This window comes from Daucus carota, chromosome 1 (assembly GCF_001625215.2).
Source record: "Daucus carota subsp. sativus chromosome 1, DH1 v3.0, whole genome shotgun sequence".
Lineage (NCBI taxonomy): Eukaryota > Viridiplantae > Streptophyta > Magnoliopsida > Apiales > Apiaceae > Daucus > Daucus carota.
The window spans coordinates 35,086,671-35,205,756 of NC_030381.2; the positions used below are offsets into that span (position 1 = coordinate 35,086,671).

The 119,086-nt window shown below is 32.6% G+C and overlaps 15 protein-coding genes and 2 non-coding genes across 18 annotated transcripts; 7 read left to right on the plus strand and 10 right to left on the minus strand.

Annotated features, from left to right (window-relative positions):
• Positions 1-852: 852 nt before the first annotated feature.
• LOC108226094 (uncharacterized) lies at positions 853-7,508 on the plus strand. Its single transcript, XM_064081485.1, has 10 exons — positions 853-1,121; positions 1,219-1,337; positions 2,051-2,223; positions 3,293-3,386; positions 4,607-4,717; positions 4,810-4,899; positions 5,460-5,545; positions 5,668-5,732; positions 5,908-6,345; positions 6,955-7,508. The coding sequence occupies exons 1-9, from the start codon at positions 944-946 to the stop codon at positions 6,015-6,017; spliced, it is 1,026 nt and encodes a 341-aa protein (XP_063937555.1). The 5' UTR covers positions 853-943; the 3' UTR covers positions 6,018-6,345; positions 6,955-7,508.
• Positions 7,509-8,105: 597 nt separating this feature from the next.
• Positions 8,106-10,667, minus strand: LOC108226276 (uncharacterized). The gene is made up of 4 exons (XM_017401224.2): positions 10,368-10,667; positions 10,080-10,265; positions 9,480-9,728; positions 8,106-8,730 (listed from the first exon to the last, which is right to left on the minus strand). Exons 1-4 carry the CDS (start codon positions 10,437-10,439, stop codon positions 8,452-8,454), a joined length of 786 nt encoding a protein of 261 aa, XP_017256713.1. The 5' UTR covers positions 10,440-10,667; the 3' UTR covers positions 8,106-8,451.
• Positions 10,668-20,710: 10,043 nt separating this feature from the next.
• On the minus strand, positions 20,711-22,216 carry LOC108226361 (CASP-like protein 1). The gene is made up of 3 exons (XM_017401307.2): positions 21,861-22,216; positions 21,257-21,383; positions 20,711-21,166 (listed from the first exon to the last, which is right to left on the minus strand). Exons 1-3 carry the CDS (start codon positions 22,112-22,114, stop codon positions 20,942-20,944), a joined length of 606 nt encoding a protein of 201 aa, XP_017256796.1. The 5' UTR covers positions 22,115-22,216; the 3' UTR covers positions 20,711-20,941.
• Positions 22,217-26,944: 4,728 nt separating this feature from the next.
• On the minus strand, positions 26,945-27,841 carry LOC108221647 (CASP-like protein 1). Its single transcript, XM_017395514.2, has 3 exons — positions 27,597-27,841; positions 27,390-27,519; positions 26,945-27,195 (listed from the first exon to the last, which is right to left on the minus strand). The coding sequence occupies exons 1-3, from the start codon at positions 27,839-27,841 to the stop codon at positions 26,971-26,973; spliced, it is 600 nt and encodes a 199-aa protein (XP_017251003.1). The 3' UTR covers positions 26,945-26,970.
• A 5,039-nt stretch (positions 27,842-32,880) lies between these two features.
• LOC108226399 (CASP-like protein 1E2) lies at positions 32,881-37,431 on the plus strand. The gene is made up of 2 exons (XM_017401358.2): positions 32,881-33,195; positions 36,878-37,431. The coding sequence occupies exons 1-2, from the start codon at positions 32,960-32,962 to the stop codon at positions 37,218-37,220; spliced, it is 579 nt and encodes a 192-aa protein (XP_017256847.1). The 5' UTR covers positions 32,881-32,959; the 3' UTR covers positions 37,221-37,431.
• A 6,575-nt stretch (positions 37,432-44,006) lies between these two features.
• Positions 44,007-45,525, plus strand: LOC108225783 (UDP-glucosyltransferase 29-like). The gene has a single exon (XM_017400742.2). The coding sequence runs from the start codon at positions 44,026-44,028 to the stop codon at positions 45,523-45,525; it is 1,500 nt and encodes a 499-aa protein (XP_017256231.1). The 5' UTR covers positions 44,007-44,025.
• A 327-nt stretch (positions 45,526-45,852) lies between these two features.
• Positions 45,853-50,291, minus strand: LOC108226269 (E3 ubiquitin-protein ligase MIEL1). Its single transcript, XM_017401216.2, has 12 exons — positions 50,013-50,291; positions 49,745-49,832; positions 49,515-49,571; positions 49,372-49,404; positions 49,199-49,276; positions 48,966-49,009; positions 48,808-48,848; positions 48,082-48,164; positions 47,912-48,003; positions 47,757-47,826; positions 46,672-46,713; positions 45,853-46,312 (listed from the first exon to the last, which is right to left on the minus strand). The coding sequence occupies exons 1-12, from the start codon at positions 50,060-50,062 to the stop codon at positions 46,187-46,189; spliced, it is 804 nt and encodes a 267-aa protein (XP_017256705.1). The 5' UTR covers positions 50,063-50,291; the 3' UTR covers positions 45,853-46,186.
• A 2,142-nt stretch (positions 50,292-52,433) lies between these two features.
• LOC108226012 (uncharacterized) lies at positions 52,434-54,031 on the plus strand. Its single transcript, XM_017400966.2, has 2 exons — positions 52,434-52,948; positions 53,150-54,031. Exons 1-2 carry the CDS (start codon positions 52,564-52,566, stop codon positions 53,929-53,931), a joined length of 1,167 nt encoding a protein of 388 aa, XP_017256455.1. The 5' UTR covers positions 52,434-52,563; the 3' UTR covers positions 53,932-54,031.
• An 8-nt stretch (positions 54,032-54,039) lies between these two features.
• LOC108226062 (lipase) lies at positions 54,040-62,614 on the minus strand. The gene is made up of 11 exons (XM_017401017.2): positions 62,398-62,614; positions 62,202-62,272; positions 60,408-60,490; positions 59,428-59,493; positions 59,227-59,274; positions 59,062-59,129; positions 57,855-57,927; positions 57,611-57,772; positions 55,723-55,917; positions 54,869-54,957; positions 54,040-54,607 (listed from the first exon to the last, which is right to left on the minus strand). Exons 2-11 carry the CDS (start codon positions 62,266-62,268, stop codon positions 54,394-54,396), a joined length of 1,065 nt encoding a protein of 354 aa, XP_017256506.1. The 5' UTR covers positions 62,269-62,272; positions 62,398-62,614; the 3' UTR covers positions 54,040-54,393.
• A 2,741-nt stretch (positions 62,615-65,355) lies between these two features.
• LOC108225880 (probable serine/threonine-protein phosphatase 2A regulatory subunit B'' subunit TON2) lies at positions 65,356-74,493 on the plus strand. 2 transcript variants are annotated; one of them, XM_017400837.2, is made up of 11 exons: positions 65,356-65,592; positions 66,168-66,259; positions 66,832-66,930; positions 67,830-67,988; positions 68,352-68,423; positions 68,579-68,711; positions 70,712-70,776; positions 71,371-71,446; positions 72,152-72,253; positions 73,425-73,614; positions 73,980-74,493. In XM_017400837.2, exons 1-11 carry the CDS (start codon positions 65,469-65,471, stop codon positions 74,215-74,217), a joined length of 1,350 nt encoding a protein of 449 aa, XP_017256326.1. In that variant the 5' UTR covers positions 65,356-65,468; the 3' UTR covers positions 74,218-74,493. The 2 variants fall into 2 exon arrangements, with proteins under 2 accessions (XP_017256326.1, XP_063937578.1); XM_064081508.1 differs by lacking the exon at positions 66,168-66,259 and having other exon boundaries at positions 65,454-65,592.
• Positions 73,767-73,882, plus strand: LOC135149983 (small nucleolar RNA snoR104). The gene has a single exon (XR_010288338.1). It is a non-coding gene; the product is annotated as a small nucleolar RNA snoR104 (small nucleolar RNA).
• A 1,655-nt stretch (positions 74,494-76,148) lies between the features above and the next one.
• On the minus strand, positions 76,149-76,764 carry LOC108226638 (monothiol glutaredoxin-S2). Its single transcript, XM_017401633.2, has one exon. The coding sequence runs from the start codon at positions 76,667-76,669 to the stop codon at positions 76,361-76,363; it is 309 nt and encodes a 102-aa protein (XP_017257122.1). The 5' UTR covers positions 76,670-76,764; the 3' UTR covers positions 76,149-76,360.
• A 4,750-nt stretch (positions 76,765-81,514) lies between these two features.
• LOC108226650 (monothiol glutaredoxin-S2) lies at positions 81,515-82,231 on the minus strand. Its single transcript, XM_017401644.2, has one exon. The coding sequence runs from the start codon at positions 82,102-82,104 to the stop codon at positions 81,796-81,798; it is 309 nt and encodes a 102-aa protein (XP_017257133.1). The 5' UTR covers positions 82,105-82,231; the 3' UTR covers positions 81,515-81,795.
• Positions 82,232-84,973: 2,742 nt separating this feature from the next.
• LOC108225509 (ISWI chromatin-remodeling complex ATPase CHR11-like) lies at positions 84,974-93,870 on the minus strand. The gene is made up of 25 exons (XM_017400399.2): positions 93,569-93,870; positions 93,106-93,237; positions 92,874-92,977; positions 91,681-91,790; positions 90,748-90,845; positions 90,458-90,637; positions 90,133-90,354; positions 89,703-89,837; positions 89,333-89,615; positions 89,167-89,240; positions 88,787-89,007; positions 88,603-88,690; positions 88,426-88,519; positions 88,111-88,299; positions 87,981-88,012; positions 87,787-87,863; positions 87,589-87,678; positions 87,402-87,471; positions 87,238-87,292; positions 87,094-87,152; positions 86,844-87,009; positions 85,910-86,088; positions 85,605-85,820; positions 85,298-85,402; positions 84,974-85,211 (listed from the first exon to the last, which is right to left on the minus strand). The coding sequence occupies exons 1-25, from the start codon at positions 93,740-93,742 to the stop codon at positions 85,194-85,196; spliced, it is 3,171 nt and encodes a 1,056-aa protein (XP_017255888.1). The 5' UTR covers positions 93,743-93,870; the 3' UTR covers positions 84,974-85,193.
• Positions 93,871-98,338: 4,468 nt separating this feature from the next.
• On the plus strand, positions 98,339-103,544 carry LOC108221655 (monothiol glutaredoxin-S2-like). The gene is made up of 4 exons (XM_017395522.1): positions 98,339-98,356; positions 99,726-99,849; positions 101,194-101,398; positions 103,469-103,544. Exons 1-4 carry the CDS (start codon positions 98,339-98,341, stop codon positions 103,542-103,544), a joined length of 423 nt encoding a protein of 140 aa, XP_017251011.1.
• A 4,354-nt stretch (positions 103,545-107,898) lies between these two features.
• Positions 107,899-117,100, minus strand: LOC108225830 (probable serine/threonine-protein phosphatase 2A regulatory subunit B'' subunit TON2). The gene is made up of 12 exons (XM_017400787.2): positions 116,830-117,100; positions 116,134-116,225; positions 115,893-115,955; positions 115,476-115,574; positions 114,686-114,844; positions 114,277-114,348; positions 114,011-114,143; positions 111,547-111,611; positions 110,932-111,007; positions 110,124-110,225; positions 108,736-108,928; positions 107,899-108,382 (listed from the first exon to the last, which is right to left on the minus strand). Exons 1-12 carry the CDS (start codon positions 116,960-116,962, stop codon positions 108,145-108,147), a joined length of 1,425 nt encoding a protein of 474 aa, XP_017256276.1. The 5' UTR covers positions 116,963-117,100; the 3' UTR covers positions 107,899-108,144.
• LOC135149984 (small nucleolar RNA snoR104) lies at positions 108,480-108,595 on the minus strand. The gene has a single exon (XR_010288339.1). It is a non-coding gene; the product is annotated as a small nucleolar RNA snoR104 (small nucleolar RNA).
• Positions 117,101-119,086: the final 1,986 nt, after the last annotated feature.

A 119,086-nucleotide genomic window follows, 5' to 3' on the forward strand; every position in this document is an offset into this window, starting at 1 on the left:
GCTTTTTTTCCGAACTTTTTGTGTTTTTTCAAGTGTTTGAGATGAATTGCCAAACAGTTAGTAGAAAAGACGAATTAGGCTTCTAAGCCCAGAAGTTCCCCTTCCCAAACACCATCATAGTTTTTCTCCAAATACATATAAACATAAATGATTGCTCAACATTTATTTTAGTAATATGTCACATTTGATCAAAAAAAAAGTAATATGTCACATAATTTGTGCACATCATATAAGTCATTCTTAATAAATTGGTATCTTAATAAGTTGGTAATAAATCTTAATATTATATTATATATAATAAATTATAAATTTTAATATTCTATCATAGGTATATAATGTTGACCTCAAGAATAAAACATATAATTACCGTCAACATCTTAATTAATTCTTTTATAATTAAATAGCCCACAAAGAGCACTAATCTTACGTGCATATGTGCATATCGCTTTGTTTCAAAGTTTGGATACTAAAATGCGTTTGAAACAAATTTAGGGGTTAGAGCATCTCCAAGGGTGAAAACAAAAACTGTTAACTAAAATATAATAAAATAATGATTATGTAAATTTTTACCTAAGGAGAAGGATAGACACTCCAATAGTATTATGTATGATATGATAGCTAAAATTATATCTAAAAAGTTTGTTGGCTCAGCAAATATAGCCAATCAAAATATGGTTATCTATAATTTTTGCTAAAGGGAATATGGTTGGAGTCCAAAACTTTTACATATTCTCTAAAAATTGACAGATGCCACTTAAGTGCCATGTACACAATTTAGCTAAGAATTTTGTTCCGTTGGAGATGCTCTTACAAGGTATAATTAACTCTTTTATAATCAACTCTTTTATAATTAAATAGCCCACAAACAGCACTAATCTTATTTTTGGCGGTGAAAGATTACGACGGCCCAAGAAGATATCCAGCATTTAAAATATTTTCCAGCATGTCTCATCTTCTCCTCACAACCCCACCGACGTCGTCAGCATATTCATTCGCCGGAACTTCCCCGGCGTTGTACTTGAAATTCACACGCGCCACCACTTGTATCTCCATCTTCTCACGCTCCAAAACCTCTAAATTAACTCTAAACTCACCGCCATCGTCTCTGACTCAGCGCCAATGTAAGTACTCTCTACTTCTACTCATTTTACATGAAATCCAAATTAAAATCAAATCGATGTTTGTAATTGGTGATGTATCATGTTTTGTATGCTCCAGGTGCGGCGAAGATGGAAGTAGAGACTTCTTCTTCTACTTCCGGATTTGTCGGAGCTGATGATTTGTTGATCGTCGGTCCCGGTGTTCTTGGCCGCTTAATTGCTCAAAAATGGCGTCAGGTATTGCTTTATTCGTATATACTTTTTCCGTTTCAAAATACTTGTCCACTCGTAGAAAAAATTAGTAAAAAATTAGTTATTCTGTTTTAATGTAGGTATAAATGAATTTTTTTTATTAATTTTAGTTTTTTTAATATGCATAATTTTTTTATAAGTGAATTACCGTTTTTAAATGGAGTTGATTTTTTAATTACTTTTTAGGTTTCGTTTTGTTTTGATTTTACCCAATGGTGTAACTAAAAGTTTGCTTGGGACCTAAATGAGTTTTCCCATGGTCTGACTTACCTTAGTGACCTAGTCTTTTATAAGGAAGTGCTGAGTTTGTGAAACAAACCACGTGTGTGTTGGTGTTAGCTTTTATATGAGTTATTTGAATGTATTCTTTATTTTTTGGCTTCATACATTTTTTTTAAAAATATGTAGCTTCTGTGAATACATAGATGGACACGTAATGCAGTATGAATGTTCGTGGACAATATATTTACTGTGTCAGCTGGGGGGGGGGGGGGTCGTAGATGTTAATAAATAAGTATTTCTTAAGCGGACATTCCATTTCTCTTCTTCCCTACAAACTGTGAGATCTGCAGACAGGAAATGTTGCATTATCATATATAATTTAGTGCTGAAATCAGTAGTTATCTCAACAATCGTAAATGTGTGTGTCGATGCATTGGTAAAGAGGTGATGTGAGAATTCTGGTCAACTGTCTGCAGGATCACCAGGGATGTCAAATTACTGGGCAAACATTTACTACCGATCACCATGATGATTTGGTCAAGATGGGAATTACTCCATCTCTGAAGGGAATGAAAGCATCTCAAAAGTATCCTTATGTGGTTTTCTGTGCTCCACCATCCCGCACACCAGACTACCCCGGCGATGTCAGGTACTATCAATCTCCATTTCATTCTTCTAGTTATTGTTGACATTTCTACAATTAGTTGGTATTGTTTGTTTATTGCTGCTTAGCTTTCTTTTATTTTGGGGAAGAGTTAATTTAAATCATATGTTTTGTCAAATCATGGTTATGTAATGTGTACCTATCTCATGTGAAGGATAAATGTATTTGCATGAGTTACATGGCCTCACATTTTCACACTTCTGTGGGACTTCTACGTGCACCTTCTTGCTGGCATTGGTATTATTTCCTTAGTCTCCACAATGGTCCATATAAAATATCATTATATTACTCCCTCTGTCGTTAATATGGACATAGATGTACCAATTTTTTTTTTTTTCCGTTGAGATGATAAGTTGCATCTTTACAGCATTTATGTTGAATGTTCCAACCAAAGGAAAATAAATTAGCTATTCCACTAGTGATAAGATGAAGGGACACCTCGCCATATCCTCAGTGTCTCAAATATTAATAATTACAATGGAAATCACTAGTACTAATTTGGAGATTTTGAATCACTGTACTAGCTTAATCCCACCAAAAAACTGTACATTCATGTTTAGCAAGTGGAATAAGCTTGCGAAGCTTCAAATATTGCTTGAAAGGCACAGTGATGTTATGGTACAGGAAAACAGGGCAATGAAATGTGCAGGCATATACGTTATATATTAATATTGTAATTTTTTAAAGTAGTTTCTGTAGTAGTCTCCAGAGTTGTCCTATCAGATGAAATAACAAATCGATGACAGTTATTGGAAAAAACTTAGAACAAACGGTTAGACACATGCAAAATATCTGTAGATGAATTAAAAAACACATAATTGCCAAGACATCTTGTTAATTATTAAAAAAGTCAAATCTTGTGATATCTATGGTACATGCCTATAAAAGTGAATCTTGGAGACTTTAACTCAATATTTTTTTCGGTATCAATCTAAAGTTTCAACTGTCTTCTGCTTGTTATGTGAACGTATTTTATCAGATACGCTTAATCATTGGTAGGAGAAGCCAGATGCTTATCAAATTTTACTTATTGGTTTTGACATGAAATAAGCAGGGAAGCATCATTAAACTGGAATGGTCACGGTTCTTTCCTGTTTACCTCAAGCTCTGCACCATATGATTGCTATGATAATGGCCCCTGTGATGAGGTCTTACACCTAACATCTGTTCTGGTTATAGTTCATTCCGTTTTTATTTGTTGCTCTAAAGTGACGTTCTACCTGTTTAATGCCATCTTCAGACTTAGAAAATCATTTAATTTTTTTTCTCGACTTCTCTATTGTTTTCAGTTGTGATCTTTAGAGGTCTCTTGATCTGTAATTAATAGAGAGTTGTGGCAAAAATAATAAATTTCCAGAACTTTTGGCGGGATCTATTATTTCGGATGTCATATGTGGGGTTTAATCATATTCCTACTGTTGTCCAACCAATATATTATGAACTTTGTTCCGTTTTTAGTGGAGTTCAAGCATCCTTCTTGCTTTCACTTCTGCATACCATTCGTAGCCTTTGATGCACATTTGTGACTTTTTCAGTATCCAACTTCAGACTTGCATGTGCAGTGATACTCTCGTTTCTCTGTTATTTAAATTTTGACTGATACCTGACCTACTTTGACCGAGGTCTGCCTGCACCCTTTCTGGAAACAATAGTGAACAGAAATGTTGCTGTCCATTAGCCGCTTTTTAGAGTACTGGTTTCAGAGTAGGATAACTTCTCACTTTTGACAACAATTGCATGCAAGGCAGAATGGTAAAATGGTAGACATCTTTGTTACCTTCTCTTGTAGTTGATCTCATTGCAAAAATTAGCATAGTTTTGGATGTAATCATTAGAAGAGTTGTGTTCTACAAATTATATTTAAGCAAGACGACTATTATCTGTCAGCGTAGATACGTAGACACTTCACTAAGCTAATTCCTTTATTTTTTTAATTAAATAGTTATAAGATGATATCTATAGACCTGGCAGACTGCGGCCAATTTTTTCCTCCGCAAGATGGAGGAGATGGAAATTTGAACCGCTAAAAAATCAGAAGGTAATCAAGTTCTGTTAGTGGAAATCGTTAAAAATATGACAACCGCCCCTCCCCCCAGCCCATCAATCCTGGCTCCATCCTGCAGCATTTAATAATCCTGTACTAATTCATAGCAATCTTTCCTCCCTATAGGAGTCGCGAAAGCACTTTGTATGTCTACTGTTACATCTACTTGGGATTTGGGAAACAGTCCAAGTAGTGATGATCATTTTTTAAAGAAATCCGTAATGATATCTTTTGTTGAATGTGTTCTTTGCGACTATTTTGAATTGCCGTGGTGTGTTTGTTTTTGTAGTCTTCACTTTTGTGCTTTTCAAATAATTGTGACAGGACAGTCCAGTAGTGCCAATTGGGAGGAGCCCTAGGACGGATCTCCTTCTAAACACAGAAAAAGTAGTAATAGAGTGTGGTGGAAATGTACTAAGATTGGCGGGACTCTATATATCCTTCATGCAAATTTAATTACGATATACATAGCATTATTTCAAATAGGTTTTGTGAATGTGTGCTGGACACAACCTTGACTGTCATACAAAGCAGATAGAGGGGCACATGTCTATTGGTTGAGAAAAGGGACTGTTGAATCTCGGCCTGATCACATCGTCAATCTTATACATTATGAGGTAATTACTGGCTTGCTGGTTTGCACAGCTTTGTATAAAGGCAAGAGGCACAATGGGCAAGACCGATCAGGCCTGTGGTGAGCCGTGTGCCTTGGCAGAGCTAGGCGCATACTGACAGAAAATTTGAACTTGCTTATATGCAATAATTGAAACGAGAAACCAAAAGTCAAACGTCTCTGACATCCGAAAGGAGAGGTTACTACAGTACCGGAGTACTAAATCTAATGAAATTTCAAGATTCTGTTGTAATCGATTAATTATCATTTTTTGGTACGGTAGTTGAAATTCACCAGGACAGGTAATTATATAGACATAGGCTGCCTTGATGGCTTGAATTTTTAGCGGTTTAAACTTTGGAATTCTTTGTCGTACTGATATCCTAAAAACTTTGTCGTACTGATATCCAAAGAACTTTTTTGATCAAATATACATAGCATTTTCAGCAAATTTTCCCACGTTGCTTTATTTGTAAAATTGTAATATGTTCAGGTAAACAGACATTTATATTCTCACATAGCAACATTGTATCCTGATTTTTCTTCTGGATTTCTGGCACGCAGGATGCAGCTTCGCTTGCAGTTGCAATTTTGAAGAAAAAGGTTCGTGGTCAGACCTTTTTGGGTTGTGATAATTACCCATTGTCCAGGTTCTCTTCCTCTCTTGTGTTCTATATATCGTGTATTGTTTTATTGGCTTGCTGTATTGCTTATATATTTGGTCTTTCATCATTTTGGATTCAAAGTGGTTTTCTTTCTCATTGGTTCACAGGCATGAGGTAATGGACATTGTCGAAAGAAGTGGGAAATTTAGCACAAAATTTGTAGGATTTACAGGTTAGTTTCAATTGATTACTTGCAGACATTGAAGAATGTGCGTACACAATTAAAAAAGTTGTAATTATCTCCTCATGTGAAAGCTGCCATTGTTTTTAAATGTACATAATTTCAATTTCATTAGCGACACTCCAAATTCAATCCAAAGTAGTGTTGTAATAATGCTTCTCTGCAGGAACTAATGATCCTTTGGGCAAGAAATTAAACAACTCAAAGACTCGCCAGGAAACAGGATGGGAGCCGAAGTACCCAAGCTTTACTCAGTTTTGGGAAATGTCTGAATAATGCTGCTTCTAGTTTGGACTTTGGACTGATTTTAATGTGTTAAAAAAAGAGATGTACTGGGCAGCAGAAAGATTTACAAGGATATACATTCCTGATGAATTGTGCAGACTTCCGTCTATTTTTTCTCCACGATTGAGCCTTCCGAAGCATGTACCTGTGGACAATTTTGTTTTTTTGGAGTTGTGTATGCTTAAAGAGTTGTAGTTTAATTAGTGTAAAATTTTGTTCCAAGTAAGAGAGATTTGTTTTGAAGTTGGCAGGAAAACTAAATCAGTGCTTTAGCTGGCTGAACTTTTAGCTATAAAGGAGGATTTGAAAACTGCAGGAGGTATGAAGTTATTAAGCTTTGGCATTGATAGAAAGTTTATCAAGGCTGCAGTGACTATGATAATTATCGGTCGGATATTAAGTCTTTATGTTCTAATCTTAGTAATAGTAATAATTTATCTTTTATTGTTAAAGAGGTAACACGGTGGCAAATATATTAGCTAGATTAGCCCTGAGATGTAAAAGACTAGTGCTTGGTGTTGGTGGTGTGAGAATTTTCCCTCTTCCATGTTATCAGCTTGCGGAGCTGATACAGTCGAGCATCTGTAATGTCGGGGTCTTTGAATATTCAACTTCAATAAAAGAAAAAAAATAAATATGTTATCTGGTAGATTTTAAGCATATATTGCCTGAATATAATGTACAGATTTGTAAGTAGTAGTATATATATGACGTTAGATGCTAAACAGTCAAAACCATGGATGTTTCATGTGTGGTGAGCAACTGGTGTTGAAGATGTCATAATAAAAATATAAATGTCAACTGGAAGGAGATTTGCCTATCAGTTGACTAGAATTCTTCACGCTTGTTGTTGGTTTGTACCTTTTAGTATTTCCTTCTCTTCCTCTTGTTGTTTTCTAATATGTCAACTCTTCTATATATTGTGTAGACTTCATTCTTTTCAGAGCAAGAGAAACACATTTCATATTGTCAAGTTTCAGAACTCTGGTTGGCGTCGGAGATGGGAAAATGTTGTTGCTGCGAAGAGGAAGACAAGGGTTGGGGTTGGGGTTTGGATTTGAGCTTGGATCCCAAACAAATGATGGTTATAGTTGCGGCTGTGATCATCCTTGCTCAATTTTTCATGGCACCACCGAGGAGGCATCCTGTTCTTGTTCGTCGTTACTGGTGATTGGTGACTAGTAAACACACACACATATCTTGCTACATTTGCTTCTTGTCTTAGATGTTCCTGTATGCCTTTCAAATTCGTATTTAGTTTCCAGAAGATGTATTATGTTTTGGAAAGACTCGGACAACCTGTATTCTTTCGAGTTCAAGTGATATTAAGAATGGAGAATTGATCACGGTTGGATAGCCTAGCCTAGGTGATGGGTTTATTTTCTCTAGAACAGATACTCATTTGTAAGGCATGTAAGCCTAAATTGTAAAAACAAATTTAAAAAAATGGGGAATTGGTGTAATGTGCCATTCTTGATTTCACTTCGTCTTGTTAAACATACTTTGCTAATTTAAAGCACCGCCGAAGGTCTAATTTGCAAATCACAGTTTCTTACTACAATTGAACTTAAAGGTTAAATGCCAAACAGCTGCATGCAAAATTGCTGCACAATCTTCTTCGTATGGTTTTGTAGTACTTAAAACTCAGTTCTGTTAGTCATGCATCAAGGAATCTAATGCGTCCAAAGCTAATCTCGTCTCCGCTTGAGATAGATATATAATGTGTCCGGGGCTAATGTGGTCTCTACACAAGGACCTGCTACTCTAGATAGGAATTCAACGTGTTCCCCCACCGGAGAAGTCATATTTGGAAGAGTACATTTTTGGGATCTATGCGCCCTTTGTCTGAACCTCCAGGCAGTTCAAATGGGTTAGCACCTCTAAAGCTCGAAAGGGGATGGACAATTTCACGCGAGTTCCATACATAAGAATTATCTGGGTGCCGGAGCTAATTCTGTGTTGAGATAGACCTGATAACACCCAACGGAGGCAGAGCTTGGACATAGTTATGTAACTCTTATACTGGGAAGAACTAATAAGTAAACTCATGTTCCTTAGCAAGTCACAGGCTCACTGATGTGCATGCCAAAGTAACAAGTTTGATATAATATTATTCATTGGAATCAATCCAAATATAAACTACAAGTTCAAGCATGAGTAGTGAAACTTTACATATTGTACAGACTGTAACTCTGTACAGAACATCTGACCTACAGCCTACAGGGGAACACATATCTACAACAGGATTACATATACCAATTTATTGTAGGTTGATACAGATATGTGAGGCCATCTCCTGTCACCCTGCCGATGTCCATCTTTTTCTTTCTATACATTGTTCATTCCAGATCATGGCACATTTTTATTTACAAACTCGAAGATTATATACTCACTATGCATATATAAGATCATAGAGAAAGCTATACTAGTGACATGTATTTAGGTTTTGGCGTGTCCAGTGAGCAATTGAGGGTTTAGCAACAGAAATACGAACACGCAACACCTCATAAATGGCACCTCGGTAGAGCACTGCAAGAACTTCTTCTTCTTTGGCTCTAGCAAGGTCTCCCAGAGAGACTTCCCGAGAATGGGACTCATCGCGCATGCGGAAGCCATAAAACCACCGACCTAAAGTCCACCACTGGACACACACTTTCCGCTCCAAAATCTTGCAGCTCTCCAGTGCTTCCAGTATATGCTCCGGCTGATAGAAACCATGCATTAGCCAACTTAATTATCACAGAGTAACGTGTCTATTAGTTCAAACTGTTCAAGTTTACATGATGAACTACGTAGCCAGAATTTGAAGGCCACACCATTGGACCTTTAGACATTTAGGAAATGTTTTCAAGTACTCTTAAGAGTGACCACATAATTTTTTCTAGAAATTGCTAAGGTACCAAAATGGATATCAAATAGGCTCCAAACTCCCTCAGCAGCATTTTTTTTTTTTTTGCTGCAACACTAATAAGCATAAAGGCCAGAGAATTTAGCAGACCGGTATGGTTAAATTACACATCTTACGAATACATCAAGTCATTGACAAAAGGTTCCAATTTATTCGAGCACAAATCTGCCACAAAGAAACATCTTTGAAACAATTAAGTTCTGTTGCAATGATATAAAATTGTGCGTTGTGCCAAACCCTTGGAAAGAGGAAATTGCAAATAATATCAACCCAAGCAGAGCTTTTGATCAGGAATATAACTGTATAAGGATCTTTTAGCCGCATAACAATGTATGACACTCCTGTGCTATATCGTGTAAAACGGTGCTATCCAGTTTCAAGTCCTTTTATTTTTGTGTCACAGTCATCATATCCCAACAAGGTAACAGCATAATTTTATTCAGCAAAAAGTTTTCTTGGAGTACATATAGGATATTAAAAGTTGTTGTATTGCCTACTACATTCTTATAAGATATTAGTAACATATATAGGACTGAAGTAATTACCGGAAGCCTGAGCCAGCTAATGCAATAATGCAGGCCAACCAAGTTGAGCAACACATTACTCTCTGCTTTAAGAAAGAACATTTGGACATCTTTAAATCCAAACTGCATAGTGTAAAGATCCTTTATTGCCTTTAGATATTGACCCACTTCAATTGATTCAGAGTTCAGACATTTTTCAAGAAATTCGACTACCGTGGCTGCTTTACCAGCCATTTCATTGTGCTTGCCGATGTACAAACCTCTCCATCCCTACATTATAAACATAACAAAAGATGTAAAATCTTAGCCAATATAAAAATCAACTTCAAAAATTTTATATCCAATATGTTGGTTCCTGCTAGCATCAGTCATCATACCAATTGCAGAACGTAACACCGATTTCACTATAAGATATTAAAAAGAAAATTTACCAGAATTTGTTATGCAGAAGTTATTAACAATTAATTATACTCGAGGAGAGTGTATTTAAGAATTTTAGGAAGTCCTTGTCCTAACAGGTTTCAGGAAAACCGGTAACTCGAATCATTTTAGGAATTCAATTGAATACTTCTACTCAAGTAAAAAACAAAACTTTAACAATCACAGACATAAAGTAACAACCTGAGAGCTGCTTTCAGATTGACTTAGCTGATGGGCATGATCAAAATCAAGAACAGAAGATTCTTGATTATTATCCAAGATCAACTGTGGCCATCTATCTTTATACAAAGAAGACCAAACACAATCCAACCCACAAAGCTCCTGCCAAAATCTTGAGCAGCTACCAAGTGAACAAACATCCCATACCTTCAATTCACATCACATACCAAATCCAAAACACAGCAGTATTATAAAAAAAAAATCCAAAAATCCAAAAAAAAAAAATTTCAAGCAAAGACAAATAAGTACCTGTAAAGAAGAAACCAATTTGAGGGCAATATCATCTGGAATTGAACTATCCATGTACTTGGAATCATTCATGTTTCTCAATACTAAAAAACTTTTTAGAATCAAGATATTTTAAGTGCAAAAAGTTAAGGAAAATTTGTGATGTTTATGTTATATGCGTGTTCTAGAAGAACTGGAAAAAGTGAAGGAAAATTTGTGTGTATATGTTGTATACATGTATCTTATGTGGTGATTGATGGTGTCAGCTAAATTGCACTGTACATATTGATGTATAAAGATTACGTGAGAGGGGACACAGGAGCTTAAAGTCAGAGTGCTGAATGATCTTTACTTTAGAAAGAGCTTATCTGGTATGCTAAAACTATCTTGTACTCCCTCTCTCCCTCTCATTTCTTTACCGTTACTGTTTTGGGATGTCCCTCTCATTTCTTTACGTTATTATAAATAATAAGTTTTTCGCATCATTACACCCATTATCTTCTCCTACGATCTTATATTTAACAATAAAAACTACTATTACACCCACTACTTTCCTCCACTATCTCAAATCTAGAGGGTAATTGCATATCGCACCCCCTAAGTATCGTTCAAAAACGATACAGTACTTATACTTTAAGAAACTCAACTCGCACCCCTTATCTTTACTTTTCAAAACCGAGATGCACCCCCTGCCGTTAACTTCCGTTAACTCAGTGCACTCCGTTAAGTCACTATATATATAATTGCAATTCGGACCCCCTAACTTACATTCAAAAACGATATTGTACCCGTACTTTTGGAAACCCAAATCGCACCACCTATCTTTACATTTCAAGAACGATACACACCCCCTCCGTTGAATTCCGTTACCTTCCGTTAAAATACTCCTCTGTCTCAATTTACATGTCCCTTTTGCTTTTTGAGAAGTCAGATTGGCTAATTTTTGACCAACTATTTGAAAATATGTATTTATTAAAATAGACTAGATTTAATTTTTGATGATATTTTTTTAAATTTTTTTTGATCAATTTTTCCCAACAAAATAATCAAAATTTATATATTCTAATCAATAGATAAATTTATGTATTATTTTTAATAAATATCACATAATATTTACTTTTTATATTTAAAATAGTGTATATTTTAAGTACCTAATACATATGTCACTAAAAATTTAAAATCATTCAATATGTAAAATCATTTTGACTTGGGCATAACTTATTTAAACAAAAATTTAAAAAAAAATATCATCAAAAAGTAAATCTAGTCTATTTGTTTTCGCAAATAATAGAGGGTCCGAATTTTGCAAATAATAGAGGTAACTGCAATTCGGACCCCCTATTATTTATCTCTATTAAAATAGGCTAGATTTACTTTTTGATGATATTTTTTTTAAACAAAATTTAGTATATTTTAATATGTAACTTTCTATTTCCTAAAATAATAAATAAATATTTTTTTAATAGTTGGTCAAAAATTAGCCAATCTCAAAAAGCAAAAGGGACATGTAAATTGAGACGGAGGAGTATTTTAACGGAAGGTAACGGAATTCAACGGAGGGGGTGTGTATCGTTCTTGAAATGTAAAGATAGGTGGTGCGATTTGGGTTTCCAAAAGTACGGGTACAATATCGTTTTTGAATGTAAGTTAGGGGGTCCGAATTGCAATTATATATATAGTGACTTAACGGAGTGCACTGAGTTAACGGAAGTTAACGGCAGGGGGTGCATCTCGGTTTTGAAAAGTAAAGATAAGGGGTGCGAGTTGAGTTTCTTAAAGTATAGATACTCTATCGTTTTTGAACGATACTTAAGGGGTGCGATATGCAATTACCTCCACAAATCTATTATTAAATATTGATAGGTCTCACCACTTTACCCACTATTCATCTAACTTTACTCATTTTTCATACATTGTCTTAATCTCCGTGTCCCCCTCCAATGTAAACAATTGAGGGGGACGGAGGGAGTATATAATTCTATTATATATTGAAATATTATTTACTTTAATATATTAATACAAAAGATTTTGTAATACAAATTAGCCGTTACAGTATACTTAGTATAGATGAGGGGCAAACAAAAAAGATATCTTAACCTGGATTCCTTTAAGTTGATCCACTCCAAATAGTCGTTTTATGAGGTTAGTTAAGCCTCAGTTAAGTAAAGATAACATTGATTAACACAGTGCAGTTGTGATGAACTGATGGTGAGTCATTTGAAGAAGTTAAGAGCTTGATAGTCGCTTTATAACGAGAAAATGCTAACTAATTTAAAAAAATAATTTGTTCAACCCATAACAATATACGAGACTCCTGTAAATTATTTAACTTAAAAAGTCATAAATAAAAAATAAGATTATAAAAATAACACAACATATTAATATTTCATTCTAAAACTCTAATTTTCTCTGGCCTCTCTCTTATCGTAGCCGTATGGGGCTTCCATCACCTTTTACCAGTGAAAAGTCCCGAATCACTTAATTTGCTTTGTTTTTCATCTTAGTTTTTGAATAATACATCTTCTCGGGAAACTTGGATCTAAACCCATCGGAAATTTCGCTGTATCTCTTTCAAGCGGGTGAGTTTCAGTCCGATTTCTCTTGTTTTTGTGGTTCTGCTTCGGATCTATTGACGGAAGAATTCTTAGATCTAAAACCATTGGAGATTTTGTTGTCTTTTTTCTCTGTCTCAAGCGGGTGGACTTTCAGTCCGATTTCTCTTGTTTCTGTGGTTCTGCTTCAGATCTAAGGTTGTTTTCTCTCCCTAGCTTCTTAATTGTAAGTGGGGTCTTGATTTGCTGATGAAAGTTTGTATGGAATCGCCGTTTTGGTCGAACGATAGCTCTGTCAGGGTATTATGAAGAGGGTATGTACTAATAATTCAACAAAGATGCATGAAGCGGGTTCTTGTATTTGTATATACATTTTCTTTAAAATATCATTTAATTGTCTCTTTATGAGAACATGCGATTGCGATTTACTGTTCGTTGGACTCAATCATTGGTGTAGATGTCGTACGGCTTTTTATTATTAGATTAACACCTTTGTTTCAAAAAAAATAAAAAATTGTAAGTGATAAGTGAACTTAACTTATAAATTACAGAAAAAGCTTGGATAATTTCATTTATAAGTCAATTGTATGTTTGATAAATATAAAATATTAAGTTATAAGAAACTTTATTAGTAAATAAAATTTACTACACATTAAAATTCAAAACTTCATAATAAAATATAAATACTAAAAAAAGCCAAAAAGCTTTCTAGCTCCAAAAGTCCAAAGGAAGTCCTTCTGCTTCTTTTGCCAAACAGCCATGAAGAAGCAGAAGCAAAGTTGATTAAATCATATTAGCTGTTTGATTATATTTTTTCTTACAAATTTGGTTTTTATATTACATATTGTTGTATAAATAATAAATATTTTTATTAAATATCTATAAATATTTTTATAATATTAAGAATGTGTTTTTTGATTAATTTTAAATCATATTTTTTATATTTATATATCTCGTTTGTAAAGAAAAATATATTATTTATCTTGTATAGACTTCATATTTGTTTTGAAATAGATTACGTTAGAGTTAAAAAAAAATTACATGATTCGTGTTTATACATGAGTAAAATATTTTTAGTTAAGAGGAGTTATGATAATTTGTGTTTGCTTTCAAGTAGAATACATTGTAACTAAGAAAGAATAATTTTTGTATAATTATGTATCTTTATTTAAGAAAATAGAGAAACGGGTATTTTAGGATTGATCAAAAATATGTGACCTATCCAAGTTTTAGACCGAACCAAATTTTAGTATTACAAATTATACTCATGTTGGCTTGTTATAATATATAAAGTATAAAATAGTTTCTAACAAATTAACATATTGAATATAGTGACAGTTCCAATCCTTATATTCAATGACAATAAGTCAGGAACGCCTAAATGCTGTTTAAAAAAGAGCTAGAACTATAATTTTTCACATACTTAAAGAGAATCTCTTTGATGTTATTCATCTCCATCTATCTTTAGATTCATTTAATTTTATCAAATTAAATTGATCTTCTCAACTTTATCTATTTTCAGATCTGTTAAATTTATACTGATCGGAATTATAGATTTATTTAAATAATTTAATATTTTCAAAAATATATTTGAAAAATACTAAGATCTTGTGATATTCATTAAGATTAAAAAAAATTAATTAAAATGATATATTCTATCAAAATTTTAAATCGCTCTTAAAAATTAGGGACCATTCAATCAAATAATATATAAAATATTTTAAAATCTATGGATACTCGGATACTATTATTTTTTGGGCTTTTTTCATAAATACCCTAGCCTAAAAGAAATTTTGACAAAAAATTTCATTTTTTTAAATAAATTAGAAAAATATTATCTTTCAAAAAAAATTGCAAAAATCCGGAGGTTGCATTTGCAACCATATCTGCAACGGCTAGCAACTACATATGCAACTACCAATGCAATTTTGAAAAAAATCTGTTGAAAATTACATTTATTTTCATAATTAGTTGCAAGTGGTTGCAAAGCCCCTCCTACGGGGTCGATACTAATTACCATGAATGTATTAGTATTAATTACTATTATGGATAAAAACATGATAAGCGTCCCAATACCAAACATTTTGTTCTCACAATATTTTTCAAGATACACGATTGATTAAGCTTATCAATACGAGAAATCCTATGCATTTATCAATTTCCCCAATTGTTCACATGTCGCCACACAAGAGTACGAGTTTTAGGATCTAGCATCTTGAAGTAGAAACCATCAGCTCTAACTTCGTAAGAATATATATCAGTTTCACCCATAGAGCCCCAGATTTTGCTATCGAAAACATGAAACGCTGCATATTTTCCATCCCACCAGAAATTACACCAAAATAGTGTACTTGCCCAAAAATTCACATTAAAACTCCATTTATAAACTTGATTTAAACCCAGGGTATGGAACCCTAAATCATTATCCTTCGATTTGCAATGAAGGCGCAAGGAAGGTTCGCTACTCGGAAGACGATCTGTAATTTCCATATTGATTTCCTTCCTCGACATGCATGTTGTAAGAAGAAGAAAACTTGTTAGAATGTTCATGAACAAATAAATTGAGGAGTTTGGTGACATGACTTCTCTTGTTTTATCAAGAACTTGTTCCAAAGTAATATACTAAAATGATTGATTATATTATTGTGTTTCTGATAATGTATCTCTAACCTTTATCTGAAAATCTTACTTGTGGTCTCATGAAATTAAATGCATCTTATAAGATTTAGCTAGATATCAGCAGATATGTTGAAGATATGTACAGAGATTTAGCTAGATATCAACAGATATTAAATCCACCGTTCTTTTCTGCATTGACATATCCAGAACACACTTGCATTTTATCTACTCAAAAGCACTCATGCATGCTTTATTTGTATATTATAGTTTGCAAGTGTGTTTGTAAATGCATTGAACCGCAAGTGGCACCAAACGAGCCCCGGATGGGTTCATTAGTGGGTTATGGTCGGGGTGTTCATTTGTCCAAAGACATGGTCGAACCGGATTTTTTGTGTGTATAAAAGTCCAAACCTGAACGGAGGGAAGGTATTTAAGCCTTCATAATACTCCCTCCGTTTCAATTTGTATGCCCACTTTTGAAAAAAGAAATTTTTTCAAATTAATTGTTCATTTCAACTTTCAATGTAAAATCATATTTCCAAAGTCAATTCTACTCCACATATCTCTTATTTATATTTCCCAGATCAACCTCATCATCATGCTACATATTATGGTCATTTAATGCAATTAATTTATAAACAATCATTTTTTTTAATCTGTGTGATTTTTTGAAAGTGGACATGTAATTTGAAACGGAGGGAGTATGATGTCTTGTGGTATTAATTAAGATGCACATGGTTTTGATGGTTAATCACCTTTAACCATCAACTCAACATCACCAAACACCTCCTTACACTTCATGAAATTCTCCCAATGATTCTCACCATCTTCTGATTGAACTCACCGTCTAAACCCCTAGGCTGTGTTCACTTGGAGTGAATGGAATGGAGGGAGAATGGAATGAATTTTGTACTCTAAAATGGTGTTTATCAAAGAAAATGTATATAATTTTCATTCCTTCAATCATTCCAACCTTACTATTTCAACTATAACTCTAACCCACATGTTTTGGAAGGAATGCTCATTCCATTTCAACATCATGTTTCTTCACAATCTTTCTCACAAAAAAATTAACTACATTCATATATTGTCACCATTATCTCATACTTTCTTCTTTCTCCTTAAAAATTCTATATAATTTTTCATTCCATTCTCCCCTCATTCCATTACATGAAGTGAACACAACCCTAATCTTCTACTTCACGCCCAAGTACTGGTGCCTCATGTTCTGAATCTTAATCGACACATCACACGAAGACCATCTGAAAGGGAACTTAATCGGGTCAATGAGATGATGACCAGAGTTGACGTGATCGGCAATTGGCTATATTACCCCTCTTTTAAAAAAATGTGTAAAATTCATTTTACCCCTCTTCCTGCCGCTGGCCCGCTAGTGATGTCTAACGCGACTTTTTTTAAAAAGCGGCAAAAATTTTAGCCACAATCTGATAACATGGTCAATTTTGTGATTTAGCCTAAAATTTAGGCATAACTCTGAAATTTACTCATTAATAAATTAAAATAACAAAATATAAGCAACTTTAGATAGCATTCCAAATATGACCGCTAAAGATCATCTATAGTCCACACAATTTACTATTCGTGACATTTAACTTGAAATTTTTCATATTCAAAAAGTGTAACCTGGATATTATTATTAATTCTTGGTTTTAGATTATTTGTTTGTCATTAAAATATTTATCTCAACCATTATATTTGGATGAATCCATCTGTATTTGGATAAATTGTGGGGGTAAATATATATATAAATACTTATCGAGTATAATATTTTTTTTTAATCCTTAATAGGATTTTTCAATTTTTGTGTATATATGTTATTTGATCAACATGTTGGTCTATATGGATTGGAGAAATAATCCAAATATTTAGACATTTACATTATTACTATATTTTAATTCATATGTAACTGATGAATATCCTATCTTTTATGAACAAGATCTAAACACAGCCATTCAAAATTGTGTAAATTTAACAATTATTAATTTTAAGAATTGAATATATGAATTGACAGTCGAGGTAACAGGAGAATACATGATTAAGGTGCGCACTTTTGAAAAATTATGTGTGGAATGCTTTTTATTATTATACTTTATGATATATTTATATACGTCAAAATCATGATACTTTAAATTTTTTATCACTAATAGCTTATACCCAAAATTTTATTTTCAGGAAACATGCTATTTTTAAATTCCTAGTCATATATTTGTAAGTACCTATATCTTAGTCTGAAGATGTGTTTTCTAACAATAATCCCATGTTTGCATTATCAGCATTAAGAAAAATAGCATTGTAACTCGATTGAACTCCATCACAAACAATATGCATTGTTATTTATAGTATTGTTGGTTGGCTTCTGTGGTCGTAGAGGTTTTGGGCTGCTAGGCCGCCATCTTTCCTCTCTTTGCTCTTCTTAAGTTGATTAAGCAACACTAAATTTGTTTGCAAAGGAGTGAAAGTCCAAAACCCGTTCTTCCATTTTATACGCCATCAACTGTAAGAAAAAATATATAAGGATGTTCTCGCATCATTTCAAAATTGTATATATCATATATAGACATAATCACGTATAAATAAAACATGATTCAAAATTATAAATTAAAAAAAAAAAAGCTTTCATAAAAAACCTTGATGTATCATGAACATTCCCTTTTTTATCAACGGAAAATTCTTCCCTTCGCTGCAAATGTTTTTGGGATTATACAATCACAAATCAGGAAATTTTATCATTTGGGTTTATACAATCACAAAGCAGAAAATTTTATCAAATTATTAGCAGTATTGAAAAACTTTCTTTCACACACACACACACACACATATATATATATATAATCTTATGTATATATAATCTTCCAAGGTGTGATCATACTATATATTTATCATTGGCAGAATTCTCATTGTTACACGTGCATAGACTGTAATTTTGTTTCAAGATCTTCATTTATCACAGGACGTTGTAAATTACTTGCTTGGATCTATATCGCGACGCGTTGATCTGCGGATTCAAGAGAAAAAACAATCAATTTCTTAGAATTAACTCTTGAAAGAAAATATTAACAAATACAGATAATCACAAGACTTGTATCTCAATTTGTATATGCAAATATTTTATCTTCACATTTTTTGTTGATTCGTTATAACTTCTAGTGAACACTCAAGTTTGTATAGAAAACACGATTTTTCATTTCTCTAATTTTATATTCTTTATATAGCCGCGTCAAGGATGATATTAGAAGATCTTAGACGTTGAAGTTTGATTTGTTTGAATGGACAAAATTAAAACCGCCTATTCAGCCCACAAGTTTTTTCATCCACCGTTTTTACAGTGCCCCGAGTTTTTAATTTTAATAATAAAATATCTCTCTTTTTATTGTAAATTTTAGATTTTTACTATAATCAATAATATATGACTTTATTGTCTTTGCACAGACTGAATTTGATTTGCTTGTATTGTAAACTTTAAATTTTACATTTCCCTAATCTTATGTTCTTTGTATAGCCGCCTCAAGGATGATATTAGAAGATCTTGGACGTTGAAGTTTGATTTGTTTGAATGGACAAGATTAAAACCGCCTATTTTGCCCATAGGTTTTTTCATCCACAATTTTTACGCTGCCTCTGGTTTTTAATTTTAATAATAAAATATCTCTCTTTTTATTGTAAATTTTAGATAGGTCACTTAACATGATATCAGAGCTCAAACTTGTGAAGATTTTGGCTCATTTGTTAATAACTGAATGAGAGATTTGGTGGGCTCGTTCAGAACAAGTTTTGTTAAGACTGTTTGATGATATTGTGTTTGGACCTGACGATAGCAAAAATCTTCAAAAAAACTGCTGGATGATACAACCTAGCATTTCTTGCTCCTGTCGTCCAGATTACTTATGCGATTACTCATGTGCTTGATCACGTACTTTTTAAAATGTGGCTAAAAGTATTATAAGTAATTTCCCCTTGATATGTTAGATACCTATATTAATCAAAATATTTTATTTACATATAAATCTAACAATAAAAAAATGTAATACATTTAATTAAATAGAAAAAATAGTGGTGCAAAAATTACAAGTGAAGCTACATAATTATTATAATTTATAATTTTTATACTATAATTTCAAGATTATAATTGGTAATATGTAACAAATCAATAATATAAATGTAGAAAAATATTCTGTTCTAATATTACTCATAATAGAATATATTGGTAATTATTTATCATCCAGTTAAATCAAAACAAGTTCTTAACAAACAATTATCATTCATCCAAGAATTAAGAAACTAATCATCCAGAAGTCTCAACGATCCAGATATTGTTGTTCATCCAGAAGTCTCAACGATCCAGATATTGTCGTTGAGATTTAACAAATGGCTCCTAAGTTATTTTTATATATCTAGGAACTGAGGTAGGCATGAATTGTAAATCAAAATGCATGTGTAAAAGGTCTGAGGAGACTGAGTGCTAGGTCTTGCAAACTTCTTACCTACACCTTCCCCAATAGTAAAATCGAAAAAGAATGTTATCCAAGCACATTTCAAGTAATTGGAGTATAACCAGACCGGTTGACCAAGAAATATCTAACCATTCAATATTTACTGAAGTGGATAGACTACCGGTCCTGCCTTTAAGAAAAGATATCAGGAAGCTTGCTCTCAGTCTGTGACGTTAGGTAGTCTTTCAATTTTAAAAAATTAAACAAGAAACTGTCAATTAACACATATTTAATCGACCTTCAAAAAATTCTGGAATATTTTACTTTGGCGCTTTTGCATCTCAAAAGATCCCTGAATACTCTTTTACATGGTTCCCTCCTTGCTGTCCCTTCTGCCATCAGCCATACTGTCCCTGTCACTGCCGTCTGGTGAATTTTCTTAATAACAAGAGGTTGATCCGAATATCGGTTCACAAACATATGAGTTCTTGATTGTTTTGATTGATCTTATCGACAGGATTAATCCCATCATTTATTATTGTAAAATTGCTTGTGTCTGATTTACTTTTCTACACTCTACTCCTGTTATAATTGTAAAACAGTAAGCTGAAATATCCGGTAAAAATTTAAAACTGACATTGGTAGCTATTTACACGTATTCACCCCCCCCTACGTGTTATTTCAATTATAACAGCCCTTATGAGAGGCTTTGAAAAAGATTTCTGTGCATGTAATCTGATACTTAAACACAAAATCAAAATCGAAAGATGTTATTGCTTCTATACCTTCTATCTCATGGCCTGTTTTTATTCACAATACATATTGCTGCCAGGCAGCATGCTCACTTGTTCTACATATTTGCATAATCAAAGACTAGTACATCACTTAACATCAGGACGTTTTACGTACACACGGAGCATAACAACATCACGAACAAATTTATGCCAACATAAGAACTTAATTTTTTGATTATTTACTTGAGGCTTTTCTTGATAAGGGCAAAAACAGAGAGGAGGATTAGCAGAACAAGCACAAAAGCCGCGACCATGGCCACTCCAACTGAGCTAGCTACGTGTGCACAGTACGTATCGTAGATAGTGCAGATCTTGACCCAGCCTGAGTGAGAGTTTCCTTTCAATCCTACATAAGCAACTGCACCGGCTGCCCCTGCTGCTGAAGCAATAATCCCCAACAACAGCTGCCAAAAATTTTATTACTTCAGTTGCCGAATTCATGAGTTACAAATAATTGCATAAAAAAATTTATCACACTTGATAAGAATGCTCACCACGTCCAAGAGCACAAAGTGGGATACCAAGAATTTCCAGTTACCGGGCTTCGAAAGAGCTGAGATGCTGAACAGGGTACTTATGATGCTGTACAGGCCTGCCACCGAAAGTGCTGCTACGAAGTATCTGCAAACACAACAACAGTCAGCATTCGTAGGGACGGAGCTACGATTTTAGCCTAACGGGGGCAAAACAATTCTTTCGACAAAACAACTTTGTTGCCACAAGTAGGATTCGAACTTATGCCCAAGTCCAGCTCCACAATCATGGGGTAAAACAAATTTTCTATTAAAATATAGGAGAATATGCATATATTATGAAGGTAAGTGGGGTCAAGTACCCCTACTACTCCCGTATGCCTCGGTGCCTGATTACATTCATATTTATTATTTTTGTCATTGATAATTTCAAATCTCTTCATACAAAAAAATCTAAAATATCAAACTAGATTTTAAAATTTTCATTCAAAATAATCGAAAAAGATTCAAGTGTAGTGCATGTAAGGAAGTTCTGTACCATGCATGCTTGAAAGATCACCAGATCATACTAAATTGTTAGTAAAAAAAAATCACGATTAGTACTCGAAAAGATGGCAGGACTTACACGAGAGCTGGGGAATCAGTCCATCTAGCAGAATTGAGTCTCCGAAAAGGCGGTACGGGGACCGGAACCCACTCTGTCTGCTTACTAGTCACCATGACCACAACAGCTGTGAGTGTTGTTACAAACAACAGAACTCTAAGAACAACTTCAACCACTGTCAAGGAGCTTCTTGGCGGCACTTCTGGCGCCGCAGCTCCTTTCTCAGGTGCTGGTGCTGCAACATTTTCTACATCAGGCTTATCGGTAGAAGCCATGAGTTGTAAGATTTCACTTGGTAGCTCTGTAGAAATGTTAAGCTAGCTCCCCTGGTAATAATCTGAGTACTATGGTGGTGAATTTATAGGAAAACATAGAGATAATTATTAATAATATTGATATCTAGTGGCTATTATATAATATGCCTGCACGGTGTTGGTTGCAATAGCTTTACCAACACGTCAATCGATCTGATCTAATCATTATCAGAAAATGATTAAGAGAAGAAAAGAAATTCAGAACCTGTCAGATTATCAACGAGTAATTTTAAATATAATTTGACTAGTATTTTTAAAACGTACGCACTGAATTGATCATGCATGCCGATAGCAGAGTTTGTAACAGTAACATATATTATGGACTTCAGTGCTTGTAATGAAAATAACCATGTTTGAAGTATTATTATGATTTATGCCTATTTATGTATAACCGTGACATATATGTTTTGCAGTGCCATGCATTCGATAACAGGTAAATTTGTTTATGATCCTCACAGTTTTTAGTATATAGACCTTGCCAACTTCAAATAACAATTTGTTTTTAAGAATTTATCTAAATATTCGAATTTTTTTGCTAATACTTTGAATCTGGAATGGACTTATTATTTTTTTATTATTTTTTTGAAAAAATTATAATTCAATAATGAAAAATCATACGATATCTATACCTATAATCGAGAACAAACGCATAATCATAATAATCATAATGTTGTTGAATCCTTCCTTCTTGATAGACAATCAAACGATTTTTGAAGAGATGTACATGATGTAATCCTCTAGCTGTTATTTTGAGCAATCGATCATATATACATGTATCACTATAGAAACCCTTATTACTGAATTAATACCACGAAACTCTCGCATATCTGTAATCCTGAAAATAATAAAACAATGAAAATATCAAAACAAAAACCAAACTCTCACGAAGAGAGATTAAACAAAACTCAAATAAATTTGCATAATAAAATTAGAAATAAATAAAACATTATATATTAAAATATAATTGATAAAAAATAACCATGAAAAATGCATGTGATTCACCAAATGTAGGAGTAATTAGATAGATATGGAATTATATAAGGATGATATGCGATATAAATTATATGTATAACTTTTAGAGATATCATACTTTTGGGTTTTAAATGATCACTTTACTCATAACTTTTTCAATTTTTTTTTTAATCTCTATACTAATAACTTCTTATTTATGTCAATTTCTATATGTTAGTCTCTCTGTATAAGTTGTTTAGTTACTTTTGACATTTGCTTCTTATAATATAGTTTTATAATATTTTTTTAAATTTTCTTCTCAAATAAAAATTTGACGTTGAAACTTGTATTCAAAAAAAATTAGAAACGTTATAAAATTATACATTAAAATGTCTCAAAATACATACGAACAGTGAACAATCAGTTGGGATGGAGGGAGAGTATGTTCTGCTGCATGACAGTGCCAACTGAAAATCTTAATTTGGAGATCTATTAATATCGAATATTGTTTTTGCGATTAAGTAGAGGCAGCTAATTTAGACTAAAATCTCATATGAATTGATATTTTTCCTATTTTTTATTTTTAGTTAGTGACAATAATTTCATTTCAGTCCCAATTTTGTTTAATTTTATCAGCAATCTTTTAGATTCTTAGTAATTCCGTGCTGAATTCAAACCCCGATCGTACAAAGTCTTAAGTTGTACGTAAATTCAAACATTATAGTACTTTATTTTGAGTCATCTGTTTTTAGATAATTTATTTTAAGTCAACTTTCGATCGATATCTCACAACTATTATATGCGATGTAAGTTTACTTATTTTGTAATTTTAAATACTCTAGAGTAGAAAAATTACCAAGTCAAATCGAATATTAGTTGATTAAGTTTTACGTTCAATATCAGCTGCAACAATATATGATAAAAATGTACGAAAGTCTTCAAAAATTTTTGAGCAATTAAAAATAGTAGTTACACAAGCCGATACGAAACGTTGATAACGATAGTATACACCAACAGCAACGTAATGAACTATCGGATGTTGATTATCCATTTATCGGTTCCAAGTCCACGTTAATTTTAATTCATTTCAGATTTTTCCTCGATCCCATGTATTTATTTACTTGGACAATAATTTGTTTATATTGTTTGACGTGTAGGAGAACTGCTCCAAGATAAAAATATAAACGGGTGACCCAGCAATTCATAATAAATAATATGATTAAACAATTACAACCTTAGTTTTGTAAGGAACAAACTTAATTACGTTTTCTCAACAAGAGGGTTATGGATGACCAAATGAGATGTTTGGCTCGTCAATTCCGGCAACATGTTAGGTGTTTTTGTTCACACTCAAACTCAAACATCATATATAAGTTTTGTTAAAATTTGATGAAAATTCTGAAATATGTATCACAAAATCTTAAGAGTCAGGATCCTCTGTCCCCTTATCTGTATCCCCTAATATGTCCTGTTTATTTTATTGGTCAGTTCTTAACACGTCATCTATAAATTTTCCTTTATCCTTTCGTCTCTATTCTTTCTTCGATAGTTTCATCAGAATTTAAAGTCTGTTTATTTTTTTCAAATTTATATAACATATGTCTTAATTATAAAATATTCTTTTCATATAGTATATAATCAACTAAAAATATTTTTAATATGATATCATATAGTATATTCTATTTTATATTTTCTATATTAAATAGTTAAATAAAATTTTTAAAATAAATTTTTAATATGGTTAAATTAAAAAGCAAAAAAAAAACTTTTATAACTAAGATTATATTAAAATATAGAAATATTTTTTATTTAATATTTAATCTACTAAAATTAAATTTTTGTATAATGACTTTTTTCCTAAAAAGCAAATATATTGATATATTGATATATCAAGAAATTCACCAGTACATTTGAGAGAGCAATTATTACTAAATTTTTTGATAAAAAAAATGTACATACTGAAGTTAACATATTACGTAAAAAAAATTAGTGAGAAAATATAAAATTGACTTTTATAATATAAAATATTAAAAATATGTTTTCAAAAATTTCTTTAACTATTTAATATAAAAAATCCAAAATAAAATATATACTATATGATATCATATGAAAAATATTTTTAGTTAATTATGTACTATGAAAAGAATATTTAATAATTAAAACATATGTTGTATAAATTTAAAAAAATTAACAGATTTTAAACTCTCATGAAAAAAGAATAGAGACCAAAGAATATAGGAGAAATCATATGCCACGTGTTAAGAACTAACCAATAGAAGAAAGAGGACATAGTAGGAGATACAATTAAGGGGACAGAGATCCGGACTCAAATCTTAAATAAACTCCGAGAGTTGGGCCATCACATATATGTCATTAATCTATGCGGATTAGTGGGAGAAAGTCTTCCCCGCAAAATATACTGTTACTCTGAAATGTTCCATGAATCTCAATGATTATATACGTGGACCTTTATTCATATAGTTAAAGAATATATAATACACAGGAAAAATGCATTATGTGTGCGTTTGGGAACGGAACTTCTGGGCTTAAAAGCCCAGAAGCCCACTTCCTCACTTTTGTCATGCGTTTGGCAAGCGATCTGAGGCCTTTAAAAAAAGTAAAAGAAATTGATAAAAGAAGCTATGAATTGGAGCTTTTTTGGAGACTCAACTTAAACTTCTTTCGCCTGTCCTTTCCTTCTCTTCATCTACTATTGTTTTTGTTTAATTTTTATAAGGATTTTTTAATTTAAAATTTTGTCTTCAATTTTATAATAATATAAATATTACTATAATCTAATATTTTCATCAACTTTTTCAATTTATTTCGTAAATATTAAATAATTATATTACAAAATTACGAAAATATACCAACTTATAATTTAAGCTATCCAAACACTTAAAAACTTATAAGTCCCAATATCCAAACACTTATGATAGCTTATAAGTTCAAATCAACTTCTCACTTTTAATTCACTTCTTTACTTAAGTAATAAGTCACTTTTTTAAGTTCAGCCAAACGGCCCCTATATATACTCCTCATTTCATTAAGATTTCAGGATGTTCTAAAATAAACATTTCTTACGCCGGCTATTCTCTATATTATTTTTGAAAGTAAAGTGTTTACTTTCCTTTTTCATCCGATGATATTCATCTTTTAATTTTTAGTGACGCCATTTCTCACCTGCTAATTTAAATATATTAAAATTTTAATTTTAATAATGAGTAAACATCAAATTTGTGGACAAAATTTACACCGATTTTCAAAATGTTGGCCAGACTTTCAAATTCTCAGAAAGATAACCAAATTTTGGCTCCATTTTTTAAAAATATGGCTGCCGTTAAATGTCACTAACAGAGTAACAGAGGGGTAAAAATGAGTTTCAAATTCCCAGCAAGGTGGCCAAACTTTGACTCTGTTTTTAAAAGTGTGGCTCCTATTAGTAACATTTAAAATGAGTAAACTCTGAAATTTTGCTCTTCTAATAATAGAATATAAAAGTAAGAATATTGTTGGAGGTCAAATACAAGACAACATAAATTATTAAACTACAATATTTTATTTTATTTATAAGTGATGCATGCATTAAGAAGTATTGAATTTGCTTTTGGGAGAGAGATTAAGCCCAAAATATGAACCAAATTTATAGTGAATAGATAATTTAAATAACCCTTTGAGCTGAAATAATGCACAACAAATCAAGATAAAGAGTAGGTACACTTGCAAGTGTTTATTATTTATTCACTAAATTAAGGACATGTTTTACACGTAAAACTTCATTTGTTTCTGCAATTATTTTCTTATGGAAATGTGCAGCAAGATGAAGGATAAACAAAACATAAGAAACTACTTGCGATTTATACATATCAACCATTGTTATTGGGCAGAAGCGTTAAGATAAAGAGAATGATGAGAAATATGAGAGTTAAGGCAGCAGAGGATGTGAATAAGTCGGAGAATCCAATATGGAGACAATACGTATCGAATACATTACAAATCTTTTGCCACCTTGCACCTTTATTCCCTCTCAGTCCTATGTAACTGACTTCACCAGCTGCTCCGGCGGCTGCTGCTACAATCCCTAGTAGTACCTGCAATACATTACTACCATGCATATATTATCAACTCATTCCAATATATTATCCAATTGTGTAGTTGCACTTATATACGAAAGTGGTTAAACAACGGGTATAATTACTGGTCACTTAATATGGTATCAGAGTCCTATGGACTAGGTTTTAGGTGAACTGGTCATGGGAATGGATTCAATGGTTTGAAATATTACCAAGTCCATCACACATATGCTAAACATCAACTTTGTTGATCGTGCAGCTTGCTTCCTTAGAGCCAAGAAAGATATGAGTGCTGTGATGATGCTGTACAGACAAGCCAGCGAAAGTGCGGATACTGCAAATCTGAGAATTGACATGCATTAGTCCCATTAAAATAGTTCAATACCAAATTTGCTTGATCATGATCTAATATTACTTACATCAAGGCCGGTGCGTCAGTGAATTTGGCTGAAAGCGATGATCCATAAGGGGGGTATGGCGTCCTGAAAAACACAGTTTGCTTACTAGTTGTTATCAGTATCAGAGGAGCTAAGGTTGTTACAAACAAATTAACTCTCAACACCAAATCAATACCCCCCGAATATTTGATAATAGTACGAACCCCAGGAACACTCTTCGCAGGCTCTAGCGCCCTTACTGTTGGCTCTGGATTAATTGAAGCCATCTCTTACTAGTCTTTGTAATTTGAGTAAATAGCTCTCTAAATGATTTGAAGGGCTTTAATGGGGATACTTATATATAGGGGATTCTTTGTTCTCACAAATATTACTCATGTCTTCAGTACTCAATTCTCAAGTTTCTGTCATAGAATTAGAGGTGTGTATCTTTAAGAATGCAATATTAGGTAAGCACAAGACTATCTCTAGATCATACATATGTCTGGTACCTGCACCAAACACGATCCGTATGTTTCTGTCCTTTCACCTTTAAATCGAACTTCACTAAATTCATAATTTCAATGCTACCAACTTTCTTCGTTTCACTAAATTTCCAACTTGATTTACAGATATTATATCATAATTCAACAGTGTAGATGTTTTTATTTTCTCAATTTACTCCCAACTAAGTTGTGCTCCTTAATACTATTAAGGGATGGTCCTGACTATAAGCGGACAAGACTTGCGTCTAGCTAGGACCCCAATACTTAAGACCAATTAAGTTGTGCCCGTTAATTTTACTCATAAGAGTGGCCCTGACTATAGGCGGACAAGACTTGCGTCTAGGACCCAATACTTAAGGGTCCCAAATTAATATTTGGAATCCTTTAAATATAATTGTATGAAATGTACGTGCAGATATAAATAAGTTAAGGTCGCAAAAGTTATTTTCATTAAGGTCACATGCACAGATATCTGGGCTGCACCTAATACTGATGATCAAAGGATTATGCAAACTGCAATCATGAGCACAAAAACTAGAGGAACCTCAGAAAACTGGCCGTTCTCTGTATATGATTACATGGGATCCATGTAAAACCTTGTTGTAAATCAAATTAATAATTGTGTCTTAATTTATCTTTCTAAGCATAAAAAACATTACTTATAAAATGTAATTGAACTTTGCTTCTACATTCATCTCCTAATATCACACGTACAGAAAACCTTTCATATATGCGTCCAGGAATTAAAAGTCGGGAATCAAACTGATAGCTGATCATAAAGAGGGAGATTTGAGCTAGCACCTACCTAGAGTGATTCTAACTAGCGAGAGACATGTATGATTTCCAAAGATGTGGGAACTGAGGGGCTAAATTTTTTTGTTGTAAAGTCAATTATGGCAACCTAGCTAGTTCGCCATGCATACGAAGAATGTTAAACAAGTAACTAGCTAGCTGACAGCTCTGAACACTTTCAGCCTTGGCACCTTAATTAGTGGCCTCTTATCATGGTACAATCAATCACGGAGCTTTGGACCGTGACAATTTTGTTGACGGAGGAACCTCTGATCAGTTGAACTACAATCTCAACAAAATAGGAAGCTAGGAATCCAGTAAGAATCGCATTCTTTTTATCCTTATTCATCCGTTGGGTGCTTCTGAAGTGTTAAAGTTGTGCACGAATCTGCAAGATGATGTTCACCATAATATTCTCTCTAGGTTTTAGAGACCCCGCGGCAATTGTTTGATAATTAACTATTATTTTCGATAACTCTCATTACTATGGTTACAAAACGCTGGCTATAGAAACAGGAATGCACTCCTCTGCATACCAACCTAAATTCTAAAGTACCTGTGCAAAAATATATTTATCTTAATCCTCCCATTTGTACTATCCAACAAATCAATAAACAAAATAATTTCGAGATTAAGGTACTGTTTTGCTGAAAAGCAGGTGAAAAACTGTTTGATAAATCTAAAAGCAGCTTTTCCGAACAGCAGCTTTTAGCTGAAAAACTGCAGGTCTTCCCATGCTTTTAGAAAAAGCTGCTTTTCAGTTTTTGCAGAATGTTGTTATAGATTTCATTATAAAACATCACCAAAATCATTATTTTTTTTATATTATAACTCAAAATAAGTAAATATCAAAAAATTACCAAACAGTTATCTGATTTCTACAACAGCACTTAATTTACCAGCATTTTTTCAGACAGCACAACAATTTTTAACAGCACTCCCAAACAGACCCTAAGTGGGTGTTTGGCTCATCCTGGGCTTATAAGCACCAGAATCCCACTTCACTTATTTCCAGAGTTTTGGCAAAGTTTCAGCGCTTAAATAAGCTGGAAGCGGCCAGAAAAAAAAGCTACTAAAGATGGCTTTTTTCCTCCTCCAACTTATTGCAACACATCGTGCCTATCTATTATTTTTGTATTTAAAGGCCCCAATACAAATGTCTAAATTTAAATAATTACATTTTAACTAGAATAAAATAGGTTATAATAGAATAGGCCGGTTTATATATCGTCAATTAAATAGGCTAGTCATTTATAACTTGGCGTAGATAAAGTATGATGTAAAAATAGGGTTTGCAATTTTGATAGTCGAATTTTAAAGTTAGGGTTTATGCCACCACTTTTCCGCTTCTCAATCTTAAACTCCTCGTTTTTTCATCCTCTCGCTTATATAGTAGTTTTTTAATAAAATTTATTCAATTTAGATGAATTTTTGTTGAGTATCTTATTATCAAACTTATTAAATGTCAATCATTCAAATTTTTTAGATGTTAGTGTTTTATATTTTAATATTTTTATATAACTTATTATAAATTTCAGTATTTTTTTAAAATTTATATGATATTTTAAATGATTGGTACGGTTTGTATCAAATACCAACCACTCGTAATCTAATTTTTTTCGGCGCGAGTGTTAACACAAGGAAGAGTTTTTTCTTTGCCAAAACTATTACAGTATTTCAGTAGTTCTTACTAAAGTGTAAGACTCTTTTGTGGCATACTTAACCACCCCAGTTTTTCGTAATTGTACACAGTGGCGGAACAGGATTTATTTCGATCCCGGGCTAAACTATTATTAAAATTTCAGCAAAAAAATTAAAAGTAAATATGCATATCTTAATTGGTTAAGTGGAGATATCTTTACTGTCTTTTTTTGAGGAAGGAATAGATGACAACTGAATTCTACGATTTTGCATATTTTGATAACATTGTAAGATAATTTCATCGTCTATGTCTTTAAATATGGCATTTTCGATGTAAACCACCATGTTAAATGGGCTATTTATATATATATATATATATATATATATATATATATATTCATTTTTAAATTTGTCCCCGGGCTAAAAAACTAAAAATAAATAAATTATACTTATTATTTTTTTCTTAGCCGGGGCTGGCGCCGGGGCTTGCCCCCCCTTTGGTTCCGCCCCTGATTGTACATGTTTAGTCTCATAGTCTGAACCCAATACCCAGAGTCCCAGCTGATCACATTTATTTTCCATGAGCGCGTTAATAAAGGGCATTTGTATATTACAGCCACGATCGTACATAAGACCCACCCCAGAATGGCCCAACAATTGTGAATGTCATCAATAGGGAGCAATTCTTTTTCCTTGTTTCAGCTTTAGACAGCGAGTCATCTATGAGTATTTTCTACGGCATTTACGCTCAAAATACTCTTTCTATATACTACAGGATATATCAAGACCGGCAACAATAAATTATTTTGGATCTAGTACAGAAAACAATGCCCTATACCAAATTTTTTGGAGATTTGGTCTTCAAGATATCCAGAGGACCAGCATAATAGAGAAAAGATTGTTGTTAGCTGATAACTTATTTATCTGCTTGAATCTTAAATACTTAAAGTAATTTGGAAAAAGAATTGCACCGTTATGGTTGATAACTCCGAAACCCGATCGGTGCCTTCCTCGGTCGTGTATGCATGGTTGTTTTGCCGTGTAGCTTCTTGAAGGGTACCTACAAAACAACATTGGGGGAGTCGAGGGGGGTTTCGCGCAGCAGTGTATATGACTGCTGTGCACAGATGTTTGAGTGTAAGAGCTTTAGTGAGTATATAGTAGGGGTGAGTAAACCTCGGTTCGGTTCGGTTTTTGGATAAAACCGAAATCGAAACCACAAGTTCTCGGTTTTAAAACCCCGGTTCGATTTTAATCGGTTCGGTTTCAGTTTTAAAACCGCAAAAAATTAAATCAATAAACAAACTTCTAATTTAATAAATAAATTAGTTTAACTAAGAATTTTTTTGAAATTTAGACAATCACTTGAATAAGAAACTATTTATGATATATTTAATTATATCCAACGAAAAGAAAATATAAACAAAAATCTAATCATATAAATTAACTTAATGATATAATGCTTATATATAATGCTTAAAATAATTAAAATATTTATTTATGCTCATTCACTTAGAATATGATAATCATACTTATATCTCATTACTTTACTCTACTGCATACAATTCATTTTGTTTGATAACCCATAGTTACTATGAGATATTAATTTAATCTATATTATTCTTATAAAACTATATAGATGAATAATACTTATTCTTTTTTTAATATCGGTTCGGTTCGATTTTTTGCGGTTCGGTTTTCACCTAAAATCGGAACCGCAACCATTAGTAATGGTTCGGTTTTAAAATCTTCGGTTTCAGTTTGGTTCAATTTTAGGCGGTTAAGTTTTTATCGGTTTTTACCGGTTTCGGTTTTGGTTTTAATTCGATTTTTTTCTCACCCCAAGTATATAGTGTAACATCCTACGTCAATTAGATAAAAGTGTATTTGGACCTTTATAAGTACAATCAAATAATTAATATATACAAATTTACTGGCACTTTTGGACCGGCATGTGTGAGTTGTTGGGTCCCATCTAGTTGGGCTTGAGATGTTATAAATAATATCACTCTACCCTCGAAGGAATTGCCTGGGTTCCGTATTTGCAAAAGCAAAGAAGATTATATTTTTAGGTTATACTTCATAAGAAAATCCCTTTTAACAACAAAAACTTAATTATTATGATATTTTACATTATAAATAATAGTTTATTAGTATAATTTGACATATGAATTGTGTACCAAATTCGTATATATATATATATATATATATACCGACAGGCAAGTGCGTATAGTGCAGAGCCAGAGCTGAGTAAGAAACAACATAACGCCAACCTATATATTTAATCTGCTGCATTTAATAGTTTCAATAAGTAGATGAGCTTGCCGATCAACCAATAATGTGACCATCAATACTTTCTCTTTCATCTTTGGGTATAAATTTTCTTTCACTTTACATGTATATTCTCACTTTTTTCTCAAGTATATTCTCACCCTTTAATTTCTCTTCTACATTGCTGATATTTGTAAAATGGAGACAGAAAAGATTAGTAATGGAGAGAGCAAGGATGTGAGGGTGGCTAGTAAGAAAAGTGTGAGATTTTCAGATTTGTTTTTGAGGTTGATGGCATTGGCACTCACTCTTGCTGCTGCAGTAACTCTTGGGCTCAGTAAACAGACTGCCATTGTCCCCATTACGCTGGTTTCGACACTGCCGCCGATGAATGTTCCGGTCACTGCTCAATGGCATGACATGTCTGCCTTTAAGTGAGTTGCTAATTCTCTCAAACTTAAAGTAGTTATGTATACTTGCAGTTGTTGCGGATGTCAATGCATACTTGCATGCATATTTCTTTTATGGGTCCAGGTGTCCAGCATGACCTATTAAATGACATAATGACATATAGTTGGATGAATATTCGGCCAACAGATTTAAAATGTATTAAAATTTTTAATACATCTATACTATACGCCGAAACATTAAAAGTTTGGTCGGTCGGTACTTGGGCCAAAACACAGGCCTATTTCTATAACTAATTATTCTGGGCCTATCTATATAACTAATTATTCTTTTTAATTTGGGCCAAAATACGGGCCTATCTATATACCCAATTAATAATCCCTTTAAAGCCGAAATATTAAAAGTTTGGTAGTTCAGTACTTTGGCCAAAATAGGGAACTGTCTATATAACCAATTATTCTGGGCCTATCTATATAACCAATTATTCTTTTTAATTTGGATCAAAGTACGGGCCTATATATATAACCAATTAATCCTTTTAATTGAAATATATTACATTTTTTATATTTCTGTCTAAAAAACTCAATCTTCTAAAATAACACTGAGAAACATGGTAGTTACTTTTTTAACTAAAAAATATTTTTTTTTAAAATAAATTTTCTAACTAAAAAATTAATCTTTTACAATTAATACAGACATGGACGACATATTTATACGTAAAGATGTGTGCCAAAAGTCTAAAATATCAAATTATATACTTATATATACTTATATATAATAAGCGTAACGGAGATAATTTGGTCGCATGGTCCTCTGATCCAAAAGTTTATCATCCGTTGGATCTTATATTGAACAAATAAGCACCGTTAGATTGGAACAAAATTAAATTCTGTTCTAGAAGGCAGCTGATATCTACTTGCATGTTTATAATTACTTTTCTGAATCCAAAACAAATTCTGTCTTTCACATGTATATGTTTTTTTTTTAATCCTAAATAAATATTTCCTACCAGTTTTATACGTAGAATCATATAAATCTCACCGTCACAATTTTTTTATAATATATTTTAAAATTAATAAGCCGGATTTATGTGAGGAACAAATACAAAAACTTTTTCTTAATCCAAAATAGATTCTACCTTCTTATTGCATATTTATGATGCCTTTTCTTAATTCAAAACAAATTATGTTTATCAATTTTAATTTGGAACCATATAAATTTTTTGAAAAATATTTAAATCACATTATAATAATTTTAATATAAAATACATTTATTAATATAATCTAATAGGAGTTAGCATAACGTATTCCACTCAAAATATATTAAAATTTGATAGATAGAATTTAATACTTTGGCATGATACATACGAGAAAAGGAATTGCTTGATTAAAATAATTTATTTGAAACCATTAATGGTTGTGATGATGTATTTACCAAAGTTCTAACTTACAAACAAATCATAATTTCGAATTTTATTTTATTGAAAATTTTAATTTACTATTTATAAATTAAATTTTTTCACACCATTTAAAATATATTTAAAAAGTTTATAAATAATTAAAAAGCTCACGTGCCTTGCACGGGCTATAAGCTAGTATATAACTATATATTCATCCAACGGTCAGGAATCAGGCGTGACCTTGTTTTATATATACATGTATAAACTTTTTCTAATCAAAATATAACATGTGTTATTATTAATATTTCTTTTTTTTTCGTAGATATATAAAAATCATTATTAATATTCTTTCTAATATCATTAATAATAATAATCATATAAATATATATACATATAATTTTATTAATAAAAGTTATCATTTAAATGAAAATAAAAAATAATTATTATGACCATCAAATAATAAATTCTAAAATTGTAAGTTTGAACTAATAGAGATACTTTAGCGTACTAGTTAATTTATGGAAATAGGGCTTGTGAAAGGGGAGGTCGGGGATCATATGCCTGTCTCTATTACCTATAATTTCGTTTACCTAATTTTTCGTAGGTAATAGATTTTACTCATTTTATATCAAAAAATATATAAATTTTATATTTTTTATAGGTACACTATATAAAGCATATAAATATAAATTCAATAAACTTTTTTAAAGAGGTTATTAATTTAAACTGTAATTTATTATATAATGTTTTGAATATCTAAAATTCAATGAAAAATATTTTGAGTTAAAATATCAATTTTCATGTTAGTGAATAACAAACTAGTAGTAAAATACAATCTTATTTAATCACTATATCATAAAGTCTTTTAATGGATAATGCTAGTTAAAACATGAGTATTATATTAAAATCTACAATATTCTTTTATAGATATTTAAATAAATATATATTATTCAGGGAGTAGCGGAAATTCTCATAAAAATATATTAACACCATATCAATTCTATATTTGAGCAGAGAATTTCATTTATATTTTATTGATAGATAGGGAAATGTGATCTGTATGAGAAAGTGTATGAAATTTTTTTATATAGAACAAAAATATAAAATTGATCACTTTTAGAAAGTAGGAAAAAGTGTAAAAAAAATGTAGAAATAATTAAGCCTCTGTTTGGACAACAGAAATTACTCCTAAATTTTACTTTTAATTTTCCTAATCATTTAGACTTTACAACTTCTGCTTCTCTCTATTCCGAATACTTTAATAACTTATAAGAAGTGATATCGCTTAAACTAACTGCCCCTAATTTTTAAGGAACTAATTAGGGACATACACTCTGATCTTAATTACCAGTAAAGTTCTTCCTCTAAAAATTACATATATATATATATATATATATATATATATATATATATATATATTGCATGTTATTGATATTTTTGTTATGCACATTTTTGATCCAAATAATTATTCTGCACTATTTTCACCTTTATTCTAAAGTAATAGATTATACTTTCAATATATATATATATATATATATATATATATATATATATATATATATATATATATATATATATATATATATATATATGCGTATTTTAATAATAGATTCTAATTTCAAATATAAAAACTAAGAGTATTCTCAAGTTATAGTGACCATTTAATTTTGTATTTTTAGAGTGTTGACTTGGGCACAAGAGGATACTACTCATTTAACAATTGAACAAACAAAATGACCTACCATATCAATATCCCTATGCTCATAAATAAATGCTGAGTACACAACACTATTTGCAAGTAAGACCTTAGCTGCTTCTAACTGGTACATTTATGACTCAACAAACAACCTGTTCCATAACCATATCTAGCCACAGACCCCTCCATATATTTTTCCATATCATTTAATAATGACTCTTGTTAAATATCCTAAATGAAATTCAGAATTATTCTAAGCTTTTTCATGTTAAAAGGAAAAAATTTCACATTCCATGCCACATGATATCCACCAGATCATCGAAAGTCGAATCTCTTGAGATATCTAACCCACCTATATATACTTTTTTTTTGTAATATTGCTTAGATGTTTTCTAAAATTGTGTGATTTATTAAAAAGTTCTCTACTAAGTCATGATTATTTTTACAAATATATATTCCTGATTTATTGATTACACTCCGATTTGACCAATAATTCCTGATAAGTTTCTGATAAATCCTCCATTGGGTCAACCGATTAATTTCAATTTCCGATATTTATAATAAACTAAACAAAAACCTTTCTGTTGGAACTAATTAATGTACAATTTGACAGATATTTTGTGGTGACAAACGCAATATCATGCGGCTACGGAGCTCTTTCACTGATCCTCGCAGTGGCTAATAGAGGCAAAAGAAACGGACTCGCCGTCCTGATTATAGTCCTCGACATACTAGTGCTTGCAGTACTAGCTTCCGGCATCGGAGCCGCCTCAGCCGTCGGCATTCTGGGGTACAACGGGAATAAGCATGTGCACTGGGAGAAAGTGTGTCATGTATTCGGAAAATTCTGCCACCAAGTTGCGGCTGCGATTGTTGTCTCTTTGCTTGGCTCACTGGCCTTTCTGTTTCTGCTAGTGCTCTCTGCTCTTGATCTCCAGAAGAAGAATTATTATTAAATAATTATATATATTGTTGCAGCATTTTGTGTTAGAAACCTAAATCAGACATGAAGGACTTTTGGTTAGTTCATGTTGGTGTGTAATTTATGATTTAACTGTATACAGTTTTAAGAAACTTGTTTTCGTGATTGTTGAATTTTTGTAAGAATACCAACTGTTTATGCTCATTGCTCAGTGTCGTGTCTTGTTTTTAAGGGGTTCTCTGTTAGTTCTTATCGCACAATGTTGATGATTAAAGATCGCAAAAAATTCATGTAATCAAAGTTTATTTATGTATGTAACCAAGACATCAATACCCTTTATTAATAAGCGAAACCACGTTTCAGTGGAACATCGGTACCAAAATACCAAAATTTGGTCACGTTCATATTAATTAGGATTTTATAGTTATTATTATATTATTATCGAAAGACTTCTATATTGAATAGAATTTTATTATTAAAGACCTCAATATTCATTAGGACAGTGAAGACTTTTGTATTGATTAGAATTTTATTATTAAAAACTTCAGTATTGTTTAGAACAATGTTATATAAATTTTTTATTTAATAACAATAATCATTATAGAATTAGGAAAAGATTTTCATATTTTTAGGATTTTATACTTATTATTATACATTTTTAGGATTTTATAATTATTATACAATTATAAAAAGACTTCTATATTGATTCGGATTTTATTATTAAAAATTTCAATATTGGTTAAGATTATTATACAACTATAAAAAGACTTCGGTGTTTAGGATTTCGTAATATAACATTTATCCTATCCGCACAGTTAAATCGCTAACAATTTAACTTATGAAACATTTCTATAAAATTCATATCTAAATTTAGCTATCATCATATTATTTTTTATTTAACAATTATTACTATTATCAACAAACTTCTATATTTGACAGGGTTTTATTGTATTATAACAATTATCTCACTAATAAAAATATATTACCAACAAAATTATTTGTTTAAATTTTTTAAAACTCAAATAATTTAATATACGGAACAACTCTATAAATCTTTTATCATACTTCAGAGTTCAAATAAATAAGGAGTTCATATTGATATTAATATACTCCATCCATCCCAAATTAAATGACCCTGATGATTTTGGGCACGCAATTTAAAGTTCATTGACAGCATAGCTACATGACTTATTTTTAAAATTTTATTTTTGCAAATAAAAATTAAAATATGAAATTTTCATTTACAAAAGAAAAAATAAATTTCGGAAGTAGACGGTCAATGCACCTAAAGTTGCGTGGCCAAAGTCAACTAGCTCATCTAATTTGGGATTGAGGTAGTAATATCCTATCAATTGAATAATAATGTCAACGAAATTATTCGTTTTAGTTTTTAAAACTCATACAATTTAATTTAAGAAATAAATTCATAAAACTTCTATCATATTTCTGAATTAAAATAAACAAGATTCAATACTGATAGCAAATTACTAGAAAAACTTGGTCATATATTTTTTAATAATAATAATTATTATCATTCAGTGTTTTTCAGAATATTGCGATAAAGACAAATAAGGTGGTGGTAAAACTGACCTGACAAATGGAAACTCAAAAATATGAAGACATTGTCCATATCGCAACACATAATAAAAGAACCGAAATTATAGACATACATCAAATATTCGTTCTAAATTTTAAAACTCATACAATTTAGTTTATGAAACAAATCTATAAAAATTCTATCATATTTCAGAATTAAAATAAATAAGATTCAATATTGATACCAAAGTACCAAAAAACTTGGTCATAGATTTTTTAATAATAAAAATTATTATCATTCAGTGTTTTCAGAAGATTGCGATAAAGACGAATAAGGCGGTGGTAACACTGATTTGACAAATAAAAACTCAAAGAAAATGATATCATTATCCATATTGCAACATATAATAAAACTCTAGAGATACGTCAAAATATTTGATATCAAATTACTTTTGAAAAGTTAATTAATTTTGTCAAACTACAATATCAGTTTATCAAACAACTACAACAACTGTTAAATCTACAAAACTATAACTAGAATTATATATAATGTTTGCCTATTAAATGAATAAAATAATTGCGACTTAAAATTTTAAATTTTTGTTCAAGATTAAAAACGCTATAAACGAACTTATATGTGTTGATTTTGAATATTATTTTCACAATTTAAAAATCATCAAACAACATAGTAATTTTATTAAAATAAAACATATTGTTAGAGTTAAATTCCATAAAGTCCGCATTTAAGCCACCGTAAGTACCGGTCAAATTTAATATATAATTTACCATCTTTAAGTAGTTTTAAATATATACTCCCTCCGTCCCCCTCATTTGTTTACATTATGGGACGGGGGCTCGGCACGCATTCTAATGCTCTCGTAAAACGTTGTTCGATAAATTATTTTGAACTTCTTTTTCTTCTGAATAAAAATTTGATGTTTAAATTTTTATACAAAAAAGAAAAAATTTAAAAATAAGCTATAGAATTATGTTTTATATGCGTCTTAAAATGCATGTCGAGCAGTGTGAAAAAACTGTAAACAAATGAGGGGGACAGAGGGAGTAATTATCAATTAATCATTAACATCTTTTAACATTAACAATCATTAAGATCATTATTGTACTTATGAGTTATATTTTAGAACATATATAGTATTTAGTGATTTATACTAGAATTGTTTTATCTTTTGATTGCAACGATTATATTGTAGAATATAACCTGCAAATTGTCAGATGTTTACAAATATTGTAGACTAGAAAAATTAAAATTGAAACGAGTAGATTTTTTTAAAATAATTTTGGACACCGATACTCTTATTTTATGGACTCCATAGAACAAGGACCCATATTTTTATGAAATAAATTTAAAGTAGGATCAAATTTTAATATATAAAAAGTCTTATATTTAACAATAATTTAAATATCATTTAAAAACAATAATTTAAATATGTATAATAAAAATATAATAATTTTAACAGACATTATACTTCCAATAAATAACAATTTTTAAAATTTTATTTAAACCCGTGCTTGGCACGGGTAACCAACACATAATTCTAATAAGAGGAAAACTAATGATGTAATGATGTGTCCGCCGGAAGGGGTTGTTTAATCTCGTCTCACGGTTAAAAAACGTTCTACATATTAAAATTTTGTAGTTAGATATTCATTCAACAATTAATCAGATATTAATGGGGCTGTTTATTTTCAGGATGCAGAAGCTGTTTCTGACTTCGTTTTTCTAGATTCATTTGTGTAAATAAGCAGAAGCATTTTAAAAAGCTAAGAGCAATTAAGTACAATAATATCCTAGGTTGTGCCTTAAAAATATAATAAAAAATAGTGTCCTTGTGATTTGAGACATCTTTTTGATACATGAACTCCAACAATATGCCCTATAATTGTGCCTTATTATTAAACTAATAATTTATTTGAATTAGTATTGGAGTGAAGTGAAAAAGTAAGAGGAGAGAGATTCATTGAAATGGTGGGAAGCTAATATTTTATTGTGAAAATTGGTTTAGGACATGCTTAGTAGTGCCTAAAAAATGATGCACTTGTTGGATGTCCTAGTGGTTTAAGGCACCACTAGAACATTGTTAGAGCCTTAAATTTTAACTTAGGACATCAATTTAGGACATTGTTGGAATTGCTCTAAGAATACTAGCTTCTACGTATCTCACAACTTCTACTTATTTTTCAAACACTTTATTAACTTATTTACCTCTCACTTCTACTCCATTTCTTCAATTTAAGTAAGAAGTCATTTTTTTTAAGCTAACCTAAACGGCCCCAATATGTTAATTAAGGGTTTTCTGGAATACATATGCCAAGAACTAAGACCCAAAAAACATACACTCCCTCCATCCCCTTCTTGTTTATATGTTCATCTATTTTAAATTTAATGATAAACTAGCATAAAAACCCGTGCGAGGCACGGGACTCTAGTTTTTGTTGTATTTTAAATAATATTCGTGTGTCATCATATTATTTCGAGCATAACTATTACGTCCTATTTTTTAACATAATGTGTAAATATGAAATGTAATATTTGCAATCTAATAGCATTGATAGTAAAAAATTATGGATCAAAAACAACATTTGAACTGATTTTTCTATATTCAAATTCGTTAGGATATAGAGGTCACTGCCATATTATCTACATGTTCAAAATTATACTCGAAATTAATACTGAAACTTTTAGAATTTAAATATATTATACCTCATTAAAAAGATCTGTAATTTATTGTTGAAAATTATTAAATTATTTCATCCAATATGAAAACTTGTTCTTGATATGCGAATTACGATATCCTAAATCATGATTAGATGAAGATGTGTGGTCCGCGTTGTTTTATATTTATTTCTATTTTTTTGAGCGTACGTTTGTGTAATAGTTAAGTGATATATGATGGACATACCATCAACACATTCTTTTTTATCATATGTTGCACACACCTTGTATAAATAATAATTGAAACATATATTGTATGTAAAAGACCCTACCTTACTTTATTATAAAAGCATCCATTGAACTATTAACCTTATAATTGTACCCGAAAAATTTCGACACGTTTGATTTGGCTTACCCTTTTAATTTTCATATCAATTATATAGTATTTCAATGTCTTATAATTTTTTTTTGTTAATTTAAAATATTAGATGATTATTAATTTGATACCGCGTGTTATAATATTGTCTTGTTATAAAATATTAATTTTTTATCATTAGTTTTCTGAGCTTGTTGATTTAGGCTTTTAATGATTTTTCATGTAATTGTAATAAACCAGATCTCAAATAGCAAAAATAGAGTAGATGTCAGTTAGGCACCATGAAGTTCATAAAAATAAGAAATATTTAGTTTAATTAGCCGTATAGTTACTTTTTTAGCTTTGTGCAAACTCACATTTCTAAATATTTTGATACTCTTATTTCTTAGGGGTGAGCAATGTAGCATATCATGTTCAATTGTTAAAGATCAAATCAAGTGTTCGATATTCTGGCTTATGAAAAACTATTCTTGTTCTATTCCCGTTTAATTAGATTATAGTTTTCACCTTATCGCGTCGGATTATCCATTTCAGAATTAATTATATTTTATTAGTTTAATTTGTAATTGATTAATTAATTTAATTATACTTCGAATCATTTTATTTAACTCGTATGTTATACATTGATGGATGACATATTAAAATTATAGTTTTAAGACTTTTATATATATATAACTTATTTTTCTGTGTTATTTTACTTTAAGCAAGTAAAATTTATAACTCAATTTTTTTAGTAGGTCTCGTAAACGCGTTTTATTATTATTTGGTTGACTTTTGATTAACAATATAGAAATTCCCTAAATTCACCTTTGTATCACAAGTTATAATATTTCAAATTCATATATCACCAAAATCACATCATTTAGACATATTTTCTAACACCAAATTTGATGTCTTTGTCGCTATTCTTATATCTATAAATTTTTTTTTAAAAGATTTGGTTACACGTCGAATTCTGAATTCATCATAAGTTTAAAATAAAAAAGTAATCTAAATAAAAATATTCTTTCAGTTATCTTATTTTATGTTCTTCAAAATATTGTAATCTTTTTATAAGTCACTTTTTATAATTAAAAGAAAAATATGACATAGTCCATGTTGAAAGTTCATCAATTTTTACTTTCAAAGATGCTCACCGAAATCTTAGTTTTTGTGCTTATTTCTCACATTCATGGCTTAAAATTTTCTAATATTGTATCAGTACTCGTTTAAAGCATTAAGTTAGATTTGAATTCGTCCAATTTTATTCAAATATGAATTATATCCATTTTTGAAGTCTGAAACATGGCTCGAGCCCAATTGTTCAAATTCTTTTTCAAATTTAAATTCATTACGTAAGTAATTAATTTATGGATATTAATCTATCATGTAAAAAACATATGAGACTTACCTGAAATAATAACTTATCTCAAATAAATATGATATTGAAAAAAAAATATAAATACAACAGTTTTAATGTATGAGTTTAATGCTTTTGAACAAAAAAAATAATTGCATGTGTAGCTCAAGTGGTTTGAGAGGTGCACTTCTAATGAAGAGGGCTTGGGTTCGAGTCCCTTTAACAACATTTTTTTTATATGTATGAGGAAGAGTTAGGTTCGGAGTTAGGCTCGGGTTCGGAGCTAGGTAATTTATTTGCTCAGGAGGGAGGCTTGACACGAACGTGTTGGGCTATTATATATATAAGTAGATTTTTAAATCTATTTTCAAGACTTGACTTGTTTAAAATTTAGTTTTATTCATCATCTTTAAGATAATAATTAAAGATATTAAATAAAAAATTTATACAACTAATTATTTCTTAATATTTATTTTTCTATTAAAATGAGTTGGAGGGAGCTAGTAATACTCCCTCCGTCCCTATTTATCTGTCCACTTTGGAAGTAAAAACTTGTCCCTATTTATCTGTCCATTTATATAACCAAAGCAAAAAATTTCATTGAATAACCTGAAGAGTCTTTGACTTTGTTCTTCAAACTATAAATATCATGACTATTATTCACTGATTCATCAAATTTGTATTGGATAATGGAGTAATCCTAGTATTTTTCTACAATTAAGGCATTAAATAAGGGTATTGATAGAAGTTTCTTATCGAACTTAAATTTTCTTAATATGCGTGAAAATGTTACAAGCCGACAGATAAATAGGGACGGAGGGAGTATTTAAGAACAGAAGGAATACTTGATCTCGAATAACAAAATCCCAGGCACACAAACGTGTTGAAATGTCAAAATAGTTCTCGTAACAGGTATGGCACACAAGTCTATGTTTTCCAGGTTTTTTGTGCGCACCTACAACAGGTGTCTTGCATGCACATATAAGCATCATAGTCATCACTGGGAGCTTATTTGTAAATTTGTAATACTCCATCTGATTCCCCACAGCCACAAGACCACAACAGAGATGAATCCCAAAAGAAATCTTAGCATAAAAGTTGTGATGTTTCCATGGCTTGGCCATGGCCACATATCACCCTTTCTAGAGCTAGCCAAGAAGCTCTCAAGTAGAAACTTCAAAATCTACATTTGCTCTACACCAGCTAATCTCAATCCCATCAGAAATAAGTTACATGATTGCACTTCAAATATTGAGCTCATTGAATTCTCCTTACCATCTTTACCTCAGCTCCCTCCTCATTATCACACAACAAATGGCTTGCCACCCCATCTCATGAAAACTCTTACAAAAGCCTTTGTTTCAGCCAGCTCCAAGTTTTCACAGATCATAAACTCTTTGAGTCCAGATTTAGTTATATATGATATCTGCCTGCCATCAGTGCCTAAGCTTGCTGCTGCTTATCAGATTCCTGCGGTTCATTTCTTAACATCAGGAGCAGCTACAGTCTCATACATGTTTCGTCTTCTGAAGAATCTCCAGACCCCATTTCCATCCACAAGTGTGTTTCTTAAGGACTCTGAGTTGAGAAAGATGGCTGAAGCTCATCCAGGAGAGGGACAGGAAGATAAAGATCGCGTTTTGGATTGCATTATGGACACGAAAGATATCTTATTGATCAAAAGTAGTAGGAACATTGAGGGGAAATATCTGGATTGTCTCTCCACGCTGATCAACAAGAAGATTGTACCAGTTGGTCCACTTGTTCAGGATGTTCATGTACATGATCAAGAAAATGATGATGAGGATGTCATGAAATGGCTAAACAAAAAAGATGCTTGTTCTACTGTTTATGTATCTTTTGGCACTGAAAGTTATTTAAGCAGGAAAGGAGTGGAAGAACTAGCTTATGGGCTTGAGCTTAGCAATTTGAATTTTATATGGGTGCTTAAATTTCCTGGAGGGGATAAGGCTTTGGAGGTTCTGCCTGAAGGGTTTTTAGAGAGGACTGGAGACAGGAGCAAGGTTGTCGAGGGGTGGGCACCGCAGGCCAAGATATTGAGACATTCAAGTATTGCAGGGTTTGTGAGTCACTGTGGGTGGAGTTCAGTAATGGAAAGTCTTAGTTTTGGGGTTCCAGTTATAGCAATGCCGCTGCAGAATGACCAGCCTTTAAATGCTAGGCTCGCGGTAGAGTTGGGGTTCGGATTAGAGGTTGAGAAAGATGAGAAGTTTGAGTTTGGCAGAGAAGAAGTAGCAAGAGTTGTGACACAAGTTGTTGTGGATAAAGGTGGGGAAAACATGAGGAGAAAAGCTCAACAGTTGAGTGAAGAAATGAAAGTGAGGGGGGAGAGAGAAATTGATAGCGCAATCAAACAGCTTAAAACTCTTGTCCAGAACAACAGGGCAATGTAGCAAATGCCTTTCAAAACACTTCATCTTGTACCTCTATGTTATATGAAAATCCTTGCTTCACTACAATAAATTCCTTCCTTTTCGAATATCTAACCATTCCTAACCAAAAAAAAAACTGACTAAACCAAACTTCATGTTAATGAAGTTTTCACAACATAAAACCCGTTTCTCTTCTCTACTTATTTAGAGAAACGGGTTTTATGACTAACTTTAGCTAATTATTTAGCCAAACCTTGCTTAAATGGTCTGTCAGCCTTCCACAAATTACACACATGCAGTTTGTAGATATGCAATGTACAGATATATGCATAATATGTGTAAGTAGAGTTGCCAAGAATAACTTCACAGTTAGCATCTATATTTGAACAATGACTGAAGTTGTTTGTTGTGTATAGAAAAGGATTTCCCAATTCACATTACAGGATCTATTGTACAATGACCTAGAATACTTTAAAACTAGGCTTTGTCCAATTAGAGATTGATGAAGAATGATTTCTGAAGCCAGCATAATCAGTGCTGCTTCCAGTGGATCCGTAGAACAATAAATGATAAATTATGTAAATCCAATTGTTAAGGCGCAGCAAGAAGAGCCTCGCAGTCCAATCCCAATGCACTAAAATGTCGTCAGAAAATATGTCTATGTGAAACCGAGTATACCTCATTATTGAGGAAGAACAGGAGGGGCAATTGTGCGTGTATTATACGATTTGCAATGGTTACATTTTTGCCCAATAATGTGGAAGAGAACTTCTGTTGTGTCATTGCAGTCGTTACATAAGATCCAAACCTGTAAAAGTGTTTCAACATAGTTTTAGGTACAAACATTAGCAATTGTGACAATTCAAAAATTGAAAGGAGTTAAAGTATATGGGTTGGATTGTGGTCTGCATTGGTCTGCGTGTTTGCTGACAGTTTAAGGATGTGCACAAGTTTAAAAAATTGGACAGAATGTGCAAATAAATGTCAGACAAAAGAACTTGACAAGATTAAACAAAATTGTGTACCAAATACGAAAGATGATTGTTTGAGTACATTATTTGAATGGGGGTCAGTATATAACTACTAGTCTACTACTGGATACATTTACTCTGGGACAAATATACCAAATATTGAAGTAGTACAGATATACGAATAATAATGAAGTACCTTCCTATATCTGTAATCTTCGGGCATGACAGTTGCTTCAATCTGATGGGTAAATAGAAGCAAAAGAAAATCATAAACTGAGCAAATTAAAATGACTATGTACAATTGCATAGAAAGCTTATTATGAATTCTAAACTATACTTTTAGTCAAAAGAAATTGCATGATCATCCTTGTAGTCTTCCCAAAAATATATTCACGAACTGAAAATTATACATGCAATTAGGTACAGGGACATGGCAGACTAAGGGATAAGCACCTCCGTTTTTGGGACAGCTAAAAGAAGTTTAAGCATGATTCTAGAAATAATATAATAGAGATACGTGTTGATATTCATCATAAATATAAAACCAAAGTGAAGAAACCAACACAAGTTAGATTACTTTGGTGACTGCCCAACTCATATGATTAGGTAAAACAATCCTGAGTCCTAGGTATCATGACTGCTTAGAGACAAGCACCTACTGTGTGACCTATCTCTTACGCTTCTGGGGAAAGAAATACATATAAATAACATACATACATATATAAACAGTGGAGTGCCTGGAAGTTCCCCTTTCAAAGAAATTGCTTGATGCAATTTAAGATAATAGAACTATTAAAATAGTTCCCATGTTCAATCACCGTTCAAGTGTTAATAGGAGACTAATATGTATGGCTATATTTAAAGTTAATCAAACTTAAAAATTTCAGTATAATAAATAATACTTCTAAATGAGCTTGAAAGTGCATCACTTTTTCTATAAAGAGTAAGACTATGATGAGCCAACATGAATACATCATCAAAACACTATGTATATAATTTGAATAGCGCTGATAATAACACTAGTGTTGCAAAACTCTTCTTTGTCCAGATAGCAAAGAAGGAGGCGCACTGAGTCGACTCACGAGGCCATAAAATTATTTTAAGCAGACCAGCAACGATACCTCATATCTATAGAGGTGCTGTATCAAGAGTAACTATAGTATAATTCCTGTAAGTAAAATAAATAATTAACAGTAATAAATAAACAACAAACAATGCAGGGTTTCCTAATTATTTAGATATTTGCGCAGGAAGAATAACAGAATTGTCTTGTTGACCCACCTCCTCATCTATTCTCTTCCAAGTTCGAGACATGTCAACTACAGACCTTGAACAGATAGGACAGCAGTATCTGATAACATGCTTTAGATAGTTAGAAAAAAAACAAATAACTTGTACTCTAAAACTAAAAGTATATGTAGTGTTTCATTGCTTACTTGTCACGCTTTATCATCTCATGGTAACATTCACAGTGCATAGTATGCCCACATTTCATAACAGTAGTGTCTTTCAGCGAATCAAAAAGATACTGAAAATTCACATACGCTACAATTAAAATCCACAAAATTTTTCACTTTAGCAAACACTAGAGAGTCATGCACCAAACCTCGTAGCATATTGGACAGTGATGACGCATGGAGTTCTCCACACATGAATGGTTATTCCTCAGGCTTACTGAATAGCAAGATCCTGTATCCACACACATCAATAAAAATGCAACTCTAAAAGGAACTATATGTTCAAGATGATAATGCTCAAAGCCAGGAAATTTAAAAAAAAAAAAGATGTTAAAAAGTAAGTTGCAGATGCTAAAAGAATGGTTGAAGAGCAGGTCAGATTTTACTAATATGAGTTAGCAACACCATCAGCGATGAGTTGAGAGTATCCCAGAATTTTAGTAATACCACATTTGTTATTGAAATGGAGTAATGAAAGCAGGCAGATGCACTTGAAACATTTTAAATTCCAGAAAAGTTGGTCATGTGCACTACTTTAGGTTTTTATCATAAGACCTGACCACATTTACTTGAGGAAATCATGGATGTGATTTAACTGCTCTAGTAACAAGATTTTGAGGGAAGTAGCTATCAAATTTACACCTTAACTAAAGTACAAAATGAATAGGATATCCATCATGTTGTTCGCTAATCATTCAAGATTGACACCGTCCTAAAATGTCAGATCAAATACGAAAACCTGAAAGAAGGTTATGTAAATTTGGGCATCAAACTAAAGTATCTACTAAAAATATTCCAGGATGAAATTTCTAAATGGATGTCCTGTAACGGTCAAATCAGATGCACCTAAAAGTGAAAATTGGATGATTGCATACCACACTTCTTGCAATGAAAGAAATTTTCACGGCCACCAACTCTGGAATGAAATGAAAATAGATATTAGCAGACCATTACAGCACATACATCCAATACTTTAATCAAGATCAATGCAAACAGAATAAGTGAGACACTCAAAGAAATAATAGTCACTGACCTACATATTCCACAATCATCACAATGAAACTGCTCTTTGTCAGTCTGCAACAGATATGTATTTTGTACATGATGAAATAAGAAACCAAACTATAACATCCAGGAGTACTACTCCAAAGTTCAGATATGAATAACTTGATAAATAGTTCACTGTTGTTTGTAAAGAAGGAAACTCAGGCAAACTACAATTTAAATACAAATTAAATAGATATGACATAGTATTAGGTCACTTACATCATCATCGTAAAATTTGCACACAGCACAGAAATATTCTCCCATGTTCACACCACAATTTGTGCAAGTGCGGGCAACCTAGTTACAATAATCAGAAGAACAAACGGAGCTGTTGAGCTACAGGCCAGATTTATAAAACAAGCAGTACCACATTCAGCTCAAGAAACACATACCGGCTGCTCTGTGTCACAAACAGAACAAATAACCTACACAAACATATGATTTTATGCACCTTAGTCAGCACTTACGAAGGTAGAGACAAAACATGGTATTGCAATGAGACTAAAAATACAAAATAAAGTAGATCCAAACATACTTGCTTCACATCAGACCGGACCAGATCGTGTACATCAAAGGGGTTGCTGAAAATGCCCTGATAGAAATTAAAGGTCAACTCGGGCAATTCCACATTAACATAAACATGTAAATGAAGCAAGACACTTAAGATATCGATTCAAGTGCAGTGAACAAAGAAACCAAACAAACATTGTTAACCAAATCAATGACAGCAAAAACTCAGATCAAAGATGCAAAGCAATAACATACAGTGGCTTCATTGTGGCAATGCCTACAATCAAAGATTTCATTGCAACAAGGAGCTCTAATTTTGCATCTTCTCCTGTAATGCTTACACCTACAAACAAATCAATCACACAGTCAAACACTACAATCCACACCATCAAATAATTCATACCCAAAAACAGATCCAAGCATCAATCATCACATCACATATTAAAACAACAAGATCATAAATTCTAGTCAACAACGATGCCCAAAAAAAAAAACAATCTTGAACAAAAAAAAAGAGAATTACCCAAAACCCATCTTCCCAAAATCAAGTCTTTCATCTGTGGAGCCTTCCATGAGTGAAACCAATCAAGAAACAGATGGAAGGCACAGATTTGGTGGGAAGATGGGTTATTCTTGGGGTGTGCCAAGCTCCAAAGGATATAAAAAAGACTGTGTGTTTATATAATAGATGTAGCAGACTGCATTATCAACAAGGTTATGAGTTTTCAAAGTACAAGTATAATATGATAAGTGACAATTATAAGATAAGGTGCGGGAATATGTAATGAGTAAAAGCAACGAACTCTTGAGACATTTTTACAGCGGGAAAGTAACAGACTTGTTTTTGTTGGCATTATTACAGGCAGTTGGTGTGAGTTTACGCAATCTACTGGCTTTTTCTTATGTCACGTTTGATGAAATTTTAAGCATCCGTGCATAAAATATGTGCATTACATCATGACCACAAGCAGATTGTAAATTTAGGGGTGGCATCGGTATCCAGCACGGTATCAAGATCCGAAAAAATGTCTCGAATATCATTTATTAACAATGCACCATGTAACATTTAGTATATTATTTAAGATTAAAAGAAGAAAACGCTATGTGACATCATCTTTCAAAATTAAAATCGCTAAATTATCCAGTACTAATAATTGATATTTGAAGTAATTTTCTCTAACTATGTTGTTTTGACTATTTTCAATGTGTTTATGAAACCTGGAACCTTTTCTCGTAAATTGAAACCTATAGTCGAAATAAAAAATTATTTAAATATAAATGATCATAGAAAATAATAAATTACATGTTTCAGTTTAAAGAATATGATATATCGTATAAGTCGGTTCTGATACCAAAAATAAATTGAAAAAATTGAAAATTAGAAACACATATTTTGTTCTAGAAAGAGGAAAGATGTAAAAATTATACATACATATAAAAACAAAATTTAGAAGTACAATCAGAATATTATTGATTTACATATCTCTGTTTATTAGTATATTTTCTCACTATAAAATCTTATGCAACTGATAAATATTCAAGATCTGTCAATTAAGTGTCAAGATTCATCTATAGAACTTGTCTTCTTTTTCTTGTTTACTTATACGGCAATACAAGCTCGTAGACACCAGTGTGTGGTCAATTAATTGGAACATACAAAGATGGGTCAATATAATGGAGGAGCTCTGATCAGATATGGATTGTGTCCGAAGCCAAAAAGATAAGGTAGTTAGCAGTTACCGACCACCTTGACATTTGAAATTGTCATGAAATAAATTGGTTATTGTCTTTAGCAACTTATAGATTATGCTGAACTTTATTCATTTTTTCGTTGAATTTTAAATTTGTAATATGATGATGAGATACTACTTCAATTCATAAAAACATGATTAATAATCATGTTTTTAAGAAAATATATTAGGGTTTTTTTGAAAAAAACATAGCCTTTAGTCGTTTATTTGAAACAGAAAAATAATATGATATTTTTTTGAAAAATAACCAAGTTGCCGATTATGTTTTTTTTTCAAAAAAAAGGTGCAACTATATATGCAACCTCGTTTACACTCTAATTACATAAAAATCAATTTATTTTGACCGTGTTGCAACCATATATGCAATTTCGACCGTATTTTTGTACATAAATTTGAAAATAATGTTTTTTAAAAAAAAATCTCAATAACATGCTTCGTCATCCACTTGAAAATTTGAAATTCTGACCACTGAAATATAAAACGAATAAAATTCGACCACCACTTAGTTTGCATTTTACTTATTCTTTTCACTCATGAATAAACGATTTATGAAAAACTGGGATAAAAAGTTGCGTTTGAATATGAAGGAAAAATGATGTACAAATTAACTCAATCCTTGTTTATTTGATAAAATCATAATTTAACTTATATAATCTTGATATAAAAACAGATCATAAAAATGATGTATTTACTTGCTGTGTGACCCAAATAATCACATGTCAAATTTTTAGGACTAGTTTGTTTTTTTTTAAATTATCTACTATGATTAAACCAATAGGATAATCATCCCTAGGCTGCTATTTAAGAAAATGGTAACATGTCAGACAACTGGGTATAGAATACTTGCAAGTTGTCCAAGTAGTTGCTTGCTCTTGATATTATGTAAAAAATGTCAGACAATTTGATATCCAGAGATGAACCAACAACCAACTACCAAGTACTTGAAGGTCCAATGTGGGTGGCTGCTGGGTTCTTCTTTTTAATATTTAGGTCTATATGTTTGTAGTTACAAAAAATATTTATTCTCAAACCTCTCTGGACTAGAGTCGAATCCAAATATCCCGATCCAATTATCCTGATCCGGAATACTGAGAATAAACCCACCACAGCTGTCCAACAGTATAAACCAGCCATGCAAAGTTGCATGCTAACAAGTAACACATATTTTGCTGTTTTGCATGCCAACACAGCCCACAAAATCTTGGCCTTCAAAACTCCAACGAAATAAGCTCCTCATCTCCTCCAACAAAGACATTCCCACAAAATTAAATTACATACATATATTCCCTGTCTCCCCTCCACCTATCTCTCCACAATCAAAGAATGGGATGCAGGGAATCTAAACATATCGCGACAGGAAATACAATCGCCGCCTCTGGCTCCAGCAGGAAATCAACAAACCGCGGGCAGGATGGCAAAAAGAGCAGTAACAACAACAATAACAACAACAATAATAATGTTCAAACGCTTCAAAAGGCGACAAGCGGGAGATCTTCTACACTGCAGAAACGAGGAAGCTCAAAGAGGATTAATGCAGGAGATTCAAAGGCGAACAATGTGTTAAATGAAAATGTAAAATTGGATGATGAAATGAAAACTGATAGCGGGTCTGGAGGAGTATCCGAATATTGTACGCCAACGGAGGCTGCTGGTGCATTTGACAACACGAAAACAGAGAATGCTGAGGAGAAGAAAGAAACAGTTGCAGGTACACCATTTATTATGTAATTAAATTTGTTTTTCTTAAATTCTCTCGAGTCATGAGGAAATATATAGCATGTTTGGATTAAAGGGCCAGAACGAACACATGGTTTGAAGATAAATTGGTTTTTTTTTATAAGAATTGCCCTCAAGCCTGCCTCTCTTTTTCTGGTTGCTAATTTATAAGCTTGTCTTTTGCATGAAATAGAGGCTACTCCTAAAGAAAATCTCGCTGGAAATGCTGATCGAAATCTCAAGAATTATATGCGGGAAGCTGAGGTTGATCAAAAAATAAAAGAAGCCGAGGCTGCTGTTGCAAATCCCGGGAATCATTTGCAAGAAGCGGAGGTTGAAGAAAAAATTAAAGAAGCCGAGGTTGCTGTTGAATTTCTGGAAAAACTGGTAAAAGAAACTGATAAAGCCCAAGAAATTGGCGGAACAGAAGAGGCTACTGCTGGAAACAGACAAAATCCGGTAAAAGAAAACCTTGAGATTCCTAGTTCATCGGTTCAGAATCCTGAGGAAGAAGCTAATAAACCTGAAGAAATCCGAGAAACAGAAGTTGAGGCTACTGATGCGACCCTTCAAAATCCAGTAGAAGCAAGTGATAAATCTGAAAGAAATCAAAATGCAGGGTCAGCATCTAACAAATATGATGAAACTCTGACAAAAGCAGGGGAAGCTGTCGAGAAGGTGAAGGAAATTCATGAAGTTACAGAAAAAGCTGAAGAACTTCCTGTAAAAGAAGTTGAAACTTCTAGTAGAACTGATCAAGAAGCATTGGTTTCTGATGAACCCGAATTCATGGAGAAAGAAGCAGAGGATGATTACACAACTCCTGAGGATCCATTAAAAGCAGCTGAGAATGCTGATGGAGAAAATCATGCGAGTAGATTAGAAAACACAGCAAATCTTCAATCAATAGAGGAAATTACATCCCAAGAAAATCCAGATATCAAAATGAACACTGATGATGTTGGGAAGCAATGACAATACAGTGCTAAGAAGTGTACTAAATATTTGAATTGATTTATACCCCAGCTGTTCCCAACAATATTTTTCATGTCAAGGCTAAACTGTAATCCAACTCCAAGAAGATGATAAAACATAGATCGATGGAATTTCAAATGGATTATGCATCCAGATCAGCTCGAAGTTTACAATATACATGAGTAATCTATGTCTTATTTCCGTTTGTTAATTCTTAAACAAACATGGAATCACTTTACTTGTGTAAAATATATATTCACGTCTCTAGAAATTGATATTCTTGAGAATAACATATATGATGCCTTTTTATTTACATGTGCTATACTATTTATATGTACAAGATACAACAATGGTTTAGACTTGGGTGTTTGTGTATCAATATGCTGCCCTCTGGTGATTCTATGTGCATTCCCCGTATATGACAATGCTGCTCCAGGTACTAAAAGACTTGTGCTGTTCTTGTTATGACGTAGTACTCTGAGCATCCGACTCTCTATTGATTCGCAAAACAGAGATCGCACCATCTCTGGACAGTACAAAATTTCCGGCTTCATCTGTCTTGCTATATGCCGCTAGGGCAGGATGCATCACCATTTTACAAGCAACCTCGGCATCACATCCCATCTCAACGCCGTAGTATGTCAGGTGGTCTGCAATACTATTCCCCGAAACTGACCTGAAATCGGTATTCAGTGTGAGGTATGCAGCAGCTTAAATATTCAAAGAATTTTGTTTCAAGCAATAGCATATAAGAACACCCGACATGCAAAACCCAGTTACCACAAAGCAGCACTTGATCACCGGAATTCGACTACATTCCGTTATGTGTTAATTGTTATTTAGCCATAATAAGATGCAGGATCCCACAGGAATGGGCATCACATTTGACATTACACATAATACAAACCAAAGAGTAATTATACTGTTATAAGATTACCTGCTACAAGTTGGGTCTTCACCAGAACTATCACAAACTGTTTCAATTTGGTAAACTAGAGTTCCAAATCCAAGGTTATGGAGCCAAACCTACAATATGTAGAAACTGTGGATTTGAGCTTGGATGAAAAAAAGAAACATGCATAAGTTAATGAAGAGCAACAATGTACAATAGCATTAGCTTCTTTAGTTTTGAGATACATAAACTGAGCGCAAATCAACCATAATGCTTGCTCAATAGATAGTGGATTCGATTTCTAACTTCTAAGTAATAAATGAGCCAAGTAGCAAAGTACTCAAGCTCGTCTTTGCATGGTTCTCAAGAGAGAGTAAAATGTGGCAAAGTAAATTGAGATCGGCCCAGAATTAGCAATAAAATTATGAAGAATTACTTGTCCCAAAAATAGAAGCACCGATGGTAATACTATGGTTTATATACATATAATCAAAAAAAAAAAAAGCTAAAGATTTCTTTTTTTAGTTAATAGATCGTTCTGTGAAAGGCATGTCATGTATGATGATGAAGATTGTTATAATATAATTTATCAATAGGCTTATAAGTTAGAATAAAGATAATGTTAATAGCTAGAAGCCTAGAACATAGAATGGGGTGAGTAGCTTGTAGAGACACCTATAAAAATTCAAGAGAGCTCTGGCATCTATGAACTAAAGTGAGCAACCCAATCCATAGAAGGCCCTACTGGTCAATGTACTAGCATGTCATTAACCAATGTTTTATCTATTGTATGGGATTATGTAAATTGGCCATTACCAGACTAGAAGGGCGGGTTGGAAGGAAGTTAAGTATGACACGACTCTTACTTCCGCCAAACAGGAAAAAACATCAGCAATTACCTCTCTTGGAAAGTGGTGGTAAGTTTTTCCAGGAAATAAATAAAAATAGGGAGGCAAATGAGGCACCATATCATGCTCATTGGTAACCCGAGTGGTGAAGGGAACAAGTTTGCTGTAATATGTTGCAAAAGCTGCATTGCCTATACGAGGTTGTCCAAACGTCATAACCTGAACATTGTGAACCCCAAAATTGACCTGCAAAATAAGTAAAATAAACCTTGAACAGCAAATCAATGCTGGCAAATAACTGTTTCCGCTATAGTTCATCAACTAGATACAGGAGCATCACAAGATGCAAAGTACTAGCAAGAGAAAATCAACTTACAGTCTTACAAATATCAGAATGAAGACATATATTCAAGACCCTCAGTACAGATAAATTAAAAAAACCAAGGAGCAGACCAGTGCAGAATATGAACTGAGCCAGGGCACAAGTGTCTGGATTCTGGAGTAGATACATATCTAAATAAAAGATTTGGGCTAGTCTAACAATTAGAAAACAACAAATTCATGGCATGATATTATAGCATAAATGTCTATGCGCAGCACGCATTGCTGTATTAAAATGTTTAGCAAATTACAGGCTTGAAATTAGCATTGTGTAGTTTTTAACTTAGTCGTAGATGTATTATGATTAAACAATAATGTGTTAGAATGAAATGGCAATAGTCCCTTCTTTTCAGACTTATGCAGTATTGCTGGACAATTGCATATAGACTCACACATCCTAACCCGTCCTAGAGTTCATAACACTTGTTCACTGAAATTATAAGATTTAGTTTATCGCATATGTACCAAAATAATTTAATTTTCACACCACTAAACTAATACTATTTAAATTTCAACAAATACCAACACCACAGATAAGAATGGAAGAAGTTTATTCAATAGATAAAACAGTAAATATGAAGCAAAATACTATTCGGCAAGGACATCTTTCTCTTTCTAATTATTTCATCCAATTTGCTGTTTAGTAAGACATATATGTACTTTGTGTTAATAAAGTTTCAAGAACATGCATAGAGAGAGGTCAGAGACTATGAATACTATATAGTTTGTGTACTATTTTCATGCTCTACAGAGTAGTAAAACCTTAACTTAATTGACTTCTCTGTGGCCGAAATGCCTTGTGATAATCAGAATTGTGCCAGGCTTATACACACTACCTTACACGTGCTCCAATCGCGTGCATATTCCACACTTAACATAAATAATGACCATGAACCATTGGGGTGTGTGTGTGTGTGTGTGTGTGTGTGGGGGGGGGGGGGGGGGGGGGGGTTGCGGAGGCAGGAGTTATAAGCATAACACTATCTCATGTCAGATAGCAGTACACTGCATGAACAGCTTATTAAGTGTGTTTCTAATAATCTTAGGGACTGTTAGATTGAACGAAGTTAATGGAGTGCTGAATGATTAAGTCCTTTGAATTATACTGTGGCTCTGTATGGAGTATGGATATATGCTGCATGAGACGCGTTCGTTCTGCATGAAAAACCTGAACTGAGATTTTCAGATTTATTTACTCGGAAAAATACAAATTTAAATTTAGCAATTCAAATTACATTATAGATTTATAGTATAAAAATATTAATTTGCATTATGTTGAGCTTATAAGTGACGTAAAAGTTTATGTTATAGTAACAATAATTTAATCTATTCAGGATGCATCCAGAGGACATACATAATTCAGATGCTGGATTTTTCTCTCAAACAACATATGATTTTGAATAGATAGGAGGCTATGTACATACAGGGGCATTAATGTAAATAGATTAATTATCATGCTAATGGTAATTTGCCTAATGTTAGTAATTGACAAATGATTCCAAAGCCAAAAAAATTAGAATACTAGTGCAACAAACAGAGAAGGATCAGATATAAGTACCCTAAGATCCAATCCACAAAAAGCAGCCATAGCCCCTCCCATCGAATGGCCTGTGACCATGATCTGGAGGTCTCCATATAACTCCCTTGCACTTTTAACAGCACTTAAAATTCCTGGGCGAACAGTTGTGTTGTGGTAAGCAGAATAAAATCCATGATGCACCTGAAAAACATAAAAAATATGAATACAACAACTTTAATTGACCGAAAAGAATTGCATAAACCAAATCCCTTGCAGCACGTACCATTGCATCAGAGGTGCCGGGATAATTACAGTCTAGCTGCTTCCAATATAGATCTTCAATCCAGTTTTGTATACTGAAAACAATTTATAGACAGAAAACAGCATATAATGCTTAAGATTGTTTAAAAGCTATAGATACCATTAGATACCACTAAAACATAGAATAGAAGACATTCTGAGCATGTATATTACAAACTCAAGGACCCAATCAAGGGACTGCACAAGCATGCATATTTGAAAATGTTCTGCAGAAAATTAAAAGTAGACCTTGTACCATATATGCTAAACAAATGCTTAAATTAAATTATTTCATAACCATCTGTTATGTTTTTCTCTCACTTTCCCAAGGGTGAGAGGATACCATGCTATCTAGGTACATTAACAAATGAAAAAAGCACTCCACATGAATAGCATCCATTAAAAATCCTGATATAACACCTAATATCATCTTTGCTAAGTGTCATACATATTTTTCGATTGGAAAAAAAACAAACATTAAGCTCAGTATGCTCCTATTCGAGACTCATTCATTTTCTAGAACTCTAGAAGCCATCAGGCATTGACCATATTTTCGAGATCAAAAGGAGAAAGTAACAAGAAAAACATATGAAAAATGTCATTATCTTTATGAGAACGTGAAAAGAAGCACCATCTCAGGGAGTTTCTTTTTTCATTATATGTCGTAGGAAAATAGAAACAATTCTTCTTACTTTCATCCTATTACAAGATTCACGAGTTATCAATGTTTCATGATAATTTTAAAGCCTTTTGTGGCAACACTCAATATATCTTGAAGTCAGATAATAATATATTCAAATTAAACAGAGGGACTACCATTCCTATAATTTAAGAGAATAATTCAAGTTATAATTTGCATACGGTCGTCCCTTGTTAGCATCTAATATTGTATGTCCTTTCATACTCTCAACACTCAGATATTTCATTCAATATCAATCTACTGATATAAAATTGTCCTGAAAGATTTATTTTCATTCAATTATCTCCTTTCATTTCATGCTACAGGTTTAAACCTAGCTATGTGCACAACAAAAATAGTAATATGTCAAGATCAAAATGCATTCTTGCTTCATAGCAAATTTATACACAATAAAATTCTGTCAACTTGTCAGCTCATAAAAAATTTAAGTATCTGTCTTTGGAAAACAATGAAGCAAATAAATGATAAAAATATTACCACAGATTCCAACCTGCTTTCTTGAGTGCCTCTAAATGCAATTACAATAGCATCGAGATCCTTTGCAACCCCAACAAATGCCTGCAATATATATTTAAGTGTCAGACTTTGGTAGATGTTGAAAAAAAGTGAGCAGTTACGTTCTTCTCCCCTACGAGAGTATGGTATGAATATGCACCTGCAAGCACGCCTGGACATCGACAATCAACTCTATCATTTCAAATCCCTGTTTCACGACAAACATTAGCAAAACTTGTTAATCCTTTAACATAAAAAAAAAAGGTCTAGATAATGTCAATATTAAGATTTATCTACCATAGACACTTGGTAAGTTAACTTGACCATGCACATTTGTACTGTCAATCAGTGATCACAATACCTTTGTAAGGCCATTACATCTTTCGCATGTCCAAGTAAATAGTTCTGTCAAGTCTGACATGTATACCTGCAAGAACAAAGTTGTACCTGATTATACACTAATTAATCACTTAATTGCCTTCAATTATATACACATAAAAAAATCTCTGGATAATACTCATCAAATGCATTATTTCTAGGGCAATAGACCAGATTTATGAACTGATCCTTCCGCTCCATTATTTATTCTAGGTAAAGTATTCTAATCTATATTGGTCCCCCCTTCTCTTTTTTGTCCCAATCAATCTTGATTTGACCCATTCCGATCAGATGGATTCTCCGTAGTCATAATTCATTCAGTTTTAATCATATATTAATAATAACTCAACGTCCTAACTCATGTAATATGTTATATATGACTATATATTCTATAGAATTATTTAAAAAATTATTTATTGTACATATGTAACTAATATTGTTCACTTGTACCAATGATATTGAACTTGCATTTTCTTTTTCAATCCTTGAATACCCGAAAAAACCCAATTCTTTTCGAAACCCGATGGATTATTTGGATTTGGATATTGGGTTTTGGGTTTGGACTTGGATTGCTTTTATTTTAAAACCCGAAAATATTTGAATTAAGATTTGTATTTCACAAAACGGATCCAAACCCCAACCCATCGGCATCCCTGTGATGGCATACACTTTTTTTGCCCACAGGGTGAAAGAAACTTCAAATTTTTAATGCGGCATCATATAAAATAACCAGTTATAACAAATTATCAACAGTGAGAGATGCCTTATATTAGCAAACAAGAAAAAGAAAATACTACATATTCGGAGACAGAAAAAAATCGGCCTATTCATGGACGAGACCAAGAAGAAGAAAAAATTGACCACAGGGTGAAAGAAACTTTATACCATGGTATGACATTTGACCCCACATCCACCTTCAGTGATTTAAAATTGATTTTAAAAAGAAGAGGGAATGTCACTAACCGCAGAAGAATACTCCACAAGTATTGTCGCGAGCGTGTGATTGTATATTGCTGGTAAAGCATACTTGCTCTTGACATTAAGTTCTGCAACCATCCGAAAACTGAAATTAGGATGCACCAATATGGTTTGGGAGTAAATGACCAAGCGTAAATAATTGCAATGTTTCTAGTTACTCAAGTTTAAGTGTCTACTAATAACTGATTATCGGTAAGCATCCTGCCAAAACTTACCTTTATCAAATGCAATACCATGTTCAAGTAATATAAACATGTTTATATGTCATCCTTTCATTTCAGATTGACCCTCACTCATTTTTATCTCTACTATCATATATAAACATATGTGCTCGAAATGCTGAGCAGCGGACGAATAAAAGTTTTTCCTTTTAGTAGTTTTTAGTAAGTAGGCACAGCATTATAGAAGGCAATAGAACTATAGAAACAAATGGTTGTACAATTGATAATATTTAAATTGACCCTTAATGCTTTTTTAACTTGCGCACATTCAGATGAAATATATATATATGAACAATACAACAACCAATGGATGTTGATCATATCAACCCAATTTATTAGGTATGCCATTAAGCTACTTAGTTGTCTACTTCCACATTGAACTATTATGATATGTTATTGTACATTGTACAGTGTAACTAATTATAACCATTAAACTTATTGTAGTGAAAAAATAAATTTAAACCGAGTCCAGATTGTTTGTGTATGCATATTAAATATTAATTGTATTGTAAATCTGTGTTGCTTGGACTCTTCCAAAAACCCTGCCGTACCCGTGTCTACAGGACACGACACTGACACCGACACTTGGATCCGGATCCTAATACCATCTGGAAAATGGACACTTCATCTTAGATAATATATAATAACCTATCTCTAATTATTTGTTTTAAAGTATAATTTAACCCTTAAACTTTTGACATTGTCCCTATTATAAATTTATGTAAATACATATTTGTGTTCATTGGTCATTAAATATATGCATCTGTTAGACTAGGAGATCATGTTCTAAACCACTTCCTTAACTTCAGCAATTATTCTGAGTTGAATTAACTCCATAGGAAGCGTTAAAGATATGCACCTTTAAGTCTTCTTCTTCCACACGAGTGTACAGTAAACACATAGAATTGCTGCTAAATGTAATTGCAGCGTCTCACACTATTCGTGGTGTCTTACATTCAAATGACTGACATGGTAGGAGATTAGGAGGGGCAGAAAAGATGAAAGTGTGACTGCATAAATATCCTTCATCCTGCATACTTATGTGACCCATGATATTGTCTTTGATCTTAAACTAATAACACAATATCAAACCCTCCTAAAACCATGGGCGTTAAAAATAAAAGCCAACTTATTAAATAGTACCAGACCTCTTTAAGTAGTGGGAACCCCATATCTCAATTTTAATTTGGAAACCAAAGTTTAATTGCCCTAAAGATAGAGTCTCGTTGCTCACTCTTGAATCCCTTATATGAGATTTAAGTGCGGAGACTTATCAACACACACACATATATACATATAAAAGTCCTTATCCTTATTTAAACGCCTTGAAGTTTCGGAAGAATCATCAACTCAATAAAACTTCTACCAAGTCGTTTGCAATTACTTTATCGAAAGCCAAAAAGTTATTGAACCAAATACAGACAATGTAGCACAAACAATTAATCTTCACTTCTTTAAACACCTAACTCAAAATCCCTAACAACTTTAATGCATTCAAGCAGCAGACAATAACAAATTATAATGACACAAAAATCCAAAAATAAATAAATTAAGTTACCTCGGGCAACACAAAGTGAAATTAAGCAAATTACGATCACGCATGCCAACAATCTCCTTCTTTCCATCAATCTGCAGTAATAATCAAAATATGATAGTAGGAGTATATATCACATCTACTGGTCAACTCATGAATTTTAGCGTTTTAAAAAGACTTAATCACACAATATACAAAGTTCAAAACTCAAATTCAGTACCGTGAAAGACAATCACTAACTCCGGCCACAGTCCGATCAACTTTCCGGCGAAAATATTTTCACGGCGAAGAGCGGTGTGATATGCAGCAACTTGCAGGGAGGGAAAGATGAGCCAGATGTATTTATATTGTTTCCGATTAAGGCAGTATATATCTTTAACTAATAGTGAAATTTACTTTATGCCAGTGGAGAGCATTCATTGAGGGGAGTTGGGGTTGGTATTATGTAATTATGAGGGGTATTAGTGGAAGTATGGTTGTCGCGTGTGGGAGAAAGAAGCACGTGGAAGTAACAGATTGGATAAGAGCGTTGGAAAAGTGGGGCTAAAGAGTTGTTTGGATTTGAATAATCTAATCCGTGTTATGGCTTCTAAACTCCTTGCTGGATAAGATAAAAGTGGGATGGGCCTGGACGTGGCAAACTGAGATAGTTACAGTATCATGGTTTTTAAAGGTGAATTCAATTTTTCTTTTCTTCGAAAAGATAATACTCCCTTAGTTTCTTTATTCTTTTCTCGTTTTATATGTCGGGATTGTTCATAACATGTCTAATCTATAAGACTAAATATAGTCGTGAGTGATCTTGTTAGATTCGTATTCACGAGTACTTTAATATAATGAAGTTTTTATATTTAATACCAATACGAAATTAATGATATTAAAGATGTGTATTGGCAAACGTGCTGAAAGGAAACAAAAAAATGATAAGAGACCGAGGGAGTACTATTTATGTAAAAATATATATCATATTTTAATTTTAATACATTTTTCTATTACAATTTCAGATATGTATATAACCTTCTTTTTTTTTTAAAGACATCATCAACTTGGTGAGTTGGGCAAATATTTCATGTAATATCACTTGATTGGATACGAATTATAACATTATAAATGCTCGATTTTAATAGACATTCATCATAATTTATAAACGTTTAAATTAATAATAAACTTAAAACATATTAATATATCTGATTTTTTACAAATAAATTATTTGAAAAATACAAAATCACTTAGTCATTAGAAATTGGAGTTCTCTTCCTTAACATTAATATTTCATATATCTTTTACACAAATATATTATTTTTTAACCATTTTGAGAAAGTCAACGATCAGAGTTAAAATAATATCATATTCAAACATAGTTGTAATATCATATTTAATTTTAGTTGTGTGTTCGGAAAAAGTTCGAAAATATGAATATTTTTATAAATTTTATTTTTATATAAATCATTGTGGCTTATAATTTATGGCCAGCACAGATTAAATCGAATTTTTTTATTAGAAGATGATGTCTTTTTATTTGATTATATTATCATTTTTATATACTTATTTAAATAGGTAAAATAGATTTTTTCACCACTCAACTTATTGTGTATTTAGAAATTTACCGCTAAACTATAATTTTTTTCTTTTTTGTCACTAATGTTAGGTTCAGATTTTTTTTGTCACTAACATTAGGTTCGGATTTGATTATTAACATTATGTTATTCTTTTTAATATTATTAAAATATAGTGGTAGTTTGCAATATTATGGTTATCTGATATGTGTTTATATCTTTATATGTAGTACTCCATATGTGCTCCTGCTCCAGGTAGTTTACCTATTGGAGGACGAGAGTCTGACACACATTTTAAGGCTCTTAAAATATTTAGTTTCATAAATTATTTTATTTTTTCTATGAATAAAAAATTAACGTTTGAATTTTTATGCACAAAAAGAAAATATCAAATTGAAGTTATAGAACTATGTTTCATAAGAAGCGTGTCAAATAATAATAACATAAATGAGTGATAAAATGGGGAAAATTTGTGCTCTCAAAATTCAGAACATGCTCTTTAAGGGATCGGATTGGTATACGAAGTGTTAAAATCGGCCCATCATGATTTATTATTATTATTACTATTTTAATATTCATACCATAAATTCAGTGTTGTAAAAAATGGGAATCGGACTTGGTCGGTGAAGACACCGTCCAGAGATTAATGGGGTAAGCGGGGATTAATCAGAATGATTAATCGGATAATTAATCAAAATTAATTAAATATTATTTATAAATTTATATACAATTATTATATTATACTCCCTCCGTCCCCCTCATTTGTTTACATTGGGGATGGGGGCTCGGCACGTATTCTAATGCTCTCATAAAACATAGTCCGATAAATTATTTTGAACTTTTTTTCTTCTGAATAAAATTTTGATGTTTATATTTTTATAAAAAAAAAATTTCTATAAATAAGTTATAGAATTATGTTATATAGGCGTCTTAAAATACATGTCGAGCAGTGTAAAAAATTATCAAGAAATGAGAGGGACAGAGGGTGTATATTTTATAAAATCAAAATAGGATTAATTAATATATCACAAAAATATTATTTTTATCATATATATAACAAATATTATCAATAAATTTGGGAAAAAATAATATATGTTTTTTTGGTTTTTACACAAAAATCTACATCTTTTTTTATTTTAAATTGTAATTAAATTAATTTTAATTTTTCACAAAAAAAAATAATTTTTTTATCATTGAACAACTTTTGGCCGATTTTTGACCGATTATACCGATTTTTGGAAAAAAATGATTTTAAACCCGATCAACGCTTAATCAGACGGAACCCGTCCGAACAACGATTAGTCGGCGATTAATCCCGATTAATCACCGACTTGTAGGAAATAAGTAACAAATCAAAATTATCTAAATAAATCATTTAAACTCCCAATTTATTATGTTATAAGCAGTGTTCTGAAAGCCGGCGATTAATCGTTGTTCGGACGGAAAACGTCTCGATTAATCGTTTATCGGATAAAAAATCATTTTTTTGAAAAAATCGATCAAAAGTCGGTAAAATCGGTCAAAAATCGGTCAATTATAAAAATAATATTTTTTTATTAAAATATATCAATTCTAAATTTATTGTTTAATGGGACTTTAAAATTTTGAATTGAATGCCAATGTTTACTACTCACAGTCACAGTACCTGCTGCTCACTCAGAATTCAAAAGCTCAGATATTTACAATCTAGGGTTTCATTAAACCCTAAAATTAGCGAAGAATCGTTGCAGAGGAGATGTATAATGGGTCCGGCGACGGCGAAGCCTCGGCTTCGAAGAAGATCCCGCCGGCCACTTCCATGCTTTGGAACCGAAAGCTTCGGCGCTTCATCGAATGTGGCACCGGTCGAGCTTTAATGGGTATACATTTAGCTTTTCAGTGATTTTATCTTTTTTACTCGAACTTTGTCTGATTGAACGAATAATGCAGAACTAATTAAAAGTACAAATAGCGAGTAGAAAAAGGCAAGTACAGGTATAAAATTATATCCGTGGTCAAATGAAATATACGTTATTTGAGGATGAACAACGAGCAAACTATTTCGTGAACTTCAATTTGAAAATCTCTCATCAGCAGAAAGAAGATTTTCGAGTAGATAGAAAGAAGACTTTTCGAAATATTCTCTTATTACAGTTGCCTAGTTGAACAGGATTTCGGGACTTGTTTAGTCCTTGATCCGGATATACATATAGCGTGGAAGTAGTAAATGCTAGCAGCTAAAAAGATTTGCTTTTTTTTTTGCCTCTATTATAGCTTCTTGAACATATATAGAATATGGAATTATATAAAAGACTGCCCAAACTAACTCATATACGTCCTTGAATTTGGATAGTAGTCTGGATATGGATAGTATATCATTGCAATTTATTAGCTTGCGCTTGTATTATACTTTTCCACCCAGTAACTTAACTGGTTGGGTTTTGTCTCCTTATAGAGCTCGAAACAAAAAGAACTTTGCTAGATATGTTTAAAGAGAAGCAACAAAAGAATGCTGAATCTGGCTCCCTACCAAGCTTTTATAAGAAGGTATGCTTGGATATGTATAGGCCAGATTATTTTGTTTGCGAAATAAAAATTACGATCATGCTATACATCAGATATTGCTCATGTGTAAAGATTCTTCTCTGTCTGATGCTCCTTGTTGCATTATTATCTCTAGTAGTTTCTCCTGTTCTCTTATCGTATCCAAATTTCTACTGATCAGAAACCTGAAGATGGTTATATCAGCCACAGGGTCCAGAGGCTAGAAAAATGTCGTTTTAAGAAAGTATTTGTTCACATGTTTTGTCTCTTGTTTGAGTATTTACTTACAACATTGCTTAATAGTTTTATTTGTGGCCGAAAAGTTAAAAAGTTATTAAACATTATCATTTGCTTGGGAGGATTTACTTGTCATTAGCGAGGATCTGAACTCTTTTTGCAGTAAGGAATTGAACTCTCTCTCTCTCTCTCTCTCTCTCTCTGCATTGATTAAATCAGTTCCCTATTATACAAGTACTGTCCTAACTGCACAATGTGATTGCTTTCACCAGTCAGTATGTTGTATAGAATGTCATATATAGTAGTAATTGCTATAAACAAATTGTTCAATTGTGCAGAAGCAATCAGATCTTTTGCTGAACGCTGATGATTTAGATGCTATGTGGGTGTGTTTAAGACAGAATTGTGTTATTGATGATGCCACTGGTGCTGAAAAGGTTTGGGCACTTGCATCAAATATTTATGTTGTGTTTGCTTAAGGTGAATGAATTTGGAAGGACTGAAATGAAATTAGAACTATATTATCGACAGTTATTCAAAAATTTCATTCCTTACACCCTAAACTAGAATTCTCATTCCCAATTCAAGAAGGAATGATCTATTCTTTCATATACCCAATTATTTCTCAAATCTCAAGATAACAATTTTGCACTCATTTTTTTTTTCAAACATCCTATCTCTGATATATTCTTTTATTTCTACTCATTCCATTCTCCCCAACCAACACAACGTTATTGTTTGTTAAATGATCCTTATGCTTGGAGACTACTGCATGTTAAACTATATCTTATCTTCACTCATTAGATTTTATTGTATATGTAGTATCTTATGAATATGCAACTGTTTTACTGGTTCTTCATCTAAGTTCAGTTCCTTCCCAACCTCTTCTGCTTTCATCCCCAATTTATTCCATTACAAATATAGTTGACATTTTTTTATATTTTATTGTAGTATCATTTCTCAAAATGAATTTTCATGTAACTGGCAACATTATTCTTTCAAGAAGAAGTGAGAAGAAGAAAGCAGCAGAGTGGTAAGATGATGTTTATATATAGATAAGATATATAAGCCCAGAGATTGTATCCTAGTTGACACGTTTAAGCAAACAGAGTAGGATAGTACCTTCATTAGCAAAGCTTCCTATTTTCTCCAGATTAATTCACTTTTCGTGTGATGATTAGTTGATATTATTCCCAACCATTTTGTTAACTTCTTTTCTCATTAAGCGTTCTCTAAAAATTAGGATTATCACTTTTTCTTTATTTTTGTACTATATAGGACAGGGATCTAAATTTCTGATTATGCTAATCATGTCTTCTTTTGCTACTTCTTTTAGATGAACTATGAAGATTTTTGCCACATTGCCTCTGAATGTACAGAACAGATGGGCTCTAAATGTCGGCGGTTCTTTAGCCCTTCAAATTTCATGAAGTTCGAGAAAGATGAGTCAGGAAGAATTGCTATTCTGCCCTTTTATCTTTACGTAATGCGTATGGTGGGTGTTGATTCTTTGACATTAGCAGTTAGTGTTATTGAAATTGTAACTTTACAATTGGAATTAGCAGTTAATGTTATTGAAATTGTAACTTTACAAAATGATGCTGTTTGACCACATTTGTATATGCGGTTGCTTAACTTTGGTTAGGAACTGGAAAGGGAATACAAAAAATATTAATAATGTTAGCTTCACATCGGAGATTATATGAATCTATAAACATGAAAACAAGATAAGAGATGTGAATTGTACAGTACTGTACTATAACTCTTGCTCTCTCTCTCTCTCTCTCTCACACACACACACACACACACACACGCAAACACTTTCCGTCAGGTACTTATTATTCTCATTATTATTCAGGTTTCACTTACCCAGGTAAGGATTGACATGAGTGAGCTTGATGAAGATTCTGATGGATTTCTTCAACCTCATGTAGGGCTGTTCTACTTTTGAATCGCTACTATTTGATAATATTAGTGTAGTTTATGTTCCTCAAACGGGACCTTCCAAATTCAAGTTGCTGGTAGCATAGCACACTTAGTTTGCATGATTATATTTGTTTAGCGTTATATTTTTATTTATTACAGCAAATGAAGACCTACATAAGTGGGCTTATTCCTAATCTGGCACAACTTAGAGACATGCCTGAAGCCTTTATTTCAATGTACTGCTGCATAGCTGCGCACAAATTTTTCTTCTTCTGTGATCCACATAGACGAGGTATGTGCTGCTCAAAGTTTGATTCTAAACATGTTCTGATATATCTTTAGTTCTCTGTAAACATTTTTTTTGATAGTTGCTTCCTGCTAGAGAATGTGCAGCACCTTCTGTTCCTTTGTATTGTTAACCATAAGTCTCGCTTGTGTTATTACTATAAATATTGCACATATGCACCTACTATCTTTCTTTTATTTACCATAATGCTGGATCCTAGAATTACCAAAACACAAGCATTCCAAATGGATTATACGAATATGAATAGAAAGCAGAAGTTAAATGGTTAGATATCAAACTATGCACTTCAATAATGATCACTATTTCGGTACAGTTTGATGACATTTAACCTTTTGTTACCTGGAAAATTCTGTCCGAAACATGTGTTTGTATCTGAGATAAAGTGGATATTATTCTTGTCTGAGACACAGCGGATATAATTCGTATATGAGTCTGATAATTTCTGATACAGATATTGATATAGGCATATCAATATCCTATGATATCCGCATCCGAAATGAAAACATGAGACACACACACACATACAGTTTATAATAGTAATGCATTACAATCAAGTAATTCCTTTGTCCCAACCATTTCTTTACACTTTTCTTGTTGGGATGTCCCTTCCAATTATTTAAATTTCAAAAAAATAGTAAAATTTTATAATATAAAACATAACTACATCCACTATAATCACTTTATTCATTAAATATTAATCGGTCCCACCAATAACCCACTTTTCTTTCTCTTTCACATTACTTTATATATTTTTCTTAATCTCCATGCCCAACCCATCTATTGTCAAATGGGAGGGACGGGAGGAGCAATAACATATTAACATGATACATATTAATATGTAATTTATGGTATGTTCATTAATATATATTTTTTGAGATGTATTATGTGTAGACATTTCTAAAATATACAGTATAGATATAAGATGTTAATATATCATTATGTTAAAAATATCATATTTTAACTCTTATTATTTTTATATAAATAGTCTGAGCTGTTTCTCCATTAACTTAAAAAAAATATGCCCAAATTAAAACAAATTCGGATGTTATCTGGATCTGTATATTACTTGTCAGGTTTCAGATTCAATTTTTTTTTTTTGAATATTTTCAGATTTGGATTTGGATTCTTATACAGAATCGTATTTTCAAAACCGCTTCGGATAAAGAATCGGATTTCTGAATTCCGATTCGAATACAAGCAGATCCATATCCAAATTATCTATACGAAAGTCCTATATCGTGTGAATTTCTAATTATTTGACATATTTTGGCCTACAATAAGTGTTGTCCAAAACGTATATTTGTGGCTAAATGAAGATTCAAGGTACTAGAGCTTTCAATTAAATACACATTCCTAAGTCAGCTCGGGGAAGTTTTATTCTTTTATTCACAGATTTTAGTTTTAGAATTCAAATTTCATCCAGCAATTGTTTAAATATTCTCAAAAAAGATAACAGGGCCTTTGTTTCTCTCTCAACTTTGGACATTGATCTCCTAAAAGTCTCTGTAGAAAGGGTTTTACATGTCAAGCAGGTATTTTGGTCACACACAAAGATATTAAGCACATGTACATTAAAACCTCAAGACGTTATAACTTCTTCTAAAATTTAAGAATTTAAGGGAAGCAGATTGTTTTTCACTGATGTTTTAACAGTGTTTTTAAAATTTTGATATAGTATAGCTGAAAGATTAAAAAATTTCTAATGAAATATGATATAGGCAAAAAAAAAATATGAAAACCTGATTTCAGAAAGTCGTTCAGATTGGGGAGTTGCCGACCCGGATGAATCTTTTCCTATAATTTCAGTTGGATTTATGTAACATGGGTTTGTTATATAAAGTGCGTTATTTTTAGCCACCTCTTTTTATGGCCATAACATCAGTATAGCCGTTAATGTTTATTCCGTCTTTATAGTCCATTTATAGGGATGCTAGAGCCTAGATGCACCCGATATGTAGACTGTTAAAATTTTATTTTACTTGTAGGCAAAGCATGCATAAAGAAATTGCTGCTCAGTAACGCTCTTCAGGAATTAATAGAGCTGCAAGAGGTAATTTTTGGTACATCACTCCACATTCTCAGTTGTATAACTTATCTAGACTGTTGTGATTCACACTAGAGGGCCCAATACAGATAGAATTAGGGGTGGTTGCGCTCTATACTGTTAGACTGTAAATATTTAATATTATGCAACGGCATTTGTACCTACATATTTATTAAGATTTAGTACCTTTTGAAGGGTCATTACTGAATTTGATGACAGAAGATGTACAAGGTTACTATCGTCTATTAATCGTAGAATGTGGGTGGTGTTTGGCTGGGTTTAAAAGCCCAGCTTCTGACTTGTAAGTCGGAATCAGCTTATTAATAAATATGTTCCTTTCACTTCTGTATAGTGATAGTTGTCAAAGTTAACTTATACTGACAGTTGATCTGGCCTTATTTCCACAACAAAGTGGGTGTTGTAACTTTCAAAATTTGGTGGCACAATAAAACATGTCTAACTAGTTTATATAATATATATAGAATCATATATGACTAATGAATTTAGCTGATGGGAAATCCTTATTCTATCATTAGCATTTGCAAGTTTAAAGCATTGTATCATATTCATACTTGTGGTTCTTACATTGCATCATTGCAGGAAAGTGAGGAAGAAGTGACTGACACCGAACAAGCAGAGAACTGGTTTTCATTGACATCAGCACAACGTATATGTGGTAAGCTTTTCATTCTCTTTTCTTCGTTGCATGTTAAATCTGCTTGTTTCTTTTCTTTATGCCATGGACTTAATCTAATTTGTTTCTGCTAAGTAATGAGTTGCATTATCTTGATTGTGGAGATGGATTTAAAATTTATAGTTGAAAGAGAAGTCGACTGCCTGGTATAGGAACAGTGTAACACTGTCTTAGTTGGCCAGTGGATGACTAGGTTGCTTTTGATATGTATATGTACATAAATGCATTTCACTTTTTACAAGAGACACATGAGAGGAAATCATTCATGCAATTTCGCATTACCTTGCTGTTGTAATATCACATAGGGGGTGCTAAAGTTTTTTTTTCCCCCCTGGACATCATATTTCCCGTAATGAAGTGCTCCTTGTTTTGAGAATTGGAATTTGTAAATTGAAAGAAGGTTTGTCTTTTCGTCTAACCTTTCTCTCGATTTATAGTCATTATATCTGTTTGTGGAATAAGTGATGATCAAAAGGTTCTTGCTCAGATAATCCTTGAGCTTAGGTTATAATTTTATTGGATCATTGTGGTTCTAGTATGAATCTGATGTTATAATAGATTCATAGTCATAGGGTCTTAACAAGAGAATAAAAAATGTCCAATGTATACTGCTCTTTTATTACTCTTTCTTTAAGGAATTTTTGTATCACTCTTATTTTGCTTATATTCTCTATATAAGTTCTGCAGATATGTTTCTTGCCCTCGATAAAGATATGAGCGGTACATTAAACAAGCACGAACTCCGAGCATATGCAGATGGAACTTTGACAGATATATTCATTGAGAGAGGTATGATCCACTTTAATTTGCTAGGAAATTGTCAAGAGTGATCTGAAATGCAGTGCACGAACATTTTCCGGTCACGAACTGCAGTATTTCCAAGAAATTTAAAAGTAGTATGGTTTAATAATAGAAATAAATTCGTTTGTTTCCCTGCTCCTGTTTCTATTGAAAAAAGAGTGTTTTTCTGGTCACTCTTTGGTGGGAATGGGGCTGTATTTATTTATGGTCTTTCTGAAAATTTCTTGCAAGAGAACTTTTGATTTGACAGAAATCAATTTGCAAATTTATTGAAACTCTCATGAACTATAATAATAAAGCACTATATATAATAATTAGCTTTCCTAATTAGATGCAGATTCCAGTAGCCAATATTTTAAATTAAAAATAAAAAATGATATGCCAACGAAACTGGCTTCCATTTTTCCAAAGTCTCTTTGGGCTCTGGACCGGTTGTCCTGCATCTCTTTTAGCTTTAAATGGTCAATCTTTCACTGATTTATTTCTATACAGAACAACTTTGATAGTTAGGATATCGTCCTGTTTGCCTGTCTACAATGTTTAAAGGGATGAATGTCAAGGAATGCTTAATCTATGTCTTGCAGTTTGCTCATGCATTTCTGTATGCTTAGTGCTTAAAAATATTACTTGTTGTCAAAGAAAGCTTAATCCATTTACGCAGCTTGACTTGTGTTGTAGTCCCCACTTCCCATTTGAATACCCTCAGGACCAGTGAAATATTTAGGCATTGCAAATTGAAAATTTTTCCACTAGATACTGGACGTGCATCCCAGTTTTATTAGAGCGCTCCTAATGCTGACTGTGTTATTTTGGACATATCTTGAACATGTCAGGTTTCTGAATGTCATAAAGGGTCCTACATCAGTTTCTGAAAATGCTAATTATTATATTAGGAATTTTTAGTTATGTTGATTAAAATTGATTTGAAATTTCAGTGTTTATGATACTAAGGTAAGTTCATTGATTGGTGAGTGGTGACTAGTAAAAAATGTGGAAACTTGTTTCCTTTATTTGTTTTCATTCTGATTCTTACATATCACACTTGAATCCTTCATATGTTTTTCTTTGTGTAATTTTTGTGACATCTGTATTTAATAGGTTATGTATTTTTTATACTGGGTTTTGCCTTCAGTTCACCTATTTCTATTAATATTAATAGCTTTCGACGAGCATATCGGTCGTGGAAAAAATGGAGGTAATGGTCGTGAGATGGACTTCGAAAACTTTCTTGACTTTGTTTTGGCCCTAAAAAACAAAGATACCGAAGAGGGATTGACATATTTGTTCCGTTGTCTCGATCTCCATGGAAGGGGATTTCTCACTACAGCTGATATTCACACACTCTTCAGGTTAACACAATAACACTTGCAGACTGGTTATTTTAATGTCAGTCCAATTTTTTTATCCTACAATGTTTGGATCATGAGCACGATTAGAGTTTTTAGTTTCTAACAATTTATAGTGAGAACTATTGTTTAAATGTCTGAGTGGAAGAAAAGAAGGGGAGCATCTCTAGTCTTAGATGTTGCCTGATAGAAGCTTCCTATAAAAATTTCTGTAATTTCCTGCTTGTGTCTTTTAAGAAAATTCACAGGCCTCTAGTTACAAGATACAATGAGAAAAATAATCCTCACAAGTGTTTGAGTTATATATGTTTTTCAGTTTTCTTATCATTGTTTGAGCTGAAGAGAGTTAATTTTTGGATGCGATGCAGGGATGTACATCGAAAGTGGATAGACGGTGGGAATTATGAGCTGTGTATTGAAGATGTACGGGATGAAATATGGGATATGGTGAAGCCAGCTGACCCTTTAAGAATTCCACTAGCAGATTTGTTATCTTGCAAACAGGGTGGTACAGTTGCCAGCATGCTCATAGACGTCCGCGGTTTCTGGGCTCATGACAATAGAGAGAATCTTCTCCAAGAAGAGGAAGAACCAGAAGAAGAATGAGACTATCTTAATTGTGGCTAGAATTCAGTTTGTACACTGTGTTGTAGGGGTTTCTGAATGCTGATTGACAACTAGGTTAACTTGTAGTAGAACACTACTGTGGGCACTGACTTAAAACTAAATATTAGAACTACTGCGGCCGCTGACTTAAAACCGAATATTCTGTATGTTGTAAATCTAAAGTGTATGTAGGATGGCTGTGCAGATGAAGTGCAGAGAAGGAATCAGATCCTTTCTTATGATGCTAATATCGATCTATAGGGCCTGTTAATGTTATGTACCACTTATATGTCGAATGTCTTGCTTAGAGAAGTGAGAAGCAGTTTATTGTTATCGTTTAGGTGAAGAAGTCATGAGACGATTTCCGAAGTTACAGATCCTCACTTGTTTTACGGACTTAATTTTTTTTGGGAATTTGATTTTTTTATAAAATTGTATAGATCACTTCGAAGTTAATTAAATAATTTTTAACTTGTAACTAAAATTAAATATAAATTTTAACTTATAAGTAACTTTGAATTACGTAAATTGAATATAATTTTAACTTAATAACTTTCTACTTTTAAGCAACAAACAATTTTCAAAAATTAAGTTAAACAATCTCATAACATTGGCGTTTTTATAGTGACAGTTTTATTTGGGAGGTTTTGACAGTTTTAAAAGAAAACCAATCTTGTCTATACAAAGAATGCATGCTACCTGGGGTTGTTTTCGTGACAGTTTAAAAAGAAAACCAATTTTTTTTATACAAAGAATGCATGCTGCTCCATACTTATTTACTCCATTTTTATCATTATTACTCACGTTTAGTTAAACATGAAGCTATTTACATTTATGTTAGGTATTGCATTCGAAATAGATGTTAATTACCTATCGAGAGCAACTGTTCTTTGCATGCAAACTAGATTCCTCACTTGGTTCAAACTCATTAATTTGGTACATGATGAGATTCACATCTTTAATTCGATTATATATAGATATATTGATAGTCATCCAAAAATTTGTATTACTTTTTGAATATAAAAAGATAACTATTAATATATTTGGATAACTCTTCTGAGTTGGACTCACTAAAAAATATAATCACGGTTACATTATTATCACATCAAAGCTTTTTTTACGAGATTTTCTGATTATTAAATTTTGGCTCAAAAACTATTTGTAAGTAAAAGAGGTCCTCCATACTATTATTATAAAAAGTTATTTTTCAACTTTTACGTCCCGACTTGCTCGGCAACTCCTCCTACCAAATATCATTACTGCCCTTCCCCTACACATTTTTGCAATCTTCTCCCTTGCTGAAAACTCAACAAAAATATGATGTTTTATATCAAACTGCCTGCTCATTGCGTCAAAATATCTCACTTGACTCGCTCATCTCATTAGCGATTCATTTAAGCCATTATAAACAAAATATATATCATTTTACCCACAATACTATTCATACATTTATACTTAAACATTTATCAAAAATTAAACATTTATTTTTTTTTTACAAAACCACCTCGAGTAACTTCATAATTGTCTCTGCTATTTATCAAAATAATTTGGGAATTAAAAAGCAACATAGCTATTTATGAAAAAAATATTTAGTAATAAATATATATTTATGTGATCTCCCTAACTATGTTGCTTTAGAAAATTCTAAATTATTTTGATAAATACTAGAGACAATTATGAAGGTACTCGAGGTGGTTTTGTAATAAAAAAACAAACGGTTGATTTTTTATAAATGATTAAGTAAATAGGTATAAATAGTGATGTGGGTAAAATGATATATATTTGATTTATAGTGGCTTAAACGAGTCCCCGATGAGATGGGTGGGTAAAGTGAGACATTTTGACGAAATGGGTGGCCAGCTTGATATATAACCTCAAATAATATGTGCAAATATGACATATGTATGAAGCTCGCAAAGCAAAACGAACCATGTTCATAATTAGTAAATAACTTATTCATTAAGAGACCACCACATATATTTAGATGGAGAGAGGAGCTTATACAAAAAGCTGACTGCTTCCACATTATCTGAACCAGCCAGCAAGCCCCTATTGATTTGTAAAAAAAAAAAAAAACTCTCTTGATTCCAACATTTGTTTATTATTCCTTAATTATAATTCAAGGCCGGTGACTATATTTGATTTAGACCCACATAGCTCCGGCTCGGGTAAGCATAGGCCTGAGGTTCCGCTGGAGATGAAGACTCATCACCTCATTGGCTCCTCCTACAAGTTCCCCACCTATGAACACGGCTGGCACCACCGGGTTGTGCCCAAGCCTGGCTAATGCGACCTCGATGTCGCGGCCTCGGGGGATCTCATCCAGCTCGTAAACAACTGGACTCACTCCGAAATCCTGCAGGAGAGACTTGACAGTGTGGCTTATGCAGCAACTGGTTTTACTGAATATGACCACTGGCCTTTGGGACACCATTTTTGTGACACTCTCCATTGGTTAAGAAGAAAAAATGATGTAAATAAGAGCTAATTAGTAGAGTACTTTGGTGTAAGATTGAAGAGTTATTGTAAGTTGTGTTGAAGTTGAAGAAGGCTAGAGGGGTTTATATAGGATTAATGGTGAGAGTGGTGTATTGTGACGAGGAGAATGCATGGGAATGTGTTCTTGTTGATAGTTTTGGTCGATTCTGATTAAAGGCGTCTTGCACTAGCTACACATTGTAAGGTGATAGTGATGGATTTGTTGCACACGTGAAAAGAAAATGCACGATAACGAATCTCTGCATCCAGAAATGCTTGCGTCCAAGTGCCCAATTCTCTCGGGAGGGCTTACTAGGATCGTATTCTAACATTCCCTTTGACTGAAAAACCATTTTTGGAACAATCCTCCAAAACGTCAAAGTGGTTGGAGGATAGTTTACTGGGGATCATATTCTAACATGTTGCTGGTATGAGCCCTTTTATGCATACTTGATAGGACAGAACAAACAGAAAGGATAAGAAGAAAGAAGATTTATCAGGTGAAGGCCGCAAACGTATTATTAGATTTGGCAAGAAGAAAATACGCTAACTAATATCTGCATATGGAGAATTAGAGATGGCTACGTGCGATCGACTGATTATGATATTATCTTATCTATACTATACTATTAAAGCCGAAAGATTAAAAGTTTGGTCGGTCGGTACTTGGGCCAAAATACGGGCCTATCTATATAACTAATTATTCTTTTTAATTTGGACCAAATTACGGGCCTATCTATATAACCAATTAATAATTCTTTTAAAATCGTCGGTACTTGGGTCAAAATACGGGCCTATCTATATAACTAATTATTCTTTTTAATTTGGGCCAAATTACAGGTCGATCTATATAACCAATTAACAATTCTTTTAAAATCGAAACAATAAAAGTTTGATAGGTCAGTACTTGGGCCAAAATACGGGCCTATCTATATAACCAAATATTCTGGACCTATCTATATAACCAATTATCTTTTTTAATTTGGGCTAAAGTACGGGCCTATCGATATAACCAATTAATCCTTTTAATTGAAATATATTACCTTTTTTATATTTTTGACTAAAAAATTTAATCTTCTAAAATAACATTAAGAAACATGGTAATTACTTTTTTTAACTAAAATATATTATCTTTTCATAAATTTTCTAACTAAAAAATTAATCTTTTACAATTAATACGAACATGGGCGACATATTTATACGTAAAGATGTGAGCCAAAAGTCTAAACGTCAAATAATAAAAAATAGAGAGAGTATTATTATATTGTCGGGCGTTCGGTACTTGCACCGAAGTACGGGCCTATCTATATATAAAACCAATTATTCTTTTTAACTAAAATAAATTATCTTTATATATTTATTAGCTAAAAGAACTCAATCTTCTAAAATAATACCGAGCAACATAGTAATTGTCTTTTTAATCAAAACGGGTTATCATTTTTAGATTTTCTAACTAAAAAATCAAGTTTTTACAATTAACACGGACGTCATATATATTAAAAATATAATTATTAATAAATAACATGTGATATTATTAACCAAAAATACATTAATAACATTATTTTTAAATACTCTAATGATCTCACATTAAAAAAAATATTACAAATCTATCATATACTATATATTATTACAATATTAATAAAGCCGAAATAAAAAGTTCACTTGGTCGGTCAGTTAGTAAAGTTGGTGAATGGGTTGGTATTCGACCCACGGAGCTCTTGAATTTATAACATGTTATACTATATTTTTTTTATCATTTATTAAACCAAAACATTAAATTTAAATTAGTATGATGGGTCGGACGGTCGGTATTTGGTTTCATGCGTCTCTTTAAACTATAATATGTTTTATACCATATTATGAATTATTAATAACGAAATATTAAAAAGGTTGATTGGTTAGTTTATATATGAGTTTATAGGCCTTCTTAAATTATAACATGCAAAAAAAAATATTTTAACATTCTCATTAAAATATATATGTTCGACCTAATATTTAATTAGCCATTTGACGGACTTAACTATGAAGAATTTATACAACTGCTAAATAAAATATTTATTTAACCACATTATTCTATCATAATTTTATTTTTACAATAAAATTAGATAAATTTAAGATATATAAAATAAAATAACAAATATGTTAACCGCCCGTGCATTGCACGGGTTATAAGCTAGTATATATATATAATACGTGTGTCATTATGTTGTTGGGAAAACTTGATATTTAGATTAAGTGAGTTGCTCATTTTGGAGAATCCAATTCGAGCGTGATATGACACAAAACTTGGTGTGCTGTTTGAATTTGATATCGAATTTTATCCACAGCCCACATATATCCTTTCTTGTTTTCATGCTCTATGTTCATTGTACCAAACTACCAATTCCATCACTGTCCCGACTCCCGAATATTTAAAATTGCTTGCATTTTAAAACGAATAATGTATTATGAAAAATATTTTGTTGGTGAGATAATCGCTACCTTTCAAAAAATCTTGATCAATATGAAATTTCTTTTTATTGTAGTATATATATAATAACCAATATTATTAAATATAAATAATTATATGATGACAACCATTTTTTGGTATTTGATACTTTTGATTTTTGTAGGTTCTGAGAGAATATAGATTTGTTAGAATGTATACGAATCTATCCAAAATATAAAAATTTAGAGCCCTTATACCACTCTTGTTTGCGTCCAAATGGAGCATGATCGTATAATTCAAATTATTATTTATTTACCGTTATTTCAGATTATCGAGATTTGACTCTAACTCATTTAAAAAATATTAAAATAAATACGCATCTCTAAAGTGTATAAGTTTAATTTATCAAAAATAAGAAGCAAAACTCAAAGTTAGGGGAGAGCATGGCCGGTTCGGCTCGGTTTCGGGATAAAACCGGAACTGCAACTATATATCTTCGGTTTTTAAAATCGAAAACCGCAACCACCGGTTTGGATTCGGTTTCGATTTTGGTTTAAAAACCTCGGTTCGGTTGTAATCGCTCGGTTTCGGTTACAAAACCGACAAATATAAGAATGGAAAATAAAATATGAACGAGACAAATTGATGCACGTAATCTAGACATAATAATTAATCTAACTTGAATATGGTCAAAGAAAAATAAAACTTTTAAGGAAGTCTGATTACATCCTTTGTAGTTTAAGTTTGAACATAATTGATATCCAAAACACAAAAGTTATTTTGATGCATAATTAAAGAGATATTGCAAAGGTTTCGAGATCTTTAAAGATAATTTGATGCATATGGATGAAACAAACAAGCAAATCAGCAGCTGCTGGCTTGGACTCCATGAGTTTGCTGACTTGAGCCATGAAGAGTTTAAGGACAAGTATTTGGGCCTTCCAAGTTGCAGGGATTTAAGTAGTCAAAAACGCAAACTACAGTACTTCTAAACAATCAACCAAAACAGCTCAACACAAATCACCACAAATATTCACCAATGACAAACTATATAATGCAGAATATTAAGCAACATAAATCAAACGACACAAAGATTTATACGTGGAAAACCCCTTCAATGTGAAGAGTAAAAATCACGTGACGTGTGAGGAGTCCACCCTTTCTTCTTCTCTTATTATGATAAAATTGAGGGATAAAGAAACCCAAATCAGTCTTACAAAGGTTCACAACCCACCAACAAGTTCATACATAAGAGACAAAACATCGTAGTAACTAAAATGAGAAAGAAATCACCAAATAATTGAGAGTCTGCCAGCAGCAATCAGTTAGCCATAACTCTCAACCAGAAGCTCAAAACAACGATCCAACCGTTCAGAATATAGCACTGTGAGTCCCCAACAAGCTGTCCAAATTTCAGCCAAAACGGACCACGTTTGCTCCTTGATCCGAACACCTGAAGCAGCTGAGCTCAGTTGTGTTTTAAAACTGTGTTTTTCCTCTTTCTCGACTTTCTGTATTCATTGTCTAATCTTTCTGCTGAGAACAAAACTCAGCACTTAAGTGATAAACAGATCACATATATTGGGCTAAAACTTAGTGGACCAAACCTTAGTTATTTGGGTTTGAATTGTCTGAAAACATAATGAATTTGCAGGTAGTTGCTGGGCATTTTCGACAGTAGCTGTAGTAGAGGGAATAAACCAGATCATGACGGGTGAAAACAGTGCAGTGAAATAAATTATCATGGTTTCTATATTAGAACTAGCAGAAAAGCCTTGAATGATCAGACACCTAAATTGCCACAAAACAGAAAATTTAAAGAAATACACATGCAGTAACACGCAGTAGGAGCACCAGTCTAGCAAGCCATGCCTAAATTCATATTACTAAATACATGATCAGCAGGATTAAATTCATATAATATATATTATATTTATTTATTGAATTAATCGGTTCGGTTCCGGTTTGTTTTCGGTTTTTTGCTCAGCCCTAGCTCAAGTTGACAAAAAAGAAAAAGCACCCCTAACAGAAACATGGGTTTATCGATGATGCCTTTATTTATATATGTACATCCAAAACCTTGTATAATCTATGCTTTTATATAATATTAGGGTTTAGGGTTGGCATCCGCAGCTGATATTAAGTATTAGCCATCCCTTGATTCGTTTTCCGGAAAAAATGACGAATATGAATGATATAAAACCATGCACACATGTTCATGTGTACTGTGTATATATAAAAGATAGTGTCACTCCCTGCGATAACATGTATCAGTTGTTGTTTCTTGATATCAACTAAAAGAATAGTAGATTAATCAATTGGCTATTAGGCTAAATGAATAAGGTCATGTCTCATGCGTACAATGAATAAAACGATACGACATATTCGATAAATAAATAACATGAATCTGTATATAGCTCATGATACAAAATGATGTCATAACTCAAAAGTGTTTTATTGATTATGACCATTTTAAGTAGATGGAGGGAAGCTTATACAAAAAGCTGATGGTTCTCCATAATTTGAACCAAGCAGCAACCCCCTTTTACAACAAAACAAAACTCTCCAGATTACTCACCCTAGAGAGCATACATCACCTTGATTACTCAGTATGATTCCACATTTTTATTTTTATTATTCACTAATTATTGACATAATGTATATGATTTCTCTTAAACCCACATTGCTCCGGCTCGGGTAAGCATAGGCCTCAGGTTCCGCTGCAGGTGAAGACTCATCACCTCATTGGCTCCTCCTACAAGTTCCCCGCCTATGAACACAGCCGGCACCACAGGGTTGTGCCCAAGCTTGGCTAACGCGGCCTCGATGTCGCGGCCTCTTGGGATCTCATCCAGCTCGTAAACAACTGGACTGACCCCGAAATCCTGTAAGAGAGACTTGACAGTGTGGCTTATGCAGCAACTAGTCTTGCTAAATATCACCACCGGCCTCTGGGACACCATTCTTGTAACGCTTTCCATTGCTTAAAAACGGAGGATAATATATTTAAATGGAGCTAGCTAGGTTATGTGTATGAATATGGTGAATTTGAAGAGAGCGAGAGGGGTTTATATAGGATTAATTGGAGGGACTGGTGTATAGTAACACGCGCAAGGAAATGAGAATGTGTTCTTGTTGATATTTTTTTGTTGTTTTTGATTAAAGTGGCCTTGCACTAGCTACATTTTAAGTTGATAGGGATGGATTTGTTGCGCACATGAAAAGAAAATGCACGATAACGAATCTCTGCATACAGAAATGCAGACGTACGTGTTGTTACTGGTATATGATAATATCATGTGTTGCTATCTCTTGATTAATAGTATAACTGGCCTGTCTGTTAAATCCATGATTAGTTGTGGTTCATGTCAACTTGAAGCTATATGATCATGTAGATTTCGATTAGGAAGCATATATGCCGAGTTTTATATGGAGAAAGAATGATTCAATTGCATTTTCTGTGACATGAAGAATCTGTAGGAGTACTTAATGGAACAGAACCAAAAGAAGGGATGATTAAGAACAAACAAGATATTTAAAACCTAACAATCAAGTCCATTGAGGATTTTTAGCCTTCAAATGACACGTTTATAAATGCCTATGGATTCTCAGATATAAAACAAGTTTGATGCAATGGGAAATCAGATTCCAAAAACGACTTGAAAATATTTACAGCTTCAACAAATTAAATACGGATTTGGTCCAAAGTCACATGTACTTGGATGACAGCCACTCCCGCAGTGTTTCATTGTTAAAATTCGCGCAATGAAGTATTGCGGGAGTCTAATTTGATTGGTTGTCATCCAAGTATGGATGCGGAACGTCTACCTATTGAGTTCTTTACGTCATAAATCAGTTGTATTGTAGATAGATAACAACACACTATAGATGGATAACAATCTGAGAAAAGTCGAGGAGCATATTTTAAAATGGCCTGCACAATCGTTTTCATATAGAGGATACAAAACTCAAAAGGTGAATGAAATATTCTACTAAATCTTTCTCATAACACACTTTAAGCAGATTGTATATATGCGAAAAAGATAAGAATGAAAACAATCGACAGAATTTGGAAAAAGTTGTATAACTTTAAGATATTTCAGATAATGCTCAACTGAGAATCATACTGAAAACAAGAATCGTAAGACAGAAAACTAAGTTAATAATTTTTGTGGTTTATTTAGATTAAGATTTATCAAACATGAATTATACCAGCGCTAGACGGGGTCATTTTCCCCGTCTAGTGATTAAAAAGCGCTAGACGTATTAAAAATTTGTTATAATCATGGCCGCTGGATATTCATCTAACGGCCCAAAATGTGTGGGTCATTTAACAGCTCTTTGGCAATCATATGTCAGGGACCGTTACCCTAAGAATCAGATGCTTTTATTGATAGTAATATATACATTTCATGTTATAATATTTTAAAAAACAACATAAAGGCTGTTGTCAAATGTCAATACATTATGAAGCCTGTTGTTCATACAAGATGTAATATAAGCAATGCAGGAGATAACAAATATAAGGTTAAAGCCTCTTAAACTGCAGTCTAATCAAAACAGATCCAGCTTACAATCACAACTGATCAGACCCATAATTACACTACTAAGAATTTATGCATGACAGAAGACAACTTACACACATGCAGGTTCCAACTAGTACTCCAAAAGTAGTTTAAACTTTAAACAACATTCAAATCGCCTAAGAAGATAGCTAGCTATTTGGTGAAGTGTTGGACTTGCACACAAACACGGGGCATATATTATAGTAAACTCGTGCGAGAGGGCTATGAGGACTTGCATACCCAAGACCACCAGTCCCACATGTTAAATCTTTATGCCTGCAAACTTGAAGCTTCATACGCTTTTGCTGCACTGGCTGCTGCTGTATTGGCACATCCGGTGGCTGCTGTAATGGCTTCCGTGGTGGCTGAGGGGGAGACTCAGTCATTATTTATAAGAGAACATTTTAGAAAATAAATTATGAAAATAAGCTGTCAATGTACTTGAAAATACATGTCCAAAATGAACTAGTTCATCTATCTAATTAGGTAAGGAAGGAGTATAAAACTAAAATATAAATAATAATATTAAAGATAACACAACTATTATTTAAAAGTGATATTCCATCTATTTTAAATATAGGAGTAATATAATAAAACAACATTTGTATTATACATTTGAAGTACAATAATAGTATATTAAATTGATTCCCATGGGTACTAGTGAGAAAAGGTTTTGAATAGAAAGAGATAAATGTATACTACGTAATTACAAACTCCGAGTCCGATTTGATTCGGGAGAAATCAGACACGTCTCCTGGTATGATCTTGATCATTAGTTAAAGAAAAGTAGGTAAATTAGTGGGTCCCATCAATATATAATTGGTAGATTTGAAAAAGTAGTTGAAAATAGTGGGTGAGTGGGATTTTTATATTATAAAAATTTACTATTTTGAGAAAATTTTGAAATGTATAAAATTAAGTGAGACATCCAAAAGAGGAAAATGTATAGAATTAAATGAGACGGAGAGTAGTAATAATCAACTAATCAGTGAGTCTGAATTCACACACACTTTATACTTTATAGTGCATATAGTCTGGCCTGTGGAGTGAGATTAGTGACTTTGTTGCAGCTTTTAAGAGTTTGTTGACACATACATGTACATTGTGCTGCTTTCATGGGCTTATAATCTTTCTGTGGTATAGTGCACTCCTGCAATACCATCTAGTCTATCATCTCAGCATGTACCTCGGTACTTCAATTTCATTTATTCAAATGCCAATTATTTCAAAATTGAAACAGCAGATAACTAACCAATTTCTAACTCATTTTTGTTAAATTGATAGCTATTGAAAAACTTCTAAATTTAAGTTAAAATATGATAAGTTGTACAATAGACAACTTTAAGTAGATACGTTTATAATTCAACACCTAGTCATTGCATACATAGCTCATCACTGCCTAATTCTATCACTGTTCAGATGCTTAAACCCTCCAGCAAAAGGTATAGCAAAAAAATAACACCCTGACTAAAGGGCATTCATTAACTTGAAAATTTGTTCCAGCATCATTTTCTCCTCTTTTCCTGGAAAAAACAATATCAAAAATATGATTCATTCATACCAATTACAGCACATTTTCAGAAAGAATGAAAAGGGATGGAAAATATACCGAGGTGACATAATCATCCATCGACAGTTGCTTCCTCTTCTTCATACTAGATGGTGGGCTCTCAGCAGACTGCCTTCCCCCAGACTTCTTGGAAGGTGTCGTGTTCTGTCACAAGCAAAAGAGGAAACAAATTTGAGTTTGCTTATTACTGAATTATCTAACAAAGAACATGTGCTGAAAGTGCATGTATATTCTCAAGGCAACTTAGAATAAACATAATCCAAGTAACAATAGAACTATTAAAAATATACTATAACTCATGCTACAGTGTTTTATAGAGCAATGAATATGGAAGAATTTGTCAAACCTTGACAAGTTTCTTCTCTTTACGAGCCTGCCTCTCCCGCTCATCAAATTCTTGGTTTTCCCTCTCCACCAATCGAATGAGTGCATCACATCTCCTCGCAAGCTCTAGAGTAGTACGCGATTTGACAAACCAATCAAAGCGAAACAAGGGCGAAGTCCGGAATGCTGCTTTAAGCTCATCCCAATTCCCATAACCAACTTTGTGAGTCATGCACAACTAGACACAGCACAAAGAGAACTATATAAGCACCACTTATTAGTAAAAAGCATAAAGTTCTAACAGACTAAACATCCATCAGAACTCACAATAAAGCGATCACATTCTTCATTGTATAATTTTCCTTTGTTCTGACCATACTGGATCTTCAGTTCCAACCAAGGATTCTTGTAGCGATCCAATTTCTTTCCAATTGCTTTCATGATCTCGTCCTTACGGGAAATTCTAGCCTCTCCTCTTTCAATATTCTTTATGATCTTGTCATAATCTGAAAACAGGAGTTTTAACAGTTAACGGACCTGAATGCATATAACATTAAAAGACCTACAATTATCTGACCTTGGAATATTGGGACTCTAATAAGAGTTAACATTATACAGTACAACCCCTCTGTAATGTGATAAAATGTTTAAATTGATAAAAAGTCTAGGTCCCAAGTCAAGGATCAATATTGAAATCTAATAACCCCTCTATCATGATAACACTATATATATTGTGAACATAAATTACTTTTTAATACTGATTTCTGCAATTTTTTTGTTGAATAACTTTCACACTGTATATTCTCATGTAAATTACCTTTACTTCATCTTTGTGATATCTTTTATGTTATAATTACGACAAAATATCATCAATTTAGGGAATAATTATCGAATTTATGTGTTAATGCACATAAATGTTAGTATATCATTTGAAGATTCAAAAGAATAAGATATAATTTGTGTTAGTACTTAGTATACAGGAAATTAATTTTAATTAATTTTATTAAAAAATCAGAACCCTCTCTTATGTGATAACCTCTCTAAAGTGATAAATTACCCCAGTCCTAAGGATATTACTTTAGAGGGGTTCTAGTTCTACTGTACACAGCTCCTGTAGAGTGCAGGAAACACTCCCTCGCCCTGATCTTCCTTTCTATTCCACAAACTTTCCATTCTTGAGGAGTTCGATGACGCAAAAATATACATTCATTTCTTAACAATATTACCAGGGATCAACAAAATAGGAAATAAAGCAACTCACCACTTATTTCTTTGTATCTCTTTTTAAAAACTTCTGCATATCTCTCAACTTCTTCCTCTGATTTACCATCCATTTCAGAGGCAATACCTTTCACATCATTTCGACCAAACTTCTCACAAGCCCTGGTGAAAGTGTTAAAGTCTCTCTTACTCCATGTTGAAAAACCCTGCATTTGTTGATGTAGACATTTCAGTTTATATTAGAAACTGTCTGGAGATAAAATTAAACTTTATACAAACTGTTTGCAGACCTCTTCCAGCAACTGCTCCTTTTCTTCTTGCTCTTCGGCAGTCAATGGATCACCACCATCTAGACAATCCTTACTAGTAAGAATCTTACCACGGTAAAATATTGGTCAAATGAAAATTAACATAAAACCTTGAAGCTTACAAACCTTCAGATTCATCAGCTTCTACAGAGTCTTTTGCCTGATTCTTTTGATGAGCTTGCTACACAGCAGAATAAACAACAATATCAGCCAGAACAAGTAACTACCTAACACTTAAAACATTAATAAGTCTACCGTATCTTATTTACCGTAACAAAGATATTACTCACCATGAGAAAACGAACTTCTTTTTCATAGAGCTCCGTGAGCCTTTGGGTATTGAAAAATTGGAAGTCATGCCTAAACAAAGGGAAATTAATTTGGTTTATATATTTAGCAAAAAACTGGTCTGATCATTGTTAATACAAACAACGATTTAAGCCACAAAGTCAAAGGAATAATCAAAAAAATACTTACAACTGAGGCATGCGAGGAATTCGAGGCTCTTTTGGTCTTGCAGGACCATTTTGCCGCATTGTTTGCTTGAAGTATTCTGATTCCGAGTAACTGATATGAATGAATTAATTAATTTAACAATTTTGTAGGAAAAAATGCATGCCTGATGCCTATGATAAACCCATGAGGTGAGCTACAGAAGTAAAGATAATAACTTACTTGCGCTTCCTTTCTCTTCTTGATGGTTCAACCCAATTATCACTAACAATCTTCTTGAAATCAACCTTGTTCTCTTCCTATCAACACAGAAGTTTTAAATTTAGGAAAGCATCATCTTCAAATTAGTTTCAAAGTGTAAAACAGAGGGAAAAGAACTGAACAAATCAAAAAATAAACATAAAAAATGTACTTGCCTTGTCATCTTCAAAATCATACAAATCAGCAGCTGCAGACAAACGGGTATGCACATTAAGTGTTGCACCAAAACAAAAATCAAATCAAATGTAAGCATGGAGAAAGTGTAGAAACAATAGATCAACATACTATCATCCATTTTAAACTGGATTGCATCTTCTGTGAATTTCTTCATTTTTGCATCAAGCTCTGCTGTTGCTTCTTCTCCTTTAGCAATGATTCTATCTATATCTTCATCTGTAATTGTGCTGTCCTTGGAACTAAAAACCATTTCAGCACCAAATCTAACCATTTGCAAGAGCTCATCTTTGTTAACAGCTGCACAACCATTAGAGGGAATTTATGCCATCAACAGAATCAAGATTCAACAGTCATTTTAGGAAATTTAAGCTATCAGCTACTGTTTTAGAAGATATTCAATGAGGCAATTTAGTTGTTACTTACTCTTTTGCTCAGCTAATCGCCCTTGTTGGATAACCAATGCATCAAGCGCAAGTTTTTTATAAGCTCTTTCAATAACCTTCTCCTCAATAGTATACTGTTCATGCATTTGAAAAGAAGCATTACATTAGTTGGTGAAATTTCCAATGTGCAGTATTCAATGCAAGGAGATAGCAGAACCTCAGTGCAAAAACGGAAGACTTGCACTTCTTTCTTTTGTCCAATCCTGTGGGCACGGTCCTGAGCCTGCAAATCAACTTGGGGGTTCCTTCAATGTGAAAATCAATATTAAGAGTTAAGTTCCATCCATGATGAAGTTAAACAAACATCTTATTTAGAAGAAGAAAAAGGAAGAACTAGTTACCAGTCACTGTCATATAAAATGACTATATCAGCTGTTGCAAGATTAATTCCAAGGCCTCCAGCTCTAGTTGATAATAAGAAGACAAACTTTTCACTTTCTGGCTTATTGAAGGCATCGATAGAAGCATCACGATCTTCACCACTTGTATTTCCATCAATTCGACAGTAAAGATATCCACGATACATCAAATAGTCTTCCAGGATGTCCAACAGTCTTGTCATCTAAATTGATAAATTCAAAATGTAAGCAGTTATTTCACAAGGAAATATTAGAAAGCAAAGTGGCATCCACCACGACACTTGTAACAATTCCTTAGATATCAAACTCATATTTGGTATACTAGAAAATCACTATAACTGCAGAAGGGGGAGGAAAAAAACCTGTGAAAATATAAGAACCCTTGAATCACGTTCCTTAAGCTTCGGGAGCAACTTATCTAGCAGAACCATTTTTCCTGCACAATTTTTTTTAATTAAGAAGTGTGATGTTATGCAACTATTGGAAGGGGAAAAAAAACGTAAGCTTCAGTTGAAAAGATTGTGTTACCGGCATTTGTTACAAGGTGATCTCCTGTAGTATATGGAGGACCAGGTTCGGCACCTTGAAAAAGATAAGGGTGATTACAGCATTTACGCAGCTGCATTGCTATATTAAGTAGGCGCTTGCGCTCACCGCCAGCATTTACAACCTCGAGATCTTTCTGCAATAAAGCCTTGTAATACTGCTTCTGCAGTTGGGACATCCCAACCTTAAGTATAGTTTCCTTTTTCGGGGGCAGACCTTTCTCCACATCTGATTTCAACCTTCGCAGAAGAAAAGGCCGGAGGACCTTAAATGGTAAAACAATGTAAACCATTTATTTGAAGAAAAAGTGACATAAAATACTCATAGCAGACAAGTAGAGAACCAGATTTACCTTGTGAAGCTGTTGAACAACCTCCTCTTGATCATTTTCACCAGATATTGCGAACCATTCATCAAATGTTTCCGCGGAGCTGAAAATCTCTGGTAGTAGAAAATTTAAAAGGGACCAGAGTTCATGGAGATTATTCTGCACCGGATAAATTGATACAATTAGAAAAAACCAGAATACATAAAACTAAAGTTACAACCCCTTGATTCCTTCTAGAGTGAGTTGTCAAGAAGATACACATTTAAGCATATATGATCACAATTTTTATGCAACTCCTAAAACTTGAAGAGTGACTTTTATCCAACTACAAGTTATTGACCTTTAGTGACAAAGTAAACATTCAAAAGTCACATACACCACATAAAGGTGAAGATACCATTCAAAATTTCAAATGTCACATCAAGAAAGAAAACATAAAAACTAATGAGAGTACCTGCAGTGGAGTGCCGGTGATAAGAAGGCGATAATTAGTGCTAAAGAGCCTCATGGTTTTGGAAAGCAGTGAGTTTTCATTCTTGATCCTGTGAGCTTCATCAATTATGATGTAGCGCCAACTAAAGCGCCGTAAGGCATTCTTCTCTTTAATTGCCATTTCAAAACTGGTCACACAAACATCAAACTTTCCCGCAGCTAGTAATTCTTCACGTATGTATTTCTGAAAATCATATATTTAGTATGATTGATTAAGATCCACTAACCATAGATTAAAGATGAAGTGAGGTGAAAATGATTAACAGAGCTCAGAGAGCATAATTTACTCGCTCATCAGGATTTCCTAGAAATTTGACTGCACGGAGTGTAGGGCAAAAACGTCGAATCTCATTCATCCAATTGCCTAGAGTTGACTTTGGAGCAACAACCATGTGGGGACCAGTGATGCCTCTGAATTCATGCAAATAGCCAAGCAATGAGATGGTTTGCAATGTTTTACCAAGCCCCTGAATGCAACAATAAAGAAAAGATGCTGTAAGTGGATATGTATGTGATCACTAAAAAAGATAACTGGCTGTTTCAAAAAATAATTGAAAAGTTGAAACCTCAATCATACCATCTCATCTGCAAGAATTCCATTTATACCATTCTCGTATAAACGTATAAGCCAGTTTAAACCAGCAAGTTGGTAATCCCTCATCTTTCCCTGAATACCTACAAACGAAAAGTTGAGGAATAATATAACTCTGCCACCAACTAGAATATGAGCATAAGTCCAAAGGACAAGTTCTACAAAGATCTTTTTCATCCAACTTATAAAACATAAAAGATCGCCAAAATTAAAAGTAAACGGGCAAGCAAGACATGATTGACATGTAACAAAAATGCATATCATCTGCAGGCTAGGCTTCACAATATGACTTGAAGACTGCCACGGTGATAATTTTTGCAATGCGTAGTAATAAAAGAAAGTCATATTCAGCACCAAAAATATACTCCCTCTGTCCCATTTAATTGTATACGTTTCTTTTCAACTGTTCGACACGCATTTCAATGCTCTTATAAAATATAATTCCGTAACTTATTTTTGAGATTTTCTTTTTCTGAATAAAAATATAACATCCAAACTTTAATTCAGAAAAAGAAAATTTTAAAAATAAATTACACAACTATACTTTACAGGAGCATTAAAGTCCGTGCCGCGTCCCCGTCCCCCAATGTATACTACTCAGGGGGACGGAGGGAGTATATCAATTGACGAAAAATAAGTAAATTTAAAAATTTGAATTAGAAGTGAAAACAAGTAGAAATAATAGAATCTAAGCTTTCTGAAATTATGTTGCCTACAATATACGAGATAAGAACCATATTAAGCCCAAACTTACAATGATAAACAAAACACCATGAATGATGTTTCCTGGACAGGAGGATGACATACTTATTAATTATTATTCATGATTCCTTAAATTTCTAAAAATTTAAACTGATTGTAGGTGATAAACCACCAAGACATGCACTGCCATGTCAAATCATGGAATATAAAACTTACAAGAGGGTTGAACGAGTAGCCTTGTGCTTCCTCCCGCAGTAAGTCCATCTTCTTCCTTAAGATATTCCTCGTCTTCTTCTTCTTCAGTAACTTTTGAAGCATGACGACCCCTGAAGTATAAAGCTAATAAATACACCGCATTTGAATTCAAGAAAGATAAAAATTCACATTTTATGAAATGAATTTATAGTTTCTAAAACCACATGATAGGATGTACTGAGAAATATTTCAAAAACAAAGACTGGTTACACCAGGAAAGGCCACCCAGCACATAGTCAGGGAGATTAATCAAGTCATAATTGGTACTATCATATATTTCCAAATGATTATACAGATTTTATAATGAAATAGTTAATATAATCTTTTATATTTACTTTGTTATCTTTTATAATGAAATAGTAAATGTTGTTTGTTAGTCATTAATCTTTTATGTTCTTTGTTATTATGTGAATTTTAAAGGAATCAGTCTATACAGAAATCAAAAGGGTCTTTACTACATTGGTAAGAAGAATAGATAGGTATATGTAAAAATATATAAAGAACACTCGATTATAAGTTGTGACCAGTCATTACTTAATTTCTAACGGTTGATGTTGACTCCATGGCCTAAAACAGTTGCAAGTCTTAGGCTTCTCGCATACCTAGAGGTAGTTTAATTATCCCTACCTAAAAATTACAGCTTAGATGAACCATGCATGCAGTTAGACGCAGTTTTGTGGTTGACCCTTGGACTCGGTGCCAAGGTTGAACTGCCGGATAAGGAATAAGGTGTAAAATGCGTTGCCCAATACTGCACGCTGATTATCCAAATCACTCCATTGTTCTAACAGTGGCTTTTTTACTTTATACTGGTGAGACCAAATTGCCAACACATCTCATGACAGCATGACCCTTTTATGTGACATTTACTTATATTGTACATATAAACAATTCCAATAAAAACCATAACATCAACATCTATTTTTAAACTGTTTTCTTGCATAAGTGAAACCAAAAAAACAAAACATAAGAGGAAAGATTACCAAGACAGTGCCTATAATTCTAATAAAAATGATTCACTGAGCATGCTTCTTTATAAACAAGTGTACTAAGCATTCATGTTAAACACCAGATAAATTCAGCTATAGGTGGAAAAGGAAAAGTCACTCATGCAATAATATAGTTCTAATTATAAAAGTAATTGTAAGACATACTTTCCCTTTGTCTTCTTCTGTGCCGCCTGGTCACTCTTGGCAAAGTGAGCAAAGATCTCTGTTTGTTGCAGGAGATACTTCAAACGGCCCTTCCCCTTGTTGTTCTGTGATTAATACACACACATACATACATCAACATTCCACACCAACAATGCACACAGCTACATGACATACAATTGTCTGTAAAACTTAAATTCCAGAATCAAAAAGAAACAAGTTCCACAAAACACACCATATCAGCATCTATGGCAGCATTCTGGGCATCCAAGAGCTCTTGAATCTTTTGCTTCTTTTTTCTCTGCAACTCTCTTAACCTTGCTTTCTCACGCCTGCTAATTTCACCATTACCAACCCCATCACCTTCCTAAATCACAAAAAATGGATATAACACATAAATGAGAACAAATAAACAAAAAGTTTAGCTACAAAATCTGAAATTTTACACAAATTCCATCTGTAATGCACATTCAAACACCGAAAACCCAACAAAATTAACAAAAAGACAATTAAACACCAAAAAAACCTAGCATCCAAGCATATCTACAAAATCTAAACAATTACACTAATTACACAAGTAATGCACATATATTAACATCAAAACCAGCAACAATAACAATCAAACCCTAACAAACAAATCAAAATACTTCAGATCCAACGCATAACCAAATCAAAACCAATCAAAATCAAGCTTTTACCTCATCGTCGTCTTCCTGGTCATCTCCGGCAGCTTCGCCGTCATCGTCGTCGGAATCGGCGGCGGTTCTGGCGACGGCTTGAAGCTCCTCCTCGTCTTCCTCCTCATTCATCTGAGCGTCATTGACTTGCTCTTCCTCCGATGTCGAGTCACTTGGTTCCGAAAGCTTCGCCATGACTCTTCGATTTCAAAATCTAGGGTTTTCGAAGCGTAGAGGAGAGACAAGTGAAAAAGAGATTTTTAATAAAAAGGAGACGCTAGTGAAAATATGATTTGTTATAGGAAAATGATACGTACGTGTGTAGTAGTTTGTTTTAGTGGGTGTTTTTTATACAGGACTTTCTCAAAAAAAAGTGTTGGAGAAATTCCCGCCTCTCAAGTGTGAAAAGAAAATCGATTCCCGCCTTATTTAAAATCCTTTGGTACTGTGTTTCGTAGTTCTTCCTCCCTTCGTCGCAATCAATTTTACGCGTTTTTTTTTCACTGCTCGACATGTTTTTTAAGACTTTCATCAAATTTAATTCTACAACTTATTTTTAAAATTTTTTTTTTGTATTAAAATGAAAATATTATACTTTCATAAAAAAAGAAAATCCTAAAAATAACTTATAGAACTATACTCTGTTGAAGTATTAAAATTCGTGCTGCACCCCCGTCTCCCAATCTATACTATTGACCGGGATGGAGGGAGGAGTTCTTATTGCTGAGAGGTCTCTACTCGATTAAAATTGTTGTTAGATATTTTATTTGACAAATTTGAGAAATAATATTTTAAATAATATATTTTCAAAAATAATATATATCGTCAATATATTAATATAAATAATGTAAAAAGGTAGTGAAAGGCGTTAGGTGACCTCGGATCTATTCTTTTCGGGATGTTGTTAGGTACTATAAATTACTTTTACTTTATATATTAATAAATTATATTTATACCCTCGAATAACATAAAACTCAAATAAATGTTTCACCAACCCCATACTCATACAATACAAGGTAAGTGCACAGTTTATTAGTATAGAATTGTATTTAGTATACTAACATTAAAACACCTAGGTTCATAATGTCTTATTAAATATTATAATGTTATTTATCATATAAAATTTTATATATTATCACGATAATTTACATACATGTCTAAATCATAAATAAGATGCAATATATTATCTAATTTATTTGTAACTGTTAAATATATATTTAATATGATAGCTTCTTACAAATATAAATTGAATAATATTTAATAAGTTTCTATAAAAAAATATCAAAGATGTTTTGCTTTTATTAATTGTTAGGATTTATGGGTGATAGACAGCAGTCAACTTAACATTTTCATGTATTTAGATTTATCTAGATAAACCTTCATGTACTATACAAGGCAGATTGTTGCAAGGTCATGATAGCAAGTTTGTACACTTGGAAAAAGTTTAATTCACAATTGTCCATGCCTCAAGGCGCGAAAATAAATGACAACAAGAATAAAAGACTGCTATTGTCAAGATGGTTTACAATAGCACTACACAAGGCAGACAGTTGCAAGGTCATGACAGCAAGTTTGCATTTGACAGCAACGTTGGCTGAAACTCCGCATACAGCAAGTTTCCGCTCCCATGACACCTGAACACTGGCGATCCTACCCAAAGCCGTATTCAGGAAGCCACTGTCATTCCAATCGTTGTTTGACAACAAGTTCTGGTGTCTCTATGTCACCGTCGTTGAAGATCTTGGATCATATTTGATTCCACGTCATGTCAATCTTGTGGTAGATAAAGATGTTCAAACTTAGGAATGCTGCAGAAAAGATGTTTTGTAGCAGACCTATCAAGCCTACAGCTTGAAACTCAAGTATACACAAAGTCGTGGATAACTACCTGGAAAGGAGACAAGTCACTATTCAATCACTTCTATTGTACTCAAAATAGTATGTTCCAGGGTTGCTTTTCATACAATGTAACAACTGCTGAATAGTATTTTAGGAAAGTCACATGGGATGTACTCTCTAAAATAGCCGCAAAAGAGAAAGTCTACTTTATAGATCTGCAGAACCCATGGTGGCCAAGTTAAGTTAAACTCTGATATAAGTATAGGAACCAAAGCTTAAACCATGAGGCAAGTTGAGTGAATCTGAGAGAATCAAACAAAGAAAACACCAAGAGAGCGAGACACAAGTGTATTACTTGACAAAACGAAACTCGAGAATTATTTTTCGAAGTTGTAGCAAAACAGCAAAATAAATAAACCATATGTTTTGTGAAGTTAAACTACAAGTGTTCATAACTCAGTTTGCATCTTACTCCGCTGATATACTTAAATCTTTAATTGGCTGTTGAATTAAAATTTAAATTTATCAGTATTGCGTTACCCCCCACCCCCCCTCCGTAATACATTCGAGGACCAACATTAATATTTATTTTTAAGTTTTTATTCTATAAAATATATGATATTTTATATAATAGAAAGTATTCAAAGAATACTTTTTCGAAAATTAAGTAAAAACATAATTTATTTTAAGATAAGAATTGACTAATTAATACTAATAAGCATGTTTTGAATTAAAAAAAAATACAAAATTACTTATATTAAAGGACATAATTAAAACATTTGATATCAAACTGCAATAAAAATATTTAGTAAATATCAAATACATATACAATATCACAATACAAACAGCACATAACAAATATTTCACTATAATATACATCACAATACGAATAAAAAAAGTAAGTTAGCAAATTTAAAAAGTAATATAAAAAAATAAATACAACATAATTATATATTTTAAATTTTAGAGACATGAAAAATAAGGTTCACATCAAATAATAATAAATATTTTTAGATAACATGAAAAATCAATATTTTCACAATGATGAAAATATGAATCACTTGTAAATAAAATGATATAAATATAGATGCTCACATGCATATAGTAAGGTCATGATATATTCATATATATATATATAGGGTCCTACTCTGGTAGAAACCATCTTAGCGTACAAACTACAAACTAAAATTAAAAAGTCTCTAAATCAAATTGAAATATAGCACATGTGGTATGGAAATTGATCGTTGCGAGATGAACAAAAATACAGTGAAGTCGGATTTCAAAAAAAGTTCACCGATTAACGGGAAAATTCAAATTAAAAACGGAGGGGAATCTGCGGATCATGTGTGACAGGGTGTATATTAACTGGTGTGTGGTTGCCCCTGCGGGGCCATTGGATTAGATTCATCCAAGGGCTTATATTGAGGGCGTGTTTGGTTGAGAGAAGCAGAAGCTGCTTCCGGCTTCTGCTTCTTTTGACCCGTTTGTGTAAAGAAGTAGAAGCACTTTTAAAAAGCTGAAAATGCTAACTTCTCTCTCACAGCTTCTACTTCTTTTCCAAACACTTTATTGACTTCTTTACTTCTCACTTCTACTCCACTTTTTTACTATAAGCAAGAAGTCACTTCTTTTAAGCTAACCCAAACGGCCCCTGAGTTTGTAGTTTGTACACTAACTTAGTTTGTATTTGAGCACTTCCCTATATATATATATATATATATATATAGGCAATTGCTCTAATACAAACCACTAAAATAAAAACTAATATACAAACCAATAGAAACTATACCCAAATGACATCACTCACCCCATGTATGTCGTCACCCGCCTCCTATATGTCATCACCCACCTACGGCCCCCCTCTACCCCACTCAATCCACCGGGGGCCGCTAGGGCCTTGCCAAGGCTTTTCACATGCCTTGGATAGGCTCTAGAGAGCCTTAAGAGCCAAAATTTGACCCCTCCATGGTCCCACTAGGTCCCGTCCTGACCCTATTAAGCCCCACTTAGACCCCGTTTAGGTCCATCTCGGGGTTCATCCCCGTTCCCAAAACCCTTACCATTATACATAATCGCGTTGGTTTTTATTTAGTTTGTATTTTAGTAGTTTATATTGGAGTAGGACCCTATATATATATATATATATATATATATATATATATATATAATGTTATTTTTTAATAATAAATATCTTTAGAAAAAATTACAAAGAAAAATAAAAAAGAAACATATATCTGTAGTGTTTTAATTATCTGTAGTGTAACTGAGTGTAGTGTACTTTCTTTTTTGTGTGTTTTTTCCTTTTAATTAACCCGGGCACTTCTAATTTTCACTATCCCGCCACTACTAATTTACTCTTGGCCCGCCAATTTTTTGGCCCCAAAATTCTAATCTACTGCAACGCCTGGTACTAGCGTTGCAAAATACCTTGCTTTTTATAGCCTTTTCAAACTTTTTAATGAAAATTTGATTCTATTGTAACGTTTTTTTCGGCATTGCGATAGACTGTTTTCAATTTTTCAATTGCAACGATTTTGTGGAAAATTTTTTTTGAGTGGTTGCGAAATGCAATCTATGGTGTAGTCTATTGTTATGATTTATCATCATGTTATTTTTACATATGAACATATTTAGTATTTAAATAAAAAAAAGGTTAATTGAAAGAATATTTATAAATTATATTTTAAGACAGTATGATAAACTAGTGTTTATGATAGTGATATATAAATTTCCTATACATAAAAATGTATAAAAGAGTAACACACACATATAGCCATGTCATATAGTAGTATTTAGTATTATTTATTATGTTATTGTTTAAAATATATATCTTTGATATAAAACTAACATAAGTTATAAAGTAAAGGTTAAAATTTAAAAAACAAAGATAATATAAATTATTATTTATCAAATATTGGACTAACAAGTCTAAGCAGGGAATGGCCTCAAAGAATGGGAGGACTGACGCTGGTTTGTTGACTCGCGTCATCCGAGTGTCATCAACAACTCAACCAACGTCTCAAGGATGGCAATCTGGTGCTTAGAAAAGGGTCATTGTGCAAAACCAAAATCGTTTAACCAGCTACCTTGCAGAGGATGGTGCAACCACAAAAATGAGCCTAATGAAATTTTTCAGACCCTTTGACAAATTCAGCAAGATATGGTATTTGGATATGGGGCTGGGATTTATGGGAGAGGAGTTATGCTGGGAGACGAAAACGACTACATAGTCCAACAACAACGCGACAAGAATGATTGGTAGAAGAGGAAGCCGAAGCGGACAACGACGTTGATGCAATGGATCAGTTGTTGGTGGTGAAGAGTCATGTCTTCGTAGATATTGATTGACTGATAGCTACTGATCCTTGGCTCAATCTAGTCTCCTGCTTTAAATCTTTTCATTTGTTGAAGTTTAAGTTAAGTTTTAGTTCTTGTTTTAGTTCCCAGTCCAGGATTATGAAAGGTTTTGTTAAAATTATTTTGATGTTTTCAATTGTAGGGCGTTCCCTTTGTGTTGGTCTGGAGTTTTATCTTCATCTCCATTATGTTGATGAAATTTCTTACTTATAAAAAAAATATTACAGTAAAAAATTAAAATTTAAAGAAAAATATATCTTTTTACAGCGAAACATATACCATGAACATATAAACGAGTTTCAAATGCTCATATATTTGTAACAATATAATCTCACGTCACCAATACTTATTTACTCGGGGTTTTGCTTGAATGTTTACTAAGAAAATCCATAATATGTCTAATTGATGCGAGTAAGAAGGCAACACTGGAGAGTCTCAGAGAATGGAGATCAACTATGCAAAGAATAGAAGATAAGTCGTAGGAAAGCAAGGTCGAGCGAACTCACAGTTATACACTGGCGCTGTATATCACATTTGTTACCTATCAATGGAAAAGAAAACACTAATCAAGTGTGTAAATAACACTTAGCCGATGACAACTCTTGTGCATTCTCATCACACAATATACAATTTGTCAGTAACTTATCTTCTTGACCGCTAGGTTCCATTCAAAACAAATTTAGAGAGTACTGAGTGACACATCAGCAAAAATAGGTGTTTGACATATCACCCACATATGTAAATATGAATATTAAGAAAGACAATAAATTAAGCAAATAAAAAATTAAAGCACTGCTAAAAGAAACAAGAGCAATGTGGTATAAAAAAGAAATAGAATGTGCATAAATATATTTACGGTGTGCATAAGAGCAAGTCCAATACTAAAGCTAAATAAGATATAACTATTGCTATAATATGAAATCAAAAAGTACATTTTGATGTTGAAATAACTTTCATGCTCCAATGTATGATTTTAAAATAGAACCAACGAGATGCAGAATATGAACACAAGTACAAAAAATTAAATCAAAATTGTTTTATATCCATTTTCCTCCAAATTCCCACTTGCATTGCCCATGTAACAATTATAACTGAATCTATACTAGGTTCTCTATAGAACCAAGTATAGCATTTTTCTATTTTAGCATCTCATATAACATTGCACTGGGGTGCTAAATTTTATAAGTGATGCTATATATATAATAAAAATAGCACCTTCTATAGCATTGCATTAGACTTGCTCCAAAGCATCTCCCTCCCTTTTTATGTTCTAGTCACTGACCGACATTGATATGTCAAAGAATCTATTATTTTTGGACGTTGTACGAGAAATTAACAATTAAGATTAAAATAATAGATTATTTGACAAAAATAATTAATTATCTAAGCGAAAATATTCCTCGTATATTAGATTAATAAAAGATGTACTTGTTGAGTGAAAAACAATAACTATACACACGCGTTTAAAAGGGAATTTTTTCCGGATGTGAATATTCGGGAGTCGGGACATTAATGGAAGTGGTACAACGAAAATAGAGCATAAAAGCAAGAAAGGATATATGTGGGCTTTGGATAAAATTTGAAATCAAATTCAAACAGCGCACCAAGTTTTCTGTCATATCACATTCGAATTAGATTCTAAAAATGAGCAACTCATTTAATTTTTTAAGTTTTCACAACATAATGACACATATATAATGAAATATAACATAATCAGTCGATCACGTAGCCCTCTCCAATTCTTCATATGCAGGGATTAGTTAGCGTATTTTCTTCTGGCATAAACAATCAGCACTAACTTTATACAAATATCTTTCGAAATACCTTTGCGCCTTCTCCCGATACATCTTCTTTGTTCTTATCCTTTATGTCTGTTATGTTCTATCAAGTATGCATACGTACCGCATCAAGAAAAAAGGCTCATACCAGCAACATGTTACAATATGATCCCAGTAAACTATCCAACGTTTTGGAAGATTGGTCACTTAATATAGTTAGACTCACGTGAGACTCTTGTTTAATTTCCTGTGACCCAAAGTTTTTCCACAAAGATGGGCGTCATTCATCATCCATTTGAGGGAGAATGTTAGAATACGATCCTAGTAAGCCCTCCTTTCAATAGTTTTGAAAGAATTGGTCACTTGGATGCAATAACACGTCTACATTTCTGGATGCAGAGATTCGTTATCGTGCATTTTCTTTTAATGTGTGCACCAAATCCATCACTATCACCTTACATCGTGTAGCTAGTGCAAGATGACTTTAATCAGAATCAACCAAAACTATCAACAAGAACACATTCCCATGCATTTCCCTTGTCACAATACACCAATCCTATATAAACCCCTCTCACCTTCTTCAACTCCAACACAACTTATAAGAACTCATCAATCTTACATCACAACTCTACTAAGCTTCATTTAATCATTTCTTCTTCTTAACCAATGGAGAGAAGCCAGTGGTATTATTCAGTAAAACTAGTTGCTGCATAAGCCACACAGTGAAGTCTCTCCTGCAGGATTTCGGAGTGAGTCCAGTTGTTTACGAGCTGGACGAGATCCCCAGAGGCCGCGACATCGAGGCCGCGTTAGCCAAGCTTGGGCACAACCCGGTGGTGCCAGCTGTGTTCATAGGTGGAAAACTTGTAGGAGGAGCCAACACTACAAGAAAAACAGCTATCAGTGATCATAAGTATCAGCGACCGCCATTCAGTCGCTATTGTTTCAAATCGGCAACGGACTATAGCGACAGAGATGGCACTTAGTCGCTAATATTTTTTAGCGACGAATGTGGTAGCTAATCAGTAGCTAGAACATTATTCCCATCAAAAAATGAGCGCTAAAAATTGCCGCCATAGGTATTTGCGACTGGATTTTATCGCCGACCGCCTTCAGTAGCTAAAAGTGCCATGTCAGCTAATTTTTCAGCGACCGCAGTTGGTAGCTAATTACTCCATCCTAAAATTTTGAAAAAAAACGGCGGGGTTATTAGCGACCGCAATTGGTAGCCAATAATGCCACGTCAAACAGATCGTTACTGAAATCGGTAGCTGAAGTCGGTCGCTGTTGTTATTTATTTTTCTTTTTTATTTTGTTTTCTTGTTTATTTTACTTTTATATTTATAATTATTTTATTGAATAATTAAAAATATGTTTCATGGTTGATCACAAATTGGATGCTTTTAACAATTTTAAGTAATTTGTAGGCCAAATAATTTTTTTTAAATTTATTTAGACGTGTTATATATTTATGTGTATCCAATGTGTTTTTTAGTTATAATATACATACATACATACATACATACATACATACATACATATATATTAATTTTTGAAATAAGTCGTAGTATATTTTTAATTAATATGTTAAGAAATATAATTTTTATTTTATATTATTTTTTAATTTATTTTACATTTAGTTTTATATTTTATATGTATATCCCTTTTAATTTATCGAATATAAAATTAAATAAAAAAATGTTTCATGATGATTGCAACTTGAGTATTGTTTATTCATTTTAACAATTTTGTGTATTTCTGTAGAAAGTTTAAATAATTTTTATTGAATTTATTAAGACGTGTACTTCACATATGTGTGTATTGATCTGATGTGTCAATTAGTTATATTGATGTATTTTATAAAGTCAAAAAAAATTGTTTTGTTTTGTTTTTTTAGTGTATTTTACTTTAGTTTACATTTATATCTCTTTTATTGAATAATAAAAAATATGTTTCATAGTTAATTGGAGCGCGCTTGGGCACGTATTTTGGACTGTTTTCTTAAAATTTTGAGTATTTTTCCTGTAAAGGTTAAATAATTTCCATTGAATTATTTAGACGTATTTGTATATATGTGTTTGATGTTCCTTTAGTTATAATATATTTTTAAAGTGTTGAGAAATTATAATTTGTTTTTTTTTTCATTTATTTTACTTTGGTTTTTATATTTATATTTATACCTTTTAATTGAATAATCAGAAAAACGTTTCATAATTTCATGAGTATATGTTTCAAAATAAAATAAAATATTTTTAATTAAATAAAATATATTTATTTCATGAGTACCTACAGCGAACAAATAATTTAATCATATTAACATTTTATTTGGAAACTATTAATCTAATTAAATTCTAAATAAAATGTATTAAATTAGTCATAATATATTTTAAATAAACTAATATAAAATAATAAAATAAAGTGTAAAAGCTGGGAAAAGAATTTCACAAACCGCAAGAACCCTCGTTCCTTCGTCAGTGAATTCGCTTCTCGCACAGATCAAGATCACAGTTGCAGTTCAGTGGTTTCTCCTCCCATGTCCTATCTCCTCCTACATTCTGGTAACAATCCCTTGTATTACCTATATAGTGATTGTGTGATTTCCGCAATTTAGATATTTACTGTGTTCTGTTTCGTGTATGTGTATGTATATGAATTTTCAATTTTATTGTTTTTGATAAACTTGATCAATTTGGTGTGTGCTCTGATTAATATTCAATGGGCTTGTGAAATTATTGTTGTTTATGTATGTGAACTTAAGTCGCGTGCAAAGCCATGTCATTCCCCAACCTCTTCTTTGACCACATTACATTAAAAACCAACTGAGTTATAGCAGTTTGTCAAGTGCAGAACCTTCAGAGGTGTTCTGGACTTCTATGAAGCAATATGATCAACAGCTCTAGTGATAGTAGACTAACATTATTTTATTTATAAATTAATCAATACCAAGCAATGAGGTGATGAGTCTTCACCTCCAGCTGTACCTAAGGCCTATGCTTACCCGAGCCGGAGCTATGTGGGTCTAAAATCAAATACAATCGCCTTGAATTATAATTAAGGAATAATAAACAAATGTTCGGATCAAGAGAGTTTTTTTTTCTTTTTATAAAGTAATAGGGGTTTGCTGGCTGGTTCAAATAATGTAGAAGCAGTCAGCTTTTGCCATTTTGCATGGAGGACCTCTTTTTCTTAAAAATAGCCTTGGAGCCAAACTATAACTTCAGAAAATCTCATAAAAAGAGCTTTGATAGGATAATAATGTGACCGTGGTTGTATTTTTAGGTGTGTCCATCTCGAAAGTGTTATCCCAATATTATTAATACTTATCTTTCTATATTAAAAAAGTAATACAAAGTTTTAGATGATTATCAATATAGGGTCGTTCTTTAGAGAGAACCAAGGCTTAAAATAGAATCATAGAATCAATTCTCAACCGTTAGATTCACTTAGATTTAATGGCTCAAGATTAACGCAGGGAATCTTTTAAAATATTATGACAATCAGTATAAAATATGTATAATCAATTATAAGGATAGTGGTGTAATTTTACATATGTTGCCATTTATTGAAAATCAATCAAGATCAATCATAAACAATAGTTACAACTAAGCTGTATGTATTACTTTGATCAGATTAATTATCATATTTCTCCATCACTACATCCCGTTTTCTTTCATTTGATACTCAATGGAGGACGTTCATGAAAAAACAAGTATATATACTCACGTCTCTTTATTTTAGGTTCTGCTGCTGCACACCAGTTTCTATATATTTTGACGATCTACGTGTTTATCTTACAATGTAGTTGTTGAAAATAACGGATCACAGTCTCCTACTCAGCATTCCATGGAGACTAATGAGTTCAATGAAGATATTTATGTGGATTCGTACAAGTACACATCACCTGCCGGAGAAGAATATTGGAAACCGAAATGTGATAAAAAGTCCAAGCCATATGTTAATCAGATTTTTCCAGATGTTGAAGCTGCATTCGAATTTTAAACTGAATATGGGCGACCATGCGGGTTTGTTGTGCGTAAGAGCTCTGTAGTAGAACTTTGTTATACATCAGGACTTTGAGGTTCTACAGTAGAACTTAATGGGCCATCAGCTAAAATAACCTCTTGTAGTATAATTCTTACAAAATGAACTCCACTAATCTTGTCAGCTCTACTATTCTTACTCATTTTCTCTTCAAATTTAAGGAAATCACATTGTACTTTGTTTATATCTTTACTTGATTCCTTTTTTAAAGTGAATATACACAAAGGTTCTGCTGTAGGACCCTACATATTAAATAGATTTTCATGATCTGACATGTTTGTATCACTTTTTTAAAGTGAATATACACAAAGGTTCTGCTACAAACCCCTTTTTAAAGTGAATATACACAAAGGTTCTGCTACAGAACCTTTTTTAAAAGGGAATATACACAAAGGTTCTGCTACAGAACCTTTTTTGAAAGCGAATATACACAAAGGTTCTGCTACAGAACTCTTGTTAATACTTGAAGATTTAAAGGGTTCCTAGGCTAAGGGTTCCAAGAGAAACATGACCTCTTGTCCCACGATTAAGTAATGAGAAATAAAATAAAAATCTCCAAACATAATCAACCCACTATATTTATGATTCACAGGATCGAAAATGCATAAATCAATAAAGGTAGCTAATATAAACTTGTAAGTTTCGCATCGGAAATTTAGCTTTTGTGATGATATTTCAATCAAATGATCTGTAATGTATCACTTTTTTCCCAATGAACACAAATACTCAATCCATCATAACTATGCTCAGTCATTTTGAAGAACCAAATTGTAAACTTGGTGGATTTGACTTCTTATAGGCAGAGGTTCAACATATGAACTCCAATGTTAGTACCACTTTTTTCCAATTCCACACAAATACTCATCCCACCATAAGTATGCTCAGTCATTTCAAACAACCAAATTGTAATCTTGTTGGATTTGACTTCCTAAATACAGAGGTTCAGCATATGATCCTTTATATAGTTCTTCTGAATTTTAGAATTGTAATAACACTTCAAATCAAACACCTTCTACATTACAACATTCTTTTTCATATCAACACCAAAACTTGTTGGATTTGACTTGCAATAGACAAAGGTTCAGACTATGAACTTTACTGTTTGTGCTACTTTTCCCCACTTCACATAAATACTCTTTCCACCACAACTATGCTCAGTCATTTTAAACAACCAAATTGTAATCTTGTTGGATTTGACTTCCCATAAACAGAGGTTCTGCATATGAACTTTTATGTAGCGGTTCAGTTAAGGTGGAATTTTATGTACCGCTTTATGTGTCGCTTCAGTAATGGGGGAATTTTAGATTTGTAATAACATTTCAATTCGAACGCCCTCTACTATATAACATTCTTTTTCATATCAACACCAATATTCATTCCACCGTAACTATTTTTAATCACCTCCGACAAAACACTTGTAAACATAGTGGATATGACTTCCTCCAGACAGAGGTTCAACATGTGAACCTCAATATCCCCTTTCGTAACTTTAGCTTTGTGATAAGACTTTCAATCAAACAACTTCCTCCATACAGTGTTTTTTTTTCAAATCTACACCGTATTCATTCCACCATAACTATTACTAGTCATTTAAGATAAGACACTTGTAATCTTTTTGGATACGACTTCTTATGAACAGAAGTTCAGTATATGAACTTCGATGTGTCATATTATATATTTAGTTTTTATAATAGAACTTCAGTTAAAACTAAATCTAGCGTGCCACAATTCACCAACTCAATACATATACTCATTTTATCATTACTATGCACAATCATTTTCCGACAATAAACTTGCAAGTATAATTAGTGAGTCTGGTAGTAGATGGGTTTCGTTAGTACATTGATGAGTGTATGTATATATATGTATATATCTGTTCTCACCTTCTGCAGAGAAGCTTGATTCAAGGATGCTGAAGATTTTATGATTCGAGGATGATTCGATGCTGCTGATGTAGTAGCGTTGGTGAATATGGGAAAGTTGTCAATCAAATCGAAATTGGACGCTGATTTTTATCCTAAATATTTTGGGTCTATACTGCCCTTGGCTATGTACCAAATATACAATATATTTTTTTATTTAAAAAAATTGTGGTTCTATGGTTCTAATGTTAGTGGCTCTCTCAAGAACATGACCCATCGATATATTTAATATATAATCGAATAAAAGATGTAAATCTCATCATGTACCAAATTAATGAGTTTGAACTAATTAGGGAGGAATTTAGTTTGAATGCAAAGTACAGTTGCTCTCGATAGGTAATTAACATCCATTTCGAATGCAATACCTAACATAAATGTAAATAGCTTCATGTTTAACTAAACGTGAGTAATAATGATGAAAATGGAGTAAACAAGTATGAGCTGGCATTCATTCTTTGGGGTTTTATATCAAACTAGCCGCTCGTTACGTCAAAATATGTCAGTTGACCCACCCATCTCATTAGTGACTCATTTAAACTACTATAAACCAAATATATATCATTTTACCCACATCATTATTCATACATCTTTACTTAATCATTTATCAAAAAATAACCGTTTAACTTTTTACTGCAAAACCACATGGAGTACCTTCATAATTGTATATAGTTTTTATCAAAATAATTTGGAATTTTATAAAGTAACATAACTAGGGTGATCACATAAATATATATATATATATATATATATATATATATATAGTTATATATATTTTTAACTACATAGTTATGTTATTTTAGAAATTCCCAAATTATTTTAATAAATATTAGGGACAATTATGAAAGTTCTCGAAGTGGTTTTGCTGTAAAAAGTTAAACGGTTAATTTTTGATAAATGATTAAGTAAAGAAGTATGAATAGTGATGTGGGTAAAATGATATATATTTGATTTGTAGTGGCTTAACGAGTCACGGGCGTTACCAGTTTTATATAAAACCTTCATTCTTGGTATAGTATAGATAAGATTGGTTTTCTTTTAAAACTATCACTAAAAACCAATGTTATGAGATTATTTACTTGAATTTTAAAAAATTATTTGTTGCTGACAGGAAGAAAGTTACTTATAAGTTAAAATCATATTCAATTTACATAATTCAAAGTTACTTTTAAATTAAAAATTATATTTAATTTAAGTTATTTACAAGTTTAAAATTTATTAACTTCGAAGTGATCTATACAATTTTATAAAAATCAAATTCTGAAAAGAAAAAAAAAATTCTGTAAAACAAGTGAGGATCTGTAACTTAAGAAATCGTCTCATTACTTCCTCACCTAAACGACAACAATAAACTGCTTCTCACTTTCTCTAAGCCAGAAATTCGACAAGTAAGATTAACAGGCCCTATAGATCGATATTAGCATCATAAGAAAGGATCTGATTCCTTCTCTGCACTTCATCTACACAGCCATCCTACATGCACTTTAGATTTACAACATACAGAATAGTCAGTTTTAAGTCAGCGGGCACAGTAGTTCTAATATTTAGTTTTAAGTCAGCGGCTACAGTAGTTTTCTACGACAAGTTAACCTAGTTGTCAATCAGCATTCAGAAACCCCTACAACACAGTGTACAAACTGAATTCTAGCCACAATTAAGATAGTCATTCTTCTTCCGGTTCTTCCTCTTCTTGGAGAAGATTCTCTCTATTGTCATGAGCCCAGAAACCGCGGACGTCTATGAGCATGCTGGCAACTGTACCACCCTGTTTACAAGATAACAAATCTGCTAGTGTAATTCTTAAAGGGTCAGCTGGCTTCACCATATCCCATATTTCATCCCGTACATCTTCGATACACAGCTCATAATTCCCACCGTCTATCCACTTTTGATGTACATCCCTGCATCGCATCCAAAAATTAACTCTCTTCAGCTCAAACAATGATAAGAAAACTGAAAAACATATATAACTCAAACACTTGTGAGGATTATTTTTCTCATTGTATCTTGTAACTAGAGGCCTGTGAATTTTCTTAAAAGACACAAGCAGGAAATTACAGAAATTTTTATAGGAAGCTTCTATCAGGCAACATCTAAGACTAGAGATGCTCCCCTTCTTTTCTTCCGCTCAGACAATAATAGTTCTCACAATAAATTGTTAGAAACAAAAAACTTTAATCATGCTCATGATCCAAACATTGCAGAAAAAAATAGAATGGACTGACATTAAAATAACCAGTCTGCAAGTGTTAACCTGAAGAGAGTGTGAATATCAGCTGTAGTGAGAAATCCCCTTCCATGGAGATCGAGACAGCGGAACAAATATGTCAATCCCTCTTGGGTATCTTTATTTTCTAGGGCCAAAAGAAAGTCAAGAAAGTTTTCAAAGTCCATCTCACGACTGTTACCTCCTCCATTTTTTCCACGACGGATATGCTCGTCGAAAGCTATTAATATTAATAAAAATAGGTGAACGGAAGGCAAAACACAGTATAAAAAATACACAATCTATTAAACACAGATGTCACAAAATTTACACAAAGAAAAACATAAGGATTCAAGCGTGATACGTAAGAATCAGAATGAAAACAAATAAAACAAGTTTCCACATTTTTTACTAGTCACCACTCACCAGTCAATGAACTTACCCTAGTATCATAGACACTGAAATATTTCAAATCAATTTTAATCAACATAACTAAAAAAATCCTACTATAATAATTAGCGTTGTCTCAGATACTGATGTAGGACCCTTTATGACATTCAGAAACCTGACATGTTCGAGATATGTCCAAAATAACAAAGCCAGCATTAGGAGCGCAGCTAATAGAACTGGGATGCATGTCCAGTATCTAGCGGAACAATTTTCAATCTGCAATGCTTAAATATTCCACTGGTCCTGAGGGCATTTAAATGGGAAGTGAGGACTACAAGACAAGTCAAGTTGCATAAATGGATTAAGCTTTCTTTGACAACTAGTGATATTTTTAAGCGCTAAGCATACAGAAATGTATGAGCAAACTGCAAGACATAGATTAAGCATTCCTTGACATTCATCCCTTTAAACAATGTACAGGAGACAGGCAAACAGGAGGATATCCCAACTATCAAAGTTGTTACGTATAGAAATAAATCACTGAAAGATTGACCAATTAAAGCTTAAAGAGAGGCAGGACAATGGGCCCAGAGCCCAAAGAGACTTTGGAAAAATGGACGCCCGTTTAGTCGGCATATCATTTTTTATTTTTTAATTTAAAATTGGCTACTGGAATCTGCATCTAATTAGGAAAGCTAATTATTATATATATAGAGCTTTATTATGATAGTTCATGAGAGTTTCAAACTTTCAATATATTTGTAAACTGATTTCTGTTAAATTAAAAGTTCTCTTGCAAGAGTTTTCAGAAAGACCATAAATAATTACAGCCCCATTCCCCACCAAACTACAAAAGAGTGACCAGGAAAAACACTCTTTTTTCAATAGAAACAAGAGCAAGGAAACAAATGAATTTATTTCCATTACTAAACCATACTACTTTATAAATTTCTAAGAAATACTACAGTTCATGACTGGAAAATGTTCGTGCACCACATTTCAGGATCACTCTTGACAATTTACTAGCAAATTAAAGTGAATCATACCTCTCTCGATGAATATATCTGTCAAAGTTCCATCTGCATATTCTCGGAGTTCCTGCTTGCTTAATGTGCCATTCATATCTTTATCGAGGGCCATAAACATATCTGCGGAACTCATATAAAGAATATGAGCAAAATGAGAGTGATAAAGAAAAAAACTCCTTAAAAAAAGAGTAATAAAAGAACAGTTTACTTTGGACATTTCTTATTCTCTTGTTAAGACCCTATGAATCTATTAAAACATCAGATTCATACTAGAATCAAAATGATCCAATACCAATTATAACCTAAGCTCAAGGATTATCTGAGCAAGAACCTTTTTGTCATCACTTATTCCACAAATAGATATAATGACTATAAATCGAAAGAAAGGTTAGACGAAAAGACAAACCTTTCTCGCAATTTAAAAATTCCAATTCTTAAAACAAGGAGCACTTCATCACGGGAAATATGATGTCCAGGGGGAAGAAAACATTGGCACCCCCTATGTGATATAACAACAGCAATGTAATGCGATATTGCATGAATGATCTCTCATGTGTCCCTTGTGAGAAGTAAAATGCTTTTATGTACATATACATATCAAAAGCAACCTAGTCATCCATTGGCCAACTAAGACAGTGTTACACTGTTCCTATAGCAGGCAGTCAACTTCCCTTTTAACTTCAAATTTTAAATCCATCGCCACAATCAAGATAATGCAACTCATTACTTAGCACTTAGCAGAAACAAATTAGATTAACACCATAACAGAAAGAAGAGAAAAAAGAAAATTTAACAAGCAATGAAGCAAAGAAAATGAAAAGCTTACCACATATCCGTTGTGCTGATGTCAATGAAAACCAGTTCTCTGCTTGTTCGGTGTCAGTCACTTCTTCCTCACTTTCCTGCAAGATGCAATGTAAGAACCACAAGTACTAAATATGATACAGTGCTTTAAACTTGCAAATGGTAATGATAGAAATAAGATTTCCTATAAGCTAAATTCATTGGTCATATATAATTCTATATATGTTATATAAACTAGTCAGACATGTTTTATTGTGCTAACAAAATTTTAAAGTTACAACACCCCCTTTGTTGTGAAAAGAAGGCCATATTAATTGTCAGTATAAATTAATTTTGACAACTATCACTATACAAAAGTAAAAGGAACATATTGTCTACAATTAATAGAGGATAGTAAACTTGTACATATTCTGTCATACAAAATTCAGTAATGACCCTTCAAAAGGTACTAAATCTTAATATATATGTAGGTACAAATGCCGTTGCATAATCTTGAATGTTTACAATCTAACAGTATGGAGCACAACAACCCCTAATTCTATCTTTATTGGGCCCTGTAATGTGAATCACAACAGTCTAAATAAGTTATGCAACTGAGAATGTAGAGTGACCAGTGACCACATGTACCAAAAATTACCTGGTGCAGCTCCATTAATTCCTGAAGAGCGTTACTGAGCAGCACTTTCTTTATACATGCCTTGCCTACAAGTAAAATAAATTTTTAACAGTCTATATATCGGGTGCATCTAGGCTCTAACATCCCTATAAAGGCACTATAAAGATAGAATAAAAGTTAACGTTTATACTGATGTTATGGCCATAAAAAGAGGTAGCTAAGAATAACGTACTTATATAACAAACCCATGTCACATGAACTTATAGGAAAAATTCATCCTAGTCGGCAACTCCCCAATCTGAACGACTTTCTGAAATCAGGTTTTCATTTTTCTTTTCTGCCTATATGGCTATATCATATTTCAATATTTCATTAGAAATCTTATATTTTTCAGCTAATAGTATATCAAAATTTTATGAACACTGTTACAACATCAGTAAAAAACAATCTGCTTCCCTTAAATTCTTAAATCTCAGAAGAAGTTATAACGTCTTGAGGTTTTAATGTACATGTGCTTAATATCTTTGTGTGTAACCAAAATACCTGCTTGACATGTAGAACCCTTTCTACAGAGACTTTTAGGAGGAAGTCGAGAGAGAAACAAAGGCCCTGCTATCTTTTTTAAGAATCTTTAAACAATTGCTGGAGGAGATTTAAATTCTAAGACAAAAATCTGTGCATAAAAGAATTAAACTTCTCCGAGCTGACTTAGGATGGCGTAATTAGTTAAAAGCACTAGTACCTTGATTCTTCATTTAGCAACAATATAAGTGTTGGACAACACTTATTGCAGGCCAAAATATGTTAAATATTTAGGCCCTGTTTGGGAATTAGTTGTTAGCGGTTAGCAGATTGAATTAGATGTTTTGGCTAGCTGATTGAAATAGATGTTTTGACTAGCGGACTGAATTAGCGGTTTCGTGTAAAACTGTTTGGTAAATAGCTGTTTTATTAGCTTTTATGACACATACCCAAACCTCTAACCCAAAAAACTCCTCAAAGTAGCTTTTTGAAAATTAGCTTTTTGAACCCAAACCTCTATTTCAATCCGCTAACTATCAAACACTATCATTAGCAGATTGAGATGGTCAAACCTCTAAATCACCCTAAACCTCTAATTTTACTCCAAACCGCTAACTTCCAAACACGGCCTCAGAAATTTGCAGGAGATGGGAATGTCATACGGATAATTTGGATATGGATTTGCTTGTATCTAAATCTGAATTTTTCAGAAATCCGAGTCCTTTTTGAAATTACGGTTCTATATTCGAATCTGTATCTGAATCTGAAAATATTCAGAAAAAAAATCTGAAACTGAAATCCGACAAGTAATATAGAGATCAGGATAATATCCGAATTCATTTTAATTTGCGCAGATGATTTTTAAGTTGATGGAGAAATAGCTTACACTATTTATAAAAAATAAAAAGAGTTAAAATATGATTTTCTTTTAATATTATATATTAACATCTTATATCTATACTATACATTTTAAAAATGTCTACACTTAATACATCTTAAAAAAAATATATCAATTAATGAACAAACCATAAATTACATCATAATATGTAACTATGTATCATACTATTACTCCCTCCTTCCATCCCATTTGTTTAAAAATGAGTTGGGCACGGAGATTAAGAAAAATATATAAAATAGTGTGAAAGGAAAAAAGGAGTGGGTTAGTGGTCAGACTGATTAATATTTAATGTATAAAGTGAGTATAGTGGACGAAAGTAGAGGATGTAGTTAATTTTTATATTATAAAATTTTACTATTTTTGGTAAGTTTTGAAATGTAAATAATTGGAAGTGACATCCCAAAAAGTAAAGTGTAAAGAAATAGTTGGAACGGAGCGAGTACTTGATTGTAGTGCATTATAATTATAAATTATATGAGTGTGTGGGTGTGCGTCTCAATTTTTTCATTTTTTGATGCGGATATTATTGGATATTGATATGTGTATGCCTATATTCATATATATATCCGAAATTTACAGATTCATATACGAATTATATCCGTTTTGTCTCAGATAAGGATAAAATCTGCTTTATCTCAGATATGGATACATATTTCGGACGGAATTTTCAAATTGTTTGGACAGTCATGAGACTTCCTGCGAAGTCCAGGAAATCAAAGGTTAAATGTCATCAAACTTTACCAGAAGTAGTGATCATTATTGAATTGAGTAGTTTAATATCTAAACATTTAACTTCCACTTACTATACATATTCGTATAATCCATTTGCAATACTTTTGCTCTGGTAATTTTAGGCTCTAGAAATATGGTGATTAAAAGGAAAATAGTAGGTGCATATGTGCAATATTTATAGTAATAACACAAGAGAGAGTCATGCTTAACAATACAAAGGAATAAGAGGTGCTGCACATTCTCTAGCAGGAAGCAACTATTCAAGAAAAATGTTTAAAGAAAACTAAAGATATATCAGCACATATTTAGAATCAAACTTTGAGCAGCACAAACCTCGTCTTTGTGGATCACAGAAGAAGAAAAATTTGTGTGCGGCTATGCGACAGTACGTGTCAATAAAGGCTTCAGGCATGTCTCTGAGTTGTGCCAGATTAGGAATAAGGTCGCTTATGTAGGTCTTCATTTGCTGTAATAAATAAAAATATAACATTAAACATATATAATCATGCAAACTAAGTGTGCAAAGGTCCTGTAAAGAGGAACATAAACTACACTAATATTATTAAATAGTGGGAATTCAAAAGTAGAACAGCCCCTACATGAGCTTGAAGAAATCCATCAGAATCTTCATCAAGCTCACTCATGTCAATCCTTGCCTGGGTAAGTGAAACCTGAATAATAATGAGGATAATAAGTTCCTGAAGGAAAGTGTTTGCGTGTGTGTGTGTGTGTGCGCGCGCGTGTGAGCGAGAGTTATGGTACATTTCAGGACAATTCACACCTCTTAGCTTGTTTTCATGTTTATAGATTCATATAATCTCCAATCTGATGGTAACATTATCATTTTTTTTCGTATTCCCTTTCCAGTTCCTAACCAACGTTCAGCTACCCCATATTAAAATGTGGTCAAACAGCATCATTTTGTAAAGTTACAGTTTCAACAACACTAACTGCTAATTTATTCACAAGAGAGACAAAAGGAATGTATGCCAAAGAATTACCACCCACCGTACGCATTACGTAAAGATAAAAAGGCAGAATAGCAATTCTTCCAGACTCATCTTTCTCGAACTTCATGAAATTTGAAGGACTAAAAAACCGCCGACACTTAGAGCCTATCTGTTCTGTACATTCAGAGGCAATGTGGCAAAAATCTTCATAGTTCATCTAAGAGAAGTGGCAAAAGAAGACATGATTAGCATAATCAGAAATTTAACTCCCTGTTCTATATAGTACCCAAAAAAAAAAAGAAGTTATAAGTTTTAGAGACCGCTTAATGAGAAAAGAAGTAAACAAAATGGTTGGCAAACAAAATCAACTAAGCACCACACGGAAAGCGGATTAATCTGGAGAAAATAGGAAGCTTTGCTAATGAAGGTTCTATCATACTCTGTTTGCTTAAACGTGTCAAGTAGGATACAATCTCAGGGCTTTAAGATCTTATCTATATATAGACATCATCTTAATTCTTACCACTCTTATAGAGTATAGAAATTTAGCATGCAGTAGTCACCAAGCACAAGGAATATACATTTAACATACAGTATTGCTGTTTTTGGTTGGGAGGAATGGAATGAGTAAAAATAAAAGAATATATTAAAGATAAGATGCTTTAAAAAAAAAAAATTAGGGCAAAATTGTTATCCTGTGATTTGAGAAAAAATTGGGTATACGAGAGAATGGATCATTCCTTCTCAAATTGGGAATGCTACGTCTAGTTTAGGGTGTAAGGAATGAATTTTTGAACAATTTATTCACCCCAACCAAACACAATAAATATTTGATGCAAGTGCCAAACCTTTTCAGCACCAGTGGCATCATCAATAACACAATTCTCTCTTAAACACGCCCACATAGCATCCAAATCATCAGCGTTCAGCAAAAGATCTGATTGCTTCTGCACAATTGAACAATTTGATTATAGCAATTACTACAACATATGACATTCTATACAACATACTGACTGGTGAAAGCAATCACATTGTACAGTTAGGACAGTACTTGTATTACAGGGAACTGATTAGACCAATGCAGGGAAAAAAAAGTTCAGTTCCTTACTGCAAAAAGAGTTCAGCTCATCGCTAATGACAAGTAATTCCTCTCAAGCAAATGATAATGTGTAATAACTTTATAACTTTTCAGCCACAAAATAAAACTATTAAGCAATGTTGTAAGTAAATACTCAAAGAAGAGACAAAACATGTGCATGGAATACCTTCAAAAAACGACATTTTGCTAGCCTCTGGACCCTGTGACTGATGGAACCATCTTCGGGTTTCTGATCAGTAGAAATTTGGATGTTATAAGAGAACAGGAGAAACTACTAGAGATAATGTTGAAACAAGGAACATCAGACAGAGAAGAATATTTGCACAAGAGATATATCTGATGTATAGCATGATAGTAATTTTTATTCCGCAATCAAAATCATCTGGCCTATACATATTCAAGCATACCTTCTTATAAAAGCTTGGTAGGGAGCCAGATTCAGCATTCTTTTGTTGCTTCTCTTTGAACATATCTAGCAAGATTCTTTTTGTTTCGAGCTCTATAAAGAGACAAAACCCAACCAGTTAAGTTAATGGGTGGAAAAGTATAATACAAGCGGAAGCTAATAATTTGCAATGATATACTATCTATGTCCAGACCACTATCCAAATTCAAGGGCGTATGTAAGTTGGTTCTGGAAGTCTCTTATATAATTCCATATTCTATATATGTTCAAGAAGCTATAATAGAAAGAAAAAAGAAGAGCAAATCTTTTTAGCTGCTAGCATTTACTACTTCCACGCTATACGTAAATCCGGTTCAAGGAATAAACAAGTCCCGAAATCCTGTTCAACTAAGTAACTGTAATAAGAGAATATTTCGAAAACTCTTCTCTCTATCTACTCTGAAAATCTTCTTTCAGCTGATGAGAGATTTTCAAATTGAGGTTCACGAAATAGGATGCTCATCGATCATCCTCAAATCATGCATTTTTCATTTGACCACGGATAAAATTTTATACCTATACCTGCCTTCCTCTACTCGCTATTTATACTTTTAATTAGTTGTGTATTATCCGTTTCAACTAGACAGAGTTTGAGTAAAAAAGATTAAATCTTGAAAGAAAAGAGAAATATATTAGCACTGAAAAGCTAAATGTATACCCATTAAAGCTTCGGAACCGAGACCAGTGCCGGATCCGATGAAGCGCCGGAGATTTCGGACCCAAAGCATGGAAGTGGCCGGAGGGATCTTCTTGGAAGCCGATGCTTCGCCGTCGCCGGAGCCATTATGCATCTCCTCTTTTGCAACGATTGCTCGGTAAATTTGGGTTTCAATAAAACCCTAGATTATAGATATTTGAGGTTTTGAATTCTGAGTGAGCAGCAGGTACTGTGTGAGTAGTAAACATTGGCATTCAATTCAAAATTTCAAAGTCCCGTTAAAGAATAAATTTAAATGGTTTTTTCTCGACTCGTTGATGTACCCAAAAAAGGGCTAAATTGGATCATTAAATAATATTTTTTCTCTCAAATTTCAAAGATGGAAAATTATGATCGGACGATTAATGTATATAAAGAGGTCTAATTATTATTGATGTGAATGCAGACAATCAAATTTCGAAAAAAAAATGTTCAAAATATCATTAATTTAATAATAAGTTGTCCAATATATCACATGTTGGTAATGGTGTCCATTCTACCTATCATCACTCGCGTGTATAAAAAATTATCTTAAAGTCATGCCATTGTATTTTTCTTGATACATACACAATTTCTATGTAGAACACATCATCCTTTAATATGTTATTCGTAAAATCATACACATGTCCTGTAGAAAAAACAAGTACAGTTGTATATAGATTGTATACGCATCTAACACCTGTGTAACCCTATTAGCATATAGTGAAATACGTCATTTAAGATGCGCATTCAAAGAATGCGAATAGAAAGTGAATTTTGGTATACATAAAATTTAAAGATAATGACAACAATTCTACATATATTGAAATGCGTCATTTAAGATGTGCATTCAAAGAATACGAGTAGAAAGTGAATTTTGGTATACATAAAATTTAAAGATAATGACAACAGTTCTAGAATCTAAATCCTAATACTTTACAATTATTTATAGGACACGTATTTTGATATGTACTCAGCAAACAACACACAAGCAGTGTTTTCAAAACGGGAGTGAGCATTTGGTATACCCGTAAAACTTAAAAAAACAGACTTCTTGCTACTAATTTTTGAGAAAGCCGAAGAAAAATTTCACAAAATGTCGACATTTAGAGCCTATCCGTTCTTTAATGTGACAAAAATCTTCATAGTTCATCTAAAAGAAGTAGCAAAAGAAGACATGATTAGCAATAAAAATAAAAAATTAATAATACTACTCCCTCCGTCCCTCCCATTTCTTTACACTTTCTTTTTTGGGATGTCTCATCCAATTGTTTACATTTCAAAACTTACCAAAAATAGTTAATGGGTCACACCACTTCTCATTTTTTTCCTTTTCACATTACTTCTGCTCCACTATCTTCTTTTTATACATTAAAAATCAATACGTCCCACCACTTCACTCAGTTTTCTTCCTCTTTTCCACTACTTTGTACATATTTTTTAACCTCCGTGCCCAACCCATTTGATAAGAAGTGGGAGGTAGGGAGTAATTATCAGAGAACGCTCTTAATGAGAGAAAAGAAGTTAACAATGGGAAAAAAAAATAACTAATCACCACACGAAAATGTTACAATTTCTGGACTTTCTTATCTTTATATAAGCATCATCTTGCCACTCTGATAGAGTATAGAAAATTTATATTTTACTGTAGAACTAACAAGTGAATGTTTACTCCTTTTTTCTTCTTGATTCTTCTTGAAAGAGATAAGTATTTTCATGCAGCCACGAAGGTCGGGATAATGGTCTTCAGGAGGTAATGATGGATTTATATGAATGAGTTATTTTTAGTATCAGATACAAACAGTGAACGTATTACCGACTCATGGAACTCAGTCGCTTACTCACATGTTTTTCGCAGATGATACATATTCTTCTGCAAAGCTAAAAATGATGTGGCCTCCTAAATGGTAGATATGTTAAATATTTTTGAACGATCGTCTGATTAATGTGGATAAATCATTTGCACTTTTTAGCAGAAATATGATTCAAAGTGCGAAGGTAGAAATTTGCAACACTCTCAGGATTAATGACTATACACTTGAGATTACCAAATATGTTGGGAAGAAAGAAAACTTCAGTTTTTGACTATATAAAGGATCGTCTTAGAGACAAAATCAGGGGTGGGATAAGAATTATTGTGGCTAGCTTAATCTCTACCTAACAATGTTATGAGCATTTTTCTGATTCCTCAACAAACGTGCAGGGAGTTCAGGGTTTGCTCTCCTTGGAAAGCAAGCTT

What these genes read in the sequence shown, in the direction of transcription:
- LOC108226094 (XM_064081485.1), top strand. Translation starts at nt 944, where the DNA reads ATGTCTCATCTTCTCCTCACAACCCCACCGACGTCGTCAGCATATTCA. An exon ending in GACTACCCCGGCGATGTCAG is followed by an intron (nt 2,224 to 3,292) that starts GTACTATCAATC and finishes TGAAATAAGCAG; the next exon opens with GGAAGCATCATTAAACTGGA. An exon ending in AAAATTTGTAGGATTTACAG is followed by an intron (nt 5,733 to 5,907) that starts GTTAGTTTCAAT and finishes GCTTCTCTGCAG; the next exon opens with GAACTAATGATCCTTTGGGC.
- LOC108226276 (XM_017401224.2), bottom strand. Translation starts at nt 10,439, where the DNA reads ATGAATGATTCCAAGTACATGGATAGTTCAATTCCAGATGATATTGCC. An exon ending in AATCTGAAAGCAGCTCTCAG is followed by an intron (nt 9,729 to 10,079) that starts GTTGTTACTTTA and finishes TTTATAATGTAG; the next exon opens with GGATGGAGAGGTTTGTACAT. An exon ending in TTAGCTGGCTCAGGCTTCCG is followed by an intron (nt 8,731 to 9,479) that starts GTAATTACTTCA and finishes GGTTTCTATCAG; the next exon opens with CCGGAGCATATACTGGAAGC.
- LOC108226361 (XM_017401307.2), bottom strand. Translation starts at nt 22,114, where the DNA reads ATGGCTTCTACCGATAAGCCTGATGTAGAAAATGTTGCAGCACCAGCA. An exon ending in ACTGATTCCCCAGCTCTCGT is followed by an intron (nt 21,384 to 21,860) that starts GTAAGTCCTGCC and finishes TTGTGTTTGCAG; the next exon opens with ATACTTCGTAGCAGCACTTT. An exon ending in ACTTTGTGCTCTTGGACGTG is followed by an intron (nt 21,167 to 21,256) that starts GTGAGCATTCTT and finishes AATTTTTGGCAG; the next exon opens with CTGTTGTTGGGGATTATTGC.
- LOC108221647 (XM_017395514.2), bottom strand. Translation starts at nt 27,841, where the DNA reads ATGGCTTCAATTAATCCAGAGCCAACAGTAAGGGCGCTAGAGCCTGCG. An exon ending in ACTGACGCACCGGCCTTGAT is followed by an intron (nt 27,520 to 27,596) that starts GTAAGTAATATT and finishes GTCAATTCTCAG; the next exon opens with ATTTGCAGTATCCGCACTTT. An exon ending in GCATATGTGTGATGGACTTG is followed by an intron (nt 27,196 to 27,389) that starts GTAATATTTCAA and finishes AATGTATTGCAG; the next exon opens with GTACTACTAGGGATTGTAGC.
- LOC108226399 (XM_017401358.2), top strand. Translation starts at nt 32,960, where the DNA reads ATGGAGACAGAAAAGATTAGTAATGGAGAGAGCAAGGATGTGAGGGTG. An exon ending in CATGACATGTCTGCCTTTAA is followed by an intron (nt 33,196 to 36,877) that starts GTGAGTTGCTAA and finishes ACAATTTGACAG; the next exon opens with ATATTTTGTGGTGACAAACG.
- LOC108225783 (XM_017400742.2), top strand. Translation starts at nt 44,026, where the DNA reads ATGGCACACAAGTCTATGTTTTCCAGGTTTTTTGTGCGCACCTACAAC.
- LOC108226269 (XM_017401216.2), bottom strand. Translation starts at nt 50,062, where the DNA reads ATGGAAGGCTCCACAGATGAAAGACTTGATTTTGGGAAGATGGGTTTT. An exon ending in TTTGTGACACAGAGCAGCCG is followed by an intron (nt 49,277 to 49,371) that starts GTATGTGTTTCT and finishes TATTGTAACTAG; the next exon opens with GTTGCCCGCACTTGCACAAA. An exon ending in GCAAATTTTACGATGATGAT is followed by an intron (nt 49,010 to 49,198) that starts GTAAGTGACCTA and finishes TATCTGTTGCAG; the next exon opens with ACTGACAAAGAGCAGTTTCA.
- LOC108226012 (XM_017400966.2), top strand. Translation starts at nt 52,564, where the DNA reads ATGGGATGCAGGGAATCTAAACATATCGCGACAGGAAATACAATCGCC. An exon ending in GAAGAAAGAAACAGTTGCAG is followed by an intron (nt 52,949 to 53,149) that starts GTACACCATTTA and finishes TGCATGAAATAG; the next exon opens with AGGCTACTCCTAAAGAAAAT.
- LOC108226062 (XM_017401017.2), bottom strand. Translation starts at nt 62,268, where the DNA reads ATGGAAAGAAGGAGATTGTTGGCATGCGTGATCGTAATTTGCTTAATT. An exon ending in TTCACTTTGTGTTGCCCGAG is followed by an intron (nt 60,491 to 62,201) that starts GTAACTTAATTT and finishes GGATGGTTGCAG; the next exon opens with AACTTAATGTCAAGAGCAAG. An exon ending in ACCACCACTTTCCAAGAGAG is followed by an intron (nt 54,958 to 55,722) that starts GTAATTGCTGAT and finishes TACATATTGTAG; the next exon opens with GTTTGGCTCCATAACCTTGG.
- LOC108225880 (XM_017400837.2), top strand. Translation starts at nt 65,469, where the DNA reads ATGTATAATGGGTCCGGCGACGGCGAAGCCTCGGCTTCGAAGAAGATC. An exon ending in TACCAAGCTTTTATAAGAAG is followed by an intron (nt 66,260 to 66,831) that starts GTATGCTTGGAT and finishes TCAATTGTGCAG; the next exon opens with AAGCAATCAGATCTTTTGCT. An exon ending in ATGGATTTCTTCAACCTCAT is followed by an intron (nt 68,424 to 68,578) that starts GTAGGGCTGTTC and finishes TATTTATTACAG; the next exon opens with CAAATGAAGACCTACATAAG.
- LOC108226638 (XM_017401633.2), bottom strand. Translation starts at nt 76,669, where the DNA reads ATGGAGAGTGTCACAAAAATGGTGTCCCAAAGGCCAGTGGTCATATTC.
- LOC108226650 (XM_017401644.2), bottom strand. Translation starts at nt 82,104, where the DNA reads ATGGAAAGCGTTACAAGAATGGTGTCCCAGAGGCCGGTGGTGATATTT.
- LOC108225509 (XM_017400399.2), bottom strand. Translation starts at nt 93,742, where the DNA reads ATGGCGAAGCTTTCGGAACCAAGTGACTCGACATCGGAGGAAGAGCAA. An exon ending in AGAAGAGAAAGGAAGCGCAA is followed by an intron (nt 87,679 to 87,786) that starts GTAAGTTATTAT and finishes CATTCATATCAG; the next exon opens with TTACTCGGAATCAGAATACT. An exon ending in AAGAGAAGAAACTTGTCAAG is followed by an intron (nt 85,403 to 85,604) that starts GTTTGACAAATT and finishes TGCTTGTGACAG; the next exon opens with AACACGACACCTTCCAAGAA.
- LOC108221655 (XM_017395522.1), top strand. An exon ending in TATAACTGAATCTATACTAG is followed by an intron (nt 99,850 to 101,193) that starts GTTCTCTATAGA and finishes TAACCAATGGAG; the next exon opens with AGAAGCCAGTGGTATTATTC. An exon ending in GGAAAACTTGTAGGAGGAGC is followed by an intron (nt 101,399 to 103,468) that starts CAACACTACAAG and finishes ATCAATACCAAG; the next exon opens with CAATGAGGTGATGAGTCTTC.
- LOC108225830 (XM_017400787.2), bottom strand. Translation starts at nt 116,962, where the DNA reads ATGCATAATGGCTCCGGCGACGGCGAAGCATCGGCTTCCAAGAAGATC. An exon ending in ATGCCACTGGTGCTGAAAAG is followed by an intron (nt 114,845 to 115,475) that starts GTTTGGCACTTG and finishes CACTTCTCTTAG; the next exon opens with ATGAACTATGAAGATTTTTG. An exon ending in ATCTTTACGTAATGCGTACG is followed by an intron (nt 114,349 to 114,685) that starts GTGGGTGGTAAT and finishes ATTATTATTCAG; the next exon opens with GTTTCACTTACCCAGGCAAG.